This window comes from Scyliorhinus torazame, chromosome 6 (genome assembly GCF_047496885.1).
Source record: "Scyliorhinus torazame isolate Kashiwa2021f chromosome 6, sScyTor2.1, whole genome shotgun sequence".
In the NCBI taxonomy this organism is placed as follows: Eukaryota; Metazoa; Chordata; class Chondrichthyes; order Carcharhiniformes; family Scyliorhinidae; genus Scyliorhinus; species Scyliorhinus torazame.
In genome coordinates this window covers 327,502,408-327,639,411 of record NC_092712.1, presented here as the reverse complement: position 1 = coordinate 327,639,411, position 137,004 = coordinate 327,502,408, and positions in this window count along the sequence as shown.

The window sequence follows — 137,004 nt, the reverse complement described above, 5'->3', positions numbered from 1 at the left end:
TCACCTTCCTTCATCTCGTTTCACTCTCTTTCACCCTGCTTCGTCTCGTTTCGCTCTCTTCCACCCTCCTTCATCACGTTTCGCTCTCTTTCACCCTCCTTCGTCTCGTTTCACTCTCTTTCACCCTCCTTCATCTCGTTTCGCTCTCTTTCACCCTCCTTCTTCTCGTTTCGCTCTCTTTCACCCACCTTCATCTCGTTTCGCTCTCTTTCACCCTCCTTCGCCTCGTTTCGGTATCTTTCATCCTCCTCTGTCTCGTTCCGCTCTCTTTCACCCTCCTTCGTCTCGTTTTGCTCTCTTTCAACCTCCTTCGTCTCGTTTCGCTCTCTTTCAGCCTCCTTCATCTCGTTTCGCTCTCATTGACCCTACTTCATCTCGTTTCGCTCTCTTTCACCCTCCTTCGTCTCGTTTCGCTCTCTTTCACCCTCCTTCTTCTCGTTTCGCTCTCTTTCACCCTCCTTCGTCTCGTTTCGCTCTCTTTCACCCTCCGTCGTCTCGTTTCGGTCTCTTTCACCCTCCTTCGTCTCATTTCGGTCTCTTTCACCCTCCTTCGTCTCGTTCCGCTCTCGTTTACCCTCCTTCGACTCCTTTCGCTCTCTATCACACTCCTTCATCTCGTTTCGCTCTCTTTCACCCTCCTACGTCTCCTTTCCCTCTATTGCACCCTCCTTTGTCTCGTTTCGCTCTCTTTCACCCTCCTTCATCTCGTTTCGGTCTCTTTCATCCTCCTTCATTTCGTTCCGCTCTCTTTCACCCTCCTTCGTCTCATTTCGCTCTCTTTGACCCTCCGTCGTCTCGTTTCCCTCACTTTGACCCTCCTTCATCTCGTTTCGCTCTCTTTCACCCTCCTTCGTCTCGTTTCGCCCTCTTTCACCCTCTTTCGTCCCGTTTCGGTCTCTTTCCTCCTCCTTCGTCTCGTTCAGCTCTCTTTCACCCTCCTTTAACTCCTTTCGCTCTCTTTCACCCTCCTTCGCCTCGTTTTGGTCTCTTTCATCCTCCTTCGTCTCGTTCAGCTCTCTTTCACCCTCCTTTAACTCCTTTCGCTCTCTTTCACCCTCCTTTGTCTCGTTTCGCTCTCTTTCACACTCCTTCGACTCATTTCGTTCTCTTTCACCCGCCTTCATCTCGTATCGCTCTCTTTCACCCTCCTTCATCTCGTTTCGCTCTCTTTCACCCTCCTTCCTCTCGTTTCGCTCTCTTTCACACACCGTCATCTCGTTTCGCTCTGTTTCACCCTGCTTCCTCTCGTTTCGCTCTGTTTCAACCTCCATCGTCTCGTTTCAATCTCTTTTACCCTCTTTCGTCTCGTTTCGCTCTCTTTTACCCTCCTTCATCTCGTTTCGCTCTCTTTCATGCTCCTTCGTCTCGTTTAGCTCTCAGTCACCATCCTTGGTCTCGTTTTGTTCTGTTTCCCACTCCTTTGTCTCGTTTTGCTCTCTTTCACCCTCCTTCGTCTCGTTTCGCTCTCTTTCACCCTCCTTCGTCTTGTTTCGCTCTGTACCACCCGCCTTCGTCTCATTTCGCACTCTTTCACCCTCCTTCGTCTCGTTTCGCTCTCTTTGACGCTCCTTCGTCTGTTTCGCTCTCTTTCACCCACCTTCGTCTCGTTTCGCCCTCTTTCCCCCTCCTTCGTCCTGTTTGGCTCTCTTTCACCCTCCTTCATCTCCTTTCACTCTGTTTCACCCTCCTTCGTCTCGTTTCGCTCTCTTTCAACCTCCTTCATCTCGTTTCGCTCTCTTTCACCCTCCTTCGTCTCGTTTCGCCGTCATTCACAATCCTTCATCTCGTTTCGCTCTCTTTCACCCTCGTTAGTCTCGTTTCGCTCTCGTTCACGCTCCTTCGGCTCGTATCGCTCTCTTTCTCCCTCCTTCGACTTATTACGCTCTCTTTCTCCCTCCTTCGTCTCATTTCGCTCTCGTGCACTCTCCTTTGTCTTGTTTCGCCTTCTTTGACCCTCCTTTGTCTCGTTTCACTCTCTTTGACCCTCCTTCGTCTCGTTTCTCTCTCTTTCACCCTATTTGGTCTCGTTTTGCTCTCTTTCACCTTCCTTCGTCTCGTTTCACTCTCTTTCACCCTGCTTCGTCTCGTTTCGCTCTCTTCCACCCTCCTTCATCACGTTTCGCTCTCTTTCACCCTCCTTCATCTCGTTTCGCTCTCTTTCACCCTCCTTCTTCTCGTTTCGCTCTCTTTCACCCACCTTCATCTCGTTTCGCTCTCTTTCACCCTCCTTCGCCTCGTTTCGGTATCTTTCATCCTCCTCTGTCTCGTTCCGCTCTCTTTCACCCTCCTTCGTCTCGTTTTGCTCTCTTTCAACCTCCTTCGTCTCGTTTCGCTCTCTTTCAGCCTCCTTCATCTCGTTTCGCTCTCATTGACCCTACTTCATCTCGTTTCGCTCTCTTTCACCCTCCTTCGTCTCGTTTCGCTCTCTTTCACCCTCCTTCTTCTCGTTTCGCTCTCTTTCACCCTCCTTCGTCTCGTTTCGCTCTCTTTCACCCTCCGTCGTCTCGTTTCGGTCTCTTTCACCCTCCTTCGTCTCATTTCGGTCTCTTTCACCCTCCTTCGTCTCGTTCCGCTCTCGTTTACCCTCCTTCGACTCCTTTCGCTCTCTATCACACTCCTTCGTCTCGTTTCGCTCTCTTTCACCCTCCTACGTCTCCTTTCCCTCTCTTTCACCCTCCTTTGTCTCGTTTCGCTCTCTTTCACCCTCCTTCATCTCGTTTCGGTCTCTTTCACCCTCCTTCATTTCGTTCCGCTCTCTTTCACCCTCCTTCGTCTCATTTCGCTCTCTTTGACCCTCCGTCGTCTCGTTTCCCTCACTTTGACCCTCCTTCATCTCGTTTCGCTCTCTTTCACCCTCCTTCGTCTCGTTTCGCCCTCTTTCACCCTCTTTCGTCTCGTTTCGGTCTCTTTCCTCCTCCTTCGTCTCGTTCAGCTCTCTTTCACCCTCCTTTAACTCCTTTCGCTCTCTTTCACCCTCCTTCGCCTCGTTTTGGTCTCTTTCATCCTCCTTCGTCTCGTTCAGCTCTCTTTCACCCTCCTTTAACTCCTTTCGCTCTCTTTCACCCTCCTTTGTCTCGTTTCGCTCTCTTTCACACTCCTTCGACTCATTTCGTTCTCTTTCACCCGCCTTCATCTCGTATCGCTCTCTTTCACCCTCCTTCATCTCGTTTCGCTCTCTTTCACCCTCCTTCCTCTCGTTTCGCTCTCTTTCACACACCTTCATCTCGTTTCGCTCTGTTTCACCCTGCTTCCTCTCGTTTCGCTCTGTTTCAACCTCCATCGTCTCGTTTCAATCTCTTTTACCCTCTTTCGTCTCGTTTCGCTCTCTTTTACCCTCCTTCATCTCTTTTCGCTCTCTTTCATGCTCCTTCGTCTCGTTTAGCTCTCAGTCACCATCCTTGGTCTCGTTTTGTTCTGTTTCCCACTCCTTTGTCTCGTTTTGCTCTCTTTCACCCTCCTTCGTCTCGTTTCGCTCTCTTTCACCCTCCTTCGTCTTGTTTCGCTCTGTACCACCCGCCTTCGTCTCATTTCGCACTCTTTCACCCTCCTTCATCTCGTTTCGCTCTCATTCACCCTCCTTCTTCTCGTTTCGCTCTCTTTCACCCTCCTTCATCTCGTTTCCCTCCCTTTCACCCTCCTTTGTCTCGTTTCGCTCTCTTTCACCTTCCTTCGTCTTGTTTATCTCTCTTTCACCCGATTCGGTATCGTTTCGCTCTCTTCCACCCTCCTTCATCTCGTTTCGCTTTCTTTCACCCTCCTACGTCTCGTTTCGCTCTCTTTGACGCTCCTTCGTCTGTTTCGCTCTCTTTCACCCACCTTCGTCTCGTTTCGCCCTCTTTCCCCATCCTTCGTCTCGTTTGGCTCTCTTTCACCCTCCTTCATCTCCTTTCACTCTGTTTCACCCTCCTTCGTCTCGTTTCGCTCTCTTTCAACCTCCTTCATCTCGTTTCGCTCTCTTTCACCCTCCTTCGTCTCGTTTCGCCGTCATTCACAATCCTTCTTCTAGTTTCCCTCTCTTTCACCCTCCTTCGTCTCGTTTCGCTCTCTTTCACCCTCCTTCATCTCGTTTCGGTCTCTTTCACCCTCCTTCATCTCGTTCCGCTATCTTTCACCCTCCTTCGTCTCGTTTCGCTCTCTTTCACCCTCCTTTGTCTCAGTTTGCTCTCGTTCACCCTACTTCGTCTTGTTTCGCTCTCTTTCACCCTTCTTCATCTCGTTTCGCTCTCTTTCACCCTCCTTCGTCTCGTTTCGCTCTCTTTCACCCTCCTTCGTCTCGTTTCGCTCTCTTTCACCTTCCTTTGTCTCATTTTGCTCTCGTTCACCCTACTTCGTCTTGTTTCACTCTCTTTCACCCACCTTCATGTCGTTTCGCTCTCTTTCACCCTCCTTCGTCTCGTTTCGCTCTCTTTCAACCTCCTTCGTCTCGTTTCGCTCTCTTTCACCTTCCTTCGTCTCGTTTTGCTCTCTATCACCCTCCTTCGTCTCGTTTCGCTCTCTTTCACCCTCGTTAGTCTCGTTTCGCTCTCGTTCACGCTCCTTCGTCTCGTATCGCTCTCTTTCTCCCTCCTTCGACTTATTACGCTCTCTTTCTCCCTCCTTCATCTCATTTCGCTCTCGTGCACTCTCCTTTGTCTCGTTTCGCCTTCTTTGACCCTCCTTCGTCTCGTTTCACTCTCTTTGACCCTCCTTCGTCTCGTTTCTCTCTCTTTCACCCTATTTGGTCTCGTTTTGCTCTCTTTCACCTTCCTTCGTCTCGTTTCACTCTCCTTCACCCTGCTTCGTCTCGTTTCGCTCTCTTCCACCCTCCTTCATCACGTTTCGCTCTCTTTCACCCTCCTTCGTCTCGTTTCACTCTCTTTCACCCTCCTTCTTCTCGTTTTGCTCTCTTTCACCCTCCTTCATCTCGTTTCTCTCTCTTTCACCCTCCTTCTTCTCGTTTCGCTCTCTTTCACCCACCTTCATCTCGTTTCGCTCTCTTTCACCCTCCTTCGCCTCGTTTCGGTATCTTTCATCCTCCTCTGTCTCGTTCCGCTCTCTTTCACCCTCCTTCGTCTCGTTTTGCTCTCTTTCAACCTCCTTCGTCTCGTTTCGCTCTCTTTCAGCCTCCTTCATCTCGTTTCGCTCTCATTGACCCTACTTCATCTCGTTTCGCTCTCTTTCACCCTCCTTCGTCTCGTTTCACTCTCTTTCACCCTCCTTCTTCTCGTTTCGCTCTCTTTCACCCTCTTTCGTCTCGTTTCGCTCTCTTTCACCCTCCGTCGTCTCGTTTCGGTCTCTTTCACCCTCCTTCGTCTCATTTCGGTCTCTTTCACCCTCCTTCGTCTCGTTCCGCTCTCGTTTACCCTCCTTTGACTCCTTTCGCTCTCTTTCACACTCCTTCGTCTCGTTTCGCTCTCTTTCACCCTCCTACGTCTCCTTTCCCTCTCTTTCACCCTCCTTTGTCTCGTTTCGCTCTCTTTCACCCTCCTTCATCTCGTTTCGGTCTCTTTCACCCTCCTTCATTTCGTTCCGCTCTCTTTCACCCTCCTTCGTCTCATTTCGCTCTCTTTGACCCTCCGTCGTCTCGTTTCCCTCACTTTGACCCTCCTTCATCTCGTTTCGCTCTCTTTCACCCTCCTTCGTCTCGTTTCGCCCTCTTTCACCCTCTTTCGTCTCGTTTCGGTCTCTTTCCTCCTCCTTCGTCTCGTTCAGCTCTCTTTCACCCTCCTTTAACTCCTTTCGCTCTCTTTCACCCTCCTTCGCCTCGTTTTGGTCTCTTTCATCCTCCTTCGTCTCGTTCAGTTCTCTTTCACCCTCCTTTAACTCCTTTCGCTCTCTTTCACCCTCCTTTGTCTCGTTTTGCTCTCTTTCACACTCCTTCGACTCATTTCGTTCTCTTTCACCCGCCTTCATCTCGTATCGCTCTCTTTCACCCACCTTCATCTCGTTTCGCTCTCTTTCACCCTCCTTCCTCTCGTTTCGCTCTCTTTCACACACCTTCATCTCGTTTCGCTCTGTTTCACCCTGCTTCGTTTCGGTCTCTTTCCTCCTCCTTCGTCTCGTTCAGCTCTCTTTCACCCTCCTTTAACTCCTTTCGCTCTCTTTCACCCTCCTTCGCCTCGTTTTGGTCTCTTTCATCCTCCTTTGTCTCGTTTTGCTCTCTTTCACCCTCCTTCGTCTCGTTTCGCTCTCTTTCACCCTCCTTCGTCTTGTTTCGCTCTGTACCACCCGCCTACGTCTCATTTCGCCCTCTTTCACCCTCCTTCGTCTCGTTTCGCTCTCATTCACCCTCCTTCTTCTCGTTTCGCTCTCTTTCACCCTCCTTCATCTCGTTTCGCTCCCTTTCACCCTCCTTTGTCTCGTTTCGCTCTCTTTCACCTTCCTTCGTCTTGTTTCTCTCTCTTTCACCCGATTTGGTATCGTTTCGCTCTCTTCCACCCTCCTTCATCTCGTTTCGCTTTCTTTCACCCTCCTACGTCTCGTTTCGCTCTCTTTCACCCTCCTTCTTCTCGTTTCGCTCTCTTTCACCCTCCTTCGTCTCGTTTCGCTCTCTTTCACCCTCCTTCATCTCGTTTTGGTCTCTTTCACCCTCCTTGGACTTGTTTCGCTCTCTTTCACCCTCCTTCGTCTCCTTTCACTCTCTTTCACCCTCCTTCGTCTCGTTTCTCTCTCTTTCACCCACCTTCGTCTCGTTTCGCCCTCTTTCCCCCTCCTTCGTCTCGTTTGGCTCTCTTTCACCCTCCTTCATCTCCTTTCACTCTGTTTCACCCTCCTTCGTCTCGTTTCGCTCTCTTTCAACCTCCTTCATCTCGTTTCGCTCTCTTTCACCCTCCTTCGTCTCGTTTCGCCGTCATTCACAATCCTTCTTCTAGTTTCCCTCTCTTTCACCCTCCTTCGTCTCGTTTCGCTCTCTTTCACCCTCCTTCATCTCGTTTCGGTCTCTTTCACCCTCCTTCATCTCGTTCCGCTATCTTTCACCCTCCTTCGTCTCGTTTCGCTCTCTTTCACCCTCCTTTGACTCAGTTTGCTCTCGTTCACCCTACTTCGTCTTGTTTCGCTCTCTTTCACCCTTCTTCATCTCGTTTCGCTCTCTTTCACCCTCCTTCGTCTCGTTTCGCTCTCTTTCACCCTCCTTCGTCTCGATTCGCTCTCTTTCACCTTCCTTTGTCTCATTTTGCTCTCGTTCACCCTACTTCGTCTTGTTTCGCTCTCTTACACCCACCTTCATCTCGTTTCGCTCTCTTTCACCCTCCTTCGTCTCGTATCGCTCTCTTTCAACCTCCTTCGTCTCGTTTAGCTCTCTTTCACCTTCCTTCGTCTCATTTTGCTCTCTATCACCCTCCTTCGTCTCGTTTCGCTCTCTTTCACCCTCGTTAGTCTCGTTTCGCTCTCGTTCACGCTCCTTCGTCTCGTATCGCTCTCTTTCTCCCTCCTTCGACTTATTACGCTCTCTTTCTCCCTCCTTCGACTCATTTCGCTCTCGTGCACTCTCCTTTGTCTCGTTTCGCCTTCTTTGACCCTCCTTCGTCTCGTTTCACTCTCTTTGACCCTCCTTCGTCTCGTTTCTCTCTCTTTCACCCTATTTGGTCTCGTTTTGCTCTCTTTCACCTTCCTTCGTCTCGTTTCACTCTCTTTCACCCTGCTTCGTCTCGTTTCGCTCTCTTCCACCCTCCTTCATCACGTTTCGCTCTCTTTCACCCTCCTTCGTCTCGTTTCACTCTCTTTCACCCTCCTTCTTCTCGTTTTGCTCTCTTTCACCCTCCTTCATCTCGTTTCGCTCTCTTTCACCCTCCTTCTTCTCGTTTCGCTCTCTTTCACCCACCTTCATCTCGTTTCGCTCTCTTTCACCCTCCTTCGCCTCGTTTCGGTATCTTTCATCCTCCTCTGTCTCGTTCCGCTCTCTTTCACCCTCCTTCGTCTCGTTTTGCTCTCTTTCAACCTCCTTCGTCTCGTTTCGCTCTCTTTCAGCCTCCTTCATCTCGTTTCGCTCTCATTGACCCTACTTCATCTCGTTTCGCTCTCTTTCACCCTCCTTCGTCTCGTTTCGCTCTCTTTCACCCTCCTTCGTCTTGTTTCGCTCTGTACCACCCGCCTACGTCTCATTTCGCCCTCTTTCACCCTCCTTCGTCTCGTTTCGCTCTCATTCACCCTCCTTCTTCTCGTTTCGCTCTCTTTCACCCTCCTTCATCTCGTTTCGCTCCCTTTCACCCTCCTTTGTCTCGTTTCGCTCTCTTTCACCTTCCTTCGTCTTGTTTCTCTCTCTTTCACCCGATTTGGTATCGTTTCGCTCTCTTCCACCCTCCTTCATCTCGTTTCGCTTTCTTTCACCCTCCTACGTCTCGTTTCGCTCTCTTTCACCCTCCTTCTTCTCGTTTCGCTCTCTTTCACCCTCCTTCGTCTCGTTTCGCTCTCTTTCACCCTCCTTCATCTCGTTTTGGTCTCTTTTACCCTCCTTGGACTTGTTTCGCTCTCTTTCACCCTCCTTCGTCTCCTTTCACTCTCTTTCACCCTCCTTCGTCTCGTTTCTCTCTCTTTCACCCACCTTCGTCTCGTTTCGCCCTCTTTCCCCCTCCTTCGTCTCGTTTGGCTCTCTTTCACCCTCCTTCATCTCCTTTCACTCTGTTTCACCCTCCTTCGTCTCGTTTCGCTCTCTTTCAACCTCCTTCATCTCGTTTCGCTCTCTTTCACCCTCCTTCGTCTCGTTTCGCCGTCATTCACAATCCTTCTTCTAGTTTCCCTCTCTTTCACCCTCCTTCGTCTCGTTTCGCTCTCTTTCACCCTCCTTCATCTCGTTTCGGTCTCTTTCACCCTCCTTCATCTCGTTCCGCTATCTTTCACCCTCCTTCGTCTCGTTTCGCTCTCTTTCACCCTCCTTTGTCTCAGTTTGCTCTCGTTCACCCTACTTCGTCTTGTTTCGCTCTCTTTCACCCTTCTTCATCTCGTTTCGCTCTCTTTCACCCTCCTTCGTCTCGTTTCGCTCTCTTTCACCCTCCTTCGTCTCGATTCGCTCTCTTTCACCTTCCTTTGTCTCATTTTGCTCTCGTTCACCCTACTTCGTCTTGTTTCGCTCTCTTTCACCCACCTTCATCTCGTTTCGCTCTCTTTCACCCTCCTTCGTCTCGTATCGCTCTCTTTCAACCTCCTTCGTCTCGTTTAGCTCTCTTTCACCTTCCTTCGTCTCGTTTTGCTCTCTATCACCCTCCTTCGTCTCGTTTCGCTCTCTTTCACCCTCGTTAGTCTCGTTTCGCTCTCGTTCACGCTCCTTCGTCTCGTATCGCTCTCTTTCTCCCTCCTTCGACTTATTACGCTCTCTTTCTCCCTCCTTCGACTCATTTCGCTCTCGTGCACTCTCCTTTGTCTCGTTTCGCCTTCTTTGACCCTCCTTCGTCTCGTTTCACTCTCTTTGACCCTCCTTCGTCTCGTTTCTCTCTCTTTCACCCTATTTGGTCTCGTTTTGCTCTCTTTCACCTTCCTTCGTCTCGTTTCACTCTCTTTCACCCTGCTTCGTCTCGTTTCGCTCTCTTCCACCCTCCTTCATCACGTTTCGCTCTCTTTCACCCTCCTTCGTCTCGTTTCACTCTCTTTCACCCTCCTTCTTCTCGTTTTGCTCTCTTTCACCCTCCTTCATCTCGTTTCGCTCTCTTTCACCCTCCTTCTTCTCGTTTCGCTCTCTTTCACCCACCTTCATCTCGTTTCGCTCTCTTTCACCCTCCTTCGCCTCGTTTCGGTATCTTTCATCCTCCTCTGTCTCGTTCCGCTCTCTTTCACCCTCCTTCGTCTCGTTTTGCTCTCTTTCAACCTCCTTCGTCTCGTTTCGCTCTCTTTCAGCCTCCTTCATCTCGTTTCGCTCTCATTGACCCTACTTCATCTCGTTTCGCTCTCTTTCACCCTCCTTCGTCTCGTTTCGCTCTCTTTCACCCTCCTTCTTCTCGTTTCGCTCTCTTTCACCCTCCTTCGTCTCGTTTCGCTCTCTTTCACCCTCCGTCGTCTCGTTTCGGTCTCTTTCACCCTCCTTCGTCTCATTTCGGTCTCTTTCACCCTCCTTCGTCTCGTTTCGCTCTCTTTCACCCTCCTACGTCTCCTTTCCCTCTCTTTCACCCTCCTTTGTCTCGTTTCGCTCTCTTTCACCCTCCTTCATCTCGTTTCGGTCTCTTTCACCCTCCTTCATTTCGTTCCGCTCTCTTTCACCCTCCTTCGTCTCATTTCGCTCTCTTTGACCCTCCGTCGTCTCGTTTCCCTCACTTTGACCCTCCTTCATCTCGTTTCGCTCTCTTTCACCATCCTTCGTCTCGTTTCGCCCTCTTTCACCCTCTTTCGTCTCGTTTCGGTCTCTTTCCTCCTCCTTCGTCTCGTTCAGCTCTCTTTCACCCTCCTTTAACTCCTTTCGCTGTCTTTCACCCTCCTTCGCCTCGTTTTGGTCTCTTTCATCCTCCTTCGTCTCGTTCAGCTCTCTTTCACCCTCCTTTAACTCCTTTCGCTCTCTTTCACCCTCCTTTGTCTCGTTTCGCTCTCTTTCACACTCCTTCGACTCATTTCGTTCTCTTTCACCCGCCTTCATCTCGTATCGCTCTCTTTCACCCTCCTTCATCTCGTTTCGCTCTCTTTCACCCTCCTTCATCTCGTTTCGGTCTCTTTCACCCTCCTTCATCTCGTTCCGCTATCTTTCACCCTCCTTCGTCTCGTTTCGCTCTCTTTCACCCTCCTTTGTCTCAGTTTGCTCTCGTTCACCCTACTTCGTCTTGTTTCGCTCTCTTTCACCCTTCTTCATCTCGTTTCGCTCTCTTTCACCCTCCTTCGTCTTGTTTCGCTCTCTTTCACCCTCCTTCGTCTCGATTCGCTCTCTTTCACCTTCCTTTGTCTCATTTTGCTCTCGTTCACCCTACTTCGTCTCGTTTCGCCCTCTTTCCCCCTCCTTCGTCTCGTTTGGCTCTCTTTCACCCTCCTTCATCTCCTTTCACTCTGTTTCACCCTCCTTCGTCTCGTTTCGCTCTCTTTCAACCTCCTTCATCTCGTTTCGCTCTCTTTCACCCTCCTTCGTCTCGTTTCGCCGTCATTCACAATCCTTCTTCTAGTTTCCCTCTCTTTCACCCTCCTTCGTCTCGTTTCGCTCTCTTTCACCCTCCTTCATCTCGTTTCGGTCTCTTTCACCCTCCTTCATCTCGTTCCGCTATCTTTCACCCTCCTTCGTCTCGTTTCGCTCTCTTTCACCCTCCTTTGTCTCAGTTTGCTCTCGTTCACCCTACTTCGTCTTGTTTCGCTCTCTTTCACCCTTCTTCATCTCGTTTCGCTCTCTTTCACCCTCCTTCGTCTCGTTTCGCTCTCTTTCACCCTCCTTCGTCTCGATTTGCTCTCTTTCACCTTCATTTGTCTCATTTTGCTCTCGTTCACCCTACTTCGTCTTGTTTCGCTCTCTTTCACCCACCTTCATCTCGTTTCGCTCTCTTTCACCCTCCTTCGTCTCGTATCGCTCTCTTTCACCCACCTTCATCTCGTTTCGCTCTCTTTCACCCTCCTTCGTCTCGTATCGCTCTCTTTCAACCTCCTTCGTCTCGTTTAGCTCTCTTTCACCTTCCTTCGTCTCGTTTTGCTCTCTATCACCCTCCTTCGTCTCGTTTCGCTCTCTTTCACCCTCGTTAGTCTCGTTTCGCTCTCGTTCACGCTCCTTCGTCTCGTATCGCTCTCTTTCTCCCTCCTTCGACTTATTACGCTCTCTTTCTCCCTCCTTCGACTCATTTCGCTCTCGTGCACTCTCCTTTGTCTCGTTTCGCCTTCTTTGACCCTCCTTCGTCTCGTTTCACTCTCTTTGACCCTCCTTCGTCTCGTTTCTCTCTCTTTCACCCTATTTGGTCTCGTTTTGCTCTCTTTCACCTTCCTTCGTCTCGTTTCACTCTCTTTCACCCTGCTTCGTCTCGTTTCGCTCTCTTCCACCCTCCTTCATCACGTTTCGCTCTCTTTCACCCTCCTTCGTCTCGTTTCACTCTCTTTCACCCTCCTTCTTCTCGTTTTGCTCTCTTTCACCCTCCTTCATCTCGTTTCGCTCTCTTTCACCCTCCTTCTTCTCGTTTCGCTCTCTTTCACCCACCTTCATCTCGTTTCGCTCTCTTTCACCCTCCTTCGCCTCGTTTCGGTATCTTTCATCCTCCTCTGTCTCGTTCCGCTCTCTTTCACCCTCCTTCGTCTCGTTTTGCTCTCTTTCAACCTCCTTCGTCTCGTTTCGCTCTCTTTCAGCCTCCTTCATCTCGTTTCGCTCTCATTGACCCTACTTCATCTCGTTTCGCTCTCTTTCACCCTCCTTCGTCTCGTTTCGCTCTCTTTCACCCTCCTTCTTCTCGTTTCGCTCTCTTTCACCCTCCTTCGTCTCGTTTCGCTCTCTTTCACCCTCCGTCGTCTCGTTTCGGTCTCTTTCACCCTCCTTCGTCTCATTTCGGTCTCTTTCACCCTCCTTCGTCTCGTTTCGCTCTCTTTCACCCTCCTACGTCTCCTTTCCCTCTCTTTCACCCTCCTTTGTCTCGTTTCGCTCTCTTTCACCCTCCTTCATCTCGTTTCGGTCTCTTTCACCCTCCTTCATTTCGTTCCGCTCTCTTTCACCCTCCTTCGTCTCATTTCGCTCTCTTTGACCCTCCGTCGTCTCGTTTCCCTCACTTTGACCCTCCTTCATCTCGTTTCGCTCTCTTTCACCATCCTTCGTCTCGTTTCGCCCTCTTTCACCCTCTTTCGTCTCGTTTCGGTCTCTTTCCTCCTCCTTCGTCTCGTTCAGCTCTCTTTCACCCTCCTTTAACTCCTTTCGCTGTCTTTCACCCTCCTTCGCCTCGTTTTGGTCTCTTTCATCCTCCTTCGTCTCGTTCAGCTCTCTTTCACCCTCCTTTAACTCCTTTCGCTCTCTTTCACCCTCCTTTGTCTCGTTTCGCTCTCTTTCACACTCCTTCGACTCATTTCGTTCTCTTTCACCCGCCTTCATCTCGTATCGCTCTCTTTCACCCTCCTTCATCTCGTTTCGCTCTCTTTCACCCTCCTTCATCTCGTTTCGGTCTCTTTCACCCTCCTTCATCTCGTTCCGCTATCTTTCACCCTCCTTCGTCTCGTTTCGCTCTCTTTCACCCTCCTTTGTCTCAGTTTGCTCTCGTTCACCCTACTTCGTCTTGTTTCGCTCTCTTTCACCCTTCTTCATCTCGTTTCGCTCTCTTTCACCCTCCTTCGTCTTGTTTCGCTCTCTTTCACCCTCCTTCGTCTCGATTCGCTCTCTTTCACCTTCCTTTGTCTCATTTTGCTCTCGTTCACCCTACTTCGTCTCGTTTCGCCCTCTTTCCCCCTCCTTCGTCTCGTTTGGCTCTCTTTCACCCTCCTTCATCTCCTTTCACTCTGTTTCACCCTCCTTCGTCTCGTTTCGCTCTCTTTCAACCTCCTTCATCTCGTTTCGCTCTCTTTCACCCTCCTTCGTCTCGTTTTGCCGTCATTCACAATCCTTCTTCTAGTTTCCCTCTCTTTCACCCTCCTTCGTCTCGTTTCGCTCTCTTTCACCCTCCTTCATCTCGTTTCGGTCTCTTTCACCCTCCTTCATCTCGTTCCGCTATCTTTCACCCTCCTTCGTCTCGTTTCGCTCTCTTTCACCCTCCTTTGTCTCAGTTTGCTCTCGTTCACCCTACTTCGTCTTGTTTCGCTCTCTTTCACCCTTCTTCATCTCGTTTCGCTCTCTTTCACCCTCCTTCGTCTCGTTTCGCTCTCTTTCACCCTCCTTCGTCTCGATTTGCTCTCTTTCACCTTCATTTGTCTCATTTTGCTCTCGTTCACCCTACTTCGTCTTGTTTCGCTCTCTTTCACCCACCTTCATCTCGTTTCGCTCTCTTTCACCCTCCTTCGTCTCGTATCGCTCTCTTTCAACCTCCTTCGTCTCGTTTAGCTCTCTTTCACCTTCCTTCGTCTCGTTTTGCTCTCTATCACCCTCCTTCGTCTCGTTTCGCTCTCTTTCACCCTCGTTAGTCTCGTTTCGCTCTCGTTCACGCTCCTTCGTCTCGTATCGCTCTCTTTCTCCCTCCTTCGACTTATTACGCTCTCTTTCTCCCTCCTTCGTCTCATTTCGCTCTCGTTCACTCTCCTTTGTCTCGTTTCGCCTTCTTTGACCCTCCTTCGTCTCGTTTCACTCTCTTTGACCCTCCTTCGTCTCGTTTCTCTCTCTTTCACCCTATTTGGTCTCGTTTTGCTCTCTTTCACCTTCCTTCGTCTCGTTTCACTCTCTTTCACCCTGCTTCGTCTCGTTTCGCTCTCTTCCACCCTCCTTCATCACGTTTCGCTCTCTTTCACCCTCCTTCGTCTCGTTTCACTCTCTTTCACCCTCCTTCTTCTCGTTTTGCTCTCTTTCACCCTCCTTCATCTCGTTTCGCTCTCTTTCACCCTCCTTCTTCTCGTTTCGCTCTCTTTCACCCACCTTCATCTCGTTTCGCTCTCTTTCACCCTCCTTCGCCTCGTTTCGGTATCTTTCATCCTCCTCTGTCTCGTTCCGCTCTCTTTCACCCTCCTTCGTCTCGTTTTGCTCTCTTTCAACCTCCTTCGTCTCGTTTCGCTCTCTTTCAGCCTCCTTCATCTCGTTTCGCTCTCATTGACCCTACTTCATCTCGTTTCGCTCTCTTTCACCCTCCTTCGTCTCGTTTCGCTCTCTTTCACCCTCCTTCTTCTCGTTTCGCTCTCTTTCACCCTCCTTCGTCTCGTTTCGCTCTCTTTCACCCTCCGTCGTCTCGTTTCGGTCTCTTTCACCCTCCTTCGTCTCATTTCGGTCTCTTTCACCCTCCTTCGTCTCGTTCCGCTCTCGTTTACCCTCCTTCGTCTCCTTTCGCTCTCTTTCACACTCCTTCGTCTCGTTTCGCTCTCTTTCACCCTCCTACGTCTCCTTTCCCTCTCTTTCACCCTCCTTTGTCTCGTTTCGCTCTCTTTCACCCTCCTTCATCTCGTTTCGGTCTCTTTCACCCTCCTTCATTTCGTTCCGCTCTCTTTCACCCTCCTTCGTCTCATTTCGCTCTCTTTGACCCTCCGTCGTCTCGTTTCCCTCACTTTGACCCTCCTTCATCTCGTTTCGCTCTCTTTCACCCTCCTTCGTCTCGTTTCGCCCTCTTTCACCCTCTTTCGTCTCGTTTCGGTCTCTTTCCTCCTCCTTCGTCTCGTTCAGCTCTCTTTCACCCTCCTTTAACTCCTTTCGCTGTCTTTCACCCTCCTTCGCCTCGTTTTGGTCTCTTTCATCCTCCTTCGTCTCGTTCAGCTCTCTTTCACCCTCCTTTAACTCCTTTCGCTCTCTTTCACCCTCCTTTGTCTCAGTTTGCTCTCGTTCACCCTACTTCGTCTTGTTTCGCTTTCTTTCACCCTTCTTCATCTCGTTTCGCTCTCTTTCACCCTCCTTCGTCTCGATTCGCTCTCTTTCACCTTCCTTTGTCTCATTTTGCTCTCGTTCACCCTACTTCGTCTTGTTTCGCTCTCTTTCACCCACCTTCATCTCGTTTCGCTCTCTTTCACCCTCCTTCGTCTCGTATCGCTCTCTTTCAACCTCCTTCGTCTCGTTTCGCTCTCTTTCACCTTCTTTCGTCTCGTTTTGCTCTCTATCACCCTCCTTCGTCTCGTTTCGCTCTCTTTCACCCTCGTTAGTCTCGTTTCGCTCTCGTTCACGCTTCTTCGTCTCGTATCGCTCTCTTTCTCCCTCCTTCGACTTATTACGCTCTCTTTCTCCCTCCTTCGTCTCATTTCGCTCTCGTGCACTCTCCTTTGTCTCGTTTCGCCTTCTTTGACCCTCCTTCGTCTCGTTTCACTCTCTTTGACCCTCCTTCGTCTCGTTTCTCTCTCTTTCACCCTATTTGGTCTCGTTTTGCTCTCTTTCACCTTCCTTCGTCTCGTTTCACTCTCTTTCACCCTGCTTCGTCTCGTTTCGCTCTCTTCCACCCTCCTTCATCACGTTTCGCTCTCTTTCACCCTCCTTCGTCTCGTTTCACTCTCTTTCACCCTCCTTCTTCTCGTTTTGCTCTCTTTCACCCTCCTTCATCTCGTTTCGCTCTCTTTCACCCTCCTTCTTCTCGTTTCGCTCTCTTTCACCCACCTTCATCTCGTTTCGCTCTCTTTCACCCTCCTTCGCCTCGTTTCGGTATCTTTCATCCTCCTCTGTCTCGTTCCGCTCTCTTTCACACTCCTTCGTCTCGTTTTGCTCTCTTTCAACCTCCTTCGTCTCGTTTCGCTCTCTTTCAGCCTCCTTCATCTCGTTTCGCTCTCATTGACCCTACTTCATCTCGTTTCGCTCTCTTTCACCCTCCTTCGTCTCGTTTCGCTCTCTTTCACCCTCCTTCTTCTCGTTTCGCTCTCTTTCACCCTCCTTCGTCTCGTTTCGCTCTCTTTCACCCTCCGTCGTCTCGTTTCGGTCTCTTTCACCCTCCTTCGTCTCATTTCGGTCTCTTTCACCCTCCTTCGTCTCGTTCCGCTCTCGTTTACCATCCTTCGACTCCTTTCGCTCTCTATCACACTCCTTCGTCTCGTTTCGCTCTCTTTCACCCTCCTACGTCTCCTTTCCCTCTCTTTCACCCTCCTTTGTCTCGTTTCGCTCTCTTTCACCCTCCTTCATCTCGTTTCGGTCTCTTTCCCCCTCCTTCATTTCGTTCGGCTCTCTTTCACCCTCCTTCGTCTCATTTCGCTCTCTTTGACCCTCCGTCGTCTCGTTTCCCTCACTTTGACCCTCCTTCATCTCGTTTCGCTCTCTATCACCCTCCTTCGTCTCGTTTCTCTCACTTTCCCCCTCCTTCGTCTCGTTTTGCTCTCTTTCACCCTCCTTTGTCTCATTTCTCTCTCGTTCAACTTCCTTCGTCTTGTTTCGCGCTCTTTCACCGACCTTCATCTAGTTTCGCTCTCTTTCACCCTCCTTCGTCTCGTTTCGCTCTCTTTCACCCTCCTTCGTCTCGTTTCGCTCTCTTTCACCATCCTTGGTCTCGTTTCATTCTGTTTCACACTCCTTCGTCTCGTTTTGCTCTCTTTCACCCTCCTTCGTTTCGTTTCGCTCTCTTTCCCCCTCCTTCGTCTTGTTTTGCTCTGTACCACCCGCCTTCGTCTCAATTCGCCCTCTTTCACCCTCCTTCGTCTCGTTTCGCTCTCATTCACCCTCCTTCTTCTCGTTTCGCTCTCTTTCACCTTCCTTCGTCTCGTTTCTCTCTCTTTCACCCGATTTGGTACTGTTTCGCTCTCTTCCACCCTCCTTCATCTAGTTTCCCTCTCTTTCACCCTCCTTCGTCTCGTTTCGCTCTCTTTCACCCTCCTAAGTCTCCTTTCCCTCTCTTTCACCCTCCTTTGTCTCGTTTCGCTCTCTTTCACCCTCCTTCATCTCGTTTCGGTCTCTTTCACCCTCCTTCATTTCGTTCCGCTCTCTTTCACCCTCCTTCGTCTCATTTCGCTCTCTTTGACCCTCCGTCGTCTCGTTTCCCTCACTTTGACCCTCCTTCATCTCGTTTCGCTCTCTTTCACCCTCTTTCGTCTCGTTTCGGTATCTTTCCTCCTCCTTCGTCTCGTTCAGCTCTCTTTCACCCTCCTTTAACTCCTTTCGCTCTCTTTCACCCTCCTTCGCCTCGTTTTGGTCTCTTTCATCCTCCTTCGTCTCGTTCAGCTCTCTTTCACCCTCCTTTAACTCCTTTCGCTCTCTTTCACCCTCCTTTGTCTCGTTTCGCTCTCTTTCACACTCCTTCGACTCATTTCGTTCTCTTTCACCCGCCTTCATCTCGTATCGCTCTCTTTCACCCTCCTTCATCTCGTTTCGCTCTCTTTCACCCTCCTTCCTCTCGTTTCGCTCTCTTTCACACACCTTCATCTCGTTTCGCTCTGTTTCACCCTGCTTCCTCTCGTTTCGCTCTGTTTCAACCTCCATCGTCTCGTTTCAATCTCTTTTACCCTCTTTCGTCTCGTTTCGCTCTCTTTTACCCTCCTTCATCTCGTTTCGCTCTCTTTCATGCTCCTTCGTCTCGTTTAGCTCTCAGTCACCATCCTTGGTCTCGTTTTGTTCTGTTTCCCACTCCTTTGTCTCGTTTTGCTCTCTTTCACCCTCCTTCGTCTCGTTTCGCTCTCTTTCACCCTCCTTCGTCTTGTTTCGCTCTGTACCACCCGCCTTCGTCTCATTTCGCACTCTTTCACCCTCCTTCGTCTCGTTTCGCTCTCATTCACCCTCCTTCTTCTCGTTTCGCTCACTTTCACCCTCCTTCATCTCGTTTCCCTCCCTTTCACCCTCCTTTGTCTCGTTTCGCTCTCTTTCACCTTCCTTCGTCTTGTTTATCTCTCTTTCACCCGATTCGGTATCGTTTCGCTCTCTTCCACCCTCCTTCATCTCGTTTCGCTTTCTTTCACCCTCCTACGTCTCGTTTCGCTCTCTTTCACCCTCCTTCTTCTCGTTTCGCTCTCTTTCACCCTCCTTCGTCTCGTTTCGCTCTCTTTCACCCTCCTTCATCTCGTTTCGGTCTCTTTCACCCTCCTTTGACTTGTTTCGCTCTCTTTCACCCTCCTTCATCTCGTTTCGCTCTCTTTCACCCTCCTTCGTCTCCTTTCACTCTCTTTCACCCTCCTTCGTCTCGTTTCTCTCACTTTCCCCCTCCTTCGTCTCGTTTTGCTCTCTTTCACCCTCCTTTGTCTCATTTCTCTCTCGTTCAACTTCCTTCGTCTTGTTTCGCGCTCTTTCACCGACCTTCATCTAGTTTCGCTCTCTTTCACCCTCCTTCGTCTCGTTTCGCTCTCTTTCACCCTCCTTCGTCTCGTTTCGCTCTCTTTCACCATCCTTGGTCTCGTTTCATTCTGTTTCACACTCCTTCGTCTCGTTTTGCTCTCTTTCACCCTCCTTCGTTTCGTTTCGCTCTCTTTCCCCCTCCTTCGTCTTGTTTTGCTCTGTACCACCCGCCTTCGTCTCAATTCGCCCTCTTTCACCCTCCTTCATCTCGTTTCGGTCTCTTTCACCCTCCTTTGACTTGTTTCGCTCTCTTTCACCCTCCTTCATCTCGTTTCGCTCTCTTTCACCCTCCTTCGTCTCCTTTCACTCTCTTTCACCCTCCTTCGTCTCGTTTCTCTCACTTTCCCCCTCCTTCGTCTCGTTTTGATCTCTTTCACCCTCCTTTGTCTCATTTCTCTCTCGTTCAACTTCCTTCGTCTTGTTTCGCGCTCTTTCACCGACCTTCATCTAGTTTCGCTCTCTTTCACCCTCCTTCGTCTCGTTTCGCTCTCTTTTACCCTCCTTCGTCTCGTTTCGCTCTCTTTCACCATCCTTGGTCTCGTTTCATTCTGTTTCACACTCCTTCGTCTCGTTTCCCTCCCTTTCACCCTCCTTTGTCTCGTTTCGCTCTCTTTCACCTTCCTTCGTCTTGTTTATCTCTCTTTCACCCGATTCGGTATCGTTTCGCTCTCTTCCACCCTCCTTCATCTCGTTTCGCTTTCTTTCACCCTCCTACGTCTCGTTTCGCTCTCTTTCACCCTCCTTCTTCTCGTTTCGCTCTCTTTCACCCTCCTTCGTCTCGTTTCGCTCTCTTTCACCCTCCTTCATCTCGTTTCGGTCTCTTTCACCCTCCTTTGACTTGTTTCGCTCTCTTTCACCCTCCTTCATCTCGTTTCGCTCTCTTTCACCCTCCTTCGTCTCCTTTCACTCTCTTTCACCCTCCTTCGTCTCGTTTCTCTCACTTTCCCCCTCCTTCGTCTCGTTTCGCTCTCATTCACCCTCCTTCTTCTCGTTTCGCTCTCTTTCACCTTCCTTCATCTCGTTTCTCTCTCTTTCACCCGATTTGGTACTGTTTCGCTCTCTTCCACCCTCCTTCATCTAGTTTCCCTCTCTTTCACCCTCCTTCGTCTCGTTTCGCTCTCTTTCACCCTCCTACGTCTCCTTTCCCTCTCTTTCACCCTCCTTTGTCTCGTTTCGCTCTCTTTCACCCTCCTTCATCTCGTTTCGGTCTCTTTCACCCTCCTTCATTTCGTTCCGCTCTCTTTCACCCTCCTTCGTCTCATTTCGCTCTCTTTGACCCTCCGTCGTCTCGTTTCCCTCACTTTGACCCTCCTTCATCTCGTTTCGCTCTCTTTCACCCTCCTTCGTCTCGTTTCGCCCTCTTTCACCCTCTTTCGTCTCGTTTCGGTCTCTTTCCTCCTCCTTCGTCTCGTTCAACTCTCTTTCACCCTCCTTTAACTCCTTTCGCTCTCTTTCACCCTCCTTCGCCTCCTTTTGGTCTCTTTCATCCTCCTTCGTCTCGTTCAGCTCTCTTTCACCCTCCTTTAACTCCTTTCGCTCTCTTTCACCCTCCTTTGTCTCGTTTCGCTCTCTTTCACACTCCTTCGACCTCATTTTGTTCTCTTTCACCCGCCTTCATCTCGTATCGCTCTCTTTCACCCTCCTTCATCTCGTTTCGCTCTCTTTCACCCTCCTTCCTCTCGTTTCGCTCTCTTTCACACACCTTCATTTCGTTTCGCTCTGTTTCACCCTGCTTCCTCTCGTTTCGCTCTGTTTCAACCTCCATCGTCTCGTTTCAATCTCTTTTACCCTCTTTCGTCTCGTTTCGCTCTCTTTCACCCTCCTTCATCTCGTTTCGCTCTCTTTAATGCTCCTTTGTCTCGTTTAGCTCTCAGTCACCATCCTTCGTCTTCTTTCACTCTCTTTCACCCTCCTTCGTCTTGTTTCGCTCTCTTTCACCCTCCTTCATCTCGTTTCGCTCTCTTACACCCTCCTTTGTCTCAATTAGCTCACGTTCACCTTCCTTCGTCTTGTTTCGCTCTCTTTCACCGACCTTCATCTCGTTTCGCTCTCTTTCACACTCCTTCGTCTCGTTTCCCTCTCTTTCACCCTATTTCATCTCGTTTCCCTCTCTTTCACCCTGCTTCGTCTCGTTTCGCTCTCTTTCACCGACCTTCATCTAGTCTCGCTCTCTTTCACCCTCCTTCATCTCGTTTCGCTCTCTTTCACCCTCCTTCGTCTCGTTTCGCTCTCTTTCACCATCCTTGGTCTCGTTTCATTCTGTTTAACACTCCTTCGTCTCGTTTTGCTCTCTTTCACCCTCCTTCGTCTCGTTTCGCTCTCTTTCCCCCTCCTTCGTCTTGTTTCGCTCTGTACCACCCGCCTTCGTCTCAATTCGCCCTCTTTCACTCCCCTTCATCTCGTTTCGCTCTCATTCACCCTCCTTCTTCTCGTTTCGCTCTCTTTCACCCTCCTTCATCTCGTTTCGCTCCCTTTCACCCTCCTTTGTCTCGTTTCGCTCTCTTTCACCGTCCTTCGTCTCGTTTCTCTCTCTTTCACCCGATTTGGTACCGTTTCGCTCTCTTCCACCCTCCTTCATCTAGTTTCCCTCTCTTTCACCCTCCTTCGCCTCGTTTCGGTCTCTTTCATCCTCCTTCGTCTCGTTCCGCTCTCTTTCACCCTCCTTCGTCTCCTTTCGCTCTCTTTCACCCTCCTTCGTCTCCTTTCGCTCTCTTTCACCCTCCTTCATCTCGTTTCGCTCTCTTTGCCCCTACTTCATCTCGTTTCGCTCTCTTTCACCCTCCTTCGTCTCGTTTCGCTCTCTTTCACCCTCCTTCTTCTCGTTTCGCTCTCTTTCACCCTTCTTCGCCTCATTTCGGTCTCTTTCATCCTCCTTCGTCTCGTTTCGCTCTCTTTCACCCTCCTTCGTCTCCTTTCACTCTCTTTCACCCTCCTTCGTCTTGTTTCGCTCTCTTTCACCCTCCTTCATCTCGTTTCGCTCTCTTACACCCTCCTTTGTCTCAATTAGCTCTCGTTCACCTTCCTTCGTCTTGTTTCGCTCTCTTTCACCGACCTTCATCTCGTTTCGCTCTCTTTCACACTCCTTCATCTCGTTTCCCTCTCTTTCACCCTCCTTCATCTCGTTTCCCTCTCTTTCACCCTGCTTCGTCTCGTTTCGCTCTCTTTCACCCTCCTTCATCTCGTTTCGGTCTCATTCACCCTCCTTCATCTCGTTCCGCTCTCTTTCACCCTCCTTCGTCTCATTTCGCTCTCTTTGACCCTCCTTCGTCTCGTTTCGCTCTCTTTGACCCTCCTTCATCTCGTTTCGCTCTCTTTCACCCTTTTTCGTCTCGTTTCGCGCTCTTTCACCCTCCTTCGTCTCGTTTCGCTCTCTTTCACCCTCCTTCATCTTGTTTCGCTCTCTCACACCCTCCTTCATCTCGTTTCGCTCTCTTCCACCCTCCTTCGTCTCGTTTTGCCCTCTTTCACCCTCCTTTGTCTTGTTTCGCTCTGTTTCACCCACCGTCATCTCGTTTCGCTCTCTTTCACCCTCCTCCGCCTTGTTTCGGTCTCTTTCATCCTCCTTTTTCTCGATCCGCTCTCTTTCACCCTCTTTCGTCTCCTTTCGCTCTCTTTGACCCTCCTTCGTCTCGTTTCGCTCTCTTTGACCCTCCTTCATCTCGTTTCGCTCTCTTTCACCCTTTTTCGTCTCGTTTCGCCCTCTTTCACCCTCCTTCGTCTCGTTTCGCTCTCTTTCACCCTCCTTCATCTTGTTTCGCTCTCTCACACCCTCCTTCATCTCGTTTCGCTCTCTTCCACCCTCCTTCGTCTCGTTTTGCCCTCTTTCACCCTCCTTTGTCTTGTTTCGCTCTGTTTCACCCACCGTCATCTCGTTTCGCTCTCTTTCACCCTCCTCCGCCTTGTTTCGGTCTCTTTCATCCTCCTTTTTCTCGATCCGCTCTCTTTCACCCTCTTTCGTCTCCTTTCGCACTCTTTCACCCTCCTTTGTATCGTTTCGCTCTCTTTCACCCTCCATCATCTCGTTTCGCTCTCTTTCACCCTCCTTCATCTCGTTTCGCTCTCTTTCAGCCTCCTTCGTCTCGTTTCGCTCTCTTTCACACTCCTTCGTCTCATTTCACTCTCTTTCACCCTCCTTCGTCTCGTGTCGCTCTCTTTCACCCTCCTTCGTCTCGTTTCGCTCTCTTCCACACTCCTTCGTCTCGTTTCACCCTCTTTCACCCTCCTTTGTCTAGTTTTGCTCTCTTTCACCCACCTTCATCTCGTTTCACTCTCCTTCACCCTCCTTAGTCTCGGTTCGCTCTCTTTCACCCTCCTTCGTCTCGTTTCGCTCTCTTTCACACTCCTTCGTCTCGTTTCGCTCTCTTTCACCATCCTTGGTCTCGTTTCATTCTGTTTCACACTCCTTCGTCTCGTTTTGCTCTCTTTCACCCTCCTTCGTCTCGTTTCGCTCTCTTTCCCCCTCCTTCGTCTTGTTTCGCTCTGTACCACCCGCCTTCGTCTCAATTCGCCCGCTTTCACCCTCCTTCGTCTCGTTTCGCTCTCATTCACCCTCCTTCTTCTCGTTTCGCTCTCTTTCACCCTCCTTCATCTCGTTTCGCTCCCTTTCACCCTCCTTTGTCTCGTTTCACTCTCTTTCACCTTCCTTCGTCTCGTTTCTCTCTCTTTCACCCGATTTGGTACCGTTTCGCTCTCTTCCACCCTCCTTCATCTAGTTTCCCTCTCTTTCACCCTCCTTCGCCTCGTTTCGGTCTCTTTCATCCTCCTTCGTCTCGTTCCGCTCTCTTTCACCCTCCTTCGTCTCCTTTCGCTCTCTTTCACCCTCCTTCATCTCCTTTCGCTCTCTTTCACCTTCCTTCATCTCGTTTCGCTCTCTTTGCCCCTACTTCATCTCGTTTCGCTCTCTTTCACCCTCCTTCGTCTCGTTTCGCTCTCTTTCACCCTCCTTCTTCTTGTTTCGCTCTCTTTCACCCTCCTTCGCCTCATTTCGGTCTCTTTCATCCTCCTTCGTCTCGTTTCGCTCTCTTTCACCCTCCTTCGTCTCCTTTCACTCTCTTTCACCCTCCTTCATCTTGTTTCGCTCTCTTTCACCCTCCTTCATCTCGTTTCGCTCTCTTACACCCTCCTTTGTCTCAATTAGCTCTCGTTCACCTTCCTTCGTCTTGTTTCGCTCTCTTTCACCGACCTTCATCTCGTTTCGCTCTCTTTCACACTCCTTCGTCTCGTTTCCCTCTCTTTCACCCTCCTTCGTCTCGTTTCGCTCTCTTTCACCCTCCTTCGTCTCGTTTTGCTCTCTTTCACCATCCTTGGTCTCGTTTCATTCTGTTTCACACTCCTTCGTCTCGTTTTGCTCTCTTTCACCCTCCTTCGTCTCGTTTCGCTCTCTTTCCCCCTCCTTCGTCTTGTTTCGCTCTGTACCACCCGCCTTCGTCTCAATTCGCCCTCTTTCACCCTCCTTCATCTCGTTTCGCTCTCATTCACCCTCCTTCTTCTCGTTTCGCTCTCTTTCACACTCCTTCATCTCGTTTCGCTCCCTTTCACCCTCCTTTGTCTCGTTTCACTCTCTTTCACCTTCCTTCGTCTCGTTTCTCTCTCTTTCACCCGATTTGGTACCGTTTCGCTCTCTTCCACCCTCCTTCATCTAGTTTCCCTCTCTTTTACCCTCCTTCGCCTCGTTTCGGTCTCTTTCATCCTCCTTCGTCTCGTTCCGCTCTCTTTCACCCTCCTTCGTCTCCTTTTGCTCTCTTTCACCCTCCTTCATCTCCTTTCGCCTCTCTTTCACCCTCCTTCATCTCGTTTCGCTCTCTTTGCCCCTACTTCATCTCGTTTCGCTGTCTTTCACCCTCCTTCGTCTCGTTTCGCTCTCTTTCACCCTCCTTCTTCTCGTTTCGCTCTCTTTCACCCTCCTTCGCCTCATTTCGGTCTCTTTCATCCTCCTTCGTCTCGTTTCGCTCTCTTTCACCCTCCTTCGTCTCCTTTCACTCTCTTTCACCCTTCTTCATCTTGTTTCGCTCTCTTTCACCCTCCTTCGTCTTGTTTCGCTCTCTTTCACCCTCCTTCATCTCGTTTCGCTCTCTTTCACACTCCTTAGTCTCGTTTCCCTCTCTTTCACCCTGCTTCGTCTCGTTTCGCTCTCTTTCACCCTCCTTCATCTCGTTTCGGTCTCATTCACCCTCCTTCATCTCGTTCCGCTCTCTTTCACCCTCCTTCGTCTCATTTCGCTCTCTTTGACCCTCCTTCGTCTCGTTTCGCTCTCTTTGACCCTCCTTCATCTCGTTTCGCTCTCTTTCACCCTCCTTCATCTCGTTTCGCTCTCTTTCAGCCTCCTTCGTCTCGTTTCGCCCTCTTTCACACTCCTTCATCTCATTTCGCTCTCTTTCACCCTCCTTCGTCTCGTGTCGCTCTCTTTCACTCTCCTTCGTCTCGTTTCGCTCTCTTCCACCCTCCTTCGTCTCGTTTCACCCTCTTTCACCCTCCTTTGTCTTGTTTTGCTCTCTTTCACCCACCTTCATCTCGTTTCGCTCTCTTTCACCCTCCTTCGCCACGTTTCGGTCTCTTTCGTCTTCCTTCGTCTCGTTTCGGTCTCTTTCATCCTCCTTCGTCTCCTTTCGCTCTCTTTCACCCTCCTTCGTCTCCTTTCGCTCTCTTTCACCCTCCTTCATCTCGTTTCGCTCTCTTTGCCCCTACTTCATCTCGTTTCGCTCTCTTTCACCCTCCTTCGTCTCGATTCGCTCTCTTTCACCCTCCTTCTACTCGTTTCGCTCTCTTTCACCCTCCTTCGCCTCATTTCGGTCTCTTTCATCCTCCTTCGTCTCGTTTCGCTCTCTTTCACCCTCCTTCGTCTCCTTTCACTCTCTTTCACCCTCCTTCGTCTTGTTTCGCTCTCTTTCACCCTCCTTCATCTCGTTTCGCTCTCTTACACCCTCCTTTGTCTCAATTAGCTCTCGTTCACCTTCCTTCGTCTTGTTTCGCTCTCTTTCACCGACCTTCATCTCGTTTCTCTCTCTTTCACACTCCTTCGTCTCGTTTCCCTCTCTTTCACCCTCCTTCATCTCGTTTCCCTCTCTTTCACCCTGCTTCGTCTCGTTTCGCTCTCTTTCACCCTCCTTCATCTCGTTTCGGTCTCATTCTCCCTCCTTCATCTCGTTCCGCTCTCTTTCACCCTCCTTCGTCTCATTTCGCTCTCTTTGACCCTCCTTCGTCTCGTTTCGCTCTCTTTGACCCTCCTTCATCTCGTTTCGCTCTCTTTCACCCTTTTTCGTCTCGTTTCGCCCTCTTTCACCCTCCTTCGTCTCGTTTCGCTCTCTTTCACCCTCCTTCATCTTGTTTCGCTCTCTCACACCCTCCTTCATCTCGTTTCGCTCTCTTCCACCCTCCTTCGTCTCGTTTTGCCCTCTTTCACCCTCCTTTGTCTTGTTTCGCTCTGTTTCACCCACCGTCATCTCGTTTCGCTCTCTTTCACCCTCCTCCGCCTTGTTTCGGTCTCTTTCATCCTCCTTTTTCTCGATCCGCTCTCTTTCACCCTCTTTCGTCTCCTTTCGCTCTCTTTCACCCTCCTTTGTATCGTTTCGCTCTCTTTCACCCTCCATCATCTCGTTTCGCTCTCTTTCACCCTCCTTCATCTCATTTCGCTCTCTTTCAGCCTCCTTCGTCTCGTTTCGCCCTCTTTCACACTCCTTCGTCTCATTTCACTCTCTTTCACCCTCCTTCGTCTCGTGTTGCTCTCTTTCACCCTCCTTCGTCTCGTTTCGCTCTCTTTCACCCTCCTTCGTCTCGTTTCACCCTCTTTCACCCTCCTTTGTCTTGTTTTGCTCTCTTTCACCCACCTTCATCTCGTTTCCCTCTCTTTCACCCTCCTTTGTCTCGTTTCGCTCTCTTTCACCCTCCTTCATCTCGTTTCGGTCTCTTTCACCCTCCTTCATTTCGTTCCGCTCTCTTTCACCCTCCTTCGTCTCATTTCGCTCTCTTTGACCCTCCGTCGTCTCGTTTCCCTCACTTTGACCCTCCTTCATCTCGTTTCGCTCTCTTTCACCCTCCTTCGTCTCGTTTCGCCCTCTTTCACCCTCTTTCGTCTCGTTTCGGTCTCTTTCCTCCTCCTTCGTCTCGTTCAACTCTCTTTCACCCTCCTTTAACTCCTTTCGCTCTCTTTCACCCTCCTTCGCCTCCTTTTGGTCTCTTTCATCCTCCTTCGTCTCGTTCAGCTCTCTTTCACCCTCCTTTAACTCCTTTCGCTCTCTTTCACCCTCCTTTGTCTCGTTTCGCTCTCTTTCACACTCCTTCGACCTCATTTTGTTCTCTTTCACCCGCCTTCATCTCGTATCGCTCTCTTTCACCCTCCTTCATCTCGTTTCGCTCTCTTTCACCCTCCTTCCTCTCGTTTCGCTCTCTTTCACACACCTTCATTTCGTTTCGCTCTGTTTCACCCTGCTTCCTCTCGTTTCGCTCTGTTTCAACCTCCATCGTCTCGTTTCAATCTCTTTTACCCTCTTTCGTCTCGTTTCGCTCTCTTTCACCCTCCTTCATCTCGTTTCGCTCTCTTTAATGCTCCTTTGTCTCGTTTAGCTCTCAGTCACCATCCTTCGTCTTCTTTCACTCTCTTTCACCCTCCTTCGTCTTGTTTCGCTCTCTTTCACCCTCCTTCATCTCGTTTCGCTCTCTTACACCCTCCTTTGTCTCAATTAGCTCACGTTCACCTTCCTTCGTCTTGTTTCGCTCTCTTTCACCGACCTTCATCTCGTTTCGCTCTCTTTCACACTCCTTCGTCTCGTTTCCCTCTCTTTCACCCTATTTCATCTCGTTTCCCTCTCTTTCACCCTGCTTCGTCTCGTTTCGCTCTCTTTCACCGACCTTCATCTAGTCTCGCTCTCTTTCACCCTCCTTCATCTCGTTTCGCTCTCTTTCACCCTCCTTCGTCTCGTTTCGCTCTCTTTCACCATCCTTGGTCTCGTTTCATTCTGTTTAACACTCCTTCGTCTCGTTTTGCTCTCTTTCACCCTCCTTCGTCTCGTTTCGCTCTCTTTCCCCCTCCTTCGTCTTGTTTCGCTCTGTACCACCCGCCTTCGTCTCAATTCGCCCTCTTTCACTCCCCTTCATCTCGTTTCGCTCTCATTCACCCTCCTTCTTCTCGTTTCGCTCTCTTTCACCCTCCTTCATCTCGTTTCGCTCCCTTTCACCCTCCTTTGTCTCGTTTCGCTCTCTTTCACCTTCCTTCGTCTCGTTTCTCTCTCTTTCACCCGATTTGGTACCGTTTCGCTCTCTTCCACCCTCCTTCATCTAGTTTCCCTCTCTTTCACCCTCCTTCGCCTCGTTTCGGTCTCTTTCATCCTCCTTCGTCTCGTTCCGCTCTCTTTCACCTTCCTTCGTCTCCTTTCGCTCTCTTTCACCCTCCTTCGTCTCCTTTCGCTCTCTTTCACCCTCCTTCATCTCGTTTCGCTCTCTTTGCCCCTACTTCATCTCGTTTCGCTCTCTTTCACCCTCCTTCGTCTCGTTTCGCTCTCTTTCACCCTCCTTCTTCTCGTTTCGCTCTCTTTCACCCTTCTTCGCCTCATTTCGGTCTCTTTCATCCTCCTTCGTCTCGTTTCGCTCTCTTTCACCCTCCTTCGTCTCCTTTCACTCTCTTTCACCCTCCTTCGTCTTGTTTCGCTCTCTTTCACCCTCCTTCATCTCGTTTCGCTCTCTTACACCCTCCTTTGTCTCAATTAGCTCTCGTTCACCTTCCTTCGTCTTGTTTCGCACTCTTTCACCGACCTTCATCTCGTTTCGCTCTCTTTCACACTCCTTCATCTCGTTTCCCTCTCTTTCACCCTCCTTCATCTCGTTTCCCTCTCTTTCACCCTGCTTCGTCTCGTTTCGCTCTCTTTCACCCTCCTTCATCTCGTTTCGGTCTCATTCACCCTCCTTCATCTCGTTCCGCTCTCTTTCACCCTCCTTCGTCTCATTTCTCTCTCTTTGACCCTCCTTCGTCTCGTTTCGCTCTCTTTGACCCTCCTTCATCTCGTTTCGCTCTCTTTCACCCTTTTTCGTCTCGTTTCGCGCTCTTTCACCCTCCTTCGTCTCGTTTCGCTCTCTTTCACCCTCCTTCATCTTGTTTCGCTCTCTCACACCCTCCTTCATCGCGTTTCGCTCTCTTCCACCCTCCTTCGTCTCGTTTTGCCCTCTTTCACCCTCCTTTGTCTTGTTTCGCTCTGTTTCACCCACCGTCATCTCGTTTCGCTCTCTTTCACCCTCCTCCGCCTTGTTTCGGTCTCTTTCATCCTCCTTTTTCTCGATCCGCTCTCTTTCACCCTCTTTCGTCTCCTTTCGCTCTCTTTGACCCTCCTTCGTCTCGTTTCGCTCTCTTTGACCCTCCTTCATCTCGTTTCGCTCTCTTTCACCCTTTTTCGTCTCGTTTCGCCCTCTTTCACCCTCCTTCGTCTCGTTTCGCTCTCTTTCACCCTCCTTCATCTTGTTTCGCTCTCTCACACCCTCCTTCATCTCGTTTCGCTCTCTTCCACCCTCCTTCGTCTCGTTTTGCCCTCTTTCACCCTCCTTTGTCTTGTTTCGCTCTGTTTCACCCACCGTCATCTCGTTTCGCTCTCTTTCACCCTCCTCCGCCTTGTTTCGGTCTCTTTCATCCTCCTTTTTCTCGATCCGCTCTCTTTCACCCTCTTTCGTCTCCTTTCGCACTCTTTCACCCTCCTTTGTATCGTTTCGCTCTCTTTCACCCTCCATCATCTCGTTTCGCTCTCTTTCACCCTCCTTCATCTCGTTTCGCTCTCTTTCAGCCTCCTTCGTCTCGTTTCGCTCTCTTTCACACTCCTTCGTCTCATTTCACTCTCTTTCACCCTCCTTCGTCTCGTGTCGCTCTCTTTCACCCTCCTTCGTCTCGTTTCGCTCTCTTCCACACTCCTTCGTCTCGTTTCACCCTCTTTCACCCTCCTTTGTCTAGTTTTGCTCTCTTTCACCCACCTTCATCTCGTTTCACTCTCTTTCACCCTCCTTAGTCTCGGTTCGCTCTCTTTCACCCTCCTTCGTCTCGTTTCGCTCTCTTTCACACTCCTTCGTCTCGTTTCGCTCTCTTTCACCATCCTTGGTCTCGTTTCATTCTGTTTCACACTCCTTCGTCTCGTTTTGCTCTCTTTCACCCTCCTTCGTCTCGTTTCGCTCTCTTTCCCCCTCCTTCGTCTTGTTTCGCTCTGTACCACCCGCCTTCGTCTCAATTCGCCCGCTTTCACCCTCCTTCGTCTCGTTTCGCTCTCATTCACCCTCCTTCTTCTCGTTTCGCTCTCTTTCACCCTCCTTCATCTCGTTTCGCTCCCTTTCACCCTCCTTTGTCTCGTTTCACTCTCTTTCACCTTCCTTCGTCTCGTTTCTCTCTCTTTCACCCGATTTGGTACCGTTTCGCTCTCTTCCACCCTCCTTCATCTAGTTTCCCTCTCTTTCACCCTCCTTCGCCTCGTTTCGGTCTCTTTCATCCTCCTTCGTCTCGTTCCGCTCTCTTTCACCCTCCTTCGTCTCCTTTCGCTCTCTTTCACCCTCCTTCGTCTCCTTTCGCTCTCTTTCACCCTCCTTCATCTCGTTTCGCTCTCTTTGCCCCTACTTCATCTCGTTTCGCTCTCTTTCACCCTCCTTCGTCTCGTTTCGCTCTCTTTCACCCTCCTTCTTCTTGTTTCGCTCTCTTTCACCCTCCTTCGCCTCATTTCGGTCTCTTTCATCCTCCTTCGTCTCGTTTCGCTCTCTTTCACCCTCCTTCGTCTCCTTTCACTCTCTTTCACCCTCCTTCATCTTGTTTCGCTCTCTTTCACCCTCCTTCATCTCGTTTCGCTCTCTTACACCCTCCTTTGTCTCAATTAGCTCTCGTTCACCTTCCTTCGTCTTGTTTCGCTCTCTTTCACCGACCTTCATCTCGTTTCGCTCTCTTTCACACTCCTTCGTCTCGTTTCCCTCTCTTTCACCCTCCTTCGTCTCGTTTCGCTCTCTTTCACCCTCCTTCGTCTCGTTTTGCTCTCTTTCACCATCCTTGGTCTCGTTTCATTCTGTTTCACACTCCTTCGTCTCGTTTTGCTCTCTTTCACCCTCCTTCGTCTCGTTTCGCTCTCTTTCCCCCTCCTTCGTCTTGTTTCGCTCTGTACCACCCGCCTTCGTCTCAATTCGCCCTCTTTCACCCTCCTTCATCTCGTTTCGCTCTCATTCACCCTCCTTCTTCTCGTTTCGCTCTCTTTCACACTCCTTCATCTCGTTTCGCTCCCTTTCACCCTCCTTTGTCTCGTTTCACTCTCTTTCACCTTCCTTCGTCTCGTTTCTCTCTCTTTCACCCGATTTGGTACCGTTTCGCTCTCTTCCACCCTCCTTCATCTAGTTTCCCTCTCTTTCACCCTCCTTCGCCTCGTTTCGGTCTCTTTCATCCTCCTTCGTCTCGTTCCGCTCTCTTTCACCCTCCTTCATCTCCTTTCGCCTCTCTTTCACCCTCCTTCATCTCGTTTCGCTCTCTTTGCCCCTACTTCATCTCGTTTCGCTGTCTTTCACCCTCCTTCGTCTCGTTTCGCTCTCTTTCACCCTCCTTCTTCTCGTTTCGCTCTCTTTCACCCTCCTTCGCCTCATTTCGGTCTCTTTCATCCTCCTTCGTCTCGTTTCGCTCTCTTTCACCCTCCTTCGTCTCCTTTCACTCTCTTTCACCCTTCTTCGTCTTGTTTCGCTCTCTTTCACCCTCCTTCGTCTTGTTTCGCTCTCTTTCACCCTCCTTCATCTCGTTTCGCTCTCTTTCACACTCCTTAGTCTCGTTTCCCTCTCTTTCACCCTGCTTCGTCTCGTTTCACTCTCTTTCACCCTCCTTCATCTCGTTTCGGTCTCATTCACCCTCCTTCATCTCGTTCCGCTCTCTTTCACCCTCCTTCGTCTCATTTCGCTCTCTTTGACCCTCCTTCGTCTCGTTTCGCTCTCTTTGACCCTCCTTCATCTCGTTTCGCTCTCTTTCACCCTCCTTCATCTCGTTTCGCTCTCTTTCAGCCTCCTTCGTCTCGTTTCGCCCTCTTTCACACTCCTTCATCTCATTTCGCTCTCTTTCACCCTCCTTCGTCTCGTGTCGCTCTCTTTCACTCTCCTTCGTCTCGTTTCGCTCTCTTCCACCCTCCTTCGTCTCGTTTCACCCTCTTTCACCCTCCTTTGTCTTGTTTTGCTCTCTTTCACCCACCTTCATCTCGTTTCGCTCTCTTTCACCCTCCTTCGCCACGTTTCGGTCTCTTTCATCTTCCTTCGTCTCGTTTCGGTCTCTTTCATCCTCCTTCGTCTCCTTTCGCTCTCTTTCACCCTCCTTCGTCTCCTTTCGCTCTCTTTCACCCTCCTTCATCTCGTTTCGCTCTCTTTGCCCCTACTTCATCTCGTTTCGCTCTCTTTCACCCTCCTTCGTCTCGATTCGCTCTCTTTCACCCTCCTTCTACTCGTTTCGCTCTCTTTCACCCTCCTTCGCCTCATTTCGGTCTCTTTCATCCTCCTTCGTCTCGTTTCGCTCTCTTTCACCCTCCTTCGTCTCCTTTCACTCTCTTTCACCCTCCTTCGTCTTGTTTCGCTCTCTTTCACCCTCCTTCATCTCGTTTCGCTCTCTTACACCCTCCTTTGTCTCAATTAGCTCTCGTTCACCTTCCTTCGTCTTGTTTCGCTCTCTTTCACCGACCTTCATCTCGTTTCGCTCTCTTTCACACTCCTTCGTCTCGTTTCCCTCTCTTTCACCCTCCTTCATCTCGTTTCCCTCTCTTTCACCCTGCTTCGTCTCGTTTCGCTCTCTTTCACCCTCCTTCATCTCGTTTCGGTCTCATTCTCCCTCCTTCATCTCGTTCCGCTCTCTTTCACCCTCCTTCGTCTCATTTCGCTCTCTTTGACCCTCCTTCGTCTCGTTTCGCTCTCTTTGACCCTTTTTCGTCTCGTTTCGCCCTCTTTCACCCTCCTTCGTCTCGTTTCGCTCTCTTTCACCCTCCTTCATCTTGTTTCGCTCTCTCACACCCTCCTTCATCTCGTTTCGCTCTCTTCCACCCTCCTTCGTCTCGTTTTGCCCTCTTTCACCCTCCTTTGTCTTGTTTCGCTCTGTTTCACCCACCGTCATCTCGTTTCGCTCTCTTTCACCCTCCTCCGCCTTGTTTCGGTCTCTTTCATCCTCCTTTTTCTCGATCCGCTCTCTTTCACCCTCTTTCGTCTCCTTTCGCTCTCTTTCACCCTCCTTTGTATCGTTTCGCTCTCTTTCACCCTCCATCATCTCGTTTCGCTCTCTTTCATCCTCCTTCATCTCATTTCGCTCTCTTTCAGCCTCCTTCGTCTCGTTTCGCCCTCTTTCACACTCCTTCGTCTCATTTCACTCTCTTTCACCCTCCTTCGTCTCGTGTTGCTCTCTTTCACCCTCCTTCGTCTCGTTTCGCTCTCTTTCACCCTCCTTCGTCTCGTTTCACCCTCTTTCACCCTCCTTTGTCTTGTTTTGCTCTCTTTCACCCACCTTCATCTCGTTTCACTCTCTTTCACCCTCCTTAGTCTCGGTTCGCTCTCTTTCACCCTCCTTCGTCTCGTTTCGCTCTCTTTCACACTCCTTCGTCTCGTTTCGCTCTCTTTCACCATCCTTGGTCTCATTTCATTCTGTTTCACACTCCTTCGTCTCGTTTTGCTCTCTTCCACCCTCCTTCGTCTCGTTTCGCTCTCTTTCCCCCTCCTTCGTCTTGTTTCGCTCTGTACCACCCGCCTTCGTCTCAATTCGCCCGCTTTCACCCTCCTTCGTCTCGTTTCGCTCTCATTCACCCTCCTTCTTCTCGTTTCGCTCTCTTTCACCCTCCTTCATCTCGTTTCGCTCCCTTTCACCCTCCTCTGTCTCGTTTCACTCTCTTTCACCTTCCTTCGTCTCGTTTCTCTCTCTTTCACCCGATTTGGTACCGTTTCGCTCTCTTCCACCCTCCTTCGCCTCGTTTCGGTCTCTTTCAATATCCTTCGTCTCGTTCCGCTCTCTTTCACCCTCCTTCGTCTCCTTTCGCTCTCTTTCACCCTCCTTCGCCTCATTTCGGTCTCTTTCATCCTCCTTCGTCTCGTTTCGCTCTCTTTCACCCTCCTTCGTCTCCTTTCACTCTCTTTCACCCTCCTTCGTCTTGTTTCGCTCTCTTTCACCCTCCTTCATCTCGTTTCGCTCTCTTACACCCTCCTTTGTCTCAATTAGCTCTCGTTCACCTTCCTTCGTCTTGTTTCGCTCTCTTTCACCGACCTTCATCTCGTTTCGCTCTCTTTCACACTCCTTCGTCTCGTTTCCCTCTCTTTCACCCTCCTTCGTCTCGTTTCGCTCTCTTTCACCCTCCTTCGTCTCGTTTTGCTCTCTTTCACCATCCTTGGTCTCGTTTCATTCTGTTTCACTCTCCTTCGTCTCGTTTTGCTCTCTTTGACCCTCCTTCGTCTCGTTTCGCTCTCTTTGACCCTCCTTCATCTCGTTTCGCTCTCTTTCTCCCTTTTTCGTCTCGTTTCGCCCTCTTTCACCCTCCTTCGTCTCGTTTCGCTCTCTTTCACCCTCCTTCATCTTGTTTCGCTCTCTCACACCCTCCTTCATCTCGTTTCGCTCTCTTCCACCCTCCTTCATCTCGTTTTGCCCTCTTTCACCCTCCTTTGTCTTGTTTCGCTCTGTTTCACCCACCGTCATCTCGTTTCGCTCTCTTTCACCCTCTTCCGCCTCGTTTCGGTCTCTTCCATCCTCCTTTTTCTCGATCCGCTCTCTTTCACCCTCCTTCGTCTCCTTTCGCACTCTTTCACACTCCTTTGTATCGTTTCGCTCTCTTTCACCCTCCTTCATCTCGTTTCGCTCTCTTTCACCCTCCTTCATCTCGTTTCGCTCTCTTTCAGCCTCCTTCATCTCGTTTCGCCCTCTTTCACACTCCTTCATCTCATTTCGCTCTCTTTCACCCTCCTTCGTCTCGTGTCGCTCTCTTTCACCCTCCTTCGTCTCGTTTCGCTCTCTTCCACCCTCCTTCGTCTCGTTTCACCCTCTTTCACCCTCCTTTGTCTTGTTTTGCTCTCTTTCACCCACCTTCATCTCGTTTCGCTCTCTTTCACCCTCCTTCGCCATGTTTCGGTCTCTTTCATCTTCCTTCGTCTCGTGTCGCTCTCTTTCACCCTCCTTCGTCTCGTTTCGCTCTCTTCCACCCTCCTTCGTCTCGTTTCACCCTCTTTCACCCTCCTTCGTCTTGTTTCGCCCTCTTTCACAATACTTCTTCTCGTTTCGCTCTCTTTCACCCTCCTTCATCTCGTTTCGCTCTCTTTCACCCTCCTTCATCTCGTTTCGCTCTCTTTCAGCCTCCTTCATCTCGTTTCGCCCTCTTTCACACTCCTTCATCTCATTTCGCTCTCTTTCACCCTCCTTCGTCTCGTGTCGCTCTCTTTCACCCTCCTTCGTCTCGTTTCGCTCTCTTCCACCCTCCTTCGTCTCGTTTCACCCTCTTTCACCCTCCTTCGTCTTGTTTCGCTCTCTTTCACCCTCCTTCATCTCGTTTCGCTCTCTTACACCCTCCTTTGTCTCAATTAGCTCTCGTTCACCTTCCTTCGTCTTGTTTCGCTCTCTTTCACCGACCTTCATCTCGTTTCGCTCTCTTTCACACTCCTTCGTCTCGTTTTCCTCTCTTTCACCCTCCTTCATCTCGTTTCCCTCTCTTTCACCCTGCTTCGTCTCGTTTCGCTCTCTTTCACCCTCCTTCATCTCGTTTCGGTCTCATTCTCCCTCCTTCATCTCGTTCCGCTCTCTTTCACCCTCCTTCGTCTCATTTCGCTCTGTTTGACCCTCCTTCGTCTCGTTTCGCTCTCTTTCACCCTCCTTCGTCTCGTTTCGCCCTCTTTCACACTCCTTCGTCTCATTTCACTCTCTTTCACCCTCCTTCGTCTCGTGTCGCTCTCTTTCACCCTCCTTCGTCTCGTTTCGCTCTCTTCCACCCTCCTTCGTCTCGTTTCACCCTCTTTCACCCTCCTTTGTCTTGTTTTGCCCTCTTTCACCCACCTTCATCTCGTTTCACTCTCTTTCACCCTCCTTAGTCTCGGTTCGCTCTCTTTCACCCTCCTTCGTCTCGTTTCGCTCTCTTTCACACTCCTTCGTCTCGTTTCGCTCTCTTTCACCATCCTTGGTCTCGTTTCATTCTGTTTCACACTCCTTCGTCTCGTTTTGCTCACTTTCACCCTCCTTCGTCTCGTTTCGCTCTCTTTCCCCCTCCTTCGTCTTGTTTCGCTCTGTACCACCCGCCTTCGTCTCAATTCGCCCGCTTTCACCCTCCTTCGTCTCGTTTCGCTCTCATTCACCCTCCTTCTTCTCGTTTCGCTCTCTTTCACCCTCCTTCATCTCGTTTCGCTCCCTTTCACCCTCCTTTGTCTCGTTTCACTCTCTTTCACCTTCCTTCGTCTCGTTTCTCTCTCTTTCACCCGATTTGGTACCGTTTCGCTCTCTTCCACCCTCCTTCATCTAGTTTCCCTCTCTTTCACCCTCCTTCGCCTCGTTTCGGTCTCTTTCATCCTCCTTCGTCTCGTTCCGCTCTCTTTCACCCTCCTTCGTCTCCTTTCGCTCTCTTTCACCCTCCTTTGTATCGTTTCGCTCTCTTTCACCCTCCTTCATCTCGTTTCGCTCTCTTTCACCCTCCTTCATCTCGTTTCGCTCTCTTTCAGCCTCCTTCATCTCGTTTCACCCTCTTTCACACTCCTTCATCTCATTTCGCTCTCTTTCACCCTCCTTCGTCTCGTGTTGCTCTCTTTCACCCTCCTTCGTCTCGTTTCGCTCTCTTCCACACTCCTTCGTCTCGTTTCACCCTCTTTCACCCTCCTTTGTCTTGTTTTGCTCTCTTTCACCCACCTTCATCTCGTTTCGCTCTCTTTCACCCTCCTTCGCCACGTTTCGGTCTCTTTCATCTTCCTTCGTCTCGTTCCGCTCTCTTTCACCCTCCTTCGACTCCTTTCGCTCTCTTTCACCCTCCTTTGTCTCGATTCGCTCTCTTTCACACTCCTTCCTCTCGTTTCGCTCTCTTTCACCCTCCATCATCTCGTTTCGCTCTCTTTCACCCGCCTTCGTCTCAATTCGCCCGCTTTCACCCTCCTTCGTCTCGTTTCGCTCTCATTCACCCTCCTTCTTCTCGTTTCGCTCTCTTTCACCCTCCTTCATCTCGTTTCGCTCCCTTTCACCCTCCTTTGTCTCGTTTCACTCTCTTTCACCTTCCTTCGTCTCGTTTCTCTCTCTTTCACCCGATTTGGTACCGTTTCGCTCTCTTCCACCCTCCTTCATCTAGTTTCCCTCTCTTTCACCCTCCTTCGCCTCGTTTCGGTCTCTTTCATCCTCCTTCATCTCGTTCCGCTCTCTTTCACCCTCCTTCGTCTCCTTTCACTCTCTTTCACCCTCCTTCGTCTCCTTTCGCTCTCTTTCACCCTCCTTCATCTCGTTTCGCTCTCTTTGCCCCTACTTCATCTCGTTTCGCTCTCTTTCACCCTCCTTCGTCTCGTTTCGCTCTCTTTCACCCTCCTTCTTCTCGTTTCGCTCTCTTTCACCCTCCTTCGCCTCATTTCGGTCTCTTTCATCCTCCTTCGTCTCGTTTCGCTCTCTTTCACCCTCCTTCGTCTCCTTTCACTCTCTTTCACCCTCCTTCGTCTTCTTTCGCTCTCTTTCACCCTCCTTCATCTCGTTTCGCTCTCTTACACCCTCCTTTGTCTCAATTAGCTCTTGTTCACCTTCCTTCGTCTTGTTTCGCTCTCTTTCACCGACCTTCATCTCGTTTCGCTCTCTTTCACACTCCTTCGTCTCGTTTCCCTCTCTTTCACCCTGCTTCGCCTCGTTTCGCTCTCTTTCACCCTCCTTCATCTCGTTTCGGTCTCATTCACCCTCCTTCATCTCGTTCCGCTCTCTTTCACCCTCCTTCGTCTCATTTCGCTCTCTTTGACCCTCCTTCGTCTCGTTTCGCTCTCTTTGACCCTCCTTCATCTCGTTTCGCTCTCTTTCACCCTTTTTCGTCTCGTTTCGCCCTCTTTCACCCTCCTTCGTCTCGTTTCGCTCTCTTTCACCCTCCTTCATCTTGTTTCGCTCTCTCACACCCTCCTTCATCTCGTTTCGCTCTCTTCCACCCTCCTTCATCTCGTTTTGCCCTCTTTCACCCTCCTTTGTCTTGTTTCGCTCTGTTTCACCCACCGTCATCTCGTTTCGCTCTCTTTCACCCTCCTCCGCCTCGTTTCGGTCTCTTCCATCCTCCTTTTTCTCGATCCGCTCTCTTTCACCCTCCTTCGTCTCCTTTCGCTCTCTTTCACCCTCCTTTGTATCGTTTCGCTCTCTTTCACCCTCCTTCATCTCGTTTCGCTCTCTTTCACCCTCCTTCATCTCGTTTCGCTCTCTTTCAGCCTCCTTCATCTCGTTTCGCCCTCTTTCACACTCCTTCATCTCATTTCGCTCTCTTTCACCCTCCTTCGTCTCGTGTTGCTCTCTTTCACCCTCCTTCGTCTCGTTTCGCTCTCTTCCACCCTCCTTCGTCTCGTTTCACCCTCTTTCACCCTCCTTTGTCTTGTTTTGCTCTCTTTCACCCACCTTCATCTCGTTTCGCTCTCTTTCACCCTCCTTCGCCACGTTTCGGTCTCTTTCATCTTCCTTCGTCTCGTTCCGCTCTCTTTCACCCTCCTTCGACTCCTTTCGCTCTCTTTCACCCTCCTTTGTCTCGATTCGCTCTCTTTCACACTCCTTCCTCTCGTTTCGCTCTGTTTCACCCACCGTCATCTCGTTTCGCTCTCTTTCACCCTCCTCCGCCTCGTTTCGGTCTCTTCCATCCTCCTTTTTCTCGATCCGCTCTCTTTCACCCTCCTTCGTCTCCTTTCGCTCTCTTTCACCCTCCTTTGTATCGTTTCGCTCTCTTTCACCCTCCTTCATCTCGTTTCGCTCTCTTTCACCCTCCTTCATCTCGTTTCGCTCTCTTTCAGCCTCCTTCATCTCGTTTCGCCCTCTTTCACACTCCTTCATCTCATTTCGCTCTCTTTCACCCTCCTTCGTCTCGTGTTGCTCTCTTTCACCCTCCTTCGTCTCGTTTCGCTCTCTTCCACCCTCCTTCGTCTCGTTTCACCCTCTTTCACCCTCCTTTGTCTTGTTTTGCTCTCTTTCACCCTCCATCATCTCGTTTCGCTCTCTTTCACCCTCCTTCGTCTCGTTTCGCTCGCTTTCATCCTCCTTCGTCTCGTTCCGCTCTCTTTCACCCTCCTTCATCTCCTTTCTCTCTTTTTCACCCTCCTTCGTCTCCTTTCGCTCTCTTTCACCCTCCTTAATCTTGTTTCGCTCTCTTTGACCCTACTTCATCTCGTTTCGCTCTCTTTCACCCTCCTTCGTCTCGTTTCGCTCTCTTTCACCCTCCTTCTTCGCGTTTCGCTCTCTTTCACCCTCCTTCGCCTCATTTCGGTCTCTTTCATCCTCCTTCGTCTCGTTTCGCTCTCTTTCACCCTCCTTCGTCTCCTTTCACTCTCTTTCACCCTCCTTCGTCTCGTTTCGCTCTATTTAACCCTCCTTCATCTCGTTTCGCTCTCTTTCACCCTCCTTCGTCTCGTTTCGGTCTCTTTCAACCTCCTTTGACTTGTTTCGCTCTCTTTCACCCGCCTTCATCTCGTTTCGCTCTCTTTCACCCTCCTTCGCCTCATTTCGGTCTCTTTCATCCTCCTTCATCTCGTTTCGCTCTCTTTCACCCTCCTTCGTCTCCTTTCACTCTCTTTCTCCCTCCTTTGTCTCATTTCGCTCTCGTTCACCTTCCATCGTCTTGTTTCGCTCTATTTCACCGACCTTCATCTTGTTTCGCTCTCTTTCACCCTCCTTCATCCCGTTTCGCTCTCTTTCACCCTCCTTCATCTCGTTTCGCTCTCTTTCACGCTCCTTCATCTCGTATCGCTCTCTTTCTCCCTCCTTCGACTTGTTTATCTCTCTTTCTCCCTCCTTCGTCTCATTTTGCTCTCGTGCACTCTCCTTTGTCTCGTCTCGCTCTATTTAACCCTCCTTCATCTCGTTTCGCTCTCTTTCACCCTCCTTCGTCTCGTTTCGGTCTCTTTCACCCTCCTTTGACTTGTTTCGCTCTCTTTCATCCGCCTTCATCTCGTTTCGTTCTCTTTCACCCTCCTTCGCCTCATTTCGGTCTCTTTCATCCTCCTTCATCTCGTTTCGCTCTCTTTCACCCTCCTTCGTCTCCTTTCACTCTCTTTCTCCCTCCTTTGTCTCATTTCGCTCTCGTTCACCTTCCATCGTCTTGTTTCGCTCTATTTCACCGACCTTCGTCTCGTTTCGCTCTCTTTGACCCTCCTTCATCTCGTTTCGCTCTCTTTCACCCTTTTTCGTCTCGTTTCGCCCTCTTTCACCCTCCTTCGTCTCGTTTCGCTCTCTTTCACCCTCCTTCATCTTGTTTCGCTCTCTCACACCCTCCTTCATCTCGTTTCGCTCTCTTCCACCCTCCTTCGTCTCGTTTTGACCTCTTTCACCCTCCTTTGTCTTGTTTCGCTCTGTTTCACCCACCATCATCTCGTTTCGCTCTCTTTCACCCTCCTCCGCCTCGTTTCGGTCTCTTTCATCTTCCTTTTTCTCGATCCGCTCTCTTTCACCCTCCTTCGTCTCCTTTCGCTCTCTTTCACCCTCCTTTGTATCGTTTCGCTCTCTTTCACCCTCCTTCATCTCGTTTCGCTCTCTTTCACCCTCCTTCATCTCGTTTCGCTCTCTTTCAGCCTCCTTCGTCTCGTTTCGCCCTCTTTCAATCTCCTTCGTCTCATTTCGCTCTCTTTCACCCTCCTTCATCTCGTGTCGCTCTCTTTCACCCTCCTTCGTCTCGTTTCGCTCTCTTCCACCCTCCTTCGTCTCCTTTCACCCTCTTTCACCCTCCTTTGTCTTGTTTTGCTCTCTTTCACCCGCCTTCATCTCGTTTCGCTCTCTTTCACCCTCCTTCGCCACGTTTCGGTCTCTTTCATCTTCCATCGTCGCGTTCCGCTCTCTTTCACCCTCCTTCGACTCCTTTCGCTCTCTTTCACCCTCCTTTGTCTGGATTCGCTCTCTTTCACACTCCTTCCTCTCGTTTCGCTCTCTTTCACCCTCCATCATCTCGTTTCGCTCTCTTTCAGCCTCCTTCGTCTCGTTTCGCTCTCTTCCACCCTCCTTCATCTCGTTTTGCCCTCTTTCACCCTCCTTTGTCTTGTTTCGCTCTGTTTCACCCACCGTCATCTCGTTTCGCTCTCTTTCACCCTCCTCCGCCTCGTTTCGGTCTCTTCCATCCTCCTTTTTCTCGATCCGCTCTCTTTCACCCTCCTTCGTCTCCTTTCGCTCTCTTTCACCCTCCTTTGTATCGTTTCGCTCTCTTTCACCCTCCTTCATCTCGTTTCGCTCTCTTTCACCCTCCTTCATCTCGTTTCGCTCTCTTTCAGCCTCCTTCATCTCGTTTCGCCCTCTTTCACACTCCTTCATCTCATTTCGCTCTCTTTCACCCTCCTTCGTCTCGTGTTGCTCTCTTTCACCCTCCTTCGTCTCGTTTCGCTCTCTTCCACCCTCCTTCGTCTCGTTTCACCCTCTTTCACCCTCCTTTGTCTTGTTTTGCTCTCTTTCACCCACCTTCATCTCGTTTCGCTCTCTTTCACCCTCCTTCGCCACGTTTCGGTCTCTTTCATCTTCCTTCGTCTCGTTCCGCTCTCTTTCACCCTCCTTCGACTCCTTTCGCTCTCTTTCACCCTCCTTTGTCTCGATTCGCTCTCTTTCACACTCCTTCCTCTCGTTTCGCTCTCTTTCACCCTCCATCATCTCGTTTCGCTCTCTTTCACCATCCTTCGTCTCGTTTCGCTCGCTTTCATCCTCCTTCGTCTCGTTCCGCTCTCTTTCACCCTCCTTCATCTCCTTTCTCTCTTTTTCACCCTCCTTCGTCTCCTTTCGCTCTCTTTCACCCTCCTTAATCTTGTTTCGCTCTCTTTGACCCTACTTCATCTCGTTTCGCTCTCTTTCACCCTCCTTCGTCTCGTTTCGCTCTCTTTCACCCTCCTTCTTCGCGTTTCGCTCTCTTTCACCCTCCTTCGCCTCATTTCGGTCTCTTTCATCCTCCTTCGTCTCGTTTCGCTCTCTTTCACCCTCCTTCGTCTCCTTTCACTCTCTTTCACCCTCCTTCGTCTCGTTTCGCTCTATTTAACCCTCCTTCATCTCGTTTCGCTCTCTTTCACCCTCCTTCGTCTCGTTTCGGTCTCTTTCAACCTCCTTTGACTTGTTTCGCTCTCTTTCACCCGCCTTCATCTCGTTTCGCTCTCTTTCACCCTCCTTCGCCTCATTTCGGTCTCTTTCATCCTCCTTCATCTCGTTTCGCTCTCTTTCACCCTCCTTCGTCTCCTTTCACTCTCTTTCTCCCTCCTTTGTCTCATTTCGCTCTCGTTCACCTTCCATCGTCTTGTTTCGCTCTATTTCACCGACCTTCATCTTGTTTCGCTCTCTTTCACCCTCCTTCATCCCGTTTCGCTCTCTTTCACCCTCCTTCATCTCGTTTCGCTCTCTTTCACGCTCCTTCATCTCGTATCGCTCTCTTTCTCCCTCCTTCGACTTGTTTATCTCTCTTTCTCCCTCCTTCGTCTCATTTCGCTCTCGTGCACTCTCCTTTGTCTCGTCTCGCTCTATTTAACCCTCCTTCATCTCGTTTCGCTCTCTTTCACCCTCCTTCGTCTCGTTTCGGTCTCTTTCACCCTCCTTTGACTTGTTTCGCTCTCTTTCATCCGCCTTCATCTCGTTTCGTTCTCTTTCACCCTCCTTCGCCTCATTTCGGTCTCTTTCATCCTCCTTCATCTCGTTTCGCTCTCTTTCACCCTCCTTCGTCTCCTTTCACTCTCTTTCTCCCTCCTTTGTCTTATTTCGCTCTCGTTCACCTTCCATCGTCTTGTTTCGCTCTATTTCACCGACCTTCGTCTCGTTTCGCTCTCTTTGACCCTCCTTCATCTCGTTTCGCTCTCTTTCACCCTTTTTCGTCTCGTTTCGCCCTCTTTCACCCTCCTTCGTCTCGTTTCGCTCTCTTTCACCCTCCTTCATCTTGTTTCGCTCTCTCACACCCTCCTTCATCTCGTTTCGCTCTCTTCCACCCTCCTTCGTCTCGTTTTGACCTCTTTCACCCTCCTTTGTCTTGTTTCGCTCTGTTTCACCCACCATCATCTCGTTTCGCTCTCTTTCACCCTCCTCCGCCTCGTTTCGGTCTCTTTCATCTTCCTTTTTCTCGATCCGCTCTCTTTCACCCTCCTTCGTCTCCTTTCGCTCTCTTTCACCCTCCTTTGTATCGTTTCGCTCTCTTTCACCCTCCTTCATCTCGTTTCGCTCTCTTTCACCCTCCTTCATCTCGTTTCGCTCTCTTTCAGCCTCCTTCGTCTCGTTTCGCCCTCTTTCAATCTCCTTCGTCTCATTTCGCTCTCTTTCACCCTCCTTCATCTCGTGTCGCTCTCTTTCACCCTCCTTCGTCTCGTTTCGCTCTCTTCCACCCTCCTTCGTCTCCTTTCACCCTCTTTCACCCTCCTTTGTCTTGTTTTGCTCTCTTTCACCCGCCTTCATCTCGTTTCGCTCTCTTTCACCCTCCTTCGCCACGTTTCGGTCTCTTTCATCTTCCATCGTCGCGTTCCGCTCTCTTTCACCCTCCTTCGACTCCTTTCGCTCTCTTTCACCCTCCTTTGTCTGGATTCGCTCTCTTTCACACTCCTTCCTCTCGTTTCGCTCTCTTTCACCCTCCATCATCTCGTTTCGCTCTCTTTCAGCCTCCTTCGTCTCGTTTCGCTCTCTTTCATCCTCCTTCGTCTCGTTCCGCTCTCTTTCACCCTCCTTCATCTCCTTTCGCTCTCTTTCACCCTCCTTCGTCTCCTTTCGCTCTCTTTCATGCTCCTTCATCTTGTTTCGCTCTCTGACCCTACTTCATCTCGTTTCGCTCTCTTTCACCCTCCTTCGTCTCGTTTCGCTCTCTTTCACCCTCCTTCTTCGCGTTTCGCTCTCTTTCACCCTCCTTCGCCTCATTTCGGTCTCTTTCATCCTCCTTCGTCTCGTTTCGCTCTCTTTCACCCTCCTTCGTCTCCTTTCACTCTCTTTCACCCTCCTTCGTCTCGTTTCGCTCTATTTAACCCTCCTTCATCTCGTTTCGCTCTCTTTCACCCTCCTTCGTCTCGTTTCAGTCCCTTTCACCCTCCTTTGACTTGTTTCGCTCTCTTTCACCCGCCTTCATCTCGTTTCGCTCTCTTTCACCCTCCTTCGCCTCATTTCGGTCTCTTTCATCCTCCTTCATCTCGTTTCGCTCTCTTTCACCCTCCTTCGTCTCCTTTCACTCTCTTTCTCCCTCCTTTGTCTCATTTCGCTCTCGTTCACCTTCCATCGTCTTGTCTCGCTCTATTTCACCGACCTTCATCTCGTTTCGCTCTCTTTCACCCTCCTTCGTCCCGTTTCGCTCTCTTTCACCCTCCTTCATCTCGTATCGCTCTCTTTCTCCCTCCTTCGACTTGTTACGCTCTCTTTCTCCCTCCATCGTCTCATTTCGCTCTCGTGCACTCTCCTTTGTCTCGTTTCGCCCTCTTTGACCCTCCTTCGTCTCGTTTCACTCTCTTTGACCCTCCTTCGTCTCGTTTCTCTCTCTTTCACCCTATTTGGTCTGTTTTGCTCTCTTTCACCTTCATTCGTCTCGTTTCACTCTCTTTCACCCTGCTTCGTCTCGTTTCGCTCTCTTCCACCCTCCTTCATCACGTTTCGCTCTCTTTCACCGTCCTTCGTCTCGTTTCACTCTCTTTCACCCTCCTTCTTCTCATTTCGCTCTCTTTCACCCTCCTTCATCTCGTTTCGCTCTCTTTCACCCTCCTTCGTATCTTTTCGATCTCTTTCACCCTCCTTTGTCTTGTTTTGCTCTCTTTCACCCACCTTCATCTCGTTTCGCTCTCTTTCACCCTCCTTCGCCTCGTTTCGGTATCTTTCATCCTCCTCTGTCTCGTTCCGCTCTCTTTCACCCTCCTTCGTCTCCTTTCGCTCTCTTTCAACCTCCTTCGTCTCGTTTCGCTCTCTTTCAGCCTCCTGCATCTCGTTTCGCTCTCTTTGGCCCTACTTCATCTCGTTTCGCTCTCGTTCACGCTCCTTCATCTCGCTTCGCTCTCTTTCACCCTCCTTCGACTTGTTTCGCTCTCTTTTACCCTCCTTCATCTCATTTCGCTCTGGTTCACCCTCCTTTGTCCCGTTTCGCTCTCTTTGACCCTCCTTTGTCTCGTTTCGCTCTCTTTGACCCTCCTTCGTCTGTTTCGCTCTCTTTCACCCACCTTCGTCTCGTTTCGCCCTCTTTCACCCTCCTTCATTTCGTTTCGCTCTCTTTCACCCTCCTTCATCTCCTTTCACTCTGTTTCACCCTCCTTCTTCTCGTTTCGCCGTCATTCACAATCCTTCTTCTAGTTTCCCTCTCTTTCACACTCACTCGTCTCGTTTCGCTCTCTTTTACCCTCCTTCATCTCGTTTCGGTCTCTTTCACCCTCCTTCATATCGTACCGCTCTCTTTCAACATCCTTCGTCTCGTTTCGCTCTCTTTCACCCTCCTTTGTCTCATTTTGCTCTCGTTCACCCTACTTCGTCTTGTTTCGCTCTCTTTCACCCACCTTCATCTCGTTTCGCTCTCTTTCACCCTCCTTCGTCTCGTTTCGCTCTCTTTCACCCTCCTTCGTCTCGTTTCGCTCTCTTTCACCTTCCTTCGTCTCGTTTCGCTCTCTATCACCCTCCTTCGTCTTGTTTCGCTCTCTTTGACCCTCGTTAGTCTCGTTTCGCTCTCTTTTACGCTCTTTCATCTCGTTTCGCTCTCTTTTACACTCCTTCACCTCGTTACGCTCTCTTTCACCCGCCTTCATCTCGTTTCGCTCTCTTTCACCCTCCTTTGCCACGTTTCGGTCTCTTTCATCTTCCATCGTCTCGTTCCGCTCTCTTTCACCCTCCTTCGACTCCTTTCGCTCTCTTTCACCCTCCTTTGTCTGGATTCGCACTCTTTCACACTCCTTCCTCTCGTTTCGCTCTCTTTCACCCTCCATCATCTCGTTTCGCTCTCTTTCAGCCTCCTTCGTCTCGTTTCGCTCTCTTTCACCCTCCTTTGTATCGTTTCGCTCTCTTTCACCCTCCTTCATCTCGTTTCGCTCTCTTTCACCCTCCTTCATCTCGTTTCGCTCTCTTTCAGCCTCCTTCGTCTCGTTTCGCATTCTTTCAATCTCCTTCGTCTCATTTCGCTCTCTTTCACCCTCCTTCATCTCGTGTCGCTCTCTTTCACCCTCCTTCGTCTCGTTTCGCTCTCTTCCACCCTCCTTCGTCTCCTTTCACCCTCTTTCACCCTCCTTTGTCTTGTTTTGCTCTCTTTCACCCGCCTTCATCTCGTTTCGCTCTCTTTCACCCTCCTTCGCCACGTTTCGGTCTCTTTCATCTTCCATCGTCGCGTTCCGCTCTCTTTCACCCTCCTTCGACTCCTTTCGCTCTCTTTCACCCTCCTTTGTCTGGATTCGCTCTCTTTCACACTCCTTCCTCTCGTTTCGCTCTCTTTCACCCTCCATCATCTCGTTTCGCTCTCTTTCAGCCTCCTTCGTCTCGTTTCGCTCTCTTTCATCCTCCTTCGTCTCGTTCCGCTCTCTTTCACCCTCCTTCATCTCCTTTCGCTCTCTTTCACCCTCCTTCGTCTCCTTTCGCTCTCTTTCACCCTCCTTCATCTTGTTTCGCTCTCTGACCCTACTTCATCTCGTTTCGCTCTCTTTCACCCTCCTTCGTCTCGTTTCGCTCTCTTTCACCCTCCTTCTTCGCGTTTCGCTCTCTTTCACCCTCCTTCGCCTCATTTCGGTCTCTTTCATCCTCCTTCGTCTCGTTTCGCTCTCTTTCACCCTCCTTCGTCTCCTTTCACTCTCTTTCACCCTCCTTCGTCTCGTTTCGCTCTATTTAACCCTCCTTCATCTCGTTTCGCTCTCTTTCACCCTCCTTCGTCTCGTTTCAGTCCCTTTCACCCTCCTTTGACTTGTTTCGCTCTCTTTCACCCGCCTTCATCTCGTTTCGCTCTCTTTCACCCTCCTTCGCCTCATTTCGGTCTCTTTCATCCTCCTTCATCTCGTTTCGCTCTCTTTCACCCTCCTTCGTCTCCTTTCACTCTCTTTCTCCCTCCTTTGTCTCATTTCGCTCTCGTTCACCTTCCATCGTCTTGTTTCGCTCTATTTCACCGACCTTCATCTCGTTTCGCTCTCTTTCACCCTCCTTCGTCCCGTTTCGCTCTCTTTCACCCTCCTTCATCTCGTATCGCTCTCTTTCTCCCTCCTTCGACTTGTTACGCTCTCTTTCTCCCTCCATCGTCTCATTTCGCTCTCGTGCACTCTCCTTTGTCTCGTTTCGCCCTCTTTGACCCTCCTTCGTCTCGTTTCACTCTCTTTGACCCTCCTTCGTCTCGTTTCTCTCTCTTTCACCCTATTTGGTCTGTTTTGCTCTCTTTCACCTTCATTCGTCTCGTTTCACTCTCTTTCACCCTGCTTCGTCTCGTTTCGCTCTCTTCCACCCTCCTTCATCACGTTTCGCTCTCTTTCACCGTCCTTCGTCTCGTTTCACTCTCTTTCACCCTCCTTCTTCTCATTTCGCTCTCTTTCACCCTCCTTCATCTCGTTTCGCTCTCTTTCACCCTCCTTCGTATCTTTTCGATCTCTTTCACCCTCCTTTGTCTTGTTTTGCTCTCTTTCACCCACCTTCATCTCGTTTCGCTCTCTTTCACCCTCCTTCGCCTCGTTTCGGTATCTTTCATCCTCCTCTGTCTCGTTCCGCTCTCTTTCACCCTCCTTCGTCTCCTTTCGCTCTCTTTCAACCTCCTTCGTCTCGTTCCGCTCTCTTTCAGCCTCCTGCATCTCGTTTCGCTCTCTTTGGCCCTACTTCATCTCGTTTCGCTCTCGTTCACGCTCCTTCATCTCGCTTCGCTCTCTTTCACCCTCCTTCGACTTGTTTCGCTCTCTTTTACCCTCCTTCATCTCATTTCGCTCTGGTTCACCCTCCTTTGTCCCGTTTCGCTCTCTTTGACCCTCCTTTGTCTCGTTTCGCTCTCTTTGACCCTCCTTCGTCTGTTTCGCTCTCTTTCACCCACCTTCGTCTCGTTTCGCCCTCTTTCACCCTCCTTCATTTCGTTTCGCTCTCTTTCACCCTCCTTCATCTCCTTTCACTCTGTTTCACCCTCCTTCTTCTCGTTTCGCCGTCATTCACAATCCTTCTTCTAGTTTCCCTCTCTTTCACCCTCACTCGTCTCGTTTCGCTCTCTTTTACCCTCCTTCATCTCGTTTCGGTCTCTTTCACCCTCCTTCATATCGTACCGCTCTATTTCAACATCCTTCGTCTCGTTTCGCTCTCTTTCACCCTCCTTTGTCTCATTTTGCTCTCGTTCACCCTACTTCGTCTTGTTTCGCTCTCTTTCACCCACCTTCATCTCGTTTCGCTCTCTTTCACCCTCCTTCGTCTCGTTTCGCTCTCTTTCACCCTCCTTCGTCTCGTTTCGCTCTCTTTCACCTTCCTTCGTCTCGTTTCGCTCTCTATCACCCTCCTTCGTCTTGTTTCGCTCTCTTTGACCCTCGTTAGTCTCGTTTCGCTCTCTTTTACGCTCTTTCATCTCGTTTCGCTCTCTTTTACACTCCTTCACCTCGTTACGCACTCTTTCACCCGCCTTCATCTCGTTTCGCTCTCTTTCACCCTCCTTTGCCACGTTTCGGTCTCTTTCATCTTCCATCGTCTCGTTCCGCTCTCTTTCACCCTCCTTCGACTCCTTTCGCTCTCTTTCACCCTCCTTTGTCTGGATTCGCACTCTTTCACACTCCTTCCTCTCGTTTCGCTCTCTTTCACCCTCCATCATCTCGTTTCGCTCTCTTTCAGCCTCCTTCGTCTCGTTTCGCTCTCTTTCATCCTCCTTCGTCTCGTTCCGCTCTCTTTCACCCTCCTTCATCTCCTTTCGCTCTCTTTCACCCTCCTTCGTCTCCTTTCGCTCTCTTTCACCCTCCTTCATCTTGTTTCGCTCTCTTTGACCCTACTTCATCTCGTTTGCTCTCTTTCACCCTCCTTCGTCTCGTTTCGCTCTCTTTCACCCTCCTTCTTCGCGTTTCGCTCTCTTTCACCCTCCTTCGCCTCATTTCGGTCTCTTTCATCCTCCTTCGTCTCGTTTCGCTCTCTTTCACCCTCCTTCGTCTCCTTTCACTCTCTTTCACCCTCCTTCGTCTCGTTTCGCTCTATTTAACCCTCCTTCATCTCGTTTCGCTCTCTTTCACCCTCCTTCGTCTCGTTTCAGTCTCTTTCACCCTCCTTTGACTTGTTTCGCTCTCTTTCACCCGCCTTCATCTCGTTTCGCTCTCTTTCACCCTCCTTCGCCTCATTTCGGTCTCTTTCATCCTCCTTCATCTTGTTTCGCTCTCTTTCACCCTCCTTCGTCTCCTTTCACTCTCTTTCTCCCTCCTTTGTCTCATTTCGCTCTCGTTCACCTTCCATCGTCTTGTTTCGCTCTATTTCACCGACCTTCATCTCGTTTCGCTCTCTTTCACCCTCCTTCGTCCCGTTTCGCTCTCTTTCACCCTCCTTCATCTCGTTTCGCTCTCTTTCACGCTCCTTCATCTCGTATCGCTCTCTTTCTCCCTCCTTCGACTTGTTACGCTCTCTTTCTCCCTCCTTCGTCTCATTTCGCTCTCGTGCACTCTCCTTTGTCTCGTTTCGCCCTCTTTGACCCTCCTTCGTCTCGTTTCACTCTCTTTGACCCTCCTTCGTCTCGTTTCTCTCTCTTTCACCCTATTTGGTCTGTTTTGCTCTCTTTCACCTTCATTCGTCTCGTTTCACTCTCTTTCACCCTGCTTCGTCTCGTTTCGCTCTCTTCCACCCTCCTTCATCACGTTTCGCTCTCTTTCACCGTCCTTCGTCTCGTTTCACTCTCTTTCACCCTCCTTCTTCTCGTTTCGCTCTCTTTCACCCTCCTTCATCTCGTTTCGCTCTCTTTCACCCTCCTTCGTATCGTTTCGATCTCTTTCACCCTCCTTTGTCTTGTTTTGCTCTCTTTCACCCACCTTCATCTCGTTTCGCTCTCTTTCACCCTCCTTCGCCTCGTTTCGGTATCTTTCATCCTCCTCTGTCTCGTTCCGCTCTCTTTCACCCTCCTTCGTCTCCTTTCGCTCTCTTTCAACCTCCTTCGTCTCGTTTCGCTCTCTTTCAGCCTCCTGCATCTCGTTTCGCTCTCTTTGGCCCTACTTCATCTCGTTTCGCTCTCGTTCACGCTCCTTCATCTCGCTTCGCTCTCTTTCACCCTCCTTCGACTTGTTTCGCTCTCTTTTACCCTCCTTCATCTCATTTCGCTCTGGTTCACCCTCCTTTGTCCCGTTTCGCTCTCTTTGACCCTCCTTTGTCTCGTTTCGCTCTCTTTGACCCTCCTTCGTCTGTTTCGCTCTCTTTCACCCACCTTCGTCTCGTTTCGCCCTCTTTCACCCTCCTTCATTTCGTTTCGCTCTCTTTCACCCTCCTTCATCTCCTTTCACTCTGTTTCACCCTCCTTCTTCTCGTTTCGCCGTCATTCACAATCCTTCTTCTAGTTTCCCTCTCTTTCACCCTCACTCGTCTCGTTTCGCTCTCTTTTACCCTCCTTCATCTCGTTTCGGTCTCTTTCACCCTCCTTCATATCGTACCGCTCTCTTTCAACATCCTTCGTCTCGTTTCGCTCTCTTTCACCCTCCTTTGTCTCATTTTGCTCTCGTTCACCCTACTTCGTCTTGTTTTGCTCTCTTTCACCCACCTTCATCTCGTTTCGCTCTCTTTCACCCTCCTTCGTCTCGTTTCGCTCTCTTTCACCCTCCTTCGTCTCGTTTCGCTCTCTTTCACCTTCCTTCGTCTCGTTTCGCTCTCTATCACCCTCCTTCGTCTTGTTTCGCTCTCTTTGACCCTCGTTAGTCTCGTTTCGCTCTCTTTTACGCTCTTTCATCTCGTTTCGCTCTCTTTTACACTCCTTCACCTCGTTACGCTCTCTTTCACCCGCCTTCATCTCGTTTCGGTCTCTTTCACCCTCCTTCATATCGTACCGCTCTCTTTCAACATCCTTCGTCTCGTTTCGCTCTCTTTCACCCTCCTTTGTCTCATTTTGCTCTCGTTCACCCTACTTCGTCTTGTTTCGCTCTCTTTCACCCACCTTCATCTCGTTTCGCTCTCTTTCACCCTCCTTCGTCTCGTTTCGCTCTCTTTGACCCTCCTTCGTCTGTTTCGCTCTCTTTCACCCACCTTCGTCTCGTTTCGCCCTCTTTCACCCTCCTTCATTTCGTTTCGCTCTCTTTCACCCTCCTTCATCTCCTTTCACTCTGTTTCACCCTCCTTCTTCTCGTTTCGCCGTCATTCACAATCCTTCTTCTAGTTTCCCTCTCTTTCACCCTCACTCGTCTCGTTTCGCTCTCTTTTACCCTCCTTCATCTCGTTTCGGTCTCTTTCACCCTCCTTCATATCGTACCGCTCTCTTTCAACATCCTTCGTCTCGTTTCGCTCTCTTTCACCCTCCTTTGTCTCATTTTGCTCTCGTTCACCCTACTTCGTCTTGTTTCGCTCTCTTTCACCCACCTTCATCTCGTTTCGCTCTCTTTCACCCTCCTTCGTCTCGTTTCGCTCTCTTTCACCCTCCTTCGTCTCGTTTCGCTCTCTTTCACCTTCCTTCGTCTCGTTTCGCTCTCTATCACCCTCCTTCGTCTTGTTTCGCTCTCTTTGACCCTCGTTAGTCTCGTTTCGCTCTCTTTTACGCTCTTTCATCTCGTTTCGCTCTCTTTTACACTCCTTCACCTCGTTACGCTCTCTTTCACCCGCCTTCATCTCGTTTCGCTCTCTTTCACCCTCCTTCGCCACGTTTCGGTCTCTTTCATCTTCCATCGTCTCGTTCCGCTCTCTTTCACCCTCCTTCGACTCCTTTCGCTCTCTTTCACCCTCCTTTGTCTGGATTCGCACTCTTTCACACTCCTTCCTCTCGTTTCGCTCTCTTTCACCCTCCATCATCTCGTTTCGCTCTCTTTCAGCCTCCTTCGTCTCGTTTCGCTCTCTTTCATCCTCCTTCGTCTCGTTCCGCTCTCTTTCACCCTCCTTCATCTCCTTTCGCTCTCTTTCACCCTCCTTCGTCTCCTTTCGCTCTCTTTCACCCTCCTTCATCTTGTTTCGCTCTCTTTGACCCTACTTCATCTCGTTTCGCTCTCTTTCACCCTCCTTCGTCTCGTTTCGCTCTCTTTCACCCTCCTTCTTCGCGTTTCGCTCTCTTTCACCCTCCTTCGCCTCATTTCGGTCTCTTTCATCCTCCTTCGTCTCGTTTCGCTCTCTTTCACCCTCCTTCGTCTCCTTTCACTCTCTTTCACCCTCCTTCGTCTCATTTCGCTCTATTTAACCCTCCTTCATCTCGTTTCGCTCTCTTTCACCCTCCTTCGTCTCGTTTCAGTCTCTTTCACCCTCCTTTGACTTGTTTCGCTCTCTTTCACCCGCCTTCATCTCGTTTCGCTCTCTTTCACCCTCCTTCGCCTCATTTCGGTCTCTTTCATCCTCCTTCATCTTGTTTCGCTCTCTTTCACCCTCCTTCGTCTCCTTTCACTCTCTTTCTCCCTCCTTTGTCTCATTTCGCTCTCGTTCACCTTCCATCGTCTTGTTTCGCTCTATTTCACCGACCTTCATCTCGTTTCGCTCTCTTTCACCCTCCTTCATCCCGTTTCGCTCTCTTTCACCCTCCTTCATCTCGTTTCGCTCTCTTTCACGCTCCTTCATCTCGTATCGCTCTCTTTCTCCCTCCTTCGACTTGTTACGCTCTCTTTCTCCCTCCTTCGTCTCATTTCGCTCTCGTGCACTCTCCTTTGTCTCGTTTCGCCCTCTTTGACCCTCCTTCGTCTCGTTTCACTCTCTTTGATCCTCCTTCGTCTCGTTTCTCTCTCTTTCACCCTATTTGGTCTGTTTTGCTCTCTTTCACCTTCATTCGTCTCGTTTCACTCTCTTTCACCCTGCTTCGTCTCGTTTCGCTCTCTTCCACCCTCCTTCATCACGTTTCGCTCTCTTTCACCGTCCTTCGTCTCGTTTCACTCTCTTTCACCCTCCTTCTTCTCGTTTCGCTCTCTTTCACCCTCCTTCATCTCGTTTCGCTCTCTTTCACCCTCCTTCGTATCGTTTCGATCTCTTTCACCCTCCTTTGTCTTGTTTTGCTCTCTTTCACCCACCTTCATCTCGTTTCGCTCTCTTTCACCCTCCTTCGCCTCGTTTCGGTATCTTTCATCCTCCTCTGTCTCGTTCCGCTCTCTTTCACCCTGCTTCGTCTCCTTTCGCTCTCTTTCAACCTCCTTCATCTCGTTTCGCTCTCTTTCAGCCTCCTGCATCTCGTTTCGCTCTCTTTGGCCCTACTTCATCTCGTTTCGCTCTCGTTCACGCTCCTTCATCTCGCTTCGCTCTCTTTCACCCTCCTTCGACTTGTTTCGCTCTCTTTTACCCTCCTTCGTCTCATTTCGCTCTGGTTCACCCTCCTTTGTCCCGTTTCGCTCTCTTTGACCCTCCTTTGTCTCGTTTCGCTCTCTTCGACCCTCCTTCGTCTGTTTCCCTCTCTTTCACCCACCTTCGTCTCGTTTCGCCCTCTTTCACCCTCCTTCGTTTCGTTTCGCTCTCTTTCACCCTCCTTCATCTCCTTTCACTCTGTTTCACCCTCCTTCGTCTCGTTTCGCCGTCATTCACAATCCTTCTTCTAGTTTCCCTCTCTTTCACCCTCCTTCGTCTCGTTTCGCTCTCTTTCACCCTCCTTCATCTCGTTTCGGTCTCTTTCACCCTCCTTCATCTCGTTCCGCTCTCTTTCACCCTCCTTCGTCTCGTTTCGCTCTCTTTCACCCTCCTTTGTCTCATTTTGCTCTCGTTCACCCTACTTCGTCTTGTTTCGCTCTCTTTCACCCACCTTCATCTCGTTTCGCTCTCTTTCACCCTCCTTCGTCTCGTTTCGCTCTCTTTCACCCTCCTTCGTCTCGTTTCGCTCTCTTTCACCTTCCTTCGTCTCGTTTCGCTCTCTATCACCCTCCTTTATCTTGTTTCGCTCTCTTTGACCCTCGTTAGTCTCGTTTCGCTCTCTTTTACCCTCTTTCATCTCGTTTCGCTCTCTTTTACACTCCTTCACCTCGTTACGCTCTCGTTCACGCTCCTTCGTCTCGTATCGCTCTCTTTCTCCCTCCTTCGACTTGTTACGCTCTCTTTCTCCCTCCTTCGTCTCATTTCGCTCTCGTGCACTCTCCTTTGTCTCGTTTCGCCCTCTTTGACCCTCCTTCGTCTCGTTTCACTCTCTTTGACCCTCCTTCGTCTCGTTTCTCTCTCTTTCCCCCTATTTGGTCTCGTTTTGCTCTCTTTCACCTTCCTTCGTCTCGTTTCACTCTCTTTCACCCTGCTTCGTCTCGTTTCGCTCTCTTCCACCCTCCTTCATCACGTTTCGCTCTCTTTCACCCTCCTTCGTCTCGTTTCACTCTCTTTCACCCTCCTTCTTCTCGTTTCGCTCTCTTTCACCCTCCTTCATCTCGTTTCGCTCTCTTTCACCCTCCTTCGTATCGTTTCGGTCTCTTTCACCCTCCTTTGTCTTGTTTTGCTCTCTTTCACCCACCTTCATCTCGTTTCGCTCTCTTTCACCCTCCTTCGCCTCGTTTCGGTATCTTTCATCCTCCTCTGTCTCGTTCCGCTCTCTTTCACCCTCCTTCGTCTCCTTTCGCTCTCTTTCAACCTCCTTCGTCTCGTTTCGCTCTCTTTCAGCCTCCTGCATCTCGTTTCGCTCTCTTTGGCCCAACTTCATCTCGTTTCGCTCTCTTTCACCCTCCTTCGTCTCGTTTCGCTCTCTTTCACCCTCCTTCTTCACGTTTCGCTCTCTTTCACCCTCCTTCGTCTTGTTTCGCTCTCTTTCACCCTCTGTCGTCTCGTTTCGGTCTCTTTCACCCTCCTTTAACTCCTTTTGCTCTCTTTCACCCTCCTTCGCCTCGTTTCGGTCTCTTTCATCCTCCTTCGTCTCGTTCAGCTCTCTTTCACCCTCCTTTAACTCCTTTCGCACTCTTTCACCCTCCTTTGTCTCGTTTCGCTCTCTTTCACACTCCTTCGACTCGTTTCGCTCTCTTTCACCCGCCTTCATCTCGTATCGCTCTCTTTCACCCTCCTTCATCTCGTTTCGCTCTCTTTCACCCTCCTTCCTCTCGTTTCGCTCTCTTTCACACTCCTTCATCTCGTTTCGCTCTGTTTCATCCTCCATTGTCTCGTTTCACTCTCTTTTACCCTCTTTCGTCTCGTTTCGCTCTCTTTTACCCTCCTTCTTCTCGTTTCGCTCTCTTTCATGCTCCTTCGTCTCGCTACGCCCTGTTTCACTCTCCTTCTTCTCGTTTTGCCCTCTTTGACCCTCCTTCGTCTCGTTTAGCTCTCAGTCACCATCCTTGGTCTCGTTTTGTTCTGTTTCCCACTCCTTCGTCTCGTTTTGCTCTCTTTCACCCTCCTTCGTCTCGTTTCGCTCTCTTTCACCCTCCTTCGTCTCGTTTCACTCTCTTTCACCCTGCTTCGTCTCGTTTCGCTCTCTTCCACCCTCCTTCATCACGTTTCGCTCTCTTTCACCCTCCTTCGTCTCGTTTCACTCTCTTTCACCCTCCTTCTTCTCGTTTCGCTCTCTTTCACCCTCCTTCATCTCGTTTCGCTCTCTTTCACCCTCCTTCGTATCGTTTCAGTCTCTTTCACCCTCCTTTGTCTTGTTTTGCTCTCTTTCACCCACCTTCATCTCGTTTCGCTCTCTTTCACCCTCCTTCGCCTCGTTTCACTCTCTTTCACCCTCCTTCTTCTCGTTTCGCTCTCTTTCACCCTCCTTCATCTCGTTTCGCTCTCTTTCACCCTCCTTCGTATCGTTTCAGTCTCTTTCACCCTCCTTTGTCTTGTTTTGCTCTCTTTCACCCACCTTCATCTCGTTTCGCTCTCTTTCACCCTCCTTCGTCTCCTTTCGCTCTCTTTCAACCTCCTTCGTCTCGTTTCGCTCTCTTTCAGCCTCCTGCATCTCGTTTCGCTCTCTTTGGCCCAACTTCATCTCGTTTCGCTCTCTTTCACCCTCCTTCTTCTTATTTCGCTCTCTTTCACCCTCCTTCTTCACGTTTCGCTCTCTTTCACCCTCCTTCGTCTTGTTTCGCTCTCTTTCACCCTCTGTCGTCTCGTTTCGGTCTCTTTCACCCTCCTTTAACTCCTTTTGCTCTCTTTCACCCTCCTTCGCCTCGTTTCGGTCTCTTTCATCCTCCTTCGTCTCGTTCAGCTCTCTTTCACCCTCCTTTAACTCCTTTCGCACTCTTTCACCCTCCTTTGTCTCGTTTCGCTCTCTTTCACACTCCTTCGACTCGTTTCGCTCTCTTTCACCCGCCTTCATCTCGTATCGCTCTCTTTCACCCTCCTTCATCTCGTTTCGCTCTCTTTCACCCTCCTTCCTCTCGTTTCGCTCTCTTTCACACTCCTTCATCTCGTTTCGCTCTGTTTCATCCTCCATTGTCTCGTTTCACTCTCTTTTACCCTCTTTCGTCTCGTTTCGCTCTCTTTTACCCTCCTTCTTCTCGTTTCGCTCTCTTTCATGCTCCTTCGTCTCGCTACGCCCTGTTTCACCCTCCTTCGTCTCGTTTTGCCCTCTTTGACCCTCCTTCGTCTCGTTTAGCTCTCAGTCACCATCCTTGGTCTCGTTTTGTTCTGTTTCCCACTCCTTCGTCTCGTTTTGCTCTCATTCACCCTCCTTCGTCTCGTTTCGCTCTCTTTCACCCTCCTTCGTCTCGTTTCGCTCTCTTTCACCCTCCTTCATCTCGTTTCGGTCTCTTTCACCCTCCTTCATCTCGTTCCGCTCTCTTTCACCCTCCTTCGTCTCGTTTCGCTCTCTTTCACCCTCCTTTGTCTCATTTTGCTCTCGTTCACCCTACTTCGTCTTGTTTTGCTCTCTTTCACCAACCATCATCTCGTTTCGCTCCCTTTCACCCTCCTTCGTCTCGTTTCGCTCTCTTTCACCCTCCTTCGTCTCGTTTCGCTCTCTTTCACCTTCCTTCGTCTCGTTTCGCTCTCTATCACCCTCCTTCGTCTTGTTTCTCTCTCTTTGACCCTCGTTAGTCTCGTTTCGCTCTCTTTTACCCTCTTTCATCTCGTTTCGCTCTCTTTTACACTCCTTCACCTCGTTACGCTCTCGTTCACGCTCCTTCGTCTCGTATCGCTCTCTTTCTCCCTCCTTCGACTTGTTACGCTCTCTTTCTCCCTCCTTCGTCTCATTTCACTCTCGTGCACTCTCCTTTGTCTCGTTTCGCCCTCTTTGACCCTCCTTCGTCTCGTTTCACTCTCTTTGACCCTCCTTCGTCTCGTTTCTCTCTCTTTCCCCCTATTTGGTCTCGTTTTGCTCTCTTTCACCTTCCTTCGTCTCGTTTCACTCTCTTTCACCCTGCTTCGTCTCGTTTCGCTCTCTTCCACCCTCCTTCATCACGTTTCGCTCTCTTTCACCCTCCTTCGTCTCGTTTCACTCTCTTTCACCCTCCTTCTTCTCGTTTCGCTCTCTTTCACCCTCCTTCATCTCGTTTCGCTCTCTTTCACCCTCCTTCGTATCGTTTCGGTCTCTTTCACCCTCCTTTGTCTTGTTTTGCTCTCTTTCACCCACCTTCATCTCGTTTCGCTCTCTTTCACCCTCCTTCGCCTCGTTTCGGTATCTTTCATCCTCCTCTGTCTCGTTCCGCTCTCTTTCACCCTCCTTCGTCTCCTTTCGCTCTCTTTCAACCTCCTTCGTCTCGTTTCGCTCTCTTTCAGCCTCCTGCATCTCGTTTCGCTCTCTTTGGCCCAACTTCATCTCGTTTCGCTCTCTTTCACCCTCCTTCATCTCGTTTCGCTCTCTTTCACCCTCCTTCTTCACGTTTCGCTCTCTTTCACCCTCCTTCGTCTTGTTTCGCTCTCTTTCACCCTCTGTCGTCTCGTTTCGGTCTCTTTCACCCTCCTTTAACTCCTTTCGCTCTCTTTCACCCTCCTTCGCCTCGTTTCGGTCTCTTTCATCCTCCTTCGTCTCGTTCAGCTCTCTTTCACCCTCCTTTAACTCCTTTCGCACTCTTTCACCCTCCTTTGTCTCGTTTCGCTCTCTTTCACACTCCTTCGACTCGTTTCGCTCTCTTTAACCCGCCTTCATCTCGTATCGCTCTCTTTCACCCTCCTTCATCTCGTTTCGCTCTCTTTCACCCTCCTCCCTCTCGTTTCGCTCTCTTTCACACTCCTTCATCTCGTTTCGCTCTGTTTCATCCTCCATTGTCTCGTTTCACTCTCTTTTACCCTCTTTCGTCTCGTTTCGCTCTCTTTTACCCTCCTTCTTCTCGTTTCGCTCTCTTTCATGCTCCTTCGTCTCGCTACGCCCTGTTTCACCCTCCTTCGTCTCGTTTTGCCCTGTTTCACCCTCCTTCGTCTCGTTTAGCTCTCAGTCACCATCCTTGGTCTCCTTTTGTTCTGTTTCCCACTCCTTCGTCTCGTTTTGCTCTCTTTCACCCTCCTTCGTCTCGTTTCGCTCTCTTTCACCCTCCTTCGTCTTGTTTCGCTCTGTACCACCCGCCTTCGTCTCATTTCGCCCTCTTTCACCCTCCTTCTACTCGTTTCGCTCTCTTTCACACTCCTTCATCTCGTTTCGCTCCCTTTCACCCTCCTCTGTCTCGTTTCGCTCTCTTTCACCTTCCTTCGTCTCGTTTCTCTCTCTTTCACCCGATTTGGTATAGTTTCGCTCTCTTCCACCCTCCTTCATCTCGTTTCGGTCTCTTTCACCCTCCTTTGACTTGTTTCGCTCTCTTTCACCAACCTTCATCTCGTTTCGCTCTCTTTCACCCTCCTTCGCCTCATTTCGGTCTCTTTCATCCTCCTTCGTCTCGTTTCGCTCTCTTTCACCCTCCATTGTCTCCTTTCACTCTCTTTCACCCTCCTTCGTCTCGTTTCGCTCTCTTTCACCCTCCTTCGTCTCGTTTCGCTCTCTTTCACCCTCCTTTGTCTCATTTCGCTCTCGTTCAACGTTCTTCGTCTTGTTTCGCGCTCTTTCACCGACCTTCATCTCGTTTCGCTCTCTTTCACCCTCCTTCGTCTTGTTTCGCTCTCTTTCACCCTCCTTCGTCTCGTTTTGCTCTATTTCACCCTCCTTCTTCTCGTTTCGCTCTCTTTCACCCTCCTTCATCTCGTTTCGCTCTCTTTCACCCTCCTTCGTCTCGTTTCGGTCTCTTTCACCCTCCTTTGACTTTTTTCGCTCTCTTTCACCCACCTTCATCTCGTTTCGCTCTCTTTCACCCTCCTTCGCCTCATTTCGGTCTCTTTCATACTCCTTCGTCTCGTTTCGCTCTCTTTCACCCTCCTTCGTCTCCTTTCACTCTCTTTCACCCTCCTTCATCTCGTTTCGCTCTCTTTCACCCTCCTTCATCTCGTTTCGCTCTCTTTCACCCTCCGTTGTCTCATTTCGCTCTCGTTCACCTTCCTTCGTCTTGTTTCGCTCTTTTTCACCGACCTTCATCTCGTTTCGCTCTCTTTTACCCTCCTTCGTCTCGTTTTGCTCTCTTTCACCCTCCTTCGTCTCGTTTCGCTCTCTTTCACCCTCCTTCGTCTTGTTTCGCTCTCTTTCACCCTCCTTCGACTTGTTTCGCTCTCTTTCACACTCCTTCGTCTCATTTCGCTCTCGTTCACCCTCCTTTGTTTCGTTTCGCTCTCTTTGGCCCTCCTTCGTCTCGTTTCGCTTTCTTTGACCCTCCTTCGTCTGGTTCGCTCTCTTTCACCGTCCTTCGTCTCGTTTCGCCCTCTTTCACCCTCCTTCGCCTCGTTTTGCTCTCTTTCACCCTCCGTCGTCTCCTTTCAGTCTCTTTCACCCTCCTTCGTCTCATTTCTCTCTCTTTCAACCTCCTTCATCTCGTTTCGCTCTCTTTCACCCTCCTTCGTCTCATTTCGCCGTCATTCACAATCCTTCTTCTAGTTTCCATCTCTTTCACCCTCCTTCGCCTCGTTTCGGTCTCTTTCATCCTCCTTCATTTCCTTTCGCTCTCTTTCACCCTCCTTCGCCTCCTTTCGCTCTCTTTCACCCTCCTTCATCTCGTTTCGCTCTCTTTGACCCTACTTCATCTCGTTTCGCTCTCTTTCACCCTCCTTCGTCTCGTTTCGCTCTCTTTCACCCTCCTTCTTCTCGTTTCTCTCTCTTTCACCCTCCTTCGCCTCATTTCGGTCTCTTTCATCCTCCTTCGTCTCGTTTCGCTCTCTTTCACCCTCCTTCGTCTCCTTTCACTCTCTTTCACCCTCCTTCGTCTCGTTTCGCTCTATTTCACCCTCCTTCATCTCGTTTCGCTCTCTTACACCCTCCTTTGTCTCAATTCGCTCTCGTTCACCTTCCTTCGTCTTGTTTCGCTCTCTTTCACCGACCTTCATCTCGTTTCGCTCTCTTTCACCCTCCTTCGTTTCGTTTCGCTCTCTTTCACCCTCCTTAGTCTCGTTTCGCTCTCTTTCACCCTCCTTCGTCTCGTTTCGCTCTCTTTCACCCTCCTTCTTCTCGTTTCGCTCTCTTTCACCCTCCTTAGTCTCGTTTCGCTCTCTTTTACCCTCTTTCGTCTCGTTTCGCTCTCCTTTACACACCTTCATCTCGTTTCGCTCTCGTTCACGCTCCTTCAACTTGTTTCGCTCTCTTTCACCCTCCTTCGACTTGTTTCGCTCTCTTTCACCCTCCTTCGTCTCATATCGCTCTCGTTCACCCTCCTTTGTCTCGTTTCGCTCTCTTTGACCCTCCTTCGTCTCGTTTCGATTTCTTTGACCCTCCTTCGTCTGGTTCGCTCTCTTTCACCGTCCTTCGTCTCGTTTCGCTCTCTTTCACCCTCCTTCGTCTCCTTTCAGTCTCTTTCACCCTCCTCCGTCTCATTTCTCTTTCTTTCAACCTCCTTCATCTCGTTTCGCTCTCTTTCACCCTCCTTTGTCTCTTTTCGCCGTCATTCACAATCCTTCTCCTAGTATCCCTCTCTTTCACCCTCCTTCGCCTCGTTTCGGTCTCTATCATCCTCCTTCATCTCGTTCTGCTCTCTTTCACCCTCCTTCGTCTCCTTTCGCTCTCTTTCACCCTCCTTCGTCTCGTTTCGCTCTCTTTCACCCTCCTTCATCTCATTTCGCTCTCTTTGACCCTACTTCATCTCGTTTCTCTCTCTTTCCCCCTATTTGGTCTCGTTTTGCTCTCTTTCACCTTCCTTCGTCTCGTTTCACTCTCTTTCACCCTGCTTCGTCTCGTTTCGCTCTCTTCCACCCTCCTTCATCACGTTTCGCTCTCTTTCACCCTCCTTCGTCTCGTTTCACTCTCTTTCACCCTCCTTCTTCTCGTTTCGCTCTCTTTCACCCACCTTCATCTCGTTTCGCTCTCTTTCACCCTCCTTCGCCTCGTTTCGGTATCTTTCATCCTCCTCTGTCTCGTTCCACTCTCTTTCACCCTCCTTCGTCTCCTTTCGCTCTCTTTCAACCTCCTTCGTCTCGTTTCGCTCTCTTTCAGCCTCCTGCATCTCGTTTCGCTCTCTTTGGCCCAACTTCATCTCGTTTCGCTCTCTTTCACCCTCCTTCGTCTTATTTCGCTCTCTTTCACCCTCCTTCTTCACGTTTCGCTCTCTTTCACCCTCCTTCGTCTTGTTTCGCTCTCTTTCACCCTCTGTCGTCTCGTTTCGGTCTCTTTCACCCTCCTTTAACTCCTTTTGCTCTCTTTCACCCTCCTTCGCCTCGTTTCGGTCTCTTTCATCCTCCTTCGTCTCGTTCAGCTCTCTTTCACCCTCCTTTAACTCCTTTCGCACTCTTTCACCCTCCTTTGTCTCGTTTCGCTCTCTTTCACACTCCTTCGACTCGTTTCGCTCTCTTTCACCCGCCTTCATCTCGTATCGCTCTCTTTCACCCTCCTTCATCTCGTTTCGCTCTCTTTCACCCTCCTTCCTCTCGTTTCGCTCTCTTTCACACTCCTTCATCTCGTTTCGCTCTGTTTCATCCTCCATTGTCTCGTTTCACTCTCTTTTACCCTCTTTCGTCTCGTTTCGCTCTCTTTTACCCTCCTTCTTCTCGTTTCGCTCTCTTTCATGCTCCTTCGTCTCGCTACGCCCTGTTTCACCCTCCTTCGTCTCGTTTTGCCCTCTTTGACCCTCCTTCGTCTCGTTTAGCTCTCAGTCACCATCCTTGGTCTCGTTTTGTTCTGTTTCCCACTCCTTCGTCTCGTTTTGCTCTCATTCACCCTCCTTCGTCTCGTTTCGCTCTCTTTCACCCTCCTTCGTCTCGTTTCGCTCTCTTTCACCCTCCTTCATCTCGTTTCGGTCTCTTTCACCCTCCTTCATCTCGTTCCGCTCTCTTTCACCCTCCTTCGTCTCGTTTCGCTCTCTTTCACCCTCCTTTGTCTCATTTTGCTCTCGTTCACCCTACTTCGTCTTGTTTCGCTCTCTTTCACCAACCATCATCTCGTTTCGCTCCCTTTCACCCTCCTTCGTCTCGTTTCGCTCTCTTTCACCCTCCTTCGTCTCGTTTCGCTCTCTTTCACCTTCCTTCGTCTCGTTTCGCTCTCTATCACCCTCCTTCGTCTTGTTTCTCTCTCTTTGACCCTCGTTAGTCTCGTTTCGCTCTCTTTTACCCTCTTTCATCTCGTTTCGCTCTCTTTTACACTCCTTCACCTCGTTACGCTCTCGTTCACGCTCCTTCGTCTCGTATCGCTCTCTTTCTCCCTCCTTCGACTTGTTACGCTCTCTTTCTCCCTCCTTCGTCTCATTTCACTCTCGTGCACTCTCCTTTGTCTCGTTTCGCCCTCTTTGACCCTCCTTCGTCTCGTTTCACTCTCTTTGACCCTCCTTCGTCTCGTTTCTCTCTCTTTCCCCCTATTTGGTCTCGTTTTGCTCTCTTTCACCTTCCTTCGTCTCGTTTCACACTCTTTCACCCTGCTTCGTCTCGTTTCGCTCTCTTCCACCCTCCTTCATCACGTTTCGCTCTCTTTCACCCTCCTTCGTCTCGTTTCACTCTCTTTCACCCTCCTTCTTCTCGTTTCGCTCTCTTTCACCCTCCTTCATCTCGTTTCGCTCTCTTTCACCCTCCTTCGTATCGTTTCGGTCTCTTTCACCCTCCTTTGTCTTGTTTTGCTCTCTTTCACCCACCTTCATCTCGTTTCGCTCTCTTTCACCCTCCTTCGCCTCGTTTCGGTATCTTTCATCCTCCTCTGTCTCGTTCCGCTCTCTTTCACCCTCCTTCGTCTCCTTTCGCTCTCTTTCAACCTCCTTCGTCTCGTTTCGCTCTCTTTCAGCCTCCTGCATCTCGTTTCGCTCTCTTTGGCCCAACTTCATCTCGTTTCGCTCTCTTTCACCCTCCTTCGTCTCGTTTCGCTCTCTTTCACCCTCCTTCTTCACGTTTCGCTCTCTTTCACCCTCCTTCGTCTTGTTTCGCTCTCTTTCACCCTCTGTCGTCTCGTTTCGGTCTCTTTCACCCTCCTTTAACTCCTTTCGCTCTCTTTCACCCTCCTTCGCCTCGTTTCGGTCTCTTTCATCCTCCTTCGTCTCGTTCAGCTCTCTTTCACCCTCCTTTAACTCCTTTCGCACTCTTTCACCCTCCTTTGTCTCGTTTCGCTCTCTTTCACACTCCTTCGACTCGTTTCGCTCTCTTTCACCCGCCTTCATCTCGTATCGCTCTCTTTCACCCTCCTTCATCTCGTTTCGCTCTCTTTCACCCTCCTTCCTCTCGTTTCGCTCTCTTTCACACTCCTTCATCTCGTTTCGCTCTGTTTCATCCTCCATTGTCTCGTTTCACTCTCTTTTACCCTCTTTCGTCTCGTTTCGCTCTCTTTTACCCTCCTTCTTCTCGTTTCGCTCTCTTTCATGCTCCTTCGTCTCGCTACGCCCTGTTTCACCCTCCTTCGTCTCGTTTTGCCCTCTTTGACCCTCCTTCGTCTCGTTTAGCTCTCAGTCACCATCCTTGGTCTCGTTTTGTTCTGTTTCCCACTCCTTCGTCTCGTTTTGCTCTCATTCACCCTCCTTCGTCTCGTTTCGCTCTCTTTCACCCTCCTTCGTCTCGTTTCGCTCTCTTTCACCCTCCTTCATCTCGTTTCGGTCTCTTTCACCCTCCTTCATCTCGTTCCGCTCTCTTTCACCCTCCTTCGTCTCGTTTCGCTCTCTTTCACCCTCCTTTGTCTCATTTTGCTCTCGTTCACCCTACTTCGTCTTGTTTCGCTCTCTTTCACCAACCATCATCTCGTTTCGCTCCCTTTCACCCTCCTTCGTCTCGTTTCGCTCTCTTTCACCCTCCTTCGTCTCGTTTCGCTCTCTTTCACCTTCCTTCGTCTCGTTTCGCTCTCTATCACCCTCCTTCGTCTTGTTTCTCTCTCTTTGACCCTCGTTAGTCTCGTTTCGCTCTCTTTTACCCTCTTTCATCTCGTTTCGCTCTCTTTTACACTCCTTCACCTCGTTACGCTCTCGTTCACGCTCCTTCGTCTCGTATCGCTCTCTTTCTCCCTCCTTCGACTTTTTACGCTCTCTTTCTCCCTCCTTCGTCTCATTTCACTCTCGTGCACTCTCCTTTGTCTCGTTTCGCCCTCTTTGACCCTCCTTCGTCTCGTTTCACTCTCTTTGACCCTCCTTCGTCTCGTTTCTCTCTCTTTATCCCTATTTGGTCTCGTTTTGCTCTCTTTCACCTTCCTTCGTCTCGTTTCACACTCTTTCACCCTGCTTCGTCTCGTTTCGCTCTCTTCCACCCTCCTTCATCACGTTTCGCTCTCTTTCACCCTCCTTCGTCTCGTTTCACTCTCTTTCACCCTCCTTCTTCTCGTTTCGCTCTCTTTCACCCTCCTTCATCTCGTTTCGCTCTCTTTCACCCTCCTTCGTATCGTTTCGGTCTCTTTCACTCTCCTTTGTCTTGTTTTGCTCTCTTTCACCCACCTTCATCTCGTTTCGCTCTCTTTCACCCTCCTTCGCCTCGTTTCGGTATCTTTCATCCTCCTCTGTCTCGTTCCGCTCTCTTTCACCCTCCTTCGTCTCCTTTCGCTCTCTTTCAACCTCCTTCGTCTCGTTTCGCTCTCTTTCAGCCTCCTGCATCTCGTTTCGCTCTCTTTGGCCCAACTTCATCTCGTTTCGCTCTCTTTCACCCTCCTTCGTCTCGTTTCGCTCTCTTTCACCCTCCTTCTTCACGTTTCGCTCTCTTTCACCCTCCTTCGTCTTGTTTCGCTCTCTTTCACCCTCTGTCGTCTCGTTTCGGTCTCTTTCACCCTCCTTTAACTCCTTTCGCTCTCTTTCACCCTCCTTCGCCTCGTTTCGGTCTCTTTCATCCTCCTTCGTCTCGTTCAGCTCTCTTTCACCCTCCTTTAACTCCTTTCGCACTCTTTCACCCTCCTTTGTCTCGTTTCGCTCTCTTTCACACTCCTTCGACTCGTTTCGCTCTCTTTCACCCGCCTTCATCTCGTATCGCTCTCTTTCACCCTCCTTCATCTCGTTTCGCTCTCTTTCACCCTCCTCCCTCTCGTTTCGCTCTCTTTCACACTCCTTCATCTCGTTTCGCTCTGTTTCATCCTCCATTGTCTCGTTTCACTCTCTTTTACCCTCTTTCGTCTCGTTTCGCTCTCTTTTACCCTCCTTCTTCTCGTTTCGCTCTCTTTCATGCTCCTTCGTCTCGCTACGCCCTGTTTCACCCTCCTTCGTCTCGTTTTGCCTTGTTTCACCCTCCTTCGTCTCGTTTAGCTCTCAGTCACCATCCTTGGTCTCGTTTTGTTCTGTTTCCCACTCCTTCGTCTCGTTTTGCTCTCTTTCACCCTCCTTCGTCTCGTTTCGCTCTCTTTCACCCTCCTTCGTCTTGTTTCGCTCTGTACCACCCGCCTTCGTCTCATTTCGCCCTCTTTCACCCTCCTTCTACTCGTTTCGCTCTCTTTCACACTCCTTCATCTCGTTTCGCTCCCTTTCACCCTCCTCTGTCTCGTTTCGCTCTCTTTCACCTTCCTTCGTCTCGTTTCTCTCTCTTTCACCCGATTTGGTATAGTTTCGCTCTCTTCCACCCTCCTTCATCTCGTTTCGGTCTCTTTCACCCTCCTTTGACTTGTTTCGCTCTCTTTCACCAACCTTCATCTCGTTTCGCTCTCTTTCACCCTCCTTCGCCTCATTTCGGTCTCTTTCATCCTCCTTCGTCTCGTTTCGCACTCTTTCACCCTCCATTGTCTCCTTTCACTCTCTTTCACCCTCCTTCGTCTCGTTTCGCTCTCTTTCACCCTCCTTCGTCTCGTTTCGCTCTCTTTCACCCTCCTTTGTCTCATTTCGCTCTCGTTCAACGTTCTTCGTCTTGTTTCGCGCTCTTTCACCGACCTTCATCTCGTTTCGCTCTCTTTCACCCTCCTTCGTCTTGTTTCGCTCTCTTTCACCCTCCTTCGTCTCGTTTTGCTCTCTTTCACCCTCCTTCTTCTCGTTTCGCTCTCTTTCACCCTCCTTCATCTCGTTTCGCTCTCTTTCACCCTCCTTCGTCTCGTTTCGGTCTCTTTCACCCTCCTTTGACTTTTTTCGCTCTCTTTCACCCACCTTCATCTCGTTTCGCTCTCTTTCACCCTCCTTCGCCTCATTTCGGTCTCTTTCATACTCCTTCGTCTCGTTTCGCTCTCTTTCACCCTCCTTCGTCTCCTTTCACTCTCTTTCACCCTCCTTCGTCTCGTTTCGCTCTCTTTCACCCTCCTTCATCTCGTTTCGCTCTCTTTCACCCTCCGTTGTCTCATTTCGCTCTCGTTCACCTTCCTTCGTCTTGTTTCGCTCTTTTTCACCGACCTTCATCTCGTTTCGCTCTCTTTTACCCTCCTTCGTCTCGTTTTGCTCTCTTTCACCCTCCTTCGTCTCGTTTCGCTCTCTTTCACCCTCCTTCGTCTCGTTTCGCTCTCTTTCACCCTCCTTCTTCTCGTTTCGCTCTCTTTCACCCTCCTTAGTCTCGTTTCGCTCTCTTTTACCCTCTTTCGTCTCGTTTCGCTCTCCTTTACACTCCTTCATCTCGTTTCGCTCTCGTTCACGCTCCTTCGTCTTGTTTCGCTCTCTTTCACCCTCCTTCGACTTGTTTCGCTCTCTTTCACACTCCTTCGTCTCATTTCGCTCTCGTTCACCCTCCTTTGTTTCGTTTCGCTCTCTTTGGCCCTCCTTCGTCTCGTTTCGCTTTCTTTGACCCTCCTTCGTCTGGTTCGCTCTCTTTCACCGTCCTTCGTCTCGTTTCGCCCTCTTTCACCCTCCTTCGCCTCGTTTTGCTCTCTTTCACCCTCCGTCGTCTCCTTTCAGTCTCTTTCACCCTCCTTCGTCTCATTTCTCTCTCTTTCAACCTCCTTCATCTCGTTTCGCTCTCTTTCACCCTCCTTCGTCTCATTTCGCCGTCATTCACAATCCTTCTTCTAGTTTCCATCTCTTTCACCCTCCTTCGCCTCGTTTCGGTCTCTTTCATCCTCCTTCATTTCCTTTCGCTCTCTTTCACCCTCCTTCGCCTCCTTTCGCTCTCTTTCACCCTCCTTCATCTCGTTTCGCTCTCTTTGACCCTACTTCATCTCGTTTCGCTCTCTTTCACCCTCCTTCGTCTCGTTTCGCTCTCTTTCACCCTCCTTCTTCTCGTTTCGCACTCTTTCACCCTCCTTCGCCTCATTTCGGTCTCTTTCATCCTCCTTCGTCTCGTTTCGCTCTCTTTCACCCTCCTTCGTCTCCTTTCACTCTCTTTCACCCTCCTTCGTCTCGTTTCGCTCTATTTCACCCTCCTTCATCTCGTTTCGCTCTCTTACACCCTCCTTTGTCTCAATTCGCTCTCGTTCACCTTCCTTCGTTTCGTTTCGCTCTCTTTCACCCTCCTTAGTCTCGTTTCGCTCTCTTTCACCCTCCTTCGTCTCGTTTCGCTCTCTTTCACCCTCCTTCTTCTCGTTTCGCTCTCTTTCACCCTCCTTAGTCTGGTTTCGCTCTCTTTTACCCTCTTTCGTCTCGTTTCGCTCTCCTTTACACACCTTCATCTCGTTTCGCTCTCGTTCACGCTCCTTCATCTTGCTTCGCTCTCTTTCACCCTCCTTCGACTTGTTTCGCTCTCTTTCACCCTCCTTCGTCTCATATCGCTCTCGTTCACCCTCCTTTGTCTCGTTTCGCTCTCTTTGACCCTCCTTCGTCTCGTTTCGATTTCTTTGACTCTCCTTCGTCTGGTTCGCTCTCTTTCACCGTCATTCGTCTCGTTTCGCTCTCTTTCACCCTCCTTCGTCTCCTTTCAGTCTCTTTCACCCTCCTTCGTCTCATTTCTCTTTCTTTCAACCTCCTTCATCTCGTTTCGCTCTCTTTCACCCTCCTTTGTCTCGTTTCGCCGTCATTCACAATCCTTCTCCTAGTATCCCTCTCTTTCACCCTCCTTCGCCTCGTTTCGGTCTCTATCATCCTCCTTCATCTCGTTCTGCTCTCTTTCACCGTCCTTCGTCTCCTTTCGCTCTCTTTCACCCTCCTTCGTCTCGTTTCGCTCTCTTTCACCCTCCTTCATCTCATTTCGCTCTCTTTGACCCTACTTCATCTCGTTTCGCTCTCTTTCACCCTCCTTCGTCTCGTTTCGCTCTCTTTCACCCTCCTTCTTCTCGTTTCGCTCTCTTTCACCCTCCTTCGTCTCGTTTCGCTCTCTTTCACCCTCCGTCGTCTCGTTTCGGTCTCTTTCACCCTCCTTCGTCTCATTTCGGTCTCTTTCACCCTCCTTCGTCTCGTTCCGCTCTCGTTTACCCTCCTTCGACTCCTTTCGCTCTCTTCCACCCTCCTTCGTCTCGTTTCGCTCTCTTTCACCCTCCTTCGTCTCCTTTCCCTTTCTTTCACCCTCCTTCGTCTCGTTTCGCTCTCTTTCACCCTCCTTCATCTCGTTTCGGTCTCTTTCACCCTCCTTCATTTCGTTCTGCTCTCTTTCACCCTCCTTCGTCTCATTTCGCTCTCTTTGACCCTCCGTCGTCTTGTTTCCCTCACTTTGACCCTCTTTCGTCTCGTTTCGCTCTCTTTCACCCTCCTTCGTCTCGTTTCGCTCTCTTTCACCCTCCTTCACCTCGTTTCGGTCTCTTTCATCCTCCTTCGTCTTGTTCAGCTCTCTTTCACCCTCCTTTAACTCCTTTCGCTCTCTTTCACCCTCCTTCACCTCGTTTCGGTCTCTTTCATCCTCCTTCGTTTTGTTTAGCTCTCTTTCACCCTCCTTTAACTCCTTTCGCTCTCTTTCACCCTCCTTCATCTCGTTTCGCTCTCTTTCACCCTCCTTCACCTCGTTTCGGTCTCTTTCATCCTCCTTCGTTTTGTTTAGCTCTCTTTCACCCTCCTTTAACTCCTTTCGCTCTCTTTCACCCTCCTTTGTCTCGTTTCGCTCTCTTTCACACTCCTTCGACTCGTTTCGCTCTCTTTCACCCGCCTTCATCTCGTATCGCTCTCTTTCACCCTCCTTCATCTCGTTTCGCTCTCTTTCACGCTCCTTCCTCTCGTTTCGCTCTCTTTCACACTCCTTCATCTCGTTTCGCTCTGTTTCACCCTGCTACCTCTCGTTTCGCTCTGTTTCAACCTCCATCGTCTCGTTTCACTCTCTTTTACCCACTTTCGTGTCGTTTCGCTCTCTTTTACCCTCCTTCATCTCGTTTCGCTCTCTTTCAAGCTCCTTCGTCTCGCTACGCCCTGTTTCACCCTCCTTCATCTCGTTTTGCCCGCTTTGACGCTCCTTCATCTCGTTTCGCTCTCTTTGACCCTTCTTCGTCTCGTTTAGCTCTCTTTCACCATCCTTGGTCTCGTTTTGTTCTGTTTCACCCTCCTTCGTCTCGTTTCGCTCTCTTTCACCCTCCTTCGCCTTGTTTCGCTCTGTACCATCCGCCTTCATCTTATTTCGCCCTCTTTCACCCTCCTTCGTCTCGTTTCGCTCTCATTCACCCTCCTTCTTCTCGTTTCGCTCTCTTTGACCCTCCTTCATCTCGTTTCGCTCCCTTTCACCCTCCTTTGTCTCGTTTCGCTCTCTTTCACCTTCCTTCGTCCCGTTTCTCTCTCTTACACCCGATTTGGTATCGTTTCGCTCTCTTCCACCCTCCTTCATCTCGTTTCGCTTTCTTTCACCCTCCTTCGTCTCGTTTCGCTCTCTTTCACCCTCCTTCTTCTCGTTTCGCTCTCTTTCACCCTCCTTCGTCTCGTTTTGCTCTCTTTCACCCTCCTTCGTCTCATTTCGGTCTCTTTCACCCTCCTTTGACTTGTTTCGCTCTCTTTCACCCACCTTCATCTCGTTTCGCTCTCTTTCACCCTCCTTCGCCTCGTTTCGGTCTCTATCATCCTCCTTCATCTCGTTTTGCTCTCTTTCACCCTCCTTCGTCTCCTTTCGCTCTCTTTCACCCTCCTTCGTCTCGTTTCGCTCTCTTTCACCCTCCTTCATCTCATTTCGCTCTCTTTGACCCTACTTCATCTCGTTTCGCTCTCTTTCACCCTCCTTCGTCTCGTTTCGCTCTCTTTCACCCTCCTTCTTCTCGTTTCGCTCTCTTTCACCCTCCTTCGTCTCGTTTCGCTCTCTTTCACCCTCCGTCGTCTCGTTTCGGTCTCTTTCACCCTCCTTCGTCTCATTTCGGTCTCTTTCACCCTCCTTCGTCTCGTTCCGCTCTCGTTTACTCTCCTCCGACTCCTTTCGCTCTCTTTCACCCTCCTTCGTCTCGTTTCGATCTCTTTCACCTGATTTGGTATCGTTTCGCTCTCTTCCACCCTCCTTCATCTCGTTTCGCTTTCTTTCACCCTCCTTCGTCTCGTTTCGCTCTCTTTCACCCTCCTTCTTCTCGTTTCGCTCTCTTTCACCCTCCTTCGTCTCGTTTCGCTCTCTTTCACCGTCCTTCGTCTCATTTCGCTCCCTTTCACCCTCCTTTGTCTCGTTTCGCTCTCTTTCACCTTCCTTCGTCTCGTTTCTCTCTCTTTCACCCAATTTGGTATCGTTTCGCTCTCTTTCACCCTCCTTCGCCTCGTTTCGGTCTCTTTCATCCTCCTTCGTCTCGTTCCGCTCTCTTTCACCCTCCTTCGTCTCCTTTCGCTCTCTTTCACCCTCCTTCATCTCCTTTCGCTCTCTTCCACCCTCCTTCATCTAGTTTCCCTCTCTTTCACCCTCCTTCGCCTCGTTTCGGTCTCTTTCATCCTCCTTCGTCTCGTTCCGCTCTCTTTCACCCTCCTTCGTCTCCTTTCGCTCTCTTTCACCCTCCTTCATCTCCTTTCGCTCTCTTTCACCCTCCTTCATCTCGTTTCGCTCTCTTTGACCCTACTTCATCTCGTTTCGCTCTCTTTCACCCTCCTTCGTCTCGTTTCGCTCTCTTTAACCCTCTTTCTTCTCGTTTCGCTCTCTTTCACCCTCCTTCGCCTCATTTCGGTCTATTTCATCCTCCTCCGTCTCGTTTCGCTCTCTTTCACCCTCCTTCGTCTCCTTTCACTCTCTTTCACCCTCCTTCGTCTCGTTCCGCTCTCTTTCACCCTCCTTCGTCTCCTTTCACTCTCTTTCACCCTCCTTCCTCTCGTTTCACTCTCTTTCACACTCCTTCATCTCATTTCGCTCTGTTTCACCCTGCTTCCTCTCGTTTCGCTCTGTTTCAACCTCCATCGTCTCGTTTCACTCTCTTTTACTCTCGTTCGTCTCGTTTCGCTCTCTTTTACCCTCCTTCATCTCGTTTCGCTCTCTTTCATGCTCCTTCGTCTCGCTACGCCCTGTTTCACCCTCCTTCGTCTCGTTTTGCCCGCTTTGACCATCCTTCATCTCGTTTCGCTCTCTTTGACCCTCCTTCGTCTCGTTTAGCTCTCTTTCACCATCCTTGGTCTCGTTTTGTTCTGTTTCACACTCCTTCGTCTCGTTTTGCTCTCTTTCACCCTCCTTCGTCTCGTTTCGGTCTCTTTCACCCTCCTTCGTCTTGTTTCGCTCTGTACTACCCGCCTTCGTCTCATTTCGCCCTCTTTCACCCTCCTTCGTCTCGTTTCTCTCTCATTCACCCTCCTTCTTCTCGTTTCGCTCTCTTTCACCCTCCTTCATCTCGTTTCGCTCCCTTTCACCCTCCTTTGTCTCGTTTCGCTCTCTTTCACCTTCCTTCGTCTCGTTTCGCTCTCTTTCACCCTATTTCGTCTCGTTTCGCTCTCTTTCACCCTCCTTCGTCTCGTTTCGGTCTCTTTCACCCTCCTTTGACTTGTTTCGCTCTCTTTCACCCACCTTCATCTCGTTTCGCTCTCTTTCACCCTCCTTCGCCTCATTTCGGTCTCTTTCATCCTCCTTCATCTCGTTTCGCTCTCCTTCACCCTCCTTCATCTCCTTTCACTCTCTTTTACCCTCCTTCGTCTCGTTTCGCTCTCTTTCACCCTCCTTCGACTCGTTTCGCTCTCTTTCACCCTCCTTTGTCTCATTTCGCTCTCGTTCACCTTCCTTCGTCTTGTTTCGCTCTCTTTCACCGACCTTCATCTCGTTTCGCTCTCTTTCACCCTCCTTCGTCTTGTTTCGCTCTCTTTCACCCTCCTTCGTCTCGTTTCGCTCTCTTTCACCATCCTTGGTCTCGTTTCGTTCTGTTTCACACTCCTTCGTCTCGTTTTGCTCTGTACCACCCGCCTTCGTCTCATTTCGCCCTCTTTCACCCTCCTTCGTCTCGTTTCGCTCTCATTCACCCTCCTTCTTCTCGTTTCGCTCTCTTTCACCCTCCTTCATCTCGTTTCGCTCCCTTTCACCCTCCTTTGTCTCGTTTCGCTCTCTTTCACCTTCCTTCGTCTCGATTCTCTCTCTTTCACCCGATTTGGTATCGTTTCGCTCTCTTCCACCCTCCTTCATCTAGTTTCCCTCTCTTTCACCCTCCTTCGCCTCGTTTCGGTCTCTTTCATCCTCCTTCGTCTCGTTCCGCTCTCTTTCACCCTCCTTCGTCTCCTTTCGCTCTCTTTCACCCTCCTTCGTCTCCTTTCGCTCTCTTTCACCCTCCTTCATCTCGTTTCGCTCTCTTTGACCCTACTTCATCTCGTTTCGCTCTCTTTCACCCTCCTTCGTCTCGTTTCGCTCTCTTTCACCCTCTTTCTTCTCGTTTCGCTCTCTTTCACCCTCCTTCGTCTCGTTTCGCTCTCTTTCACCCTCCTTCGTCTCCTTTCAGTCTCTTTCACCCTCCTTCGTCTCATTTCTCTTTCTTTCAACCTCCTTCATCTCGTTTCGCTCTCTTTCACCCTCCTTTGTCTCGTTTCGCCGTCATTCACAATCCTTCTCCTAGTATCCCTCTCTTTCACCCTCCTTCGCCTCGTTTCGGTCTCTATCATCCTCCTTCATCTCGTTCTGCTCTCTTTCACCCTCCTTCGTCTCCTTTCGCTCTCTTTCACCCTCCTTCGTCTCGTTTCGCTCTCTTTCACCCTCCTTCATCTCATTTCGCTCTCTTTGACCCTACTTCATCTCGTTTCGCTCTCTTTCACCCTCCTTCGTCTCGTTTCGCTCTCTTTCACCCTCCTTCTTCTCGTTTCGCTCTCTTTCACCCTCCTTCGTCTCGTTTCGCTCTCTTTCACCCTCCGTCGTCTCGTTTCGGTCTCTTTCACCCTCCTTCGTCTCATTTCGGTCTCTTTCACCCTCCTTCGTCTCGTTCCGCTCTCGTTTACCCTCCTTCGACTCCTTTCGCTCTCTTCCACCCTCCTTCGTCTCGTTTCGCTCTCTTTCACCCTCCTTCGTCTCCTTTCCCTTTCTTTCACCCTCCTTCGTCTCGTTTCGCTCTCTTTCACCCTCCTTCATCTCGTTTCGGTCTCTTTCACCCTCCTTCATTTCGTTCTGCTCTCTTTCACCCTCCTTCGTCTCATTTCGCTCTCTTTGACCCTCCGTCGTCTTGTTTCCCTCACTTTGACCCTCTTTCGTCTCGTTTCGCTCTCTTTCACCCTCCTTCGTCTCGTTTCGCTCTCTTTCACCCTCCTTCACCTCGTTTCGGTCTCTTTCATCCTCCTTCGTCTTGTTCAGCTCTCTTTCACCCTCCTTTAACTCCTTTCGCTCTCTTTCACCCTCCTTCACCTCGTTTCGGTCTCTTTCATCCTCCTTCGTTTTGTTTAGCTCTCTTTCACCCTCCTTTAACTCCTTTCGCTCTCTTTCACCCTCCTTTGTCTCGTTTCGCTCTCTTTCACACTCCTTCGACTCGTTTCGCTCTCTTTCACCCGCCTTCATCTCGTATCGCTCTCTTTCACCCTCCTTCATCTCGTTTCGCTCTCTTTCACGCTCCTTCCTCTCGTTTCGCTCTCTTTCACACTCCTTCATCTCGTTTCGCTCTGTTTCACCCTGCTACCTCTCGTTTCGCTCTGTTTCAACCTCCATCGTCTCGTTTCACTCTCTTTTACCCACTTTCGTGTCGTTTCGCTCTCTTTTACCCTCCTTCATCTCGTTTCGCTCTCTTTCAAGCTCCTTCGTCTCGCTACGCCCTGTTTCACCCTCCTTCATCTCGTTTTGCCCGCTTTGACGCTCCTTCATCTCGTTTCGCTCTCTTTGACCCTTCTTCGTCTCGTTTAGCTCTCTTTCACCATCCTTGGTCTCGTTTTGTTCTGTTTCACCCTCCTTCGTCTCGTTTCGCTCTCTATCACCCTCCTTCGCCTTGTTTCGCTCTGTACCATCCGCCTTCATCTTATTTCGCCCTCTTTCACCCTCCTTCGTCTCGTTTCGCTCTCATTCACCCTCCTTCTTCTCGTTTCGCTCTCTTTGACCCTCCTTCATCTCGTTTCGCTCCCTTTCACCCTCCTTTGTCTCGTTTCGCTCTCTTTCACCTTCCTTCGTCCCGTTTCTCTCTCTTACACCCGATTTGGTATCGTTTCGCTCTCTTCCACCCTCCTTCATCTCGTTTCGCTTTCTTTCACCCTCCTTCGTCTCGTTTCGCTCTCTTTCACCCTCCTTCTTCTCGTTTCGCTCTCTTTCACCCTCCTTCGTCTCGTTTTGCTCTCTTTCACCCTCCTTCGTCTCATTTCGGTCTCTTTCACCCTCCTTTGACTTGTTTCGCTCTCTTTCACCCACCTTCATCTCGTTTCGCTCTCTTTCACCCTCCTTCGCCTCGTTTCGGTCTCTATCATCCTCCTTCATCTCGTTTTGCTCTCTTTCACCCTCCTTCGTCTCCTTTCGCTCTCTTTCACCCTCCTTCGTCTCGTTTCGCTCTCTTTCACCCTCCTTCATCTCATTTCGCTCTCTTTGACCCTACTTCATCTCGTTTCGCTCTCTTTCACCCTCCTTCGTCTCGTTTCGCTCTCTTTCACCCTCCTTCTTCTCGTTTCGCTCTCTTTCACCCTCCTTCGTCTCGTTTCGCTCTCTTTCACCCTCCGTCGTCTCGTTTCGGTCTCTTTCACCCTCCTTCGTCTCATTTCGGTCTCTTTCACCCTCCTTCGTCTCGTTCCGCTCTCGTTTACTCTCCACCGACTCCTTTCGCTCTCTTTCACCCTCCTTCGTCTCGTTTCGCTCTCTTTCACCCTCCTTCTTCTCGTTTCGCTCTCTTTCACCCTCCTTCGTCTCGTTTCGCTCTCTTTCACCGTCCTTCGTCTCATTTCGCTCCCTTTCACCCTCCTTTGTCTCGTTTCGCTCTCTTTCACCTTCCTTCGTCTCGTTTCTCTCTCTTTCACCCAATTTGGTATCGTTTCGCTCTCTTTCACCCTCCTTCGCCTCGTTTCGGTCTCTTTCATCCTCCTTCGTCTCGTTCCGCTCTCTTTCACCCTCCTTCGTCTCCTTTCGCTCTCTTTCACCCTCCTTCATCTCCTTTCGCTCTCTTCCACCCTCCTTCATCTAGTTTCCCTCTCTTTCACCCTCCTTCGCCTCGTTTCGGTCTCTTTCATCCTCCTTCGTCTCGTTCCGCTCTCTTTCACCCTCCTTCGTCTCCTTTCGCTCTCTTTCACCCTCCTTCATCTCCTTTCGCTCTCTTTCACCCTCCTTCATCTCGTTTCGCTCTCTTTGACCCTACTTCATCTCGTTTCGCTCTCTTTCACCCTCCTTCGTCTCGTTTCGCTCTCTTTAACCCTCTTTCTTCTCGTTTCGCTCTCTTTCACCCTCCTTCGCCTCATTTCGGTCTATTTCATCCTCCTCCGTCTCGTTTCGCTCTCTTTCACCCTCCTTCGTCTCCTTTCACTCTCTTTCACCCTCCTTCGTCTCGTTCCGCTCTCTTTCACCCTCCTTCGTCTCCTTTCACTCTCTTTCACCCTCCTTCCTCTCGTTTCACTCTCTTTCACACTCCTTCATCTCGTTTCGCTCTGTTTCACCCTGCTTCCTCTCGTTTCGCTCTGTTTCAACCTCCATCGTCTCGTTTCACTCTCTTTTACTCTCGTTCGTCTCGTTTCGCTCTCTTTTACCCTCCTTCATCTCGTTTCGCTCTCTTTCATGCTCCTTCGTCTCGCTACGCCCTGTTTCACCCTCCTTCGTCTCGTTTTGCCCGCTTTGACCATCCTTCATCTCGTTTCGCTCTCTTTGACCCTCCTTCGTCTCGTTTAGCTCTCTTTCACCATCCTTGGTCTCGTTTTGTTCTGTTTCACACTCCTTCGTCTCGTTTTGCTCTCTTTCACCCTCCTTCGTCTCGTTTCGCTCTCTTTCACCCTCCTTCGTCTTGTTTCGCTCTGTACTACCCGCCTTCGTCTCATTTCGCCCTCTTTCACCCTCCTTCGTCTCGTTTCTCTCTCATTCACCCTCCTTCTTCTCGTTTCGCTCTCTTTCACCCTCCTTCATCTCGTTTCGCTCCCTTTCACCCTCCTTTGTCTCGTTTCGCTCTCTTTCACCTTCCTTCGTCTCGTTTCGCACTCTTTCACCCTATTTCGTCTCGTTTCGCTCTCTTTCACCCTCCTTCGTCTCGTTTCGGTCTCTTTCACCCTCCTTTGACTTGTTTCGCTCTCTTTCACCCACCTTCATCTCGTTTCGCTCTCTTTCACCCTCCTTCGCCTCATTTCGGTCTCTTTCATCCTCCTTCATCTCGTTTCGCTCTCCTTCACCCTCCTTCATCTCCTTTCACTCTCTTTTACCCTCCTTCGTCTCGTTTCGCTCTCTTTCACCCTCCTTCGACTCGTTTCGCTCTCTTTCACCCTCCTTTGTCTCATTTCGCTCTCGTTCACCTTCCTTCGTCTTGTTTCGCTCTCTTTCACCGACCTTCATCTCGTTTCGCTCTCTTTCACCCTCCTTCGTCTTGTTTCGCTCTCTTTCACCCTCCTTCGTCTCGTTTCGCTCTCTTTCACCATCCTTGGTCTCGTTTCGTTCTGTTTCACACTCCTTCATCTCGTTTTGCTCTGTACCACCCGCCTTCGTCTCATTTCGCCCTCTTTCACCCTCCTTCGTCTCGTTTCGCTCTCATTCACCCTCCTTCTTCTCGTTTCGCTCTCTTTCACCCTCCTTCATCTCGTTTCGCTCCCTTTCACCCTCCTTTGTCTCGTTTCGCTCTCTTTCACCTTCCTTCGTCTCGATTCTCTCTCTTTCACCCGATTTGGTATCGTTTCGCTCTCTTCCACCCTCCTTCATCTAGTTTCCCTCTCTTTCACCCTCCTTCGCCTCGTTTCGGTCTCTTTCATCCTCCTTCGTCTCGTTCCGCTCTCTTTCACCCTCCTTCGTCTCCTTTCGCTCTCTTTCACCCTCCTTCGTCTCCTTTCGCTCTCTTTCACCCTCCTTCATCTCGTTTCGCTCTCTTTGACCCTACTTCATCTCGTTTCGCTCTCTTTCACCCTCCTTCGTCTCGTTTCGCTCTCTTTCACCCTCTTTCTTCTCGTTTCGCTCTCTTTCACCCTCCTTCGCCTCATTTCGGTCTCTTTCATCCTCCTTCGTCTCGTTTCGCTCTCTTTCACCCTCCTTCATCTCCTTTCACTCTCTTTCACCCTCCTTCGTCTTGTTTCGCTCTCTTTCACCCTCCTTCATCTCGTTTCGCTCTCTTACACCCTCCTTTTTCTCAATTCGCTCTCGTTCACCTTCCTTCGTCTCGTTTTGCTCTCTTTCACCCTCCTTCGTCTCCTTTCACTATCTTTCACTCTCCTTCGTCTCGTTTCGCTCTCATTCACCCTCCTTCTTCTCGTTTCGCTCTCTTTCACCCTCCTTCATCTCGTTTCGCTCCCTTTCACCCTCCTTTGTCTCGTTTCGCTCTCTTTCACCTTCCTTCTTCTCGTTTCGCTCTCTTTCACCCGATTTGGTATCGTTTCGCTCTCTTCCACCCTCCTTCATCTAGTTTCCCTCTCTTTCACCCTCCTTCGCGTCGTTTCGGTCTCTTTCATCCTCCTTCGTCTCGTTCCGCTCTCTTTCACCCTCCTTCGTCTCCTTTCGCTCTCTTTCACCGTCCTTCGTCTCCTTTCGCTCTCTTTCACCCTCCTTCATCTCGTTTCGCTCTCTTTGACCCTACTTCATCTCGTTTCGCTCTCTTTCACCCTCCTTCGCCTCGTTTCGCTCTCTTTCACCCTCTTTCTTCTCGTTTCGCTCTCTTTCACCCTCCTTCGCCTCGTTTCGGTCTCTTTAATCCTCCTTCATCTCGTTTCGCTCTCTTTCACACTCCTTCGTCTCGTTTCGCTCTCTTTCACCCTCCTTCGTCTCGTTTCGCTCTCTTTCACCCACCTTCGTCTCGTTTCGCTCTCTTTCACCCTCCTTCTTCTCGTTTCGCTCTCTTTCACCCTCCTTAGTCTCGTTTCGCTCTCTTTTACCCTCTTTCGTCTTGTTTTGCTCTCCTTTACACTCCTTCATCTCGTTTCGCTCTCGTTCACGCTCCTTCGTCTTGATTCGCTCTCTTTCACCCTCCTTCGACTTGTTTCGCTCTCTTTCACTCTCCTTCATCTCGTTTCGCTCTCTTTGACCCTACTTCATCTCGTTTCGCTCTCTTTCACCCTCCTTCGTCTCGTTTCGCTCTCTTTAACCCTCTTTCTTCTCGTTTCGCTCTCTTTCACCCTCCTTCGCCTCATTTCGGTCTATTTCATCCTCCTCCGTCTCGTTTCGCTCTCTTTCACCCTCCTTCGTCTCCTTTCACTCTCTTTCACCCTCCTTCGTCTCGTTCCGCTCTCTTTCACCCTCCTTCGTCTCCTTTCACTCTCTTTCACCCTCCTTCCTCTCGTTTCACTCTCTTTCACACTCCTTCATCTCGTTTCGCTCTGTTTCACCCTGCTTCCTCTCGTTTCGCTCTGTTTCAACCTCCATCGTCTCGTTTCACTCTCTTTTACTCTCGTTCGTCTCGTTTCGCTCTCTTTTACCCTCCTTCATCTCGTTTCGCTCTCTTTCATGCTCCTTCGTCTCGCTACGCCCTGTTTCACCCTCCTTCGTCTCGTTTTGCCCGCTTTGACCATCCTTCATCTCGTTTCGCTCTCTTTGACCCTCCTTCGTCTCGTTTAGCTCTCTTTCACCATCCTTGGTCTCGTTTTGTTCTGTTTCACACTCCTTCGTCTCGTTTTGCTCTCTTTCACCCTCCTTCGTCTCGTTTCGCTCTCTTTCACCCTCCTTCGTCTTGTTTCGCTCTGTACTACCCGCCTTCGTCTCATTTCGCCCTCTTTCACCCTCCTTCGTCTCGTTTCTCTCTCATTCACCCTCCTTCTTCTCGTTTCGCTCTCTTTCACCCTCCTTCATCTCGTTTCGCTCCCTTTCACCCTCCTTTGTCTCGTTTCGCTCTCTTTCACCTTCCTTCGTCTCGTTTCGCTCTCTTTCACCCTATTTCGTCTCGTTTCGCTCTCTTTCACCCTCCTTCGTCTCGTTTCGGTCTCTTTCACCCTCCTTTGACTTGTTTCGCTCTCTTTCACCCACCTTCATCTCGTTTCGCTCTCTTTCACCCTCCTTCGCCTCATTTCGGTCTCTTTCATCCTCCTTCATCTCGTTTCGCTCTCCTTCACCCTCCTTCATCTCCTTTCACTCTCTTTTACCCTCCTTCGTCTCGTTTCGCTCTCTTTCACCCTCCTTCGACTCGTTTCGCTCTCTTTCACCCTCCTTTGTCTCATTTCGCTCTCGTTCACCTTCCTTCGTCTTGTTTCGCTCTCTTTCACCGACCTTCATCTCGTTTCGCTCTCTTTCACCCTCCTTCGTCTTGTTTCGCTCTCTTTCACCCTCCTTCGTCTCGTTTCGCTCTCTTTCACCATCCTTGGTCTCGTTTCGTTCTGTTTCACACTCCTTCGTCTCGTTTTGCTCTGTACCACCCGCCTTCGTCTCATTTCGCCCTCTTTCACCCTCCTTCGTCTCGTTTCGCTCTCTTACACCCTCCTTTGTCTCAATTCGCTCTCGTTCACCTTCCTTCGTCTTGTTTCGCTCTCTTTCACCGACCTTCATCTCGTTTCGCTCTCTTTCACACTCCTTCGTCTCGTTTCGCTCTCTTTCACCCTCCTTCGTCTCGTTTCGCTCTCTTTCACCCACCTTCGTCTCGTTTCGCTCTCTTTCACCCTCCTTCTTCTCGTTTCGCTCTCTTTCACCCTCCTTAGTCTCGTTTCGCTCTCTTTTACCCTCTTTCGTCTTGTTTTGCTCTCCTTTACACTCCTTCATCTCGTTTCGCTCTCGTTCACGCTCCTTCGTCTTGATTCGCTCTCTTTCACCCTCCTTCGACTTGTTTCGCTCTCTTTCACCCTCCTTCATCTCGTTTCGCTCTCTTTGACCCTACTTCATCTCGTTTCGCTCTCTTTCACCCTCCTTCGTCTCGTTTCGCTCTCTTTAACCCTCTTTCTTCTCGTTTCGCTCTCTTTCACCCTCCTTCGCCTCATTTCGGTCTATTTCATCCTCCTCCGTCTCGTTTCGCTCTCTTTCACCCTCCTTCGTCTCCTTTCACTCTCTTTCACCCTCCTTCGTCTCGTTCCGCTCTCTTTCACCCTCCTTCGTCTCCTTTCACTCTCTTTCACCCTCCTTCCTCTCGTTTCACTCTCTTTCACACTCCTTCATCTCGTTTCGCTCTGTTTCACCCTGCTTCCTCTCGTTTCGCTCTGTTTCAACCTCCATCGTCTCGTTTCACTCTCTTTTACTCTCGTTCGTCTCGTTTCGCTCTCTTTTACCCTCCTTCATCTCGTTTCGCTCTCTTTCATGCTCCTTCGTCTCGCTACGCCCTGTTTCACCCTCCTTCGTCTCGTTTTGCCCGCTTTGACCATCCTTCATCTCGTTTCGCTCTCTTTGACCCTCCTTCGTCTCGTTTAGCTCTCTTTCACCATCCTTGGTCTCGTTTTGTTCTGTTTCACACTCCTTCGTCTCGTTTTGCTCTCTTTCACCCTCCTTCGTCTCGTTTCGCTCTCTTTCACCCTCCTTCGTCTTGTTTCGCTCTGTACTACCCGCCTTCGTCTCATTTCGCCCTCTTTCACCCTCCTTCGTCTCGTTTCTCTCTCATTCACCCTCCTTCTTCTCGTTTCGCTCTCTTTCACCCTCCTTCATCTCGTTTCGCTCCCTTTCACCCTCCTTTGTCTCGTTTCGCTCTCTTTCACCTTCCTTCGTCTCGTTTCGCTCTCTTTCACCCTATTTCGTCTCGTTTCGCTCTCTTTCACCCTCCTTCGTCTCGTTTCGGTCTCTTTCACCCTCCTTTGACTTGTTTCGCTCTCTTTCACCCACCTTCATCTCGTTTCGCTCTCTTTCACCCTCCTTCGCCTCATTTCGGTCTCTTTCATCCTCCTTCATCTCGTTTCGCTCTCCTTCACCCTCCTTCATCTCCTTTCACTCTCTTTTACCCTCCTTCGTCTCGTTTCGCTCTCTTTCACCCTCCTTCGACTCGTTTCGCTCTCTTTCACCCTCCTTTGTCTCATTTCGCTCTCGTTCACCTTCCTTCGTCTTGTTTCGCTCTCTTTCACCGACCTTCATCTCGTTTCGCTCTCTTTCACCCTCCTTCGTCTTGTTTCGCTCTCTTTCACCCTCCTTCGTCTCGTTTCGCTCTCTTTCACCATCCTTGGTCTCGTTTCGTTCTGTTTCACACTCCTTCGTCTCGTTTTGCTCTGTACCACCCGCCTTCGTCTCATTTCGCCCTCTTTCACCCTCCTTCGTCTCGTTTCGCTCTCATTCACCCTCCTTCTTCTCGTTTCGCTCTCTTTCACCCTCCTTCATCTCGTTTCGCTCCCTTTCACCCTCCTTTGTCTCGTTTCGCTCTCTTTCACCTTCCTTCGTCTCGATTCTCTCTCTTTCACCCGATTTGGTATCGTTTCGCTCTCTTCCACCCTCCTTCATCTAGTTTCCCTCTCTTTCACCCTCCTTCGCCTCGTTTCGGTCTCTTTCATCCTCCTTCGTCTCGTTCCGCTCTCTTTCACCCTCCTTCGTCTCCTTTCGCTCTCTTTCACCCTCCTTCGTCTCCTTTCGCTCTCTTTCACCCTCCTTCATCTCGTTTCGCTCTCTTTGACCCTACTTCATCTCGTTTCGCTCTCTTTCACCCTCCTTCGTCTCGTTTCGCTCTCTTTCACCCTCTTTATTCTCGTTTCGCTCTCTTTCACCCTCCTTCGCCTCATTTCGGTCTCTTTCATCCTCCTTCGTCTCATTTCGCTCTCTTTCACCCTCCTTCATCTCCTTTCACTCTCTTTCACCCTCCTTCGTCTTGTTTCGCTCTCTTTCACCCTCCTTCATCTCGTTTCGCTCTCTTACACCCTCCTTTTTCTCAATTCGCTCTCGTTCACCTTCCTTCGTCTCGTTTTGCTCTCTTTCACCCTCCTTCGTCTCCTTTCACTATCTTTCACTCTCCTTCGTCTCGTTTCGCTCTCATTCACCCTCCTTCTTCTCGTTTCGCTCTCTTTCACCCTCCTTCATCTCGTTTCGCTCCCTTTCACCCTCCTTTGTCTCGTTTCGCTCTCTTTCACCTTCCTTCTTCTCGTTTCTCTCTCTTTCACCCGATTTGGTATGGTTTCGCTCTCTTCCACCCGCCTTCATCTAGTTTCCCTCTCTTTCACCCTCCTTCGCGTCGTTTCGGTCTCTTTCATCCTCCTTCGTCTCGTTCCGCTCTCTTTCACCCTCCTTCGTCTCCTTTCGCTCTCTTTCACCCTCCTTCGTCTCCTTTCGCTCTCTTTCACCCTCCTTCATCTCGTTTCGCTCTCTTTGACCCTACTTCATCTCGTTTCGCTCTCTCTCACCCTCCTTCGCCTCGTTTCGCTCTCTTTCACCCTCTTTCTTCTCGTTTCGCTCTCTTTCACCCTCCTTCGCCTCGTTTCGGTCTCTTTAATCCTCCTTCGTCTCGTTTCGCTCTCTTTCACCCTCCTTCGTCTCCTTTCACTCTCTTTCACCCTCCTTCGTCTCGTTTTGCTCTCTTTCACCCTCCTTCATCTCGTTTCGCTCTCTTACACCCTCCTTTGTCTCAATTCGCTCTCGTTCACCTTCCTTCGTCTTGTTTCGCTCTCTTTCACCGACCTTCATCTCGTTTCGCTCTCTTTCACACTCCTTCGTCTCGTTTCGCTCTCTTTCACCCTCCTTCGTCTCGTTTCGCTCTCTTTCACCCACCTTCGTCTCGTTTCGCTCTCTTTCACCCTCCTTCTTCTCGTTTCGCTCTCTTTCACCCTCCTTAGTCTCGTTTCGCTCTCTTTTACCCTCTTTCGTCTTGTTTTGCTCTCCTTTACACTCCTTCATCTCGTTTCGCTCTCGTTCACGCTCCTTCGTCTTGATTCGCTCTCTTTCACCCTCCTTCGACTTGTTTCGCTCTCTTTCACCCTCCTTCGTCTCATTTCGCTCTCGTTCACCCTCCTTTGTCTCGTTTCGCTCTCTTTGACGCTCCTTCGTCTCGTTTCGCTTTCTTTGACCCTCCTTCGTCTGGTTCGCGCTCTTTCACCGTCATTCGTCTCGTTTCGCTCTCTTTCACCCTCCTTCGTCTCCTTTCAGTCTCTTTCACCCTCCTTCGTCTCATTTCTCTTTCTTTCAACCTCCTTCATCTCGTTTCGCTCTCTTTCACCCTCCTTCGTCTCGTTTCGCCGTCATTCACAATCCTTCTTCTAGTATCCCTCTCTTTCACCCTCCTTCGCCTCGTTTTGGTCTCTTTCATCCTCCTTCGTCTCGTTCCGCTCTCTTTCACCCTCCTTCGTCTCCTTTCGCTCTCTTTCACCCTCCTTCATCTCGTTTCGCACTCTTTCACCCTCCTTCATCTCATTTCGCTCTCTTTGACCCTACTTCATCTCGTTTCGCTCTCTTTCACCCTCCTTCGTCTCGTTTCGCTCTCTTTCACCCTCCTTCTTCTCGTTTCGCTCTCTTTCACCCTACTTCGTCTCGTTTCGCTCTCTTTCACCCTCCGTCGTCTCATTTCAGTCTCTTTCACCCTCCTTCGTCTCGTTTTGCTCTCTTTCACCCTCCTTCATCTCCTTTCACTATCTTTCACCCTCCTTCGTCTCGTTTCGCTCTCATTCACCCTCCTTCTTCTCGTTTCGCTCTCTTTCACCCTCCTTCATCTCGTTTCGCTCCCTTTCACCCTCCTTTGTCTCGTTTCGCTCTCTTTCACCTTCCTTCTTCTCGTTTCGTTCTGTTTCACACTCCTTCGTCTTGTTTTGCTCTCTTTCCCCCTCCTTCGTCTCATTTCGCCCTCTTTCACCCTCCTTCGTCTCGTTTCGCTCTCATTCACCCTCCTTCTTCTCGTTTCGCTCTCTTTCACCCTCCTTCATCTCGTTTCGCTCTCTTTCACCCTCCTTCATCTCGTTTCGCTCTCTTACACCCTCCTTTGTCTCAATTCGCTCTCGTTCACCTTCCTTCGTCTTGTTTCGCTCTCTTTCACCGACCTTCATCTCGTTTCGCTCTCTTTCACACTCCTTCGTCTCGTTTCGCTCTCTTTCACCCTCCTTCGTCTCGTTTCGCTCTCTTTCACCCACCTTCGTCTCGTTTCGCTCTCTTTCACCCTCCTTCTTCTCGTTTCGCTCTCTTTTACCCTCTTTCGTCTTGTTTTGCTCTCCTTTACACTCCTTCATCTCGTTTCGCTCTCGTTCACGCTCCTTCGTCTTGATTCGCTCTCTTTCACCCTCCTTCGACTTGTTTCGCTCTCTTTCACCCTCCTTCGTCTCATTTCGCTCTCGTTCACCCTCCTTTGTCTCGTTTCGCTCTCTTTGACCCTCCTTCGTCTCGTTTCGCTTTCTTTGACCCTCCTTCGTCTGGTTCGCGCTCTTTCACCGTCATTCGTCTCGTTTCGCTCTCTTTCACCCTCCTTCGTCTCCTTTCAGTCTCTTTCACCCTCCTTCGTCTCATTTCTCTTTCTTTCAACCTCCTTCATCTCGTTTCGCTCTCTTTCACCCTCCTTCGTCTCGTTTCGCCGTCATTCACAATCCTTCTTCTCGTATCCCTCTCTTTCACCCTCCTTCGCCTCGTTTTGGTCTCTTTCATCCTCCTTCGTCTCGTTCCGCTCTCTTTCACCCTCCTTCGTCTCCTTTCGCTCTCTTTCACCCTCCTTCATCTCGTTTCGCACTCTTTCACCCTCCTTCATCTCATTTCGCTCTCTTTGACCCTACTTCATCTCGTTTCGCTCTCTTTCACCCTCCTTCGTCTCGTTTCGCTCTCTTTCACCCTCCTTCTTCTCGTTTCGCTCTCTTTCACCCTACTTCGTCTCGTTTCGCTCTCTTTCACCCTCCGTCGTCTCATTTCAGTCTCTTTCACCCTCCTTCGTCTCGTTTTGCTCTCTTTCACCCTCCTTCATCTCCTTTCACTATCTTTCACCCTCCTTCGTCTCGTTTCGCTCTCATTCACCCTCCTTCTTCTCGTTTCGCTCTCTTTCACCCTCCTTCATCTCGTTTCGCTCCCTTTCACCCTCCTTTGTCTCGTTTCGCTCTCTTTCACCTTCCTTCTTCTCGTTTCGTTCTGTTTCACACTCCTTCGTCTTGTTTTGCTCTCTTTCCCCCTCCTTCGTCTCATTTCGCCCTCTTTCACCCTCCTTCGTCTCGTTTCGCTCTCATTCACCCTCCTTCTTCTCGTTTCGCTCTCTTTCACCCTCCTTCATCTCGTTTCGCTCTCTTTGACCCTCCTTTGTCTCGTTTCGCTTTCTTTGACCCTCCTTCGTCTGGTTCGCTCTCTTTCACCGTCATTCGTCTCGTTTCGCTCTCTTTCACCCTCCTTCGTCTCCTTTCAGTCTCTTTCACCCTCCTTCGTCTCATTTCTCTTTCTTTCAACCTCCTTCATCTCGTTTCGCTCTCTTTCACCCTCCTTCGTCTCGTTTCGCCGTCATTCACAATCCTTCTTCTAGTATCCCTCTCTTTCACCCTCCTTCGCCTCGTTTTGGTCTCTTTCATCCTCTTTGTCTCGTTCCGCTCTCTTTCACCCTCCTTCGTCTCCTTTCGCTCTCTTTCACCCTCCTTCATCTCGTTTCGCACTCTTTCACCCTCCTTCATCTCATTTCGCTCTCTTTGACCCTACTTCATCTCGTTTCGCTCTCTTTCACCCTCCTTCGTCTCGTTTCGCTCTCTTTCACCCTCCTTCTTCTCGTTTCGCTCTCTTTCACCCTACTTCGTCTCGTTTCGCTCTCTTTCACCCTCCGTCGTCTCATTTGGGTCTCTTTCACCCTCCTTCGTCTCGTTTTGCTCTCTTTCACCCTCCTTCATCTCCTTTCACTATCTTTCACCCTCCTTCGTCTCGTTTCGCTCTCATTCACCCTCCTTCTTCTCGTTTCGCTCTCTTTCACCCTCCTTCATCTCGTTTCGCTCCCTTTCACCCTCCTTTGTCTCGTTTCGCTCTCTTTCACCTTCCTTCTTCTCGTTTCGTTCTGTTTCACACTCCTTCGTCTTGTTTTGCTCTCTTTCCCCCTCCTTCGTCTCATTTCGCCCTCTTTCACCCTCCTTCATCTCGTTTCGCTCTCATTCACCCTCCTTCTTCTCGTTTCGCTCTCTTTCACCCTCCTTCATCTCGTTTCGCTCCCTTTCACCCTCCTTTGTCTCGTTTCGCTCTCTTTCACCTTCCTTCGTCTCGTTTCTCTCTCTTTCACCCGATTTGGTATCGTTTCGCTCTCTTCCACCCTCCTTCATCTAGTTTCCCTCTCTTTCACCCTCCTTCGCGTCGTTTCAGTCTCTTTCATCCTCCTTCGTCTCGTTCCGCTCTCTTTCACCCTCCTTCGTCTCCTTTCGCTCTCTTTCACCCTCCTTCGTCTCCTTTCGCTCTCTTTCACCCTCCTTCATCTCGTTTCGCTCTCTTTGACCCTACTTCATCTCGTTTCGCTCTCTTTCACCCTCCTTCGCCTCGTTTTGCTCTCTTTCACCCTCCTTCGTCTCCTTTCGCTCTCTTTCACCCTCTTTCTTCTCGTTTCGCTCTCTTTCACCCTCCTTCGCCTCGCTTCGGTCTCTTTCATCCTCCTTCGTCTCGTTCCGCTCTCTTTCACCCTCCTTCGTCTCCTTTCGCTCTCTTTCACCCTCCTTCGTCTCCTTTCGCTCTCTTTCACCCTCCTTCATCTCGTTTCGCTCTCTTTGACCCTACTTCATCTCGTTTCGCTCTCTTTCATCCTCCTTCGCCTCGTTTCGCTCTCTTTCACCCTCTTTCTTCTCGTTTCGCTCTCTTTCACCCTCCTTCGCCTCGTTTCGGTCTCTTTCATCCTCCTTCGTCTCGTTTCGCTCTCTTTCACCCTCCTTCGTCTCCTATCACTCTCTTACACCCTCCTTTGTCTCAATTCGCTCTCGTTCACCTTCCTTCGTCTCGTTTCGCTCTCTTTCACCGACCTTCATCTCGTTTCGCTCTCTTTCACACTCCTTCGTCTCGTTTCGCTCTCTTTCACTCTCCTTCGTCTCGTTTCGCTCTCTTTCACCCACCTTCGTCTCATTTCGCTCTCTTTCACCCTCCTTCTTCTCGTTTCGCTCTCTTTCACCCTCCTTAGTCTCGTTTCGCTCTCTTTTACCCTCGTTCGTCTTGTTTTGCTCTCCTTTACACTCATTCATCTCGTTTCGCTCTCGTTCACGCTCCTTCGTCTTGATTCGCTCTCTTTCACCCTCCTTCGACTTGTTTCGCTCTCTTTCACCCTCCTTCGTCTCATTTCGCTCTCGTTCACCCTCCTTTGTCTCGTTTCGCTCTCTTTGACCCTCCTTCGTCTCGTTTCGCTTTCTTTCACCCTCCTTCGTCTGGTTCGCTCTCTTTCACCGTCATTCGTCTCGTTTCGCTCTCTTTCACCCTCCTTCGTCTCCTTTCAGTCTCTTTCACCCTCCTTCGTCTCATTTCTCTTTCTTTCAACCTCCTTCATCTCGTTTCGCTCTCTTTCACCCTCCTTCGTCTCGTTTCGCCGTCATTCACAATCCTTCTTCTAGTATCCCTCTCTTTCACCCTCCTTCGCCTCGTTTTGGTCTCTTTCATCCTCCTTCGTCTCGTTCCACTCTCTTTCACCCTCCTTCGTCTCCTTTCGCTCTCTTTCACCCTCCTTCATCTCGTTTCGCTCTCTTTCACCCTCCTTCGTCTCGTTTCGCTCTCTTTCACCCTACTTCGTCTCGTTTCGCTCTCTTTCACCCTCCGTCGTCTCATTTCGGTCTCTTTCACCCTCCTTCGTCTCGTTTTGCTCTCTTTCACCCTCCTTCATCTCCTTTCACTATCTTTCACCCTCCTTCGTCTCGTTTCGCTCTCATTCACCCTCCTTCTTCTCGTTTCGCTCTCTTTCACCCTCCTTCATCTCGTTTCGCTCCCTTTCACCCTCCTTTGTCTCGTTTCGCTCTCTTTCACCTTCCTTCTTCTCGTTTCGTTCTGTTTCACACTCCTTCGTCTTGTTTTGCTCTCTTTCCCCCTCCTTCGTCTCATTTCGCCCTCTTTCACCCTCCTTCGTCTCGTTTCGCTCTCATTCACCCTCCTTCATCTCGTTTCGCTCTCTTTCACCCTCCTTCATCTCGTTTCGCTCTCTTTGACCCTCCTTCGTCTCGTTTCGCTTTCTTTGACCCTCCTTCGTCTGGTTCGCTCTCTTTCACCGTCATTCGTCTCGTTTCGCTCTCTTTCACCCTCCTTCGTCTCCTTTCAGTCTCTTTCACCCTCCTTCGTCTCATTTCTCTTTCTTTCAACCTCCTTCATCTCGTTTCGCTCTCTTTCACCCTCCTTCGTCTCGTTTCGCCGTCATTCACAATCCTTCTTCTAGTATCCCTCTCTTTCACCCTCCTTCGCCTCGTTTTGGTCTCTTTCATCCTCCTTCGTCTCGTTCCGCTCTCTTTCACCCTCCTTCGTCTCCTTTCGCTCTCTTTCACCCTCCTTCATCTCGTTTCGCACTCTTTCACCCTCCTTCATCTCATTTCGCTCTCTTTGACCCTACTTCATCTCGTATCGCTCTCTTTCACCCTCCTTCGTCTCGTTTCGCTCTCTTTCACCCTACTTCGTCTCGTTTCGCTCTCTTTCACCCTCCGTCGTCTCATTTCGGTCTCTTTCACCCTCCTTCGTCTCGTTTTGCTCTCTTTCACCCTCCTTCATCTCCTTTCACTATCTTTCACCCTCCTTCGTCTCGTTTCGCTCTCATTCACCCTCCTTCTTCTCGTTTCGCTCTCTTTCACCCTCCTTCATCTCGTTTCGCTCCCTTTCACCCTCCTTTGTCTCGTTTCGCTCTCTTTCACCTTCCTTCTTCTCGTTTCGTTCTGTTTCACACTCCTTCGTCTTGTTTTGCTCTCTTTCCCCCTCCTTCGTCTCATTTCGCCCTCTTTCACCCTCCTTCGTCTCGTTTCGCTCTCATTCACCCTCCTTCTTCTCGTTTCGCTCTCTTTCACCCTCCTTCATCTCGTTTCGCTCTCTTTGACCCTCCTTCGTCTCGTTTCGCTTTCTTTGACCCTCCTTCGTCTGGTTCGCTCTCTTTCACCGTCATTCGTCTCGTTTCGCTCTCTTTCACCCTCCTTCGTCTCCTTTCAGTCTCTTTCACCCTCCTTCGTCTCATTTCTCTTTCTTTCAACCTCCTTCATCTCGTTTCGCTCTCTTTCACCCTCCTTTGTCTCGTTTCGCCGTCATTCACAATCCTTCTTCTAGTATCCCTCTCTTTCACCCTCCTTCGCCTCGTTTTGGTCTCTTTCATCCTCCTTCGTCTCGTTCCGCTCTCTTTCACCCTCCTTCGTCTCCTTTCGCTCTCTTTCACCCTCCTTCATCTCGTTTCGCACTCTTTCACCCTCCTTCATCTCATTTTGCTCTCTTTGACCCTACTTCATCTCGTTTCGCTCTCTTTCACCCTCCTTCGTCTCGTTTCGCTCTCTTTCACCCTCCTTCTTCTCGTTTCGCTCTCTTTCACCCTACTTCGTCTCGTTTCGCTCTCTTTCACCCTCCGTCGTCTCATTTCGGTCTCTTTCACCCTCCTTCGTCTCGTTTTGCTCTCTTTCACCCTCCTTCATCTCCTTTCACTATCTTTCACCCTCCTTCGTCTCGTTTCGCTCTCATTCACCCTCCTTCTTCTCGTTTCGCTCTCTTTCACCCTCCTTCATCTCGTTTCGCTCCCTTTCACCCTCCTTTGTCTCGTTTCGCTCTCTTTCACCTTCCTTCTTCTCGTTTCGTTCTGTTTCACACTCCTTCGTCTTGTTTTGCTCTCTTTCCCCCTCCTTCGTCTCATTTCGCCCTCTTTCACCCTCCTTCATCTCGTTTCGCTCTCATTCACCCTCCTTCTTCTCGTTTCGCTCTCTTTCACCCTCCTTCATCTCGTTTCGCTCCCTTTCACCCTCCTTTGTCTCGTTTCGCTCTCTTTCACCTTCCTTCGTCTCGTTTCTCTCTCTTTCACCCGATTTGGTATCGTTTCGCTCTCTTCCACCCTCCTTCATCTAGTTTCCCTCTCTTTCACCCTCCTTCGCGTCGTTTCAGTCTCTTTCATCCTCCTTCGTCTCGTTCCGCTCTCTTTCACCCTCCTTCGTCTCCTTTCGCTCTCTTTCACCCTCCTTCGTCTCCTTTCGCTCTCTTTCACCCTCCTTCATCTCGTTTCGCTCTCTTTGACCCTACTTCATCTCGTTTCGCTCTCTTTCACCCTCCTTCGCCTCGTTTTGCTCTCTTTCACCCTCCTTCGTCTCCTTTCACTATCTTTCACCCTCCTTCGTCTCGTTTCGCTCTCATTCACCCTCCTTCTTCTCGTTTCGCTCTCTTTCACCCTCCTTCATCTCGTTTCGCTCCCTTTCACCCTCCTTTGTCTCGTTTCGCTCTCTTTCACCTTCCTTCTTCTCGTTTCTCTCTCTTTCACCCGATTTGGTATCGTTTCGCTCTCTTCCACCCTACTTCATCTAGTTTCCCTCTCTTTCACCCTCCTTCGCCTCGTTTCGGTCTCTTTCATCCTCCTTCGTCTCGTTCCGCTCTCTTTCACCCTCCTTCGTCTCCTTTCGCTCTCTTTCACCCTCCTTCATCTCCTATCGCTCTCTTCCACCCTCCTTCATCTAGTTTCCCTCTCTTTCACCCTCCTTCGCCTCGTTTCGGTCTCTTTCATCCTCCTTCGTCTCGTTCCACTCTCTTTCACCCTCCTTCGTCTCCTTTCGCTCTCTTTCACCCTCCTTCATCTCCTTTCGCTCTCTTTCACCCTCCTTCATCTCGTTTCGCTCTCTTTGACCCTACTTCATCTCGTTTCGCTCTCTTTCACCCTCCTTCGTCTCGTTTCGCTCTCTTTAACCCTCTTTCTTCTCGTTTCGCTCTCTTTCACCCTCCTTCGCCTCATTTCGGTCTATTTCATCCTCCTCCGTCTCGTTTCGCTCTCTTTCACCCTCCTTCGTCTCCTTTCACTCTCTTTCACCCTCCTTCGTCTCGTTCCGCTCTCTTTCACCCTCCTTCGTCTCCTTTCACTCTCTTTCACCCTCCTTCCTCTCGTTTCACTCTCTTTCACACTCCTTCATCTCGTTTCGCTCTGTTTCACCCTGCTTCCTCTCGTTTCGCTCTGTTTCAACCTCCATCGTCTCGTTTCACTCTCTTTTACTCTCGTTCGTCTCGTTTCGCTCTCTTTTACCCTCCTTCATCTCGTTTCGCTCTCTTTCATGCTCCTTCGTCTCGCTACGCCCTGTTTCACCCTCCTTCGTCTCGTTTTGCCCGCTTTGACCATCCTTCATCTCGTTTCGCTCTCTTTGACCCTCCTTCGTCTCGTTTAGCTCTCTTTCACCATCCTTGGTCTCGTTTTGTTCTGTTTCACACTCCTTCGTCTCGTTTTGCTCTCTTTCACCCTCCTTCGTCTCGTTTCGCTCTCTTTCACCCTCCTTCGTCTTGTTTCGCTCTGTACTACCCGCCTTCGTCTCATTTCGCCCTCTTTCACCCTCCTTCGTCTCGTTTCTCTCTCATTCACAATCCTTCTTCTAGTATCCCTCTCTTTCACCCTCCTTCGCCTCGTTTTGGTCTCTTTCATCCTCCTTCGTCTCGTTCCGCTCTCTTTCACCCTCCTTCGTCTCCTTTCGCTCTCTTTCACCCTCCTTCATCTCGTTTCGCTCTCATTCACCCTCCTTCGTCTCGTTTCGCTCTCTTTCACCCTACTTCGTCTCGTTTCGCTCTCTTTCACCCTCCGTCGTCTCATTTCGGTCTCTTTCACCCTCCTTCGTCTCGTTTTGCTCTCTTTCACCCTGCTTCATCTCCTTTCACTATCTTTCACCCTCCTTCGTCTCGTTTCGCTCTCATTCACCCTCCTTCTTCTCGTTTCGCTCTCTTTCACCCTCCTTCATCTCGTTTCGCTCCCTTTCACCCTCCTTTGTCTCGTTTCGCTCTCTTTCACCTTCCTTCTTCTCGTTTCGTTCTGTTTCACACTCCTTCGTCTTGTTTTGCTCTCTTTCCCCCTCCTTCGTCTCATTTCGCCCTCTTTCACCCTCCTTCGTCTCGTTTCGCTCTCATTCACCCTCCTTCTTCTCGTTTCGCTCTCTTTCACCCTCCTTCATCTCGTTTCGCTCTCTTTGACCCTCCTTCGTCTCGTTTCGCTTTCTTTGACCCTCCTTCGTCTGGTTCGCTCTCTTTCACCGTCATTCGTCTCGTTTCGCTCTCTTTCACCCTCCTTCGTCTCCTTTCAGTCTCTTTCACCCTCCTTCGTCTCATTTCTCTTTCTTTCAACCTCCTTCATCTCGTTTCGCTCTCTTTCACCCTCCTTCGTCTCGTTTCGCCGTCATTCACAATCCTTCTTCTAGTATCCCTCTCTTTCACCCTCCTTCGCCTCGTTTTGGTCTCTTTCATCCTCCTTTGTCTCGTTCCGCTCTCTTTCGCCCTCCTTCGTCTCCTTTCGCTCTCTTTCACCCTCCTTCATCTCGTTTCGCACTCTTTCACCCTCCTTCGTCTCGTTTCGCTCTCTTTCACCCTCCGTCGTCTCATTTCGGTCTCTTTCACCCTCCTTCGTCTCGTTTTGCTCTCTTTCACCCTGCTTCATCTCCTTTCACTATCTTTCACCCTCCTTCGTCTCGTTTCGCTCTCATTCACCCTCCTTCTTCTCGTTTCGCTCTCTTTCACCCTCCTTCATCTCGTTTCGCTCCCTTTCACCCTCCTTTGTCTCGTTTCGCTCTCTTTCACCTTCCTTCTTCTCGTTTCGTTCTGTTTCACACTCCTTCGTCTTGTTTTGCTCTCTTTCCCCCTCCTTCGTCTCATTTCGCCCTCTTTCACCCTCCTTCGTCTCGTTTCGCTCTCATTCACCCTCCTTCTTCTCGTTTCGCTCTCTTTCACCGTCATTCGTCTCGTTTCGCTCTCTTTCACCCTCCTTCGTCTCCTTTCAGTCTCTTTCACCCTCCTTCGTCTCATTTCTCTTTCTTTCAACCTCCTTCATCTCGTTTCGCTCTCTTTCACCCTCCTTCGTCTCGTTTCGCCGTCATTCACAATCCTTCTTCTAGTATCCCTCTCTTTCACCCTCCTTCGCCTCGTTTTGGTCTCTTTCATCCTCCTTTGTCTCGTTCCGCTCTCTTTCGCCCTCCTTCGTCTCCTTTCGCTCTCTTTCACCCTCCTTCATCTCGTTTCGCACTCTTTCACCCTCCTTCATCTCATTTCGCTCTCTTTGACCCTACTTCATCTCGTTTCGCTCTCTTTCACCCTCCTTCGTCTCGTTTCGCTCTCTTTCACCCTACTTCGTCTCGTTTCGCTCTCTTTCACCCTCCGTCGTCTCATTTCGGTCTCTTTCACCCTCCTTCGTCTCGTTTTGCTCTCTTTCACCCTCCTTCATCTCCTTTCACTATCTTTCACCCTCCTTCGTCTCGTTTTGCTCTCATTCACCCTCCTTCTTCTCGTTTCGCTCTCTTTCACCCTCCTTCATCTCGTTTCGCTCCCTTTCACCCTTCTTTGTCTCGTTTCGCTCTCTTTCACCTTCCTTCTTCTCGTTTCATTCTGTTTCACACTCCTTCGTCTTGTTTTGCTCTCTTTCCCCCTCCTTCGTCTCATTTCGCCCTCTTTCACCCTCCTTCGTCTCGTTTCGCTCTCATTCACACTCCTTCTTCTCGTTTCGCTCTCTTTCACCCTCCTTCATCTCGTTTCGCTCTCTTTGACCCTCCTTCGTCTCGTTTCGCTTTCTTTGACCCTCCTTCGTCTGGTTCGCTCTCTTTCACCGTCATTCGTCTCGTTTCGCTCTCTTTCACCCTCTTTCGTCTCCTTTCAGTCTCTTTCACCCTCCTTCGTCTCATTTCTCTTTCTTTCAACCTCCTTCATCTCGTTTCGCTCTCTTTCACCCTCCTTCGTCTCGTTTCGCCGTCATTCACAATCCTTCTTCTAGTATCCCTCTCTTTCACCCTCCTTCGCCTCGTTTTGGTCTCTTTCATCCTCCTTCGTCTCGTTCCGCTCTCTTTCACCCTCCTTCGTCTCCTTTCGCACTCTTTCACCCTCCTTCATCTCGTTTCGCACTCTTTCACCCTCCTTCATCTCATTTCGCTCTCTTTGACCCTACTTCATCTCGTTTCGCTCTCTTTCACCCTCCTTCGTCTCGTTTCGCTCTCTTTCACCCTCCTTCTTCTCGTTTCGCTCTCTTTCACCCTACTTCGTCTCGTTTCGCTCTCTTTCACCCTCCGTCGTCTCATTTCGGTCTCTTTCACCCTCCTTCGTCTCGTTTTGCTCTCTTTCACCCTCCTTCATCTCCTTTCACTATCTTTCACCCTCCTTCGTCTCGTTTCGCTCTCATTCACCCTCCTTCTTCTCGTTTCGCTCTCTTTCACCCTCCTTCATCTCGTTTCGCTCCCTTTCACCCTCCTTTGTCTCGTTTCGCTCTCTTTCACCTTCCTTCTTCTCGTTTCGTTCTGTTTCACACTCCTTCGTCTTGTTTTGCTCTCTTTCCCCCTCCTTCGTCTCATTTCGCCCTCTTTCACCCTCCTTCATCTCGTTTCGCTCTCATTCACCCTCCTTCTTCTCGTTTCGCTCTCTTTCACCCTCCTTCATCTCGTTTCGCTCCCTTTCACCCTCCTTTGTCTCGTTTCGCTCTCTTTCACCTTCCTTCGTCTCGTTTCTCTCTCTTTCACCCGATTTGGTATCGTTTCGCTCTCTTCCACCCTCCTTCATCTAGTTTCCCTCTCTTTCACCCTCCTTCGCGTCGTTTCAGTCTCTTTCATCCTCCTTCGTCTCGTTCCGCTCTCTTTCACCCTCCTTCGTCTCCTTTCGCTCTCTTTCACCCTCCTTCGTCTCCTTTCGCTCTCTTTCACCCTCCTTCATCTCGTTTCGCTCTCTTTGACCCTACTTCATCTCGTTTCGCTCTCTTTCACCCTCCTTCGCCTCGTTTTGCTCTCTTTCACCCTCCTTCGTCTCCTTTCACTATCTTTCACCCTCCTTCGTCTCGTTTCGCTCTCATTCACCCTCCTTCTTCTCGTTTCGCTCTCTATCACCCTCCTTCATCTCGTTTCGCTCCCTTTCACCCTCCTTTGTCTCGTTTCGCTCTCTTTCACCTTCCTTCTTCTCGTTTCTCTCTCTTTCACCCGATTTGGTATCGTTTCGCTCTCTTCCACCCTACTTCATCTAGTTTCCCTCTCTTTCACCCTCCTTCGCCTCGTTTCGGTCTCTTTCATCCTCCTTCGTCTCGTTCCGCTCTCTTTCACCCTCCTTCGTCTCCTTTCGCTCTCTTTCACCCTCCTTCGTCTCCTTTCGCTCTCTTTCACCCTCCTTCATCTCGTTTCACTCTCTTTGACCCTACTTCATCTCGTTTCGCTCTCTTTCACCCTCCTTCGCCTCGTTTCGCTCTCTTTCACCCTCTTTCTTCTCGTTTCGCTCTCTTTCACCCTCCTTCGCCTCGTTTCGGTCTCTTTCATCCTCCTTCGTCTCGTTTCGCTCTCTTTCACCCTCCTTCGTCTCCTTTCACTCTCTTACACCCTCCTTTGTCTCAATTCGCTCTCGTTCACCTTCCTTCGTCTCGTTTCGCTCTCTTTCACCGACCTTCATCTCGTTTCGCTCTCTTTCACACTCCTTCGTCTCGTTTCGCTCTCTTTCACTCTCCTTCGTCTCGTTTCGCTCTCTTTCACCCACCTTCGTCTCATTTCGCTCTCTTTCACCCTCCTTCTTCTCGTTTCGCTCTATTTCACCCTCCTTAGTCTCGTTTCGCTCTCTTTTACCCTCGTTCGTCTTGTTTTGCTCTCCTTTACACTCATTCATCTCGTTTCGCTCTCGTTCACGCTCCTTCGTCTTGATTCGCTCTCTTTCACCCTCCTTCGACTTGTTTCGCTCTCTTTCACCCTCCTTCGTCTCATTTCGCTCTCGTTCACCCTCCTTTGTCTCGTTTCGCTCTCTTTCACCCTCCTTCGTCTCCTTTCGCTCTCTTTCACCCTCCTTCATCTCGTTTCGCACTCTTTCACCCTCCTTCATCTCATTTCGCTCTCTTTGACCCTTCTTCATCTCGTTTCGCTCTCTTTCACCCTCCTTCGTCTCGTTTCGCTCTCTTTCACCCTCCTTCTTCTCGTTTCGCTCTCTTTCACCCTACTTCGTCTCGTTTCGCTCTCTTTCACCCTCCGTCGTCTCATTTCGGTCTCTTTCACCCTCCTTCGTCTCGTTTTGCTCTCTTTCACCCTCCTTCATCTCCTTTCACTATCTTTCACCCTCCTTCGTCTCGTTTCGCTCTCATTCACCCTCCTTCATCTCGTTTCGCTCCCTTTCACCCTCCTTTGTCTCGTTTCGCTCTCTTTCACCTTCCTTCTTCTCGTTTCGTTCTGTTTCACACTCCTTCGTCTTGTTTTGCTCTCTTTCCCCCTCCTTCGTCTCATTTCGCCCTCTTTCACCCTCCTTCATCTCGTTTCGCTCTCATTCACCCTCCTTCTTCTCGTTTCGCTCTCTTTCACCCTCCTTCATCTCGTTTCGCTCCCTTTCACCCTCCTTTGTCTCGTTTCGCTCTCTTTCACCTTCCTTCGTCTCGTTTCTCTCTCTTTCACCCGATTTGGTATCGTTTCGCTCTCTTCCACCCTCCTTCATCTAGTTTCCCTCTCTTTCACCCTCCTTCGCGTCGTTTCAGTCTCTTTCATCCTCCTTCGTCTCGTTCCGCTCTCTTTCACCCTCCTTCGTCTCCTTTCGCTCTCTTTCACCCTCCTTCGTCTCCTTTCGCTCTCTTTCACCCTCCTTCATCTCGTTTCGCTCTCTTTGACCCTACTTCATCTCGTTTCGCTCTCTTTCACCCTCCTTCGCCTCGTTTTGCTCTCTTTCACCCTCCTTCGTCTCCTTTCACTATCTTTCACCCTCCTTCGTCTCGTTTCGCTCTCATTCACCCTCCTTCTTCTCGTTTCGCTCTCTTTCACCCTCCTTCATCTCGTTTCGCTCTCTTTCACCCACCTTCGTCTCATTTCGCTCTCTTTCACCCTCCTTCTTCTCGTTTCGCTCTATTTCACCCTCCTTAGTCTCGTTTCGCTCTCTTTTACCCTCGTTCGTCTTGTTTTGCTCTCCTTTACACTCATTCATCTCGTTTCGCTCTCGTTCACGCTCCTTCGTCTTGATTCGCTCTCTTTCACCCTCCTTCGACTTGTTTCGCTCTCTTTCACCCTCCTTCGTCTCATTTCGCTCTCGTTCACCCTCCTTTGTCTCGTTTCGCTCTCTTTCACCCTCCTTCGTCTCCTTTCGCTCTCTTTCACCCTCCTTCATCTCGTTTCGCACTCTTTCACCCTCCTTCATCTCATTTCGCTCTCTTTGACCCTACTTCATCTCGTTTCGCTCTCTTTCACCCTCCTTCGTCTCGTTTCGCTCTCTTTCACCCTCCTTCTTCTCGTTTCGCTCTCTTTCACCCTACTTCGTCTCGTTTCGCTCTCTTTCACCCTCCGTCGTCTCATTTCGGTCTCTTTCACCCTCCTTCGTCTCGTTTTGCTCTCTTTCACCCTCCTTCATCTCCTTTCACTATCTTTCACCCTCCTTCGTCTCGTTTCGCTCTCATTCACCCTCCTTCATCTCGTTTCGCTCCCTTTCACCCTCCTTTGTCTCGTTTTGCTCTCTTTCACCTTCCTTCTTCTCGTTTCGTTCTGTTTCACACTCCTTCGTCTTGTTTTGCTCTCTTTCCCCCTCCTTCGTCTCATTTCGCCCTCTTTCACCCTCCTTCATCTCGTTTCGCTCTCATTCACCCTCCTTCTTCTCGTTTCGCTCTCTTTCACCCTCCTTCATCTCGTTTCGCTCCCTTTCACCCTCCTTTGTCTCGTTTCGCTCTCTTTCACCTTCCTTCGTCTCGTTTCTCTCTCTTTCACCCGATTTGGTATCGTTTCGCTCTCTTCCACCCTCCTTCATCTAGTTTCCCTCTCTTTCACCCTCCTTCGCGTCGTTTCAGTCTCTTTCATCCTCCTTCGTCTCGTTCCGCTCTCTTTCACCCTCCTTCGTCTCCTTTCGCTCTCTTTCACCCTCCTTCGTCTCCTTTCGCTCTCTTTCACCCTCCTTCATCTCGTTTCGCTCTCTTTGACCCTACTTCATCTCGTTTCGCTCTCTTTCACCCTCCTTCGCCTCGTTTTGCTCTCTTTCACCCTCCTTCGTCTCCTTTCACTATCTTTCACCCTCCTTCGTCTCGTTTCGCTCTCATTCACCCTCCTTCTTCTCGTTTCGCTCTCTTTCACCCTCCTTCATCTCGTTTCGCTCCCTTTCACCCTCCTTTGTCTCGTTTCGCTCTCTTTCACCTTCCTTCTTCTCGTTTCTCTCTCTTTCACCCGATTTGGTATCGTTTCGCTCTCTTCCATCCTACTTCATCTAGTTTCCCTCTCTTTCACCCTCCTTCGCCTCGTTTCGGTCTCTTTCATCCTCCTTCGTCTCGTTCCGCTCTCTTTCACCCTCCTTCGTCTCCTTTCGCTCTCTTTCACCCTCCTTCGTCTCCTTTCGCTCTCTTTCACCCTCCTTCATCTCGTTTCGCTCTCTTTGACCCTACTTCATCTCGTTTCGCTCTCTTTCACCCTCCTTCGCCTCGTTTCGCTCTCTTTCACCCTCTTTCTTCTCGTTTCGCTCTCTTTCACCCTCCTTCGCCTCGTTTCGGTCTCTTTCATCCTCCTTCGTCTCGTTTCGCTCTCTTTCACCCTCCTTCGTCTCCTTTCACTCTCTTACACCCTCCTTTGTCTCAATTCGCTCTCGTTCACCTTCCTTCGTCTTGTTTCGCTCTCTTTCACCGACCTTCATCTCGTTTCGCTCTCTTTCACACTCCTTCGTCTCGTTTCGCTCTCTTTCACCCTCCTTCGTCTCGTTTCGCTCTCTTTCACCCACCTTCGTCTCATTTCGCTCTCTTTCACCCTCCTTCTTCTCGTTTCGCTCTCTTTCACCCTCCTTAGTCTCGTTTCGCTCTCTTTTACCCTCGTTCGTCTTGTTTTGCTCTCCTTTACACTCATTCATCTCGTTTCGCTCTCGTTCACGCTCCTTCGTCTTGATTCGCTCTCTTTCACCCTCCTTCGACTTGTTTCGCTCTCTTTCACCCTCCTTCGTCTCATTTCGCTCTCGTTCACCCTCCTTTGTCTCGTTTCGCTCTCTTTGACCCTCCTTCGTCTCGTTTCGCTTTCTTTGACCCTCCTTCGTCTGGTTCGCTCTCTTTCACCGTCATTCGTCTCGTTTCGCTCTCTTTCACCCTCCTTCGTCTCCTTTCAGTCTCTTTCACCCTCCTTCGTCTCATTTCTCTTTCTTTCAACCTCCTTCATCTCGTTTCGCTCTCTTTCACCCTCCTTCGTCTCGTTTCGCCGTCATTCACAATCCTTCTTCTAGTATCCCTCTCTTTCACCCTCCTTCGCCTCGTTTTGGTCTCTTTCATCCTCCTTCGTCTCGTTCCGCTCTCTTTCACCCTCCTTCGTCTCCTTTCGCTCTCTTTCACCCTCCTTCGTCTCGTTTCGCTCTCTTTCACCCTCCGTCATCTCATTTCGGTCTCTTTCACCCTCCTTCGTCTCGTTTCGCTCCCTTTCACCCTCCTTTGTCTCGTTTCGCTCTCTTTCACTTTCCTTCTTCTCGTTTCGTTCTGTTTCACACTCCTTCGTCTTGTTTTGCTCTCTTTCCCCCTCCTTCGTCTCATTTCGCCCTCTTTCACCCTCCTTCGTCTCGTTTCGCTCTCATTCACCCTCCTTCTTCTCGTTTCGCTCTCTTTCACCCTCCTTCATCTCGTTTCGCTCCCTTTCACCCTCCTTTGTCTCGTTTCGCTCTCTTTCACCTTCCTTCGTCTCGTTTCTCTCTCTTTCACCCGATTTGGTATCGTTTCGCTCTCTTCCACCCTCCTTCATCTAGTTTCCCTCTCTTTCACCCTCCTTCGCGTCGTTTCAGTCTCTTTCATCCTCCTTCGTCTCGTTACGCTCTCTTTCACCCTCCTTCGTCTCCTTTCGCTCTCTTTCACCCTCCTTCGTCTCCTTTCGCTCTCTTTCACCCTCCTTCATCTCGTTTCGCTCTCTTTGACCCTACTTCATCTCGTTTCGCTCTCTTTCACCCTCCTTCGCCTCGTTTCGCTCTCTTTCACCCTCTTTCTTCTCGTTTCGCTCTCTTTCACCCTCCTTCGCCTCGTTTCGGTCTCTTTCATCCTCCTTCCTCTCGTTTCGCTCTCTTTCACGCTCCTTCGTCTCCTTTCACTCTCTTTCACCCTCCTTCGTCTCGTTTCGCTCACTTTCACCCTCCTTCATCTCGTTTCGCTCTCTTACACCCTCCTTTGTCTCAATTCGCTCTCGTTCACCTTCCTTCGTCTTGTTTCACTCTCTTTCACCGACCTTCATCTCGTTTCGCTCTCTTTCACCCTCCTTCGTCTCGTTTCGCTCTCTTTCACCCTCCTTCATCTCGTTTCGCTCTCTTTCACCCACCTTCGTCTCGTTTCACTCTCTTTCACCCTACTTCTTCTCGTTTCGCTCTCTTTCACCTTCCTTAATCTCGTTTCGCTCTCTTTTACCCTCTTTCGTCTTGTTTCGCTCTCCTTTACACTCCTTCATCTCGTTTCGCTCTCGTTCACGCTCCTTCGTCTTGTTTCGCTCTCTTTCACCCTCCTTCGTCTCATTTCGCTCTCGTTCACCCTCCTTTGTCTCGTTTCGCTCTCTTTGACCCTCCTTCGTCTCGTTTCGCTTTATTTGACCCTCTTCGTCTGATTCGCTCTCTTTCACCGTCATTCGTCTCGTTTCGCTCTCTTTCACCCTCCTTCGTCTCCTTTCAGTCTCTTTCACCCTCCTTCATCTCATTTCTCTTTCTTTCAACCTCCTTCATCTCGTTTCGCTCTCTTTCACCCTCCTTCGTCTCGTTTCGCCGTCATTCACAATCCTTCTTCTAGTATCCCTCTCTTTCACCCTCCTTCGCCTCGTTTTGGTCTCTTTCATCCTCCTTCGTCTCGTTCCGCTCTCTTTCACCCTCCTTCGTCTCCTTTCGCTCTCTTTCACCCTCCTTCGTCTCGTTTCACACTCTTTCACCCTCCTTCATCTCATTTCGCTCTCTTTCACCCTACTTCATCTCGTTTCGCTCTCTTTCACCCTCCTTCGTCTCGTTTCGCTCTCTTTCACCCTCCTTCTTCTCGTTTCGCTCTCTTTCACCCTCCTTCGTCTCGTTTCGCTCTCTTTCAGCCTCCGTCGTCTCATTTCGGTCTCTTTCACCCTCCTTCGTCTCGTTTCGCACTCTTTCACCCTCCTTCGTCTCGTTTCGCTCTCTTTCACCCTCCTTCGTCTCCTTTCACTCTCTTTCACCGTCCTTCGTCTCGTTTCGCTCTCTTTCACCCTCCTTCGTCTCGTTTCGCTCTCTTTCACCCTCCTTCATCTCGTTTCGCTCTCTTTCACCATCCTTGGTCTCGTTTCGTTCTGTTTCACACTCCTTCATCTTGTTTTGCTCTCTTTCCCCCTCCTTCGTCTCATTTCGCCCTCTTTCACCCTCCTTCGTCTCGTTTCGCTCTCATTCACCCTCCTTCTTCTCGTTTCGCTCTCTTTCACCCTCCTTCATCTCGTTTCGCTCCCTATCACCCTCCTTTGTCTCGTTTCGCTCTCTTCCACCCTCCTTCATCTAGTTTCCCTCTCTTTCACCCTCCTTCGCGTCGTTTCGGTCTCTTTCATCCTCCTTCGTCTCGTTCCGCTCTCTTTCACCCTCCTTCGTCTCCTTTCGCTCTCTTTCACCCTCCTTCGTCTCCTTTCGCTCTCTTTCACCCTCCTTCATCTCGTTTCGCTCTCTTTGACCCTACATCATCTCGTTTCGCTCTCTTTAACCCTCCTTCGCCTCGTTTCGCTCTCTTTCACCCTCTTTCTTCTCGTTTCGATCTCTTTCACCCTCCTTCGCCTCGTTTCGGTCTCTTTCATCCTCCTTCCTCTCGTTTCGCTCTCTTTCACGCTCCTTCGTCTCCTTTCACTCTCTTTCACCCTCCTTCGTCTCGTTTCGCTCTCTTTCACCCTCCTTCATCTCGTTTCGCTCTCTTACACCCTCCTTTGTCTCAATTCGCTCTCGTTCACCTTCCTTCGTCTTGTTTCGCTCTCTTTCACCGACATTCATCTCGTTTCGCTCTCTTTCACCCTCCTTCGTCTCGTTTCGCTCTCTTTCACCCTCCTTCGTCTCGTTTCGCTCTCTTTCACCCACCTTCGTCTCGTTTCGCTCTCTTTCACCCTCCTTCTTCTCGTTTCGCTCTCTTTCACCCTCCTTAATCTCGTTTCGCTCTCTTTTACCCTCTTTCGTCTTGTTTCGCTCTCCTTTACACTCCTTCATCTCGTTTCGCTCTCGTTCACGCTCCTTCGTCTTGTTTCGCTCTCTTTCACCCTCCTTCGACTTGTTTCGCTTTCTTTCACCCTCCTTCGTCTCATTTCACTCTCGTTCACCCTCCTTTGTCTCGTTTCGCTCTCTTTGACCCTCCTCCGTCTCGTTTCGCTTTCTTTGACCCTCCTTCGTCTGGTTCGCTCTCTTTCACCGTCATTCGTCTCATTTCGCTCTCTTTCACCCTCCTTCGTCTCCTTTCAGTCTCTTTCACCCTCATTCGTCTCATTTCTCTTTCTTTCAACCTCCTTCATCTCGTTTCGCTCTCTTTCACCCTCCTTCGTCTCGTTTCGCCGTCATTCACAATCCTTCTTCTAGTATCCCTCTCTTTCACCCTCCTTCGTCTCGTTTCGCTCTCTTGCACCCTCCTTCATCTCGTTTCGCTCTCTTACACCCTCCTTTGTCTCAACTCGCTCTCGTTCACCTTCCTTCGTCTTGTTTTGCTCTCTTTCACCGACCTTCATCTCGTTTCGCTCTCTTTCACCCTCCTTCGTATCGTTTCGCTCTCTTTCACCCTTCTTCGTCTCGTTTCGCTCTCTTTCACCCACCTTCGTCTCGTTTCGCTCTCTTTCACCCTCCTTCTTCTCGTTTCGCTCTCTATCACCCTCGTTAATCTCGTTTCGCTCCCTTTTACCCTCTTTCGTCTTGTTTCGCTCTCCTTTACACTCCTTCATCTTGTTTCGCTCTCGTTCACGCTCCTTCGTCTTGTTTCGCTCTCTTTCACCCTCCTTCGACTTGTTTCGCTCTCTTTCACCCTCCTTCGTCTCATTTCGCTCTCGTTCACCCTCCTTTGTCTCGTTTCGCTCTCTTTGACCCTCCTTCGTCTCGTTTCGCTTTATTTGACCCTCCTTCGTCTGGTTCGCTCTCTTTCACCGTCATTCGTCTCGTTTCGCTCTCTTTCACCCTCCTTCGTCTCCTTTCAATCTCTTTCACCCTCCTTCGTCTCATTTCTCTTTCTTTCAACCTCCTTCATCTCGTTTCGCTCTCTTTCACCCTCCTTCGTCTCGTTTCGCCGTCATTCACAATCCTTCTTCTAGTATCCCTCTCTTTCACCCTCCTTCGCCTCGTTTTGGTCTCTTTCATCCTCCTTCGTCTCGTTCCGCTCTCTTTCACCCTCCTTCGTCTCCTTTCGCTCTCTTTCACCCTCCTTCGTCTCGTTTCGCACTCTTTCACCCTCCTTCATCTCATTTCGCTCTCTTTGACCCTACTTCATCTCGTTTCGCTCTCTTTCACCCTCCTTCGTCTCGTTTCGCTCTCTTTCACCCTCCTTCTTCTCGTTTCGCTCTCTTTCACCCTCCTTCGTCTCGTTTCGCTCTCTTTCAGCCTCCGTCGTCTCATTTCGGTCTCTTTCACCCTCCTTCGTCTCGTTTCGCTCTCTTTCCCCCTCCTTCGTCTCCTTTCACTCTCTTTCACCCTCCTTCGTCTCGTTTCGCTCTCTTTCAACCTCCTTCGTCTCGTTTCGCTCTCTTTCACCCTCCTTCATCTCGTTTCGCTCTCTTTCACCATCCTTGGTCTCGTTTCGTTCTGTTTCACACTCCTTCGTCTTGTTTTGCTCTCTTTCCCCCTCCTTCGTCTCATTTCGCCCTCTTTCACCCTCCTTCGTCTCCTTTCGCTCTCTTTCACCCTCCTTCGTCTCCTTTCGCTCTCTTTCACCCTCCTTCATCTCGTTTCGCTCTCTTTGACCCTACTTCATCTCGTTTCGCTCTCTTTCACCCTCCTTCGCCTCGTTTCGCTCTCTTTCACCCTCTTTCTTCTCGTTTCGCTCTCTTTCACCCTCCTTCGCCTCGTTTCGGTCTCTTTCATCCTCCTTCCTCTCGTTTCGCTCTCTTTCACGCTCCTTCGTCTCCTTTCACTCTCTTTCACCCTCCTTCGTCTCCTTTCCCTCCCTTTCACCCTCCTTCATCTCGTTTCGCTCTCTTACACCCTCCTTTGTCTCAATTTGCTCTCGTTCACCTTCCTTCGTCTTGTTTCGCTCTCTTTCACCGACCTTCATCTCGTTTCGCTCTCTTTCACCCTCCTTCGTCTCGTTTCGCTCTCTTTCACCCTCCTTCTTCTCGTTTCGCTCTCTTTCACCCTCCTTAATCTCGTTTCGCTCTCTTTTACCCTCTTTCGTCTTGTTTCGCTCTCCTTTACACTCCTTCATCTCGTTTCGCTCTCGTTCACGCTCCTTCGTCTTGTTTCGCTCTCTTTCACCCTCCTTCAACTTGTTTCGCTCTCTTTCACCCTCCTTCGTCTCATTTCGCTCTCGTTCACCCTCCTTTGTCTCGTTTCGCTCTCTTTGACCCTCCTCCGTCTCGTTTCGCTTTCTTTGACCCTCCTTCGTCTGGTTCGCTCTCTTTCACCGTCATTCGTCTCGTTTCGCTCTCTTTCACCCTCCTTCGTCTCCTTTCAGTCTCTTTCACCCTCATTCGTCTCATTTCTCTTTCTTTCAACCTCCTTCATCTCGTTTCGCTCTCTTTCACCCTCCTTCGTCTCGTTTCGCCGTCATTCACAATCCTTCTTCTAGTATCCCTCTCTTTCACCCTCCTTCATCTCGTTTCGCTCTCTTACACCCTCCTTTGTCTCAATTCGCTCTCGTTCACCTTCCTTCGTCTTGTTTCGCTCTCTTTCACCGACCTTCATCTCGTTTCGCTCTCTTTCACCCTCCTTCGTCTCGTTTCGCTCTCTTTCACCCTCCTTCGTCTCGTTTCGCTCTCTTTCACCACCTTCGTCTCGTTTCGCTCTCTTTCACCCTCCTTCTTCTCGTTTCGCTCTCTTTCACCCTCGTTAATCTCGTTTCGCTCCCTTTTACCCTCTTTCGTCTTGTTTCGCTCTCCTTTACACTCCTTCATCTCGTTTCGCTCTCGTTCACGCTCCTTCGTCTTGTTTCGCTCTCTTTCACCCTCTTTCGACTTGTTTCGCTCTCTTTCACCCTCCTTCGTCTCATTTCGCTCTCGTTCACCCTCCTTTGTCTCGTTTCGCTCTCTTTGACCCTCCTCCGTCTCGTTTCGCTTTCTTTGACCCTCCTTCGTCTGGTTCGCTCTCTTTCACCGTCATTCGTCTCGTTTCGCTCTCTTTCACCCTCCTTCGTCTCCTTTCAGTCTCTTTCACCCTCATTCGTCTCATTTCTCTTTCTTTCAACCTCCTTCATCTCGTTTCGCTCTCTTTCACCCTCCTTCATCTCATTTCGCTCTCTTTGACCCTACTTCATCTCGTTTCGCTCTCTTTCACCCTCCTTCGTCTCGTTTCGCTCTCTTTCACCCTCCTTCTTCTCGTTTCGCTCTCTTTCACCCTCCTTCGTCTCGTTTCGCTCTCTTTCACCCTCCGTCATCTCATTTCGGTCTCTTTCACCCTCCTTCGTCTCGTTTTGCTCTCTTTAACCCTCCTTCGTCTCCTTTCACTATCTTTCACCCTCCTTCGTCTCGTTTCGCTCTCATTCACCCTCCTTCTTCTCGTTTCGCTCTCTTTCACCCTCCTTCATCTCGTTTCGCTCCCTTTCACCCTCCTTTGTCTCGTTTCGCTCTCTTTCACCTTCCTTCTTCTCGTTTCGTTCTGTTTCACACTCCTTCGTCTTGTTTTGCTCTCTTTCCCCCTCCTTCGTCTCATTTCGCCCTCTTTCACCCTCCTTCGTCTCGTTTCGCTCTCATTCACCCTCCTTCTTCTCGTTTCGCTCTCTTTCACCCTCCTTCATCTCGTTTCGCTCCCTTTCACCCTCCTTTGTCTCGTTTCGCTCTCTTTCACCTTCCTTCGTCTCGTTTCTCTCTCTTTCACCCGATTTGGTATCGTTTCGCTCTCTTCCACCCTCCTTCATCTAGTTTCCCTCTCTTTCACCCTCCTTCGCGTCGTTTCAGTCTCTTTCATCCTCCTTCGTCTCGTTCCGCTCTCTTTCACCCTCCTTCGTCTCCTTTCGCTCTCTTTCACCCTCCTTCGTCTCCTTTCGCTCTCTTTCACCCTCCTTCATCTCGTTTCGCTCTCTTTGACCCTACTTCATCTCGTTTCGCTCTCTTTCACCCTCCTTCGCCTCGTTTCGCTCTCTTTCACCCTCTTTCTTCTCGTTTCGCTCTCTTTCACCCTCCTTCGCCTCGTTTCGGTCTCTTTCATCCTCCTTCCTCTCGTTTCGCTCTCTTTCACGCTCCTTCGTCTCCTTTCACTCTCTTTCACCCTCCTTCGTCTCGTTTCGCTCACTTTCACCCTCCTTCATCTCGTTTCGCTCTCTTACACCCTCCTTTGTCTCAATTCGCTCTCGTTCACCTTCCTTCGTCTTGTTTCGCTCTCTTTCACCGACCTTCATCTCGTTTCGCTCTCTTTCACCCTCCTTCGTCTCGTTTCGCTCTCTTTCACCCTCCTTCGTCTCGTTTCGCTCTCTTTCACCCACCTTCGTCTCGTTTCGCTCTCTTTCACCCTCCTTCTTCTCGTTTCGCTCTCTTTCACCTTCCTTAATCTCGTTTCGCTCTCTTTTACCCTCTTGCGTCTTGTTTCGCTCTCCTTTACACTCCTTCATCTCGTTTCGCTCTCGTTCACGCTCCTTCGTCTTGTTTCGCTCTCTTTCACCCTCCTTCGTCTCATTTCGCTCTCGTTCACCCTCCTTTGTCTCGTTTCGCTCTCTTTGACCCTCCTTCGTCTCGTTTCGCTTTATTTGACCCTCTTCGTCTGATTCGCTCTCTTTCACCGTCATTCGTCTCGTTTCGCTCTCTTTCACCCTCCTTCGTCTCCTTTCAGTCTCTTTCACCCTCCTTCGTCTCATTTCTCTTTCTTTCAACCTCCTTCATCTCGTTTCGCTCTCTTTCACCCTCCTTCGTCTCGTTTCGCCGTCATTCACAATCCTTCTTCTAGTATCCCTCTCTTTCACCCTCCTTCGCCTCGTTTTGGTCTCTTTCATCCTCCTTCGTCTCGTTCCGCTCTCTTTCACCCTCCTTCGTCTCCTTTCGCTCTCTTTCACCCTCCTTCGTCTCGTTTCACACTCTTTCACCCTCCTTCATCTCATTTCGCTCTCTTTCACCCTACTTCATCTCGTTTCGCTCTCTTTCACCCTCCTTCGTCTCGTTTCGCTCTCTTTCACCCTCCTTCTTCTCGTTTCGCTCTCTTTCACCCTCCTTCGTCTCGTTTCGCTCTCTTTCAGCCTCCGTCGTCTCATTTCGGTCTCTTTCACCCTCCTTCGTCTCGTTTCGCTCTCTTTCACCCACCTTCGTCTCGTTTCGCTCTCTTTCACCCTCCTTCTTCTCGTTTCGCTCTCTATCACCCTCGTTAATCTCGTTTCGCTCCCTTTTACCCTCTTTCGTCTTGTTTCGCTCTCCTTTACACTCCTTCATCTTGTTTCGCTCTCGTTCACGCTCCTTCGTCTTGTTTCGCTCTCTTTCACCCTCCTTCGACTTGTTTCGCTCTCTTTCACCCTCCTTCGTCTCATTTCGCTCTCGTTCACCCTCCTTTGTCTCGTTTCGCTCTCTTTGACCCTCCTCCGTCTCGTTTCGCTTTCTTTGACCCTCCTTCGTCTGGTTCGCTCTCTTTCACCGTCATTCGTCTCGTTTCGCTCTCTTTCACCCTCCTTCGTCTCCTTTCAGTCTCTTTCACCCTCATTCGTCTCATTTCTCTTTCTTTCAACCTCCTTCATCTCGTTTCGCTCTCTTTCACCCTCCTTCGTCTCGTTTCGCCGTCATTCACAATCCTTCTTCTAGTATCCCTCTCGTTCACCCTCCTTCTTCTCGTTTCGCTCTCTTTCACCCTCCTTCATCTCGTTTCGCTCTCTTACACCCTCCTTTGTCTCAACTCGCTCTCGTTCACCTTCCTTCGTCTTGTTTCGCTCTCTTTCACCGACCTTCATCTCGTTTCGCTCTCTTTCACCCTCCTTCGTCTCGTTTCGCTCTCTTTCACCCTTCTTCGTCTCGTTTCGCTCTCTTTCACCCACCTTCGTCTCGTTTCGCTCTCTTTCACCCTCCTTCTTCTCGTTTCGCTCTCTATCACCCTCGTTAATCTCGTTTCGCTCCCTTTTACCCTCTTTCGTCTTGTTTCGCTCTCCTTTACACTCCTTCATCTTGTTTCGCTCTCGTTCACGCTCCTTCGTCTTGTTTCGCTCTCTTTCACCCTCCTTCGACTTGTTTCGCTCTCTTTCACCCTCCTTCGTCTCATTTCGCTCTCGTTCACCCTCCTTTGTCTCGTTTCGCTCTCTTTGACCCTCCTTCGTCTCGTTTCGCTTTATTTGACCCTCCTTCGTCTGGTTCGCTCTCTTTCACCGTCATTCGTCTCGTTTCGCTCTCTTTCACCCTCCTTCGTCTCCTTTCAATCTCTTTCACCCTCCTTCGTCTCATTTCTCTTTCATTCAACCTCCTTCATCTCGTTTCGCTCTCTTTCACCCTCCTTCGTCTCGTTTCGCCGTCATTCACAATCCTTCTTCTAGTATCCCTCTCTTTCACCCTCCTTCGCCTCGTTTTGGTCTCTTTCATCCTCCTTCGTCTCGTTCCACTCTCTTTCACCCTCCTTCGTCTCCTTTCGCTCTCTTTCACCCTCCTTCGTCTCGTTTCGCACTCTTTCACCCTCCTTCATCTCATTTCGCTCTCTTTGAACCTACTTCATCTCGTTTCGCTCTCTTTCACCCTCCTTCGTCTCGTTTCGCTCTCTTTCACCCTCCTTCTTCTCGTTTCGCTCTCTTTCACCCTCCTTCGTCTCGTTTCGCTCTCTTTCACCCTCCTTCGTCTCGTTTCGCTCTCTTTCAACCTCCTTCGTCTCGTTTCGCTCTCTTTCACCCTCCTTCATCTCGTTTCGCTCTCTTTCACCATCCTTGGTCTCGTTTCGTTCTGTTTCACACTCCTTCGTCTTGTTTTGCTCTCTTTCCCCCTCCTTCGTCTCATTTCGCCCTCTTTCACCCTCCTTCGTCTCGTTTCGCTCTCATTCACCCTCCTTCTTCTCGTTTCGCTCTCTTTCACCCTCCTTCATCTCGTTTCGCTCCCTATCACCCTCCTTTGTCTCGTTTCGCTCTCTTTCACCTTCCTTCGTCTCGTTTCTCTCTCTTTCACCCGATTTGGTATCATTTCGCTCTCTTCCACCCTCCTTCATCTAGTTTCCCTCTCGTTCACCCTCCTTCGCGTCGTTTCGGTCTCTTTCATCCTCCTTCGTCTCGTTCCGCTCTCTTTCACCCTCCTTCGTCTCCTTTCGCTCTCTTTCACCCTCCTTCGTCTCCTTTCGCTCTCTTTCACCCTCCTTCATCTCGTTTCGCTCTCTTTGACCCTACTTCATCTCGTTTCGCTCTCTTTCACCCTCCTTCGCCTCGTTTCGCTCTCTTTCACCCTCTTTCTTCTCGTTTCGCTCTCTTTCACCCTCCTTCGCCTCGTTTCGGTCTCTTACATCCTCCTTCCTCTCGTTTCGCTCTCTTTCACGCTCCTTCGTCTCCTTTCACTCTCTTTCACCCTCCTTCGTCTCCTTTCCCTCTCTTTCACCCTCCTTCATCTCGTTTCGCTCTCTTACACCCTCCTTTGTCTCAATTTGCTCTCGTTCACCTTCCTTCGTCTTGTTTCGCTCTCTTTCACCGACCTTCATCTCGTTTCGCTCTCTTTCACCCTCCTTCGTCTCGTTTCGCTCTCTTTCACCCTCCTTCTTCTCGTTTCGCTCTCTTTCACCCTCCTTAATCTCGTTTCGCTCTCTTTTACCCTCTTTCGTCTTGTTTCGCTCTCCTTTACACTCCTTCATCTCGTTTCGCTCTCGTTCACGCTCCTTCGTCTTGTTTCGCTCTCTTTCACCCTCCTTCAACTTGTTTCGCTCTCTTTCACCCTCCTTCGTCTCATTTCGCTCTCGTTCACCCTCCTTTGTCTCGTTTCGCTCTCTTTGACCCTCCTCCGTCTCGTTTCGCTTTCTTTGACCCTCCTTCGTCTGGTTCGCTCTCTTTCACCGTCATTCGTCTCGTTTCGCTCTCTTTCACCCTCCTTCGTCTCCTTTCAGTCTCTTTCACCCTCATTCGTCTCATTTCTCTTTCTTTCAACCTCCTTCATCTCGTTTCGCTCTCTTTCACCCTCCTTCGTCTCGTTTCGCCGTCATTCACAATCCTTCTTCTAGTATCCCTCTCTTTCACCCTCCTTCGTCTCGTTTCGCTCTCTTTCACCCTCCTTCATCTCGTTTCGCTCTCTTTCACCATCCTTGGTCTCGTTTCGTTCTGTTTCACACTCCTTCGTCTTGTTTTGCTCTCTTTCCCCCTCCTTCGTCTCATTTCGCCCTCTTTCACCCTCCTTCGTCTCGTTTCGCTCTCATTCACCCTCCTTCTTCTCGTTTCGCTCTCTTTCACCCTCCTTCATCTCGTTTCGCTCCCTATCACCCTCCTTTGTCTCGTTTCGCTCTCTTTCACCTTCCTTCGTCTCGTTTCTCTCTCTTTCACCCGATTTGGTATCATTTCGCTCTCTTCCACCCTCCTTCATCTAGTTTCCCTCTCTTTCACCCTCCTTCGCGTCGTTTCGGTCTCTTTCATCCTCCTTCGTCTCGTTCCGCTCTCTTTCACCCTCCTTCGTCTCCTTTCGCTCTCTTTAACCCTCCTTCGTCTCCTTTCGCTCTCTTTCACCCTCCTTCATCTCGTTTCGCTCTCTTTGACCCTACTTCATCTCGTTTCGCTCTCTTTCACCCTCCTTCACCTCGTTTCGCTCTCTTTCACCCTCTTTCTTCTCGTTTCACTCTCTTTCACCCTCCTTCGCCTCGTTTCGGTCTCTTTCATCCTCCTTCCTCTCGTTTCGCTCTCTTTCACGCTCCTTCGTCTCCTTTCACTCTCTTTCACCCTCCTTCGTCTCCTTTCCCTCCCTTTCACCCTCCTTCATCTCGTTTCGCTCTCTTACACCCTCCTTTGTCTCAATTTGCTCTCGTTCACCTTCCTTCGTCTTGTTTCGCTCTCTTTCACCGACCTTCATCTCGTTTCGCTCTCTTTCACCCTCCTTCGTCTCGTTTCGCTCTCTTTCACCCTCCTTCTTCTCGTTTCGCTCTCTTTCACCCTCCTTAATCTCGTTTCGCTCTCTTTTACCCTCTTTCGTCTTGTTTCGCTCTCCTTTACACTCCTTCATCTCGTTTCGCTCTCGTTCACGCTCCTTCGTCTTGTTTCGCTCTCTTTCACCCTCCTTCAACTTGTTTCGCTCTCTTTCACCCTCCTTCGTCTCATTTCGCTCTCGTTCACCCTCCTTTGTCTCGTTTCGCTCTCTTTGACCCTCCTCCGTCTCGTTTCGCTTTCTTTGACCCTCCTTCGTCTGGTTCGCTCTCTTTCACCGTCATTCGTCTCGTTTCGCTCTCTTTCACCCTCCTTCGTCTCCTTTCAGTCTCTTTCACCCTCATTCGTCTCATTTCTCTTTCTTTCAACCTCCTTCATCTCGTTTCGCTCTCTTTCACCCTCCTTCGTCTCGTTTCGCCGTCATTCACAATCCTTCTTCTAGTATCCCTCTCTTTCACCCTCCTTCGTCTCGTTTCGCTCTCTTTCACCCTCCTTCATCTCGTTTCGCTCTCTTACACCCTCCTTTGTCTCAATTCGCTCTCGTTCACCTTCCTTCGTCTTGTTTCGCTCTCTTTCACCGACCTTCATCTCGTTTCGCTCTCTTTCACCCTCCTTCGTCTCGTTTCGCTCTCTTTCACCCTCCTTCGTCTCGTTTCGCTCTCTTTCACCACCTTCGTCTCGTTTCGCTCTCTTTCACCCTCCTTCTTCTCGTTTCGCTCTCTTTCACCCTCGTTAATCTCGTTTCGCTCCCTTTTACCCTCTTTCGTCTTGTTTCGCTCTCCTTTACACTCCTTCATCTCGTTTCGCTCTCGTTCACGCTCCTTCGTCTTGTTTCGCTCTCTTTCACCCTCTTTCGACTTGTTTCGCTCTCTTTCACCCTCCTTCGTCTCATTTCGCTCTCGTTCACCCTCCTTTGTCTCGTTTCGCTCTCTTTGACCCTCCTCCGTCTCGTTTCGCTTTCTTTGACCCTCCTTCGTCTGGTTCGCTCTCTTTCACCGTCATTCGTCTCGTTTCGCTCTCTTGCACCCTCCTTCGTCTGGTTCGCTCTCTTTCACCGTCATTCGTCTCGTTTCGCTCTCTTTCACCCTCCTTCGTCTCCTTTCAGTCTCTTTCACCCTCATTCGTCTCATTTCTCTTTCTTTCAACCTCCTTCATCTCGTTTCGCTCTCTTTCACCCTCCTTCATCTCATTTCGCTCTCTTTGACCCTACTTCATCTCGTTTCGCTCTCTTTCACCCTCCTTCGTCTCGTTTCGCTCTCTTTCACCCTCCTTCTTCTCGTTTCGCTCTCTTTCACCCTCCTTCGTCTCGTTTCGCTCTCTTTCACCCTCCGTCATCTCATTTCGGTCTCTTTCACCCTCCTTCGTCTCGTTTTGCTCTCTTTAACCCTCCTTCGTCTCCTTTCACTATCTTTCACCCTCCTTCGTCTCGTTTCGCTCTCATTCACCCTCCTTCTTCTCGTTTCGCTCTCTTTCACCCTCCTTCATCTCGTTTCGCTCCCTTTCACCCTCCTTTGTCTCGTTTCGCTCTCTTTCACCTTCCTTCTTCTCGTTTCGTTCTGTTTCACACTCCTTCGTCTTGTTTTGCTCTCTTTCCCCCTCCTTCGTCTCATTTCGCCCTCTTTCACCCTCCTTCGTCTCGTTTCGCTCTCATTCACCCTCCTTCTTCTCGTTTCGCTTTCTTTCACCCTCCTTCATCTCGTTTCGCTCCCTTTCACCCTCCTTTGTCTCGTTTCGCTCTCTTTCACCTTCCTTCGTCTCGTTTCTCTCTCTTTCACCCGATTTGGTATCGTTTCGCTCTCTTCCACCCTCCTTCATCTAGTTTCCCTCTCTTTCACCCTCCTTCGCGTCGTTTCAGTCTCTTTCTTCCTCCTTCGTCTCGTTCCGCTCTCTTTCACCCTCCTTCGTCTCCTTTCGCTCTCTTTCACCCTCCTTCGTCTCCTTTCGCTCTCTTTCACCCTCCTTCATCTCGTTTCGCTCTCTTTGACCCTACTTCATCTCGTTTCGCTCTCTTTCACCCTCCTTCGCCTCGTTTCGCTCTCTTTCACCCTCTTTCTTCTCGTTTCGCTCTCTTTCACCCTCCTTCGCCTCGTTTCGGTCTCTTTCATCCTCCTTCCTCTCGTTTCGCTCTCTTTCACGCTCCTTCGTCTCCTTTCACTCTCTTTCACCCTCCTTCGTCTCGTTTCGCTCACTTTCACCCTCCTTCATCTCGTTTCGCTCTCTTACACCCTCCTTTGTCTCAATTCGCTCTCGTTCACCTTCCTTCGTCTTGTTTCGCTCTCTTTCACCGACCTTCATCTCGTTTCGCTCTCTTTCACCCTCCTTCGTCTCGTTTCGCTCTCTTTCACCCTCCTTCGTCTCGTTTCGCTCTCTTTCACCCACCTTCGTCTCGTTTCGCTCTCTTTCACCCTCCTTCTTCTCGTTTCGCTCTCTTTCACCTTCCTTAATCTCGTTTCGCTCTCTTTTACCCTCTTTCGTCTTGTTTCGCTCTCCTTTACACTCCTTCATCTCGTTTCGCTCTCGTTCATGCTCCTTCGTCTTGTTTCGCTCTCTTTCACCCTCCTTCGTCTCATTTCGCTCTCGTTCACCCTCCTTTGTCTCGTTTCGCTCTCTTTGACCCTCCTTCGTCTCGTTTCGCTTTATTTGACCCTCTTCGTCTGATTCGCTCTCTTTCACCGTCATTCGTCTCGTTTCGCTCTCTTTCACCCTCCTTCGTCTCCTTTCAGTCTCTTTCACCCTCCTTCGTCTCATTTCTCTTTCTTTCAACCTCCTTCATCTCGTTTCGCTCTCTTTCACCCTCCTTCGTCTCGTTTCGCCGTCATTCACAATCCTTCTTCTAGTATCCCTCTCTTTCACCCTCCTTCGCCTCGTTTTGGTCTCTTTCATCCTCCTTCGTCTCGTTCCGCTCTCTTTCACCCTCCTTCGTCTCCTTTCGCTCTCTTTCACCCTCCTTCGTCTCGTTTCACACTCTTTCACCCTCCTTCATCTCATTTCGCTCTCTTTCACCCTACTTCATCTCGTTTCGCTCTCTTTCACCCTCCTTCGTCTCGTTTCGCTCTCTTTCACCCTCCTTCTTCTCGTTTCGCTCTCTTTCACCCTCCTTCGTCTCGTTTCGCTCTCTTTCAGCCTCCGTCGTCTCATTTCGGTCTCTTTCACCCTCCTTCGTCTCGTTTCGCACTCTTTCACCCTCCTTCGTCTCGTTTCGCTCTCTTTCACCCTCCTTCGTCTCCTTTCACTCTCTTTCACCGTCCTTCGTCTCGTTTCGCTCTCTTTCACCCTCCTTCGTCTCGTTTCGCTCTCTTTCACCCTCCTTCATCTCGTTTCGCTCTCTTTCACCATCCTTGGTCTCGTTTCGTTCTGTTTCACACTCCTTCATCTTGTTTTGCTCTCTTTCCCCCTCCTTCGTCTCATTTCGCCCTCTTTCACCCTCCTTCGTCTCGTTTCGCGCTCATTCACCCTCCTTCTTCTCGTTTCGCTCTCTTTCACCCTCCTTCATCTCGTTTCGCTCCCTATCACCCTCCTTTGTCTCGTTTCGCTCTCTTCCACCCTCCTTCATCTAGTTTCCCTCTCTTTCACCCTCCTTCGTGTCGTTTCGGTCTCTTTCATCCTCCTTCGTCTCGTTCCGCTCTCTTTCACCCTCCTTCGTCTCCTTTCGCTCTCTTTCACCCTCCTTCGTCTCCTTTCGCTCTCTTTCACCCTCCTTCATCTCGTTTCGCTCTCTTTGACCCTACTTCATCTCGTTTCGCTCTCTTTAACCCTCCTTCGCCTCGTTTCGCTCTCTTTCACCCTCTTTCTTCTCGTTTCGATCTCTTTCACCCTCCTTCGCCTCGTTTCGGTCTCTTTCATCCTCCTTCCTCTCGTTTCGCTCTCTTTCACGCTCCTTCGTCTCCTTTCACTCTCTTTCACCCTCCTTCGTCTCGTTTCGCTCTCTTTCACCCTCCTTCATCTCGTTTCGCTCTCTTACACCCTCCTTTGTCTCAATTCGCTCTCGTTCACCTTCCTTCGTCTTGTTTCGCTCTCTTTCACCGACATTCATCTCGTTTCGCTCTCTTTCACCCTCCTTCGTCTCGTTTCGCTCTCTTTCACCCTCCTTCGTCTCGTTTCGCTCTCTTTCACCCACCTTCGTCTCGTTTCGCTCTCTTTCACCCTCCTTCTTCTCGTTTCGCTCTCTTTCACCCTCCTTAATCTCGTTTCGCTCTCTTTCACCCTCCTTCGTCTCGTTTCGCCGTCATTCACAATCCTTCTTCTAGTATCCCTCTCTTTCACCCTCCTTCTTCTCGTTTCGCTCTCTTTCACCCTCCTTCATCTCGTTTCGCTCTCTTACACCCTCCTTTGTCTCAACTCGCTCTCGTTCATCTTCCTTCGTCTTGTTTCGCTCTCTTTCACCGACCTTCATCTCGTTTCGCTCTCTTTCACCCTCCTTCGTCTCGTTTCGCTCTCTTTCACCCTTCTTCGTCTCGTTTCGCTCTCTTTCACCCACCTTCGTCTCGTTTCGCTCTCTTTCACCCTCCTTCTTCTCGTTTCGCTCTCTATCACCCTCGTTAATCTCGTTTCGCTCCCTTTTACCCTCTTTCGTCTTGTTTCGCTCTCCTTTACACTCCTTCATCTTGTTTCGCTCTCGTTCACGCTCCTTCGTCTTGTTTCGCTCTCTTTCACCCTCCTTCGACTTGTTTCGCTCTCTTTCACCCTCCTTCGTCTCATTTCGCTCTCGTTCACCCTCCTTTGTCTCGTTTCGCTCTCTTTGACCCTCCTCCGTCTCGTTTCGCTTTCTTTGACCCTCCTTCGTCTGGTTCGCTCTCTTTCACCGTCATTCGTCTCGTTTCGCTCTCTTTCACCCTCCTTCGTCTCCTTTCAGTCTCTTTCACCCTCATTCGTCTCATTTCTCTTTCTTTCAACCTCCTTCATCTCGTTTCGCTCTCTTTCACCCTCCTTCGTCTCGTTTCGCCGTCATTCACAATCCTTCTTCTAGTATCCCTCTCTTTCACCCTCCTTCTTCTCGTTTCGCTCTCTTTCACCCTCCTTCATCTCGTTTCGCTCTCTTACACCCTCCTTTGTCTCAACTCGCTCTCGTTCACCTTCCTTCGTCTTGTTTCGCTCTCTTTCACCGACCTTCATCTCGTTTCGCTCTCTTTCACCCTCCTTCGTCTCGTTTCGCTCTCTTTCACCCTTCTTCGTCTCGTTTCGCTCTCTTTCACCCACCTTCGTCTCGTTTCGCTCTCTTTCACCCTCCTTCTTCTCGTTTCGCTCTCTATCACCCTCGTTAATCTCGTTTCGCTCCCTTTTACCCTCTTTCGTCTTGTTTCGCTCTCCTTTACACTCCTTCATCTTGTTTCGCTCTCGTTCACGCTCCTTCGTCTTGTTTCGCTCTCTTTCACCCTCCTTCGACTTGTTTCGCTCTCTTTCACCCTCCTTCGTCTCATTTCGCTCTCGTTCACCCTCCTTTGTCTCGTTTCGCTCTCTTTGACCCTCCTTCGTCTCGTTTCGCTTTATTTGACCCTCCTTCGTCTGGTTCGCTCTCTTTCACCGTCATTCGTCTCGTTTCGCTCTCTTTCACCCTCCTTCGTCTCCTTTCAATCTCTTTCACCCTCCTTCGTCTCATTTCTCTTTCATTCAACCTCCTTCATCTCGTTTCGCTCTCTTTCACCCTCCTTCGTCTCGTTTCGCCGTCATTCACAATCCTTCTTCTAGTATCCCTCTCTTTCACCCTCCTTCGCCTCGTTTTGGTCTCTTTCATCCTCCTTCGTCTCGTTCCACTCTCTTTCACCCTCCTTCGTCTCCTTTCGCTCTCTTTCACCCTCCTTCGTCTCGTTTCGCACTCTTTCACCCTCCTTCATCTCATTTCGCTCTCTTTGACCCTACTTCATCTCGTTTCGCTCTCTTTCACCCTCCTTCGTCTCGTTTCGCTCTCTTTCACCCTCCTTCTTCTCGTTTCGCTCTCTTTCACCCTCCTTCGTCTCGTTTCGCTCTCTTTCACCCTCCTTCGTCTCGTTTCGCTCTCTTTCAACCTCCTTCGTCTCGTTTCGCTCTCTTTCACCCTCCTTCATCTCGTTTCGCTCTCTTTCACCATCCTTGGTCTCGTTTCGTTCTGTTTCACACTCCTTCGTCTTGTTTTGCTCTCTTTCCCCCTCCTTCGTCTCATTTCGCCCTCTTTCACCCTCCTTCGTCTCGTTTCGCTCTCATTCACCCTCCTTCTTCTCGTTTCGCTCTCTTTCACCCTCCTTCATCTCGTTTCACTCCCTATCACCCTCCTTTGTCTCGTTTCGCTCTCTTTCACCTTCCTTCGTCTCGTTTCTCTCTCTTTCACCCGATTTGGTATCATTTCGCTCTCTTCCACCCTCCTTCATCTAGTTTCCCTCTCGTTCACCCTCCTTCGCGTCGTTTCGGTCTCTTTCATCCTCCTTCGTCTCGTTCCGCTCTCTTTCACCCTCCTTCGTCTCCTTTCGCTCTCTTTCACCCTCCTTCGTCTCCTTTCGCTCTCTTTCACCCTCCTTCATCTCGTTTCGCTCTCTTTGACCCTACTTCATCTCGTTTCGCTCTCTTTCACCCTCCTTCGCCTCGTTTCGCTCTCTTTCACCCTCTTTCTTCTCGTTTCGCTCTCTTTCACCCTCCTTCGCCTCGTTTCGGTCTCTTACATCCTCCTTCCTCTCGTTTCGCTCTCTTTCACGCTCCTTCGTCTCCTTTCACTCTCTTTCACCCTCCTTCGTCTCCTTTCCCTCTCTTTCACCCTCCTTCATCTCGTTTCGCTCTCTTACACCCTCCTTTGTCTCAATTTGCTCTCGTTCACCTTCCTTCGTCTTGTTTCGCTCTCTTTCACCGACCTTCATCTCGTTTCGCTCTCTTTCACCCTCCTTCGTCTCGTTTCGCTCTCTTCCACCCTCCTTCTTCTCGTTTCGCTCTCTTTCACCCTCCTTAATCTCGTTTCGCTCTCTTTTACCCTCTTTCGTCTTGTTTCGCTCTCCTTTACACTCCTTCATCTCGTTTCGCTCTCGTTCACGCTCCTTCGTCTTGTTTCACTCTCTTTCACCCTCCTTCAACTTGTTTCGCTCTCTTTCACCCTCCTTCGTCTCATTTCGCTCTCGTTCACCCTCCTTTGTCTCGTTTCGCTCTCTTTGACCCTCCTCCGTCTCGTTTCGCTTTCTTTGACCCTCCTTCGTCTGGTTCGCTCTCTTTCACCGTCATTCGTCTCGTTTCGCTCTCTTTCACCCTCCTTCGTCTCCTTTCAGTCTCTTTCACCCTCATTCGTCTCATTTCTCTTTCTTTCAACCTCCTTCATCTCGTTTCGCTCTCTTTCACCCTCCTTCGTCTCGTTTCGCCGTCATTCACAATCCTTCTTCTAGTATCCCTCTCTTTCACCCTCCTTCGTCTCGTTTCGCTCTCTTTCACCCTCCTTCATCTCGTTTCGCTCTCTTACACCCTCCTTTGTCTCAATTCGCTCTCGTTCACCTTCCTTCGTCTTGTTTCGCTCTCTTTCACCGACCTTCATCTCGTTTCGCTCTCTTTCACCCTCCTTCGTCTCGTTTCGCTCTCTTTCACCCTCCTTCGTCTCGATTCGCTCTCTTTCACCCACCTTCGTCTCGTTTCGCTCTCTTTCACCCTCCTTCTTCTCGTTTCGCTCTCTTTCACCCTCGTTAATCTCGTTTCGCTCCCTTTTACCCTCTTTCGTCTTGTTTCGCTCTCCTTTACACTCCTTCATCTCGTTTCGCTCTCGTTCACGCTCCTTCGTCTTGTTTCGCTCTCTTTCACCCTCCTTCGACTTGTTTCGCTCTCTTTCACCCTCCTTCGTCTCATTTCGCTCTCGTTCACCCTCCTTTGTCTCGTTTCGCTCTCTTTGACCCTCCTCCGTCTCGTTTCGCTTTCTTTGACCCTCCTTCGTCTGGTTCGCTCTCTTTCACCGTCATTCGTCTCGTTTCGCTCTCTTTCACCCTCCTTCGTCTCCTTTCAGTCTCTTTCACCCACATTCGTCTCATTTCTCTTTCTTTCAACCTCCTTCATCTCGTTTCGCTCTCTTTCACCCTCCTCCGTCTCGTTTCGCCGTCATTCACAATCCTTCTTCTAGTATCCCTCTCTTTCACCCTCCTTCGCCTCGTTTCGGTCTCTTTCATCCTCCTTCGTCTCGTTCCGCTCTCTTTCACCCTCCTTCGTCTCCTTTCGCTCTCTTTCATCCTCCTTCGTCTCGTTCCGCTCTCTTTCACCCTCCTTCGTCTCCTTTCGCTCTCTTTCACCCTCCTTCGTCTCCTTTCACTCTCTTTCACCCTACTTCATCTCGTTTCGCTCTCTTTCACCCTCCTTCATCTCGTTTCGCTCTCTTTCACCCTCTTTCTTCTCGTTTCGCTCTCTTTCACCCTCCTTCGCCTCATTTCGGTCTCTTTCATCCTCCTTCGTCTCGTTTCGCTCTCTTTCACCCTCCTTCATCTCCTTTCACTCACTTTCACCCTCCTTCGTCTCGTTTCGCTCTCTTTCACCCTCCTTCATCTCGTTTCGCTCTCTTACACCCTCCTTTGTCTCAATTCGCTTTCGTTCACCTTCCTTCGTCTCGTTTTGCTCTCTTTCACCCTCCTTCGTCTCCTTTCACTCTCTTCCACCCTCCTTCGTCTCGTTTCGCTCTCTTTCACCCTCCTTCGTCTCGTTTCGCTCTCTTTCACCCTCCTTCATCTCGTTTCACTCTCTTTCACCATCCTTGGACTCGTTTCATTCTGTTTCACAATCCATCGTCTCGTTTTGCTCTCTTTCCCCCTCCTTCGTCTCATTTCGCCCTCTTTCACCCTCCTTCGTCTCGTTTCGCTCTCATTCACCCTCCTTCTTCTCGTTTCGCTCTCTTTCACCCTCCTTCATCTCGTTTCGCTCCCTTTCACCCTCCTTTGTCTCGTTTCGCTCTCTTTCACCTTCCTTCGTCTCGTTTCTCTCTCTTTCACCCGATTTGGTATCGTTTCGCTCTCTTCCACCCTCCTTCATCTAGTTTCCCTCTCTTTCACCCTCCTTCGCCTCGTTTCGGTCTCTTTCATCCTCCTTCGTCTCGTTCCGCTCTCTTTCACCCTCCTTCGTCTCCTTTAGCTCTCTTTCACCCTCCTTCGTCTCCTTTCGCTCTCTTTCACCCTCCTTCATCTCGTTTCGCTCTCTTTGACCCTACTTCATCTCGTTTCGCTCTCTTTCACCCTCCTTCGCCTCGTTTCGCTCTCTTTCATCCTCCTTCGTCTCGTTTCGCTCCCTTTCACCCTCCTTCGTCTCCTTTCACTCTCTTTCACCCTCCTTCGTCTCGTTTCGCTCTCTTTCACCCACCTTCATCTCGTTTCGCTCTCTTACACCCTCCTTTGTCTCAATTCGCTCTCGTTCACCTTCCTTCGTCTTGTTTCGCTCTCTTTCACCGACCTTCATCCCGTTTCGCTCTCTTTCACCCTCCTTCGTCTCGTTTCACTCTCTTTCACCCTCCTTCGTCTCGTTTCGATCTCTTTCACCCTCCTTCGCCTCGTTTCGGTCTCTTTCATCCTCCTTCCTCTCGTTTCGCTCTCTTTCACGCTCCTTCGTCTCCTTTCACTCTCTTTCACCCTCCTTCGTCTCGTTTCGCTCTCTTTCACCCTCCTTCATCTCGTTTCGCTCTCTTACACCCTCCTTTGTCTCAATTCGCTCTCGTTCACCTTCTTTCGTCTTGTTTCGCTCTCTTTCACCGACATTCATCTCGTTTCGCTCTCTTTCACCCTCCTTCGTCTCGTTTCGCTCTCTTTCACCCTCCTTCGTCTCGTTTCGCTCTCTTTCACCCACCTTCGTCTCGTTTCGCTCTCTTTCACCCTCCTTCTTCTCGTTTCGCTCTCTTTCACCCTCCTTAATCTCGTTTCGCTCTCTTTCACCCTCCTTCGTCTCGTTTCGCCGTCATTCACAATCCTTCTTCTAGTATCCCTCTCTTTCACCCTCCTTCTTCTCGTTTCGCTCTCTTTCACCCTCCTTCATCTCGTTTCGCTCTCTTACACCCTCCTTTGTCTCAACTCGCTCTCGTTCATCTTCCTTCGTCTTGTTTCGCTCTCTTTCACCGACCTTCATCTCGTTCCGCTCTCTTTCACCCTCCTTCGTCTCGTTTCGCTCTCTTTCACCCTTCTTCGTCTCGTTTCGCTCTCTTTCACCCACCTTCGTCTCGTTTCGCTCTCTTTCACCCTCCTTCTTCTCGTTTCGCTCTCTATCACCCTCGTTAATCTCGTTTCGCTCCCTTTTACCCTCTTTCGTCTTGTTTCGCTCTCCTTTACACTCCTTCATCTTGTTTCGCTCTCGTTCACGCTCCTTCGTCTTGTTTCGCTCTCTTTCACCCTCCTTCGACTTGTTTCGCTCTCTTTCACCCTCCTTCGTCTCATTTCGCTCTCGTTCACCCTCCTTTGTCTCGTTTCGCTCTCTTTGACCCTCCTCCGTCTCGTTTCGCTTTCTTTGACCCTCCTTCGTCTGGTTCGCTCTCTTTCACCGTCATTCGTCTCGTTTCGCTCTCTTTCACCCTCCTTCGTCTCCTTTCAGTCTCTTTCACCCTCATTCGTCTCATTTCTCTTTCTTTCAACCTCCTTCATCTCGTTTCGCTCTCTTTCACCCTCCTTCGTCTCGTTTCGCCGTCATTCACAATCCTTCTTCTAGTATCCCTCTCTTTCACCCTCCTTCTTCTCGTTTCGCTCTCTTTCACCCTCCTTCATCTCGTTTCGCTCTCTTACACCCTCCTTTGTCTCAACTCGCTCTCGTTCACCTTCCTTCGTCTTGTTTCGCTCTCTTTCACCGACCTTCATCTCGTTTCGCTCTCTTTCACCCTCCTTCGTCTCGTTTCGCTCTCTTTCACCCTTCTTCGTCTCGTTTCGCTCTCTTTCACCCACCTTCGTCTCGTTTCGCTCTCTTTCACCCTCCTTCTTCTCGTTTCGCTCTCTATCACCCTCGTTAATCTCGTTTCGCTCCCTTTTACCCTCTTTCGTCTTGTTTCGCTCTCCTTTACACTCCTTCATCTTGTTTCGCTCTCGTTCACGCTCCTTCGTCTTGTTTCGCTCTCTTTCACCCTCCTTCGACTTGTTTCGCTCTCTTTCACCCTCCTTCGTCTCATTTCGCTCTCGTTCACCCTCCTTTGTCTCGTTTCGCTCTCTTTGACCCTCCTTCGTCTCGTTTCCCTTTATTTGACCCTCCTTCGTCTGGTTCGCTCTCTTTCACCGTCATTCGTCTCGTTTCGCTCTCTTTCACCCTCCTTCGTCTCCTTTCATTCTCTTTCACCCTCCTTCGTCTCATTTCTCTTTCATTCAACCTCCTTCATCTCGTTTCGCTCTCTTTCACCCTCCTTCGTCTCGTTTCGCCGTCATTCACAATCCTTCTTCTAGTATCCCTCTCTTTCACCCTCCTTCGCCTCGTTTTGGTCTCTTTCATCCTCCTTCGTCTCGTTCCACTCTCTTTCACCCTCCTTCGTCTCCTTTCGCTCTCTTTCACCCTCCTTCGTCTCGTTTCGCACTCTTTCACCCTCGTTCATCTCATTTCGCTCTCTTTGACCCTACTTCATCTCGTTTCGCTCTCTTTCACCCTCCTTCGTCTCGTTTCGCTCTCTTTCACCCTCCTTCTTCTCGTTTCGCTCTCTTTCACCCTCCTTCGTCTCGTTTCGCTCTCTTTCACCCTCCTTCGTCTCGTTTCGCTCTCTTTCAACCTCCTTCGTCTCGTTTCGCTCTCTTTCACCCTCCTTCATCTCGTTTCGCTCTCTTTCACCATCCTTGGTCTCGTTTCGTTCTGTTTCACACTCCTTCGTCTTGTTTTGCTCTCTTTCCCCCTCCTTCGTCTCATTTCGCCCTCTTTCACCCTCCTTCGTCTCGTTTCGCTCTCATTCACCCTCCTTCTTCTCGTTTCGCTCTCTTTCACCCTCCTTCATCTCGTTTCGCTCCCTATCACCCTCCTTTGTCTCGTTTCGCTCTCTTTCACCTTCCTTCGTCTCGTTTCTCTCTCTTTCACCCGATTTGGTATCATTTCGCTCTCTTCCACCCTCCTTCATCTAGTTTCCCTCTCGTTCACCCTCCTTCGCGTCGTTTCGGTCTCTTTCATCCTCCTTCGTCTCGTTCCGCTCTCTTTCACCCTCCTTCGTCTCCTTTCGCTCTCTTTCACCCTCCTTCGTCTCCTTTCGCTCTCTTTCACCCTCCTTCATCTCGTTTCGCTCTCTTTGACCCTACTTAATCTCGTTTCGCTCTCTTTCACCCTCCTTCGCCTCGTTTCGCTCTCTTTCACCCTCTTTCTTCTCGTTTCGCTCTCTTTCACCCTCCTTCGCCTCGTTTCGGTCTCTTACATCCTCCTTCCTCTCGTTTCGCTCTCTTTCACGCTCCTTCGTCTCCTTTCACTCTCTTTCACCCTCCTTCGTCTCCTTTCCCTCTCTTTCACCCTCCTTCATCTCGTTTCGCTCTCTTACACCCTCCTTTGTCTCAATTTGCTCTCGTTCACCTTCCTTCGTCTTGTTTCGCTCTCTTTCACCGACCTTCATCTCGTTTCGCTCTCTTTCACCCTCCTTCGTCTCGTTTCGCTCTCTTCCACCCTCCTTCTTCTCGTTTCGCTCTCTTTCACCCTCCTTAATCTCGTTTCGCTCTCTTTTACCCTCTTTCGTCTTGTTTCGCTCTCCTTTACACTCCTTCATCTCGTTTCGCTCTCGTTCACGCTCCTTCGTCTTGTTTCGCTCTCTTTCACCCTCCTTCAACTTGTTTTGCTCTCTTTCACCCTCCTTCGTCTCATTTCGCTCTCGTTCACCCTCCTTTGTCTCGTTTCGCTCTCTTTGACCCTCCTCCGTCTCGTTTCGCTTTCTTTGACCCTCCTTCGTCTGGTTCGCTCTCTTTCACCGTCATTCGTCTCGTTTCGCTCTCTTTCACCCTCCTTCGTCTCCTTTCAGTCTCTTTCACCCTCATTCGTCTCATTTCTCTTTCTTTCAACCTCCTTCATCTCAATTCGCTCTCGTTCACCTTCCTTCGTCTTGTTTCGCTCTCTTTCACCGACCTTCATCTCGTTTCGCTCTCTTTCACCCTCCTTCGTCTCGTTTCGCTCTCTTTCACCCTCCTTCGTCTCGTTTCGCTCTCTTTCACCCACCTTCGTCTCGTTTCGCTCTCTTTCACCCTCCTTCTTCTCGTTTCGCTCTCTTTCACCCTCGTTAATCTCGTTTCGCTCCCTTTTACCCTCTTTCATCTTGTTTCGCTCTCCTTTACACTCCTTCATCTCGTTTCGCTCTCGTTCACGCTCCTTCGTCTTGTTTCGCTCTCTTTCACCCTCCTTCGACTTGTTTCGCTCTCTTTCACCCTCCTTCGTCTCATTTCGCTCTCGTTCACCCTCCTTTGTCTCGTTTCGCTCTCTTTGACCCTCCTCCGTCTCGTTTCGCTTTCTTTGACCCTCCTTCGTCTGGTTCGCTCTCTTTCACCGTCATTCGTCTCGTTTCGCTCTCTTTCACCCTCCTTCGTCTCCTTTCAGTCTCTTTCACCCACATTCGTCTCATTTCTCTTTCTTTCAACCTCCTTCATCTCGTTTCGCTCTCTTTCACCCTCCTCCGTCTCGTTTCGCCGTCATTCACAATCCTTCTTCTAGTATCCCTCTCTTTCACCCTCCTTCGCCTCGTTTCGGTCTCTTTCATCCTCCTTCGTCTCGTTCCGCTCTCTTTCACCCTCCTTCGTCTCCTTTCGCTCTCTTTCATCCTCCTTCGTCTCGTTCCGCTCTCTTTCACCCTCCTTCGTCTCCTTTCGCTCTCTTTCACCCTCCTTCGTCTCCTTTCACTCTCTTTCACCCTACTTCATCTCGTTTCGCTCTCTTTCACCCTCCTTCATCTCGTTTCGCTCTCTTTCACCCTCTTTCTTCTCGTTTCGCTCTCTTTCACCCTCCTTCGCCTCATTTCGGTCTCTTTCATCCTCCTTCGTCTCGTTTCGCTCTCTTTCACCCTCCTTCATCTCCTTTCACTCACTTTCACCCTCCTTCGTCTCGTTTCGCTCTCTTTCACCCTCCTTCATCTCGTTTCGCTCTCTTACACCCTCCTTTGTCTCAATTCGCTTTCGTTCACCTTCCTTCGTCTCGTTTTGCTCTCTTTCACCCTCCTTCGTCTCCTTTCACTCTCTTCCACCCTCCTTCGTCTCGTTTCGCTCTCTTTCACCCTCCTTCGTCTCGTTTCGCTCTCTTTCACCCTCCTTCATCTCGTTTCGCTCTCTTTCACCATCCTTGGACTCGTTTCATTCTGTTTCACAATCCATCGTCTCGTTTTGCTCTCTTTCCCCCTCCTTCGTCTCATTTCGCCCTCTTTCACCCTCCTTCGTCTCGTTTCGCTCTCATTCACCCTCCTTCTTCTCGTTTCGCTCTCTTTCACCCTCCTTCATCTCGTTTCGCTCCCTTTCACCCTCCTTTGTCTCGTTTCGCTCTCTTTCACCTTCCTTCGTCTCGTTTCTCTCTCTTTCACCCGATTTGGTATCGTTTCGCTCTCTTCCACCCTCCTTCATCTAGTTTCCCTCTCTTTCACCCTCCTTCGCCTCGTTTCGGTCTCTTTCATCCTCCTTCGTCTCGTTCCGCTCTCTTTCACCCTCCTTCGTCTCCTTTAGCTCTCTTTCACCCTCCTTCGTCTCCTTTCGCTCTCTTTCACCCTCCTTCATCTCGTTTCGCTCTCTTTGACCCTACTTCATCTCGTTTCGCTCTCTTTCACCCTCCTTCGCCTCGTTTCGCTCTCTTTCATCCTCCTTCGTCTCGTTTCGCTCCCTTTCACCCTCCTTCGTCTCCTTTCACTCTCTTTCACCCTCCTTCGTCTCGTTTCGCTCTCTTTCACCCACCTTCATCTCGTTTCGCTCTCTTACACCCTCCTTTGTCTCAATTCGCTCTCGTTCACCTTCCTTCGTCTTGTTTCGCTCTCTTTCACCGACCTTCATCCCGTTTCGCTCTCTTTCACCCTCCTTCGTCTCGTTTCACTCTCTTTCACCCTCCTTCGTCTCGTTTCGCTCTCTTTCACCCACCTTCGTCTCGTTTCGCTCTCTTTCACCCTCCTTCTTCTCGTTTCGCTCTCTTTCACCCTCCTTAGTCTCGTTTCGCTCTCTTTTACCCTCTTTCGTCTTGTTTCGCTCTCCTTTACACTCCTTCATCTCGTTTCGCTCTCGTTCACGCTCCTTCGTCTTGTTTCGCTCTCTTTCACCCTCCTTCGACTTGTTTCGCTCTCTTTCACCCTCCTTCGTCTCATTTCGCTCTCGTTCACCCTCCTTTGTCTCGTTTCGCTCTCTTTGACCCTCCTTCGTCTCGTTTCGCTTTCTTTGACCCTCCTTCGTCTGGTTCGCTCTCTTTCACCGTCATTCGTCTCGTTTCGCTCTCTTTCACCCTCCTTCGTCTCCTTTCAGTCTCTTTCACCCTCCTTCGTCTCATTTCTCTTTCTTTCAACCTCCTTCATCTCGTTTCGCTCTCTTTCACCCTCCTTCGTCTCGTTTCGCCGTCATTCACAATCCTTCTTCTAGTATCCCTCTCTTTCACCCTCCTTCGCCTCGTTTCGGTCTCTTTCATCCTCCTTCGTCTCGTTCCGCTCTCTTTCACCCTCCTTCGTCTCCTTTCGCTCTCTTTCACCCTCCTTCGTCTCGTTTCGCACTCTTTCACCCTCCTTCATCTCATTTCGCTCTCTTTGACCCTACTTCATCTCGTTTCGCTCTCTTTCACCCTCCTTCGTCTCGTTTCGCCCTCTTTCACCCTCCTTCTTTTCGTTTCGCTCTCTTTCACCCTCCTTCGTCTCGTTTCGCTCTCTTTCACCCTCCGTTGTCTCATTTCGGTCTCTTTCACCCTCCTTCGTTTCGTTTCGCACTGTTTCACCCTCCTTCGTCTCGTTTCGTTCTCTTTCACCCTCCTTCGTCTCCTTTCACTCTCTTTCACCCTCCTTCGTCTCCTTTCGCTCTCTTTCACCCTCCTTCATCTCGTTTCGCTCTCTTTCACCATCCTTGGTCTCGTTTCATTCTGTTTCACACTCCTTCGTCTTGTTTTGCTCTCTTTCCCCCTCCTTCGTCTCATTTCGCCCTCTTTCACCCTCCTTCGTCTCGTTTCGCTCTCTTTCACCCTCCTTCTTCTCGTTTCGCTCTCTTTCACCCTCCTTCGTCTCGTTTCGCTCTCTTTCACCCGCCGTTGTCTCATTTCGGTCTCTTTCACCCTCCTTCGTTTCGTTTCGCACTGTTTCACCCTCCTTCGTCTCGTTTCGTTCTCTTTCACCCTCCTTCGTCTCCTTTCACTCTCTTTCACCCTCCTTCGTCTCGTTTCGCTCTCTTTCACCCTCCTTCATCTCGTTTCGCTCTCTTTCACCATCCTTGGTCTCGTTTCATTCTGTTTCACACTCCTTCGTCTTGTTTTGCTCTCTTTCCCCCTCCTTCGTCTCATTTCGCCCTCTTTCACCCTCCTTCGTCTCGTTTCGCTCTCTTTCACCCTCCTTCGTCTCGTTTCGCTCTCTTTCACCCTCTTTCTTCTCGTTTCGCTCTCTTTCACCCTCCTTCGCCTCATTTCGGTCTCTTTCATCCTCCTTCGTCTCGTTTCGCTCTCTTTCACCCTCCTTCATCTCCTTTCACTCTCTTTCACCCTCCTTCGTCTCGTTTCGATCTCTTTCACCCTCCTTCATCTCGTTTCGCTCTCTTACACCCTCCTTTGTCACAATTCGCTTTCGTTCACCTTCCTTCGTCTCATTTTGCTCTCTTTCATCCTCCTTCGTCTCCTTTCACTCTCTTCCACCCTCCTTCGTCTCGTTTCGCTCTCTTTCACCCTGCTTCGTCTCGTTTCGCTCTCTTTCACCCTCCTTCATCTCGTTTCGCTCTCTTTCACCATCCTTGGTCTCGTTTCATTCGGTTTCACACTCCATCGTCTCGTTTTGCTCTCTTTCCCCCTCCTTCGTCTCATTTCGCCCTCTTTCACCCTCCTTCGTCTCGTTTCGCTCTCATTCACCCTCCTTCTTCTCGTTTCGCTCTCTTTCACCCTCCTTCATCTCGTTTCGCTCCCTTTCACCCTCCTTTGTCTCGTTTCGCAATCTTTCACCTTCCTTCGTCTCGTTTCTCTCTCTTTCACCCGATTTGGTATCGTTTCGCTCTCTTCCACCCTCCTTCATCTAGTTTCCCTCTCTTTCACCCTCCTTCGCCTCGTTTCGGTCTCTTTCATCCTCCTTCGTCTCGTTCCGCTCTCTTTCACCCTCCTTCGTCTCCTTTCGCTCTCTTTCACCCTCCTTCGTCTCCTTTCGCTCTCTTTCACCCTCCTTCATCTCGTTTCGCTCTCTTTGACCCTACTTCATCTCGTTTCGCTCTCTTTCACCCTCCTGCGCCTCGTTTCGCTCTCTTTCACCCTCTTTCTTCTCGTTTCGCTCTCTTTCACCCTCCTTCGCCTCGTTTCGGTCTCTTTCATCCTCCTTCGTCTCGTTTCGCTCCCTTTCACCCTCCTTCGTCTCCTTTCACTCTCTTTCACCCGCCTTCGTCTCGTTTCGCTCTCTTTCACCCTCCTTCATCTCGTTTCGCTCTCTTACACCCTCCTTTGTCTCAATTCGCTCTCGTTCACCTTCCTTCGTCTTGTTTCGCTCTCTTTCACCGACCTTCATCCCGTTTCGCTCTCTTTCACCCTCCTTCGTCTCGTTTCACTCTCTTTCACCCTCCTTCGTCTCGTTTCGCTCTCTTTCACCCACCTTCGTCTCGTTTTGCTCTCTTTCACCCTACTTCTTCTCGTTTCGCTCTCTTTCACCCTCCTTAGTCTCGTTTCGCTCTCTTTTACCCTCTTTCGTCTTGTTTCGCTCTCCTTTACACTCCTTCATCTCGTTTCGCTCTCGTTCACGCTCCTTCGTCTTGTTTCGCTCTCTTTCACCCTCCTTCGACTTGTTTCGCTCTCTTTCACCCTCCTTCGTCTCACTTCGCTCTCGTTCACCCTCCTTTGTCTCGTTTCGCTCTCTTTGACCCTCCTTCGTCTCGTTTCGCTTTCTTTGACCCTCCTTCATCTGGTTCGCTCTCTTTCACCGTCATTCGTCTCGTTTCGCTCTCTTTCACCCTCCTTCGTCTCCTTTCAGTCTCTTTCACCCTCCTTCGTCTCATTTCTCTTTCTTTCAACCTCCTTCATCTCGTTTCGCTCTCTTTCACCCTCCTTCGTCTCGTTTCGCCGTCATTCACAATCCTTCTTCTAGTATCCCTCTCTTTCACCCTCCTTCGCCTCGTTTCGGTCTCTTTCATCCTCCTTCGTCTCGTTCCGCTCTCTTTCACCCTCCTTCGTCTCCTTTCGCTCTCTTTCACCCTCCTTCGTCTCGTTTCGCACTCTTTCACCCTCCTTCATCTCATTTCGCTCTCTTTGACCCTACTTCATCTCGTTTCGCTCTCTTTCACCCTCCTTCGTCTCGTTTCGCCCTCTTTCACCCTCCTTCTTCTCGTTTCGCTCTCTTTCACCCTTCTTCGTCTCGTTTCGCTCTCTTTCACCCTCCGTTGTCTCATTTCGGTCTCTTTCACCCTCCTTCGTTTCGTTTCGCACTGTTTCACCCTCCTTCGTCTCGTTTTGTTCTCTTTCACCCACCTTCGTCTCCTTTCACTCTCTTTCACCCTCCTTCGTCTCGTTTCCCTCTCTTTCACCCTCCTTCGTCTCGTTTCGCTCTCTTTCACCCTCCTTCATCTCGTTTCGCTCTCTTTCACCATCCTTGGTCTCGTTTCATTCTGTTTCACACTCCTTCGTCTTGTTTTGCTCTCTTTCCCCCTCCTTCGTCTCATTTCGCCCTCTTTCACACTCCTTCGTCTCGTTTCGCTCTCTTCCACCCTCCTTCATCTAGTTTCCCTCTCTTTCACCCTCCTTCGCCTCGTTTCGGTCTCTTTCATCCTCCATCGTCTCGTTCCGCTCTCTTTCACCCTCCTTCGTCTCCTTTCGCTCTCTTTCACCCTCCTTCGTCTCCTTTCGCTCTCTTTCACCCTCCTTCATCTCGTTTCGCTCTCTTTGACCCTACTTCATCTCGTTTCGCTCTCTTTCACCCTCCTTCGCCTCGTTTCGCTCTCTTTCACCCTCTTTCTTCTCGTTTCGCTCTCTCTTACCCTCCTTCGCCTCGTTTCGGTCTCTTTCATCCTCCTTCGTCTCGTTTCGCTCTCTTTCACGCTCCTTCGTCTCCTTTCACTCTCTTTCACCCTCCTTCGTCTCGTTTCGCTCTCTTTCACCCTCCTTCATCTCGTTTCGCTCTCTTACACCCTCCTTTGTCTCAATTCGCTCTCGTTCACCTTCCTTCGTCTTGTTTCGCTCTCTTTCACCGACCTTCATCTCGTTTCGCTCTCTTTCACCCTCCTTCGTCTCGTTTCGCTCTCTTTCACCCTCCTTCGTCTCGTTTCGCTCTCTTTCACCCTCCTTAATCTCGTTTCGCTCTCTTTTACCCTCTTTCGTTTTGTTTCGCTCTCCTTTACACTCCTTCATCTCGTTTCGCTCTCGTTCACGCTCCTTCGTCTTGTTTCGCTCTCTTTCACCCTCCTTCGTCTCATTTCGCTCTCGTTCACCCTCCTTTGTCTCGTTTCGCTCTCTTTGACCCTCCTTCGTCTCGTTTCGCTTTCTTTGACCCTCCTTCGTCTGGTTCGCTCTCTTTCACCGTCATTCGTCTCGTTTTGCTCTCTTTCACCCTCCTTCGTCTCCTTTCAGTCTCTTTCACCCTCCTTCGTCTCATTTCTCTTTCTTTCAACCTCCTTCATCTCGTTTCGCTCTCTTTCACCCTCCTTCGTCTCGTTTCGCCGTCATTCACAATCCTTCTTCTAGTATCCTTCTCTTTCACCCTCCTTCGCCTCGTTTCGGTCTCTTTCACCCTCCTTCTTCTCGTTTCGCTCTCTTCCACCCTCCTTCATCTAGTTTCGCTTTCTTTCACCCTCCTTCGTCTCGGTTCGCTCTCTTTCACCCGCCTTCTTCTCGTTTCGCTCTCTTTCACTCTGCTTCGTCTCGTTTCGCTCTCTTTCACCTTCCTTCGTCTCCTTTCACTCTCTCACCCTCCTTCGTCTCGTTTCGCTCTCTTTCACCCTCCTTCGTCTCGTTTCGCTCTCTTTCACCCTCCCTCATCTCGTTTCGCTCTCTTTCACCATCCTTGGTCTCGTTTCGTTCTGTTTCACACTCCTTCATCTCGTTTTGCTCTCTTTCACCCTCCTTTGTCTCGTTTCGCTCTCTTTCACCCTCCTTCGTCTTATTTCGCTCTGTACCACCCGCCTTCGTCTCATTTCGCCCTCTTTCACCCTCCTTCGTTTTGTTTCGCTCTCTTTCACCCTCCTTCATCTCGTTTCGCTCTCTTTCACCCTCCTTCGTCTCAGTTCGCTCTCTTTCACCCGCCTTCTTCTCGCTTCGCTCTCTTTCACCCTCCTTAGTCTCGTTTCGCTCTCTTTTACCCTCTTTCGTCTCGTTTCGCTCTCCTTCACACTCCTTCATCTCGTTTCGCTCTCGTTCACGCTCCTTCGTCTTGTTTCGCTCTCTTTCACCCTCCTTCGACTTGTTTCGCTCTCTTTCACCCTCCTTCGTCTCATTTAGCTCTCGTTCACCCTCCTTCGTCTCGTTTCGCTTTCTTTGACCCTCCTTCGTCTGGTTCGCTCTCTTTCACCGTCCTTCGTCTCGTTTCGCTCTCTTTCACCCTCCTTCGTCTCCTCTCATTCTCTTTCACCCTCCTTCGTCTCATTTTTCTTTCTTTCAACCTCCTTCATCTCGTTTTGCTCCCTTTCACCCTCCTTTTTCTCGTTTCGCTCTCTTTCACCTTCCTTCGTCTCGTTTCTCTCTCTTTCACCCGATTTGGTATCGTTTCGCTCTCGTCCACCCTCCTTCATCTCGTTTCGCTATCTTTCACCCTCCTTCGTCTTGTTTCGCTCTCTTTCACCCTCCTTCTTCTCGTTTCGCTCTCTTTCACTCTGCTTCGTCTCGTTTCGCTCTCTTTCACCCTCCTTCGTCTCCTTTCACTCTCGCACCCTCCTTCGTCTCGTTTCGCTCTCTTTCACCCTCCTTCGTCTCGTTTCGCTCTCTTTCACCCTCCTTTGTCTCATTTCGCTCTCGTTCACCTTCCTTCGTCTCGTTTCGCTCTCTTTCACCCTCCTTCGTCTCGTTTCGCTCTCTTTCACCCTCCTTTGTCTCATTTCGCTCTCTTTCACCCTCCTTCTTCTCGTTTCGCTCTCTTTCACTCTGCTTCGTCTCGTTTCGCTCTCTTTCACCCTCCTTCGTCTCCTTTCACTCTCGCACCCTCCTTCGTCTCGTTTCGCTCTCTTTCACCCACCTTCGTCTCGTTTCGCTCTCTTTCACCCTCCCTCGTCTCGTTTCGCTCTCTTTCACCATCCTTGGTCTTGTTTCGTTCTGTTTCACACTCCTTCGTCTCGTTTTGCTCGCTTTCACCCTCCTTTTTCTCGTTTCGCTCTCTTTCACCCTCCTTCGACTCATTTCGGTCTCTTTCATCCTCCTTCGTCTCGTTTCGTTCTCTTTCACCCTCCTTCATCTCCTTTCACTCTCTTTCACCCTCCTTCGTCTCGTTTCGCTCTCTTTCACCCTCCTTCATCTCGTTTCGCTCTCTTACACACTCCTTTGTCTAAATTCACTCCCGTTCACCTTCCTTCGTCTCGTTTCGCTCTCTTTCACCCTCCTTCGTCTCCTTTCACTCTCTTTCACCCTCCTTCGTCTCGTTTCGCTCTCTTTCACCCTCCTTCGTCTTGTTTCGCTCTCTTTCACCCTCCTTCATCTCGTTTCGCTCTCTTTCACCATCCTTGGTCTCGTTTTGTTCTGTTTCACACTCCTTCGTCTCGTTTTGCTCTCTTTCCCCCTCCTTCGTCTCATTTCGCCCTCTTTCACCCTCCTTCATCTCGTTTCGCTCTCATTCACCCTCCTTCTCGTTTCGCCCTCTTTCACCCTCCTTCATCTCGTTTTGCTCCCTTTCACCCTCCTTTGTCTCGTTTCGGTCTCTTTCACCTTCCTTCGTCTCGTTTCTCTCTCTTTCACCCGATTTGGTATCGTTTCGCTCTCTTCCACCCTCCTTCATCTAGTTTCCCTCTCTTTCACCCTCCTTCGCCTCGTTTCGGTCTCTTTCATCCTCCTTCGTCTCGTTCCGCTCTCTTTCACCCTCCTTCGTCTCCTTTCACTCTCTTTCACCCTCCTTCGTCTCCTTTCGCTCTCTTTCACCCTCCTTCATCTCGTTTCGCTCTCTTTGACCCTACTTCATCTCGTTTCGCTCTCTTTCACCCTCCTTCGCCTCGCTTCGCTCTCTTTCACCCTCTTTCTTCTCGTTTCGCTCTCTTTCACCCTCCTTCGCCTCGTTTCGGTCTCTTTCATCCTCCTTCGTCTCGTTTCGCTCTCTTTGACCCTCCTTCGTCTCGTTTCGCTTTCTTTGACCCTCCTTCGTCTGGTTCGCTCTCTTTCACCGTCATTCGTCTCGTTTCGCTCTCTTTCACCCTCCTTCGTCTCCTTTCAGTCTCTTTCACCCTCCTTCGTCTCATTTCTCTTTCTTTCAACCTCCTTCATCTCGTTTCGCTCTCTTTCACCCTCCTTCGTCTCGTTTCGCCGTCATTCACAATCCTTCTTCTAGTATCCCTCTCTTTCACCCTCCTTCGCCTCGTTTCGGTCTCTTTCATCCTCCTTCGTCTCGTTCCGCTCTCTTTCACCCTCCTTCGTCTCCTTTCGCTCTCTTTCACCCTCCTTCGTCTCGTTTCGCACTCTTTCACCCTCCTTCATCTCATTTCGCTCTCTTTGACCCTACTTCATCTCGTTTCGCTCTCTTTCACCCTCCTTCGTCTCGTTTCGCTCTCTTTTACCCTCCGTCGTCTCATTTCGGTCTCTTTCACCCTCCTTCGTCTCGTACCGCTCTCGTTTACCCTCCTTCGACTCCTTTCGCTCTCTTTCACCCTCCTTCGTCTCGTTTCGCTCTCTTTCACCCTCCTTTGTCTCCTTTCCCTCTCTTTCACCCTCCTTCGTCTCGTTTCGCTCTCTTTCACCCTCCTTCATCTCGTTTCGGTCTCTTTCACCCTCCTTCATTTCGTTCTGCTCTCTTTCACCCTCCTTCGTCTCATTTCGCTCTCTTTGACCCTCCGTCGTCTCGTTTCCCTCACTTTGACCCTCATTCATCTCGTTACGCTCTCTTTCACCCTCCTTCGTCTCGTTTCGCCCTCTTTCACCCTCTTTCGTCTCGTTTTGCTCTCTTTCACCCTGCTTCGTCTCGTTTTGCTCGCTTTCACCCTCCTTCGCCTCGTTTCGGTCTCTTTCATCCTCCTTCGTCTTGTTCAGCTCTCTTTCACCCTCCTTTTACTCCTTTCGCTCTCTTTCACCCTCCTTTGTCTCGTTTCGCTCTCTTTCACACTCCTTCAACTCGTTTCGCTCTCTTTCACCCGCCGTCATCTCGTATCGCTCTCTTTCACCCTCCTTCATCTCGTTTCGCTCTCTTTCACCCTCCTTCCTCTCGTTTCGCTCTCTTTCACACTCTTTCATCTTGTTTCGCTCTGTTTCACCCTGCTTCCTCTCGTTTCGCTCTGTTTCAACCTCCATCGTCTCGTTTCGCTCTCTTTCACCCTCCTTTGTCTCATTTTGCTCTCGTTCACCTTCCTTCGTCTTGTTTCGCTCTCTTTCACCGACCTTCATCTCGTTTCGCTTTCTTTCACCCTCCTTCGTCTCGTTTCGCTCTCTTTCACCCTCCCTCGTCTCGTTTCGCTCTCTTTCACCATCCTTGGTCTCGTTTTGTTCTGTTTCACACTCCTTCGTCTCGTTTTGCTCTCTTTCACCCTCCTTAGTCTCGTTTCGCTCTCTTTTATCCTCTTTCGTCTTGTTTCGCTCTGTACCACCCGCCTTCGTCTCATTTCGCCCTCTTTCACCCTCCTTCGTTTCGTTTCGCTCTCTTTCACCCTCCTTCGTCTCGTTTCGCTCTCTTTCACCCTCCTTCATCTCGTTTCGCTCTCTTTCACCCTCCTTCTTCTCGTTTCGCTCTCTTTCACCCTCCTTAGTCTCGTTTCGCTCTCTTTTATCCTCTTTCGTCTCGTTTCGCTCTCCTTCACACTCCTTCATCTCGTTTCGCTCTCGTTCACGCTCCTTCGTCTTGTTTCGCTCTCTTTCACCCTCCTTCGACTTGTTTCGCTCTCTTTCACCCTCCTTCATCTCATTTCGCTCTCGTTCACCCTCCTTTGTCTCGTTTCGCTCTCTTTGGCCCTCCTTCGTCTCGTTTCGCTTTCTTTGACCCTCCTTCGTCTGGTTCGCTCTCTTTCGCCGTCCTTCGTCTCGTTTCGCTCTCTTTCACCCTCCTTCGTCTCCTCTCATTCTCTTTCACCCTCCTTCGTCTCATTTCTCTTTCTTTCACCTCCTTCATCTCGTTTCGCTCCCTTTCACCCTCCTTTGTCTCGTTTCGCTCTATTTCACCTTCCTTCGTCTCGTTTCTCTCTCTTTCACCCGATTTGGTATCGTTTCGCTCTCTTCCACCCTCCTTCATCTCGTTTCGCTTTCTTTCACCCTCCTTCGTCTCGTTTCGCTCTCTTTCACCCTCCTTCTTTTCGTTTCGCTCTCTTTCACTCTGCTTCGTCTCGTTTCGCTCTCTTTCACCCTCCTTCGTCTCCTTTCACTCTCTCACCCCCCTTCGTCTCGTTTCGCTCTCTTTCACCCTCCTTCGTCTCGTTTCGCTCTCTTTCACCCTCCTTTGTCTCATTTCGCTCGCGTTCACCTTCCTTCGTCTTGTTTCGCTCTCTTTCACCGACCTTCATCTCGTTTCGCTCTCTTTCACCCTCCTTCGTCTCGTTTCGCTCTCTTTCACCCTCCCTCGTCTCGTTTCGCTCTCATTCACCATCCTTGGTCTCGTTTCGTTCTGTTTCACACTCCTTCGTCTCGTTTTGCTCTCTTTCACCCTCCTTTGTCTCGTTTCGCTCTCTTTCACCCTCCTTCGTCTTGTTTCGCTCTGTACCACCCGCCTTCGTCTCATTTTGCCCTCTTTCACCCTCCTTCGTTTCGTTTCGCTCTCTTTCACCCTCCTTCGTCTCGTTTCGCTCTCTTTCACCCTCTTTCGTCTCGTTTCGCTCTCTTTCACCCTCCTTCTTCTCGTTTCGCTCTCTTTCACCCTCCTTAGTCTCGTTTCGCTCTCTTTTACCCTCTTTCGTCTCGTTTCGCTCTCCTTCACACTCCTTCATCTCGTTTCGCTCTCGTTCACGCTCCTTCGTCTTGTTTCGCTCTCATTCACCCTCCTTCTTCTCGTTTCGCTCTCTTTCACCCTCCTTCATCTCGTTTCGCTCCCTTACACCCTCCTTCGTCTCGTTTCTCTCTCTTTCTACCGATTTGGTATCGTTTCGCTCTCTTCCACCCTCCTTCATCTCGTTTCGCTTTCTTTCACCCTCCTTCGTCTCGTTTCGCTCTCTTTCACCCTCCTTCTTCTCGTTTCGCTCTCTTTCACCCTCCTTCGTCTCGTTTCGTTCTCGTTCACCCTCCTTCGTCTCGTTTCGGTCTCTTTCACCCTCCTTTGACTTGTTTCGCCCTCTTTCACCCACCTTCATCTCGTTTCGCTATCTTTCGCCCTCCTTCGCCTCATTTCGGTCAGTTTCATCCTCCTTCGTCTCGTTTCGCTCTCTTTCACCCTCCTTCGTCTCCTTTCACTCTCTTTCACCCTCCTTCGTCTCGTTTCGCTCTCTTTCACCCACCTTCGTATCGTTTCGCTCTCTTTCACCCTCCTTTGTCTCATTTCGCTCTCGTTCACCTTCCTTCGTCTTGTTTCACTCTCTTTCACCGACCTTCATCTCGTTTCTCTCTCTTTCACCCTCCTTCGTCTCGTTTCGCTCTCTTTCACCCTAC